General features: G+C 41.6%; 2 protein-coding genes across 5 annotated transcripts; one reads left to right on the top strand and one right to left on the bottom strand.

Moving 5' to 3' along the window:
• Positions 1 to 4229: 4229 nt before the first annotated feature.
• Positions 4230 to 53981, top strand: BMX (BMX non-receptor tyrosine kinase). 3 transcript variants are annotated; one of them, XM_027095751.1, is made up of 20 exons: positions 4230 to 4457; positions 10966 to 11019; positions 12187 to 12333; positions 13161 to 13265; positions 15214 to 15295; positions 19393 to 19512; positions 22007 to 22071; positions 24540 to 24715; positions 26209 to 26277; positions 26941 to 26994; positions 28684 to 28738; positions 30050 to 30129; positions 33687 to 33814; positions 37491 to 37565; positions 38289 to 38460; positions 43049 to 43265; positions 44152 to 44216; positions 46929 to 47047; positions 49702 to 49859; positions 53519 to 53981. In XM_027095751.1, the coding sequence occupies exons 1-20, from the start codon at positions 4455 to 4457 to the stop codon at positions 53591 to 53593; spliced, it is 2019 nt and encodes a 672-aa protein (XP_026951552.1). In that variant the 5' UTR covers positions 4230 to 4454; the 3' UTR covers positions 53594 to 53981. The 3 variants fall into 3 exon arrangements, with proteins under 3 accessions (XP_026951552.1, XP_026951551.1, XP_026951553.1); XM_027095750.1 differs by having other exon boundaries at positions 4231 to 4457; positions 26206 to 26277; XM_027095752.1 differs by lacking the exon at positions 10966 to 11019 and having other exon boundaries at positions 4231 to 4457; positions 26206 to 26277.
• A 1740-nt stretch (positions 53982 to 55721) lies between these two features.
• ACE2 (angiotensin converting enzyme 2) lies at positions 55722 to 109599 on the bottom strand. Of its 2 annotated transcripts, XM_027095797.1 has the most exons (19): positions 108786 to 109599; positions 107845 to 108132; positions 94714 to 94872; positions 91323 to 91413; positions 90746 to 90889; positions 89261 to 89373; positions 86578 to 86683; positions 84012 to 84109; positions 80925 to 81094; positions 78124 to 78350; positions 75531 to 75675; positions 73030 to 73128; positions 68891 to 69013; positions 68313 to 68485; positions 67040 to 67098; positions 63887 to 63987; positions 62318 to 62434; positions 60237 to 60431; positions 55722 to 57910 (listed from the first exon to the last, which is right to left on the bottom strand). In XM_027095797.1, the coding sequence occupies exons 2-19, from the start codon at positions 108028 to 108030 to the stop codon at positions 57802 to 57804; spliced, it is 2415 nt and encodes an 804-aa protein (XP_026951598.1). In that variant the 5' UTR covers positions 108031 to 108132; positions 108786 to 109599; the 3' UTR covers positions 55722 to 57801. The 2 variants fall into 2 exon arrangements, with proteins under 2 accessions (XP_026951598.1, XP_026951599.1); XM_027095798.1 differs by having other exon boundaries at positions 107845 to 109599.
• Positions 109600 to 121896: the final 12297 nt, after the last annotated feature.

Here is a 121896-nt window from a genome sequence, read left to right as displayed (position 1 = left end):
TCAGTTTTAAGGTGTTAGGTGCTATGAAAAAAAGAAAAAGTAGAGCAGAGTAAGGGAGATTGGGAGTGCTGGGTGGAGCGAGCTGTGGTAGTAACAAGATGGTCTAGGTAGGGCTCATTAGGAAGATGCCGTTTGAAGCAGAGCCTGGAGATGAGGAAACGAACCAGTCAGATGTCTGTGATGGTTTGCCAAGTAAAGGAAACAGCCTGGGCAAAGGCCCTGGGGCAGGTGGTGCTCAGAATATTGTAGGAGTGGCAATGTGAGATAGAAGAATCATAAGATGATGTTAGAGACAGTACTAGGGGACCAGAAGAGGGGGAACCATTGGAGAGTTCAGACAAGAGGAGTGGCCGGCTTTGACTTACATATGAAAGCATCATTCTGGCTAGTCAGTGGGGAACAGACAGCAGGCGGCAAGTGTGGAAGCAGGACGAGCAGGCAGGAGGCGAGCACAATATTCCAGATGACAGATGGTGGCAACTTAGACCAGTAGGTAGCAGTAGAGGTGGTGCAAAGTGGCCAAATTTGGGATATATTTTGACAATATGGCTAACCATATTTCGTGATGGATCAGATGTTGGTTGTGAAAGAAGGGTAAAAGTCAAGGGTGATTCCACATTCTTTGGCCTGAGCAACTGGAAGGCTACATTTGCTCTCAGCTGAGAAGGAAAGCCTGTAGGAGGAGCTGGTTTGTGGGGTTAGTCGGGAGGTCACCTTTGGACATGTTACGTTTGACATGGTTATTAGATATTCCAAGTATCGGGCTTCCCTGGTGGCACAGTGGTTGAGAGTCCGCCTGCCAATGCAGGGGACACGGGTTCGTGCCCCGGTCCGGGAAGATCCCACATGCCGCGGAGCGGCTGCACCCGTGAGCCATGGCCGCTGAGCCTGCGCGTCCGGAGCCTGTGCTCCGCAACGGGAGAGGCCACAACAGTGAGAGGCCCGCTTACCGCAAAAAAAAAAAAAATTTCCCTAGGACTGTGCTGGAGCAGCTCCTCAAAGGAGGTTTTTAGATATTCCAAGTATAGATGGACAAGGTGACAGTCGAATACAAGTCTGGAATTCAGGGGAGAGGACCTGGCTGAAATTTGGAACCATAAGTATATAGATGGTGTTTAAAGCCATGACTCAAATGAATTTTTTTTTTTTACATCTTTATTGGAGTATAATTGCTTTACAATGGTATGTTAGTTTCAGCTTCACAACAAAATGAATCAGTTATACATATACATATGTTCCCATATCTCTTCCCGCTTGCGTCTCCCTCCCTCCCACCCTCTCTATCCCACCCCTCTAGGTGGTCACAAAGCACCGAGCTGATCTCCCTGTGCTATGCGGCTGCTTCCCACTAGCTATCTACCTTACGTTTGGTAGTGTATATATGTCCATGCCTCTCTCTCGCTTTGTCACAGTTTACCCTTCCCCCTCCCCATAGTCTCAAGTCCATTCTCTAGTAAGTCTGTGTCTTTATTCCTGTTTCACCCCTAGGTTTTTCATGACATTTTTTTTTCTTAAAGTCCATATATATGTGTTAGCATACGGTATTTGTCTCTCTCTTTCTGACTTACTTCACTCTGTATGACAGACTCTAGGTCTATCCACCTCATGACAAATAGCTCAATTTCGTCTCTTTTTATGACTAAGTAATATTCCATTGTATATATGTGCCACATCTTCTTTATCCATTCATCCGATGATGGACACTTAGGTTGTTTCCATCTCTGGGCTATTGTAAATAGAGCTGCAATGAACATTTTGGTACATGACTCTTTTTCAATTATGGTTTTCTCAGGGTATATGCCCAGTAGTGGGATTGCTGGGTCATATGGTAGTTCTATTTGTAGTTTTTTAAGGAACCTCCATACTGTTCTCCATAGTGGCTGTACCAATTCACATTCCCACCAGCAGTGCAAGAGTGTTCCCTTTTCTCCACACCCTCTCCAGCATTTATTGTTTCTAGATTTTTTGATGATGGCCATTCTGACTGGTGTGAGATGATATCTCATTGTAGTTTTGATCAAATGAATTTTTTAAAGTAAGAGAAAAATAGACGTCACTCGAAGCCAGAAGAAACACGGACAGACACATTCTCTCTTCCTCCCTCTCCCTCTCTCTCTCTCTCTCTCTCTCTCACACACACACACACACACACACACACACACACACACACACACATATAATGGATCCTATCAGGTTCTTTCTTGTTCTAAAAATGTAAGCACTACTGCTCCCAACTGAACAAGCTTGTTTACATCATGAAGCCAAGTCACCCCATGCTGCAGCCCTACACAAACCTGTTGTGCGCTAAAAGCTCACGCAGAGAAGCTCAGAGAAAATTCCTATGGGTCTCCCTGGGTAGAGGTGACAACGCACACCATAATTCGAGCAAATTAAATCACATAACGGAAACAGTAGGTCGCCACAACAAGTTAGAATTGGACTGAAGACATGGAAAATACGAAGCCCAAGAAAAGTTCCGGAGAAGTAGCAGAGGAAGTGAATGAATAGAATAAATACATAAATCTGGGACATTTTGACTCAGAGGAAACCACTCCTCCCAGCTGCCCTTGAGCGTTTCAAGCCGCAAGAAGGGATGAGAATCCCAAGAGGTCGTGCCTAGGTGTTTTCAGCGTTCTGCCACATCCTCCTCTCCTCCCCTAAACTGACTTTTTATTCTAGAATTGATCTTCAGCCATGCTACCATGTTTAAACCGCAGAGTAAATACAAATCGCCATGTGGGAAAGGTAGTGAATTAGCAGAGTGTAGAATTCATTTATTTGGCCAAGGTGCTTTGCCACTGTCACTCTGCTTCACCATCAATTTCTCGAATGACTGCCTACTTGATTCCTAGAGGATGGAGACCTATGTGGAATCCATCAGTGACTTATTTGCTATCAGGGTGTAATTTCTCCTCTTTTGAATTGTTCTGAAGGACTCTGTCGTTCCCCAAATTCCAGTTTCAAATAATTTATTTTTCAGACACTCTACTGTAATTAAATCTTTATTTGTAGTCCTTCCTCCACTGGACATAAGCCTCCTGAATATGTGTGCTGCCGCTGTTCTGTTTACTGCTGTGTCTCTAGACCTAACAGAATGCTTGGTAGATGGTAGGTTCTCAATAAGACTGAACGAATGAATAGAAATGATGCTCACCCTGTGTCCACTCAAAAGAATACCTCTTTCAAAGTCAGGGGCTTCACCATCCTCTGCCCACCCAAGATTTCATCACAACACAGACGTTTACAAATAAGTTAAAGTAGCCAACAATTTATAAGCTAATATAGTGTGTCAATGCATGCCAAAAGGATGATTTTCTCAGCCATCCATAGCTGAACCTAAAATAAGTCATTAGACTTATTACAGATTACATACAGTCAGTGTGCACTGGAGAAGATGGCAGAATGAATAAAGCCATGATATTATGACTCACAGACATAGGAAACAAACTTATGGTTACCCTAGGGGAAAGGGGGGAGGGATAAATTAGGAGTTTGGGATGAACAGATACACACTACTCTATATAAAATAGATAAACAACAAGGTCCTACTGTAGAGCACAGGGAACTATATTCAATAATAAACTATATTTATTATTATCCTGTAATAAACCATAATGGAAAAGAATTGGAAAAAGAATATATATATATGTATGTATAACTGAATCACTTTGCTGTACACCTGAAACTAACACAACACTGTAAATCAAGTATACTTCAGTAAAAAAAAATTTTTAATAAAAAATAAAATTTAAAAGTTGTGATGTCATAAATCATTAGAGTGATCATCATAAGTTATTCAAGTGATAATCACATTCTTTCACTGCACTTTTGGTGCCTGGTACGTGAGCCACACCCATCTCTCTTCCATTTCTGGATTTCTTAATTTAAGCTGTGGAAATGTGCTCCTTTTCCATCATTTGACAGTCCTTCTCGCTCATATCCTCTCTGACCTCCCTGGGTCCAGTGTTGAGTTGAAGTTTTCATTGCTTATTCTCTGCACACTTTGGCGTTACCTCATGGTTTCCTGACTCGTGTGAGAGAAGTCAGCATCACAAGCGGGCTTTTGCCGAGATGTTTTCTCGTCCTTTCCAGCGCAGAACTCTCCAAACAAAGAGAGGTTATCACATGTGCCCGAGAGCTGCCTGGGAAAAGCAGGAGCTGTAGTTATCAAAGTTGGAACCTTTATGAAATATGCTTTTGTCTCCGTTTTTGTTGCGCTCAATCAGGTCAACAAGTATTGGCTAAGTGTTGAGCGCGGTTTCCTGTGGGATTGTGTAAGACCTTGCAGGACAATAAACGTTTGGGGGGCACTGAGTAATGCAGCCATTTCTGACCCAGCAGCCGGGAAAATGTGAGGCAATTTGCGGCTGCTGGAAGGAGGACAGCTGCGGCTGAGTCCCTACAAGAGCAGAGCGACCTCACCGCCGTGGACCCGGGCAACAGAGCCAGGCAAAATGGTACGTGGAAGGGCAGGTGGCTCTACAGCGTCACGTCCTACAGGAAAATAGGTTCGGATCTGGGTGTTGTAGAGCCTGAAGTTCACAAACTTGGGGGGAGGGGGGTGCTTTAAGAAAAATAGTGCAAAATTATGAAGGTGAAATTGCTGGGGCTCCTCTGGGGGCTTTGGATGGGACCATGTCATTCGGGGGCCTGCTATAGAAGAGTCACTGGAAATTCCCTCCTAGCTCAAGATCTCGTTCAGGGAACCTGTCAGGTTCTGTGTACATCACCATCAGCTTGATCTAGCTTTGTGTCTATTCCTCTGCTGATTTTCTCCATACTATTCTTAAGCCATTGCCCTTTGAGGACTTTTCTTTATTTCCCCTTTATTTACTTTTTTAATTGAAGTGTAGTCGATTTAGAGTGTTGTGTTAGTTTCAGGCGTACAGTAAAGTGAGTCAGTCATACATATATATATATACACATATTTACAAAAATCTATCCTTTTTCAGATTATTTTCCATTATAGGTCCTTCTGTGACTTTTCATATTGGCTTTGTAATTGCTCCCCAAAAGACAAAAAAAATGTTAGTCATGCCTTCTTTTACTTATCTGTGCTTTATAATGGGTTTTTTTTTTTTGCTACGAATATTTATTCTTAGCTTCCTGAAGTCTCCCTAAGTCAGGGGCCTGCGGGTATTCTAGATGGAGGTAGAAAGATGGGAGGGAGGTGAACCACACAGTTGCAGCCACATACATAGAATTTTGAAAGTTCTCGCAGACAATGATGGTTTCATTGGATTAAAAAGGTAGTACAACTGTAATGTGCTCTAGGTCATTGCTTTTCCAACTCCCATGTGCACATAAGTCACCTGGGTATCTCACTAAAATGCAGATTCTGATGCACTAGGGCTGGGGTGGGATCTGAGAGTATGAATTTCAAACAAGCTCCCAGGGTATGCTGATACTGCCTGTCCGTGGGCCACACTTGGAGTAACATCCACGTACTTCTTTGTTAGAAATCGGTGGCACAAATACACAGTCAAACTGATTTTAAGGTAACCAGTCCCAGGATTGCAAGGCCGTAACAGAGCCACGGAGCAGGTACTTGTTGACGAGAGAAGGCGTGAGGTGTCTTCCCCTCCCAGTATCTCCTATCCCCAGGGGGCTGGGGGAAGGAGGGTGAGGACTAAACTTTTATGTTGAGGTCATCTCGTTGTCTCCAGTTTTTACACTTTGCTATGGTCTTTTTAAAAATTTCGCCTACAGAGTGATGAGGGGAAGGGGTGCAGGTTTCTGCAACACCTACTAGGGTGCTAGGCCATAGCATAGAGACAGGCCAGGGATCTGAACCCCCCAAAGCTTGGTGCTTTTGTCCACACCAACCTGTATCCTTAGCAGTGTTACGTGTTAAACTAATTCAGCACGATGTATTAGGACGTGAATTTATCACTTTTTGCTTTTCTTCTAAGGAAGGTGCCCAGAGGGGTGCGCTGGGCAGAGGGGAGGGAGCAGAAGGAAAGAGGCTGCTGAAAAGAAGGAAAGGCCTTAGCAAAGCTCTGTGAGGCACTGAAGATGAGCTTCACACCAAAAGCAAATTTTAGCTCTAACAGGAAAGGCATTGGCATTCTCTGTGCAAAAATGGCTTCCTAAAGTGTGTGCTTTCCATAAATTCATTTTGGAGCAACCAAGGTATGGTGTTTCAAAATGCTGGATTCAAGTGTCAACGTTAAAGGATTTCTGTCCGTATCATGCCGAGATCAACTGTAACTTTCTCTCGCCTGCAAAATGTCCTATGAAACGGGGATTCGTCAGCTTCTGTGCAGCTGGTATTTGTCTTTGGCCAGCATCTTAAGAGTTATATTTTTGAACCACTTTACCTGATTCTGAGTTAAGCTTTCTGTTCCTGTTTAACTTACCATCATATTTTGTTCAGTTATTTAGCAGGAAGATAAGCAGGCCTGACCTTGGGCAAGTATCTGAAGGTCAAGTTTGCCACAGGTCCACCATTTTGGCTTTCGGAGCCCCCATCCCAGTCCGCACTTGGAGCGTCTGCCCTTTCCTTCCCGCCCTCCCCCCTCCACTGCCCTCCCACCACACGTATTATTTTAATATCTTGACACCTACCAAAATCTTAGGTAAATGATACGTAAAGTAAGGGAGGATAACCAAATCAAATAAAGGGGTACGGAATTGCTACCCTCATCTCTCAATTCCAAAAAATAAAACTTTAAAGCCACCATCCTGAGCCAGCCAGGGAATATACATTTTAATTGAGGGAGCTATCCAGTGGCCCCCATTAACTATACATACCTTTCTCCCTTCCTGTCCTGACACCTGCGCCCCTTTTGCACCACTTAGAATTTATTCCAACTTCTGAGATTGGATGTTCTTACCTGTTTTCAAAACGTGGGCTAGAGTTTTGCTATTTAACACTGCTTGAGAGGTTCCTGCTGAAAGAAGGAACCTCTAAAGGTTCCTTATTTATAGGTCACGTCTTTCTGATATTTCCAGTAAAACCTCCCTTGCGTGTACCTGGTCAGGCTCAAATTTATGCCTAGTTCTACCAGACCACAGGCTTTAGCAAGGCTGTCATACATTTAGCTGAACACATAGATCTCTTTTAGTGTATTTATTGCCATGATGGTGTGGGCAAGTGTCCCAGGCAGGACACCAGTGATCTGGCTCCGTGGGCTGTGTCTCTCGAGTCACGGTGTCGTGATTCTGGCTAAGTCACCTAGGCCGCCAGGGCTCAGTGTTGCCTCTATAAAATGACTTCTAGGGTTCCTACCACCTTTGATACCCTGTGGCTGCCTTCCTACATTTAGGTTAGAGCCTTCTCTGATTAGGAGCGTTACACAGCTGGCATATCCCTCTCTAACATCTGCGTTGTGGTCAAGAATATGGGCTGGGCACTGACACAGAAAACAAACTTATGCTTACCAAAGGGGAAAGGGCAGGGAGGGATACACTAGGAGTTTGGGATTAACAGATACACACCACTACATATAAAATAGATCAACGAGGACCTACTGTATAGCACAGGGAACTCTACTCAATATTCTGTAATAACCTATATGGGAAAAGAATCTGAAAAAGAATAGATATATATATATATATCTGAATCACTGTGCTCTACACCTGAAACTAACACAATATTGTAAATCAACTATACTTCAATAAAAAAGAATGGATAAGCAACAAGGATATATTGTACAGCACAGGGAAATAGAGCCATTGTTTTCTAATAACTTTAAAAGGAATGTAATCTAAAAAAATATTGAATCAGTATGCTGTACACCTGAAACTAATATTTTAAATCAACTATACTTCAATTAAAATTTTTTTTTATATTTCTCCAACATAAAATAAAATGAATATGGGCTATGGAGTTAGACTGCCTGGATTCAGACCCCAGCTCCTGCGCACTTGCAGTGTGGCCTGGTCGGTTTACTTATCTGTGACAGCGTCATCAGCTATAAGCAGGGAATGATGCTGCAACCTACCCCGTAGGGGGGCTTTGTTACAACTTACGCCACAGGATGGGGCTGTTTACGGCCTACCCCATAGGGCCGTTGTGACCAGTAAACAAATGCATCTTTAATTTTAAGGTTCTTTAAACAGCTCCTGGCACTTCGTGAGCCCTCCTTAAATGTTAGCCAGGATTATCATCACCGCGATCACTCACATCCTTCAAGGTCCAATCTGAATGCCCTCTCTTCCATAATATCTTTCTCAATTATCTTAAGAAAAATAATAAGTTTTCCTTCCTCGGGCCTTTTGTAGCAAAGAGTAAGGACTCCTCTCTAACTTGAGTTGTTTCTCTCCACCTTTTTCTCTTTTAATCATAAATAACTTGTGGGTACCCATAGCGTGCCCAGTATTTTCACATGAAGTTCCTCATTTAAGTCACAGAAAGTGAAAGAGCTGTTACCCGTTTCATTTCACAGGTGAGAAAACTAACATTTACAGCACGGAAGGGGCTTGGTCAGGGTGACACAGTGCACGAGTGACAGTCCTGTCACCTCTTGGAAGGCTTCTGAGTCTACCAGCCCACAGCAAGCTTGCATATCCCTGAGCTACTGAAACTCTCTCTCAAACCCGTTCATTGTCACTCAAGCACACTGTAGGCTCAACATCAAGTGTGCTGCATAGATGTGCAGGCTTGAACTCCTTACTCTCATGATATCGTTTACTTAGAAATGCTAAGTAACCATAATGATTCCAAGTCTGGTTAATTCAGCATGCACCTTTTATGTTTAAAACTTACACAGTGGTTGCTGACTTCCTTATAGAAAATACTGTACTGATTTCTGACAGGTTTTTTTTTTTTTGGCCTCCCCTGCACTTTAATCTTTCTAGTTTCATGTGTTTATGGAAATAGGCAGCCTGAGCTATTTGGTAAGCAAATTGATGTGTCTATTCTATGTAGGTAGTGATATATGAGTGTCCAGCCAAATTGCACCAGCTTCTCTATGGAAATAGATTTCTGGTTTCTAGCTTTAGGATCAAATTTTATTTTGTTTAGTTTAAAAAAAAAAAAAACCTTCCCAACTGAATTTCCCTTAAATGTGGGTAGGCAGAGCCGAGTCTGCTAGTCGCTGGACAGGCGGTTGAGTGAACAGTGGCCCTGAAGCCCTGTTGACTTACTGTCCTAATACGAGGCGAGAGACGTTCCATTTCTAAAAATTAGTCCTCACCATAGAAATGCCTTCAGTTTAGAATCGAGGCTACTCTAGGAGAAGAGGGAAGTACAAGGAAGGGATAGAAGCAAATAGAAGGAGAAAGGCAGGTCCAAACTTGATCAGGAACCAAGTATTGTCTCAGAAGAAACTGATCGGAGGTGAAAGAAGTGTGAGTCATCAAAACAGGGTTCTTTAACTTTGTTAAGATGCTCTGGAATCCAGCTCAGGGAGTGGAACTTTGAAGGACTTCAGAGGCAGGTGGCTCCAGGTGTGTGTGACATGAGAACCATAGATTACAGACACGTATGCACAGCATGTGAACTCATTTTTGTGAAAATAAACACCTGCATGTGTAATTTGAAAAAAATCTAAAGCTATGTTCACCAAAAAGTTAAGTTTTCTTTTGCTTGTCTGTAGTTCTTGCTTTTGTCGAATAAACATATATCACATATGATTTTAAAGATGAAAGCCAAAAACTTCACAAAGGGCAGGATTTGGAATAAACATTTTTGTTAAAATTTGACAAATTATATTTCATTAGATGCAACGACGTGTATAAACTCTTGGAGATTTATTAGAAAATGTTCTTGAGGACTTGGTACCTTCCTTTCTACTCGATGTCCTTCTTCCCTTCAATATACAGAAGCGACTTTGTGAATTTCATTTGTCAGTGGTTTCAGTGGTTCATCATATTCATTTTTTAGATAAAATTCCCCAAGAAACCATTCTTCATGCGATGAATGTGCAAGTTCTATAAACAGAGAAGCAGGTGTATCATCATGTAGTACGAGAAGGGCTGTGCTCTACCTTGGACATTGGGATTTGCATTTTTAAAACAGTGCTCTTAATGTTACAAATTGATTCAGCGTCTGAAAACAAGTGTTGAAAAGCTAACTTTGTATTCAACTAACCAGATCTATTTAACTACCACTCTGCTTTGAGGAGGAATGTTTTAGCTGTGGATGTAAAAGACATTTGACAAGAGTTTTCACGGTGTTCTCTGTCTGCTTTGTTAGTTAATTTTTTTCATGGAGAAATTTAAAAGGCAGAAAGTTCCCTACACCTCTGCCCAGTGTGATATGGCTCCTCCAAAGGGAACTTTAACTCACAAAAAGTAGACATTCCAGAGTTTCAGTAAGTCTTCAAGCAAATTCTCTTCCGGCCATAGACTACGGGTGTAGAAAATAATCTTATCTGAACAGGCGTGTGCGCAGAGGTTACCACGGAGGCAAAGGTGAAGGGAGGCGTGCTCCCTGCCTTCCCAGGGCTGGTTGGGTTGACGGTGCCCTGATCTCTGCCTCATCTTTGAGTCCAGGACAAAGAAACCAGTGGCCATGGAGAATAGCACTCACTGGGCTCAAAAGGAAACCCATTCTACTTTCACAAAAGAACTATACTTTATTTCCAGGTAAAACAATATTCAAAGCAAAAAGTGGCCAAGTCTTTATTATATTCAATGGCTAAGATTTCTACTGCTTCTGCCTAGGAGATGAACAATGCCCTTGGAGAACATGTAGATATGTTCTGACTGTGTAGATAAATAATAAAAGCTGATTTGCTTGATTCCCATCTTTAGAGTGGTGTAGCCTATGTCAGGAGGGAAGCTGGCTGGGCCTGACCATGGTTTATTCAACGCCAAGCAGAGTTTCTTAGTCTCCCTTTCTTCCACTCCTACCATAGTGGGCCCATCATACTCTGCGGCCATGCCCCTTAGTGCCTGTGTGGCTGCTTCCTGATCAGGTGATAGATAGGATGCAAATACCTTCTTTTTAATGCATGACCCTGGCATAGCCAGAGGGAAAATGAGTGCGGTGTCTCAGAGCAGTGACTTTTTGCCTAGAGCTTGAGAGTGAAAGACCTACAAGCACACTTCTTCAGCTCTGTGGAAATTAAGGTGAGTAAAGTTAATTGCCTTCAGATTATCAATAAACAAAGAAAGATAGTAATGATTGGGCATCTGACTGCTAATAAGCACGTGATTTCACAAAGCAAAGAACATAAGGAGGTTGGTCTCTTGTGGCCGACTGCTCAGCATTGCTTTTCATTACTAGACCTGATACCAGACAGAGGGTTGAAGCAACGGTCTTAGTAGAACCAGAAAATGAATGCATTTATTTTCCAGAAATACCTTAACTTTTAATGTTTTATGCAGTTTTGGAAGAAAAAGCAAGAGTGTTTTTAGTTTATGAAGCACCAATTCTTTCAGTTCTTTTAAATCTCTTTTGACAGCTTTTGAAAATGTTTTATGCTCAGAAACAGTGAAAATTATACCCAAGTCCTTTATGCTAAAGATCTGATCATGTTCAGGGACTGTGGTGTCATTTACAACAATATCAGAGTCTCACAGTGGTTTGGATAATTTGATCCAACAATGGGCCACATTAGTGGAGAGAAATTTCAGCTGATCAGTTACTTCAGACACGATGAACTGTCTGGAGTTCAGATTGTTTAAAGTTGGGTGATATTCAATTCAATTCAACAGATGTCCCTAGAATGTTTAAGGAAAAAGGAGAATTTTGACATGGTGGTCTGGAAGGTAGTGTGAAGATGGTGAATTTATGATCCAAAGTGGGAGATGAGTACAATGCATAAAATGCTATAAAAATATCAACGTATTTAAACACGTCAAAGCCAAGGCAGTAGGAAAAAAGTGCAGGAATGTGTGTGTTTAAGAGCCTGCTTCAGGGCTTCCCTGGTGACGCAGTGCTTGGGAGTCCACCTGCCGATGCAGGGGACACGGGTTCGTGTCCCAGTCCGGGAAGATCCCATATGCCGCGGAGCGGCTGGGCCCGTGAGCCATGGCTGCTGAGCCTGCGCATCCGGAGCCTGTGCTCCGCAACGGGAGAGGCCACAACAGTGAGAGGCCCGCGTACCACAAAAAAAAAAAAAAAAAAAAAAAAGAGCCTGCTTCATTGCATTTTCCTCTGTACTGTTAAATCTAATAAAAAAAACTATTTGTATTATCCGTTAATGAGAAATAGTTGAATAAAAATTATGAAAGCTAAAAGACAACCTAGCTAGATGCTGCCAACATTCATTCTAATCATTTTATTTTATTTAGGACGACAATATGAACACAGAATCCATTCTAGAAGAACTCCTTCTCAAAAGGTCACAGCAAAAGAAGAAAATGTCACCCAATAATTACAAAGAGCGGCTTTTTGTTTTGACCAAAACAAACCTCTCCTACTATGAATATGACAAAATGGTGAGACCCTATTTATTTCATTGTTTTTAATGCTACTTATTTTTCTCAAGTCTCCACAAAGTGCTTACTATAAGGAAACATCAGGTTTCTTAGCAAACACAGTAAAAATCAACTTGTACTCATCACATTGTCTTTTCTTAGCCAAGTTATAATTAATTCAAGATAAAGCATTTTCAAACATTGCTTAACTTTACTAAGGCAAATTGTAACTTTAGAACAGTGGTTCTCAACTGAGGGTGATTTTGCCCTCCAAAGGATACTTGGCAATGGCTGGGGACATTTTTGGTCGTCATCACTGCGGGAGGGGGGCAGTTTGCTACTGGCATCGAGTGGGTGGAGGCCAGGAATGCAGCTAAACATCCTACAGTGCCCAGGCTGGCTCCACCACAAAGAATCATCTGGCCCCGAATAGTGCTGAAGGTGAGAAACCCTGTCTTAACAAATGCTGAAAGTAAGACTATTTCTGTGCAGCTGAGAATTCTATCACAGTAGAAATACTGAAATACTGTCATAAAATTGAAACAAGATGAAGATGCTTAATTTTCCTGAATAGATTAACCATATGGCAGGTGATCTGAAATGTGTTTCAAGATTAACAAAAAAAATTAAGTGCTGCTTGAAGACTTGCTCTTGGAGGAGTTTATGTCCACACTCGAAAAATATATTCTCTCATCATTAGACTTTGACTATTATGGAATAATTGGAGTGATTCTCACGTGCCCATCTCATCTCCCAATCTCCCTCCTAAGTGTAACGTTAACTTGATTCTGTTCTTTGTGCACCACTGTATATCACGTGAGGCATCTTATATTTTCCTTTTAATTCAGAAAAGAGGCAGCAGAAAAGGATCAATTGAGATTAAGAAAATCAGATGTGTGGAGAAAGTAAATCTTGAGGAGCAGACCCCCGTGGAGAGACAGTACCCATTTCAGGTAAGGGGAGGGATAACATTCCATCGGATGGATGACTCTCCTTTTAATATTTGCTATTATGAACTCAGTATTGGGGGGGATAAAGATGTTGCTAAACGATTCATTAAGACGATGGCAGGTGCTTATATCTGTGTAACCATAGAGAGCATTCTCAACCTCTCTCTGAATCTGGAACATCCCCAGATGGGATTGGGGCCGTTTGCTAAAATTCTATCCACCAACCTGCCTTCCCTGGTGGGAGAGAAAGATAGATGAGTGTGTAGGCCTTAGTGGTCTGACTTGCCTTGGGGTCTGATGATCTCTTTCATCAAACATTGCGCAGCATTTCCAATATGCTACAAGGTACTAGGCACACTACCCCTGTCCCCAAGGCATTTACAGAGCATTATGATGCAGGGAGGTGAGTGTTAAGACGAAGGCGGCAGCGTAGCCATGGTGTCCCAGAACGGAGAAGCTGCACTTCTCACTCCCAGAGGTCAGGGAGGTTTCCTGTTGGAGGTGACACTCAGGTCGGTAAGGACAATGGGAGTTTAGCCCAGCAAAAACAGGAAGGGCAGCGAAACCAAAGAAACAGCAGATGTCATGACCTTGGTAGGTGAAACAGTGTGGCATGTTTGGAGAAATCCGGGTGGTGCTCAGAATTAAGGAGCCCCATGAAAGAGTGAGAGACGAGCCTGGAGAGGTAGCCAGGGCCATATCACAAATGGCTTTGCATAGCACGCTAAGGAGTTTGAATTTTACCCTGAAGTATTTCAAACACTGGTCTCCTACGGAGAGGGTGCCTACAGTACCCCATGGAAGTGACTCGATCTAACACCTGCCCCACTTTTATTATATCAAGAAAACTTATCTTTCTGCTCTAGAGACAGACAGACTGTTCTTCCAATGGTCAGACTACCCTGTGCTACTATGAGGGAACAGTGGCCAAAAAATGAAATAAAATAAAATAATCCAGTCAGTGAACAGTCCATAGTTCCCACTTAAAAAAAAAGAACATTGCCCAATTGGGAAAAACCGGAGGATAGTGTGCTCATGGAAGATGCTTCAAATGAGTATCACCATGGCATGGAATACTCAAAAGAACATGAGCTTTGGAACGCCAGAGCTCCCAGCCCCATTGCTTATATTTGCATACCCATAGACAACCTTCTCAACCTCTCTCTGAGTTTGTTTCTTCATTTGCAAAGTGGGCATAATCATATATTTTTATAGACTTGAAAGGGAATTAAAATGTTAAATTATCTAGGAAAGAGCCCAGAAACTAGTTGGTATTTAATAAATGGTCTGTATTGTTTACCCACAAAAGCTGAATAAACTAGAGAAGGATCTGGGCAAGACACTGGAATGTTCAAACATTTCACCAAGTATCATAAGGAATAGAAAATGACTTATACTGGGGATTCCCAGGGTGGGACATGACCCAAGGGAGTAAAGTAACAGGGAGACATATTTTCACTCAATATAAGCATGAACCATAAAATGATCAGAATGAAAGGAAATTGGCAAGGATGGCATAGCAAAAGTAAAGGACATTCTATCCCTGAACATATTTTCAAGGATAGAGCAGATAAACATTTTCCAGTGGGCTATAAATACAGTCATGCACTGGGTTGGTGGATAGACCAGAACACTTCTAAGACACCTGTAATGTCTAACATTTTATACTTTTATAATTCTCCATGGTCCAGGGCATTCCTGCTGAGGCCTCAATGTTCACTGCTGTCAGATGCATCATTGCTGTGATTTTCCAAAGCGTAGAGGTGTCTGGGATAATATAAACTGAGGGGTGGAGGATAAAAATAACTAGATTTAAAAAATCTAATTCCAGAGCTAATGTGTATTATATAGGCAAACTCAGTGTTTCTCTTGGATAACAAAAATTTGTAGTTGTACCAGAGTGAACTATAACACAAGTATATCTAAATGCACCAAACCTTTTCCTTTCCAGATTGTCTATAAAGATGGGCTTCTCTATGTGTATGCATCAAATGAAGAGAGCCGAAGTCAGTGGTTGAAAGCATTACAAAAAGGTAATTTTTTTAAAATGTCATCAAAGGGAGTCTCTGACTGAGCTCTTTTGAGGCTTAGTGGAGGAAAGATATGGCAATAAAAGGGCCTAGCACCAATAGAGAAATCTGTTGATTTTCCTGCCAACCTCAGAGAATGTGCTGCACTCATCCTTGTTTTGCATTCGCTTTGTTACCTAGAGGAAGCCTGGGCATCGTGTTCCCTTTCCTGCCCAGCACACACCTGGCTATTGTGCCTTCCCCACAGCTAGGAGGAAGCCAGACCACCTGCTCTCCACCCACTGTGCTTGCCTTTATCAGAGCAAAGTCTAGATCCTCATGGGGCTCTCTCTTGGGTCCCGTAGCTACTGTACTTTGGGTATTTACAGAAAATTATGTCTAATACTTACTAATACTTATCATTTGCCAGCTACTGTGTCAAGTAGTTGGAAACATTTTCTTAGGTAATCCTCTCGACAACTCCACGGCAAGGGGTAATAATACTATTCTCCATTTTTCAGATAAGTGAAATTACACAGACATGGCAAACGTCACATACCTAATTATGGAGAACACATAATTCAATTACCCAAACCCAACTTTTAAACAGTACAGTATAAATGCCAGGCAAAACTGGGAATTTCATGAAACATTTATTTAGTGATTCTTAGGCTGCCCTGGTAACAACCTTTGACAGAAGAGAGAAAATTATTACTAATTTGGCACTATGATGTTTCTCCCTATGATATTTTTATTTTAAAGGTGGGTAATGGTATGAGGACAATATTTAACTCAAACGAGTGACTCTGTTGGTGGAATTTCAGATATTAAGCTCCCAGATGGGGGAAGATTTTACTTCATTTAAGTTTTAGATTCGGGCTCTTCTCACTACCCTTCAAATTACACCACTTAGACAACCACCTCCTCTACTTCAATGCAAATACATCCTTTTTCACTCATAGGGCTTAGTTTTCCCTTTGTATGAAAGGGTTTAGCAACCTATTCTGTAGGAGAATCAAGTGGTCCAGGTAAGAGAAAAGCCTCCCTCTACCGGCCGTCAGCTTGTTGACGTAAGAAGGGCATCCTTCTTAGAGTCACACAAATCTGCGAACAAGTGCTGCTTTGCTGTGTCATCTATAAAGCCATCTAACGTCTCTGGGTCTCAGTTTCCTGACCTGTAAAATGGGAGATTAGATTTCTTTATTCCTAGAGCATTCACGAGCCAGCAATGAATGACTCATAAATACATTAAAGAGTCCGACACACAAACGTGAACCACTGTGTTATAGCGGGGCCTCCGGGAGGAGCTCTAAGATGCTGCTTCCCATTCAGTCTCCTTTGGGGGGATTTGCCAGGGGCAGTTGCTATGGAGACACCCCCTGTGTGCAGCTATTTGTCACGCACTAGGGTTCTGTGTGGGTCTTTCTGGAACTATATATGGTAGGCAGGTTTGGGTAGGCCCTGGGCAGCTCATGTAAAGGCTTATAGAACATAAAAGGAAAGCAGAGAGAGAAGCAGAAGTGAACCTCTTAGCCCCTCATAAGCTGCAGAGAGACCCTATCACTAAGGCTGCCATATGCATAGTAAGCCATTTGTATCATTTAATAATGCTTTGGGATGCAGGTAAAAAGACACCAAACAGTTGCTGAAACAGATACATGTTTGTTCCTCTTCCATGGCCAGAGGTAACCTAGGGCTGGTGCAGCAGCTCAATGAAGTCAGTAGGAACCCTGGCTCCTTCTAGATTCTGCTCTGCCACCCTTAAGAGGTTCCCAGAAAGGCTCTGCGCTTTCCCAGAAGCCCCTCTGCAAACTTTTGCTCGTGTCTCGTTGGCCAGAACTGTGTCTCATGGCCATCTCTGTGTGCAAAGGAAGCTGGAACACAGGATCTGGCTTTTCCAGCCTCTGTGCTGGAAGACAGCAAGAGAGAAGGCGAGTGAGATCAGCTACCATGGCTCTGAATTCAGCTGACCCGATGTGAATAAACTGTATCCTTCTTTCCAAAAATCAAAACTGTAGGGGGTTTGGCAGGGAAGCTGGCATCTGGGCATTGGAATACAGTAGAAAAAGCCTGGGCCCGAGTCTCAAATACGCTATTGACTAGATTTGTGAACTTGAGCAAGTTGTCTCTGCACCTCAGTTTACTTGACTCTGTAAGAGTCATGATAACAGTAATAGCTCTCCCCAAGGTTGTTGAGTAGGTTCAATGAGATAGTGTGAGGGAAAATATGCAAATGTAAAGTCCTATACACATAATCAATATGTGAGTTCCTCTTATTGTCATTATTAGATGGTGGGAGTGTTGCAATGTGGACTTTTGGACTTGGCTGGAAAACAATTAGTTCCCCAGGAAACCAAATCCATGTAATAGAAAATAATAGGAATCCTGGTACATGGAGACCAGGAGCTTATAGAGCAGGAAGGCAAGAAATGTGCCCAAGGAACTGCAATGGCCATTTGGGACCAAGGTCAGAAACTAGTGTTTTGTAATCTTTACTTCTTTTGCTTTTTGTGACTTTTGTAATAATTTCCCATTAATACTTGGTAAAGTTTTTTTATGCCAGAATTTTCAGCTAAGCTGAGCTGGGTTAAACTAAGGGAATGATATCATTAAAGCCCACTGTTCACTGAGCACCTGCTCTGAGCCAAACACTGTGCTGGATGCTTTACACACATTGGCTCATCTCCTCCCAAGGACCCAGCAAAGTAGATATTATTATCCCCAAACACTTCCTTGAGTCACGGTTGTAAAGAAGGGGGTTTTTTGGTTTGTTTTTTTGGTTTTTGTTTTGTTCTGTTTTTTACTTTATATTAAAGTTTATTACTCCATTTGGAAAATCTACTGTACAGGGACAAACCCATTGGATTAAGCAGAGTTTTGCCAAAAGCAAAAGACTATCAACTCTTTGGAACATTCCTGATTCCAGCCCAGAGTCGGGCCACAGGACTTTGATCCCAGGAGTTCTCCTGGGATCAAAATAAGGAATCCTCAAGATGAATACAAAATCAAGAAGGAAAGAGTTTAAGTCACAGGGAGAACCAGCCCTCCCTACCCGGAGAATCTTCTTGAACTGTTCTCTACTAAGACCTTGTAGGCTTCTATGCTGCATTTCGAGAGAGGTGAATTTGTTGTAGACACAGTATTATACTCCAATATTAGAATTTCGTTTCTTTGGATTCAACATTGCCCTAGTCCCATGGTTTTTTTAAATATGCACATATTTCTAGAAAAGTAGCCCCATAAACCGTTTATTCCTTAGTGGAAACAGGTCAAAAGTCACGGAAGACCAAGAAGGGATGAGGAACTGTTCTAGCTCAGGAAGAACTAGATAACTAAATGCCATGTGTGTTTCTAGATTGGATCCTCGATCAGAAAAAGTGAATGATTACAAAGGGTATTATTGGAATAACTGGAAAAGTTTTGAATACAAAATATATATTAAGTAATAGTAGGGTATCAGTGTTAAATTTCTTGAATTTGATAATTGTATTACGGTTATGTAAGGAAATGTCCTTGTTAACAGAAGTTACACGCTCAAGTAGTGATGGATGACATTATTTAGGTCATGATATCTGTGACTTACTCTCAAATGGTTAAGCAAAATACAATAATGATAAAAAATTTTAATAATAATGTGTATGTACAGAGAGAAAATGAGATGAAACAAACAAACAGTTAAAAGCTGGTGACTGTGTGAAGGGTATATGGACATTCACTGCACTATTCTTGCAACTTTTCTGCGCATTTGAAATGTTTCAAAATAAAAAGCAGAAGCAGGGGGGAGTATATGTATATTGGAAACTTCTTTTCTTCTTGCTAAGATTTAGTCCTACTCTAAAATCCTAACACCAAGCTGATGCATATATGTAGTTTCTAGCAGTATTTTTTAAAGACTGATAGAAGTTATTGTGTTGTTCTTACTAAAACATGATTAGACTTTTCTTTTTGGCTTTGTAACTTCTGAGGGAAAGACTTATATCCTTTGGGAACCATTTGCCCTTAGGCTGGTTGCTAGCAAAATGAGGTTTTCATTGTTTTCTGATAACAGCACTTACTGAATGTGTTTCTTCTCTTGGGCCAACGTTTACTCATGCTGTGCTTTCTTCCTGCCTGCTCCCCAGAGATAAGGGGCAACCCCCATCTGCTGATCAAGTACCACAGTGGGTTCTTCGCCTACGGGAAGTTCCTGTGCTGCCAGCAGAGCTGCAAAGCGGCCCCAGGATGTACTCTCTGGGAAGCATGTAATGTGACCCCTCTGTTGGGCTGGACCCTGGGTGGAGGATGCCCTTTAGGCAAACCTGGCAAATGCCAGAAGAGCTCGCCAGTTCAGGAAAACAAGATGTGCCACATTGGTCAGCATCATGAATATCCAGCTTCGAACATGATATCTAGCAAATGAAATCTAATTCCAGGGTCAACTGAGTCATGTTCCTTAAAATAATAACAATATGAACATCTGCCATTCATTCATGTCATGAGAAATATTTTTAAACGGAAATCATAAATCAAGCAAGGAGCTGTTTATTTCCTCCCAAAATTCTTCCTGGTTGAAGATAAACTCCAGATGGGTAGAACGTGGTGAACATATCACCATGGTGCACAAACTAACATCATAAACTTAAAACACCAACATTCTTTTCAAAAATATGTCCAAGGATAAAATTTAAGTAACACTTTTAATCACCATATATACCAAAATGATGGATGGCCAAGTTTTCAAAGATATATTTAACGTGGTTTGCCATTCTGTACATGTTTGCTGATTTCTTAATAACATCACAGAAAGTAGTGTAGGGTTTGCTTTACGTGCAATCGGATTCTACCCAGAGTTTTATTCCCAGGGAAATCTGCCTGACACTTTATCCAGGGACAGAAAGCCCACTGAGTGGCTTTGAAGGGCTAACGGAGGGAAAGAATTATGCTGGTTTTTGCTTGTGCCCTACGGGGTCCTACTGTATCACCAGGATACTTACATGAAGCAGTCATATACTTTAGAAGTTTATCATTGTTTAACAACATGAAGTTGTTGATAAGTAAGAAGGAGAACTTATTTTGGTAACAGTTTTACCAGCCTGGACAAACTATGCTTGGACTATAATGACTTTAAAGAATTAAATGAGATCAGCTGCATGATAACAACTTCAAGAACTGTAAAACAAGGATGTGAAATATTATTCAAATTCACCCTACAATAGTATTGACCCCCGACAATCGTGTTAATGTTACTATGGGTAATTTTACAACAAAATCAGTGACTAGGGCTTCCCTGGTGGCGCAGTGGTTGAGAGTCCGCCTGCCGATGCAGGGGACACGGGTTCGTGCCCCGGTCCGGGAAGACCCCACATGCCGCGGAGCGGCTAGGCCCGTGAGCCATGGCCGCTGAGCCTGCACGTCCAGAGCCTGTGCTCTGCAACGGGAGAGGCCTCAACAGTGAGAGGCCCGCATACCACACACACACACACAAAAATCAGTGACTAAATATTCATTGTATTTCCCATCTCAATTAAACTATACAATGAATATTTATTCATCTTAATTAGATCCCATTGCCCTTTATACTCATGAATTGTAATGATTTAATGAACTATACAGAACGGACTGTGCATGGATCTTCCCTCCAGTGTGAAGGGCCAGAGAGTAATGTCTCCTTACAGCATTAATCATTTACCCCAATGATTCTGTCTATGGTCAGCATTATTACTCAGCAGGCCAGATTCCAGCTCTGACTCTGCCCTAACTCCCTGGTAAAGAGCAGGAAAACAGGCCAGAGAGAGCACTACCTTGGGATTATCCTCCTGGGCCCTGTCTGGGTGGCACCTGCCATGTGTCCTGAGTGCCAAAGGCTCTCTGCCGGCCTCTGAAGAAAACTACAGAACGTAGTAGAGGTGTCATGGCTTGCAGACAGCTGTGATACTGTCTGTCTGCCTAAGTGTCACTTCTTCCCTCGGCCTCCTCCTCTGCTGAGCTACAAGGCAGCCCGCAGGCACATCTACTAGGAAGGGAACAGTTGGGCATCTTTGCTTCCTTCTGTTTCCAAAATGCCATGGACCATCCTCTGTCCAAGGTATATATGGCCTATAAATAAGCTGACCATACACCCCAATTTGCTTGGGACAGTCCATCCTGCAGCTGGGGACCTGGCATAATTATTAAAAGCCTACCCATCACTGTCAGAAAGGTTCCAGCTGAGTCAATACACCATATGGTGACCCCACTTATAAGACATACAATGGCTTCACCCTCACAACCTGGATGTCTATCTACATGTGTGAGTAGAAAGAAAAACCAGCAAGTGTCCTACCAACGGGGTGGTGGGGGGAAGCATAGGATAAGTTTGTTCACTTATGAATCAGCTATTTCTATGCATCTTGTATGAGCTGATCAAAGAGGAATCAGACATGGATTCTGAATCCTAGGCTCGTAGATACTACCCAATGAGATTAGATATCTGTTACTCAGAGACGAGGTAGAAATGTGGCATAAAGTAACAGTTTATAGAATTTAGAGGACCTTGAATTTCTTATCCACTTGGAAAGATACTGATAATCAATGGTGAAGTGGTATCTGAGTTGGGTATTATACAGGAAAGCAACAGAATCACTCCAGATGTTCTAAGTTCATGTAATCTGGAGTATTGCTCACACAATCTAGTTCACTCTTTTGATTCATAACATTGGGCGTTTTGCTTTGTTTTATTTAAAGTTTTTTCTGCTATTACTTGGTTTTACTCTTCAGATGCTGATCTGCACATTGAACCCAAAGAAGAAAAACACAGAGTTCCCATCTTCCCAGACAGAGTGGTAAGTCAACATTTCCATTTTTTTCATAGTCAAGATATATTAAATAAACCAAGAGTTGCCAAATTCAAGACTGGAATACATGGGCTTCATTCAGAATGCCCAGCAAAGAGAGAGAAGACGTGACCTATCGCCAACAGCCATGGCAGTAGCAAATAATAAATTCAAACAAAGAACCATTTTATGTTTTTTTGCATTTAACGACTGGGCCTTTTTCTAACCTGTAAACGCAAAAAATGATGTATGTGGGAGAAGCCCTTAAGATGGCATCGCATATAACAGGCAGCTATATTGGCTGACATTCCTCCCCCACCACCAGCATGGCTAAGTCTGCCTCGTGTACGTATCCTGGCAAAGGAATGGGACCCCATAGGGCACAAGCAGAATATAATTCTTTCCCTCCATTATCCCTTCAGAGCCACTTGGTGGGCTTTCTTCTCTGTCCCTGAGGTATGTCATTACCTCAGATGACATAAAATTTCCCAATTACTAGTAGTCATGAGAACAGCCTCTAAAGTGATCCATCCAATGTTATAATCCCATGACTCGAAACGTCATTTCAAGTTAAAACATCCCCCCCTTCCCTTAGCTCAAGTCTGCATTCAGAGGGCAGCCTGCTTTGGGGGAGAGGTCAGGGAGAGGCTGACCTGGGGGAGAGGTCAGGGAGAGGCTGAGATTTCTGACGCTTTCAGGATTGAGGCCCAGGAAGAGAGGGTATAATGAAAAAGAGACAGTCATACGTGGCCACTCCCATCATGATTTGGTAGTGGTGGCTTCTGGGTGAGACAGTTTTCCAATGCTGATTCTTTATCATACAGGACACTTTCGTGGATTTCCCCCTGGGGTGGAGTTTTACGACAGAGCAAATGTCTTGACCCTTAGCTCTTCCGGTTTCTAGCCCTCAAACTTTCTACTGGGTCCATTCACTCATCTAGGGCAGAGTTCCTTTCAAGGTGGCTCCCAGCCAACCCTCACTCAAGGGTGGAGTTGGCCTGCAGGAAAACAAACAAAACCTTGATTGCTCTGCTTAGTGAAACTGTACGTGGCTCGTGCTCCCTGCTTTTAGGCTTCCCAGGTAGGTGTCAGCCTCCTCAAATGCCAGGAGACACATAAAATGGCCTCCCTGTGGTTTTCTGGAAGCTCACCTGAAAGTAAGGGAGCATCTCCATCCACCCATCAGCTCTGTGGTGTCTTGGGTACTTATTTTCACCTACACACATTCACACGTACTTACTTCTCTCTTTCTATCTAAGTTAAAACCATATAACTTTTGTAAACCAACATGAAGGACAAAAAGAAACCCATTATTGTCATAGGTTGAATTTTTGTCTCCCCAGATTCATGTCCACCCAAAACCTCAGAATGTGACCTCATTTGTAAAGAGGGTCTTTGCAGATATAATTAGTTAAGGATCAAGATGAGATCATACTGGATTAGGATAGATCATAAATTCAATGACTGATGTCCTTATAAGATGAGGGGACACAGAGAGATACACAGAGAAGGAGGCCATTTAAAGACCTAAGCAGATTGGACTTATGCCGCCACAAGCCAAGAATGCCTAGAACCACCAGAAGCTGGAAGAGGCAAGCAAAGATCCTCCCCCACAGCCTTTAAGTGAAAACTTCATTTTGGACTTTTGACCTCCAGAGCTGTGAGAGAATAAATTTCTGTTGTCTTCAACCACCAGATGTGTAGTAATTTGTTATGGCAGCCCTAGGAAACTGATGGAATTTTTAAGGTTTGGGAGTTTTAGTCTGTTATCAGTGATATTGCTTTTTTTGGTTTGGATACATACTCCAGCCCTGAAGCTTGAAAATTACGGCTCTGTAAAACACCTAAGAGCAATGTCCAGAATAAGTGAAGGTCAATTAGTGGTTACCTAGGGGCAGGATGGGAACGGGGACTAACTACAAATGGGCCCGAGAGATCTTACAGGGGTGATGGAAAGATGCTAAGACTGGATTGTGGTGATGACTGCTCAACCTGATAAATTTACTAAAAATCACTGAATTCTACACTTACAAAGGGTGAATTTTATAGTATGTGGTATGTAAATTATACGCTAATAAAGTTTATTTTAAACAAATCTAAGAGCAGAGGATAATTTAGGAGCCCAAAACCATGGCATCTAGTCTCTGGCAAGTAATTCCCTCCCCCTCCCTCCCCCGTTTCTCCCTTCCCCATTCTTCCTTCCCCCTCCCTCCCGCCCTCCTCCCTTCCTCCCCTGTCTCCCCTCCCTTCCTCCCTCCCCTCCTTCCTCCCTCCCTGCTCCCTTCCTTCCCTCCTCCCTCCCTCCCCCTCCCCCGCGCTCCTTCTCCTTCCCTCCCCTTCCTTCCTCCCTCCCCCCCTTCCCTCCTCCCTTCCTTCCGATTTTTTAAAATTTAAGAGCTAATATACTGTGGTTGTTAGTCCCCAGTTCATGCATCTGCGCCTCACTGTGATGCACTAAAATCTCTTATCCCCCAAAGCTGAAGGTCCCTCGAGCAGTTCCTGTTCTCAAGATGGATGAACCATCTTCAAGCACCGCTCTAGCTCAGTACGACAGCGACTCCAAGAAAAACTGTGGCTCCCAGTCAAACGTCAACACGTGGTTTATGCCCAGAGAAGACTGCCCTGACTGGTGGCAAGTAAGAGGACTGAAAAGGTAAACCCCAGCTTCCAGTCTGGCTGTGCGGCGCACAGAGTAGACACTGCCCCACTGCCTTGGAGCTGAGCCTCAACTCGGTCCACACAGGCCTCAGCTGACATAGAGATGCCCTCCGAGAAAATGGTCGGTGCCTGAGCCGGAAGCCTGGGTAGCGGTGGCCCTGCTGAGACTCAGTGGCACAGACTTTCCATTTAGATGATCATATCTAATGATCTAAGTAATACTTGAGCATTTTATTCCCTTTCCTTTCTCTCCCCTCCACCTCCAAATAACCCCTTGTTCCAGAACACCAAATCTTTCAACTACATCCTCTGTCTGAGAGAGCTTCGAGTGGGTTACCTTTTAATGCACTTCGGCATCACTGGCCAAATGACTAGTCGATCGAGTGAGGCCATGGCTGCCTTCTCAGGATGTACACCTTCGCCCACACAGTCTTCTTTGCCAGTTCCTCTTTTCACTTAACATCTGGGACATTTTTCCCATTTGAATACATGAGAACATACTAAATTTTTAATTTTTTAAAGTTTTAATTGTGGTAAAACGTCATGTAAAATTTACCACCTTAGTCATTTTGCAGTGTACAGTTCAGTGGTGCCCATTACATTCCCAGTGCTGTGCAACCTGCCTGATTACTTTGAATGTCTGTATAGTATTCCCCCATGTGGATAAACCTAAGCGATGCACAATTGATGGATACTCTCCACGTGCTCTTAAAAACCACAAAAAGGCTAAATAAATCGCTTAGCATTTTTTTTTCACTTAGCATTTTTAAATGAGCGTTTTCTTATGAAGAACTGAAGGGAAAAAGCTATGTTCGTGAGCAAGGCTGTTTGGGAAGCTGGGGAAGGAGGCATTGCTGTGCTGGGGCTTCTCCAGGCATTCACTGAAGTGTGGTTTTGAGAAAGACCCTGGGCTGTGAAGGCAAACAGGAAGTAGGTCCTACATTCCAAATAACACAGCCTTTGGACTTGGAGAAGTCAGTACTTCCCCATGCTCCGCTTTGCACCCCAAATGAGACAGATAAAATGATGGGTGGCAGAGGATGAAGAGAATCCTGCAGATCCATCTGTGTCCACATGGAGTTAAACGGTTTGGTATTTTCAGGACTTTCCTTTGCAATTATAACAGCAAAGAGGAAAATAACTTATTTTAAAATATATCAGCAACAGAACGCTTGCATACATACAAGAAAATCAGGGCAAACCCAGTCAAGATGATTTATTAATCCAAGTTTTCCTTTGTTTGGGGTTATTAGGAGCCATTATTAAAAATTCTCTTTTCTTTAGGCATCCTGTCAAACTACTGCTTTTTAGTGGAGTCCCTGCAAGGATGAAAATGTGAAAATGACTCATTAGCTTCCATTTCCAAACCAAGTGACATATATGGGTCAAACTGTGAAAGCTGAAACATATCTAACAAAACTACTTTTGTCATTTAACATTTATAAACAAACATCAATTTATGAAATGCATCCCTCTTTTTTGTAGCAGTGAAGAGCTGGCATGCAGTAACCAAAGGGAAAGAAATGCTGTAGATCACGGCACCCTAAAGATGTCATGGTAAATCACATTCAGATATTCTTTTACACCCAGGATTTCTTCCTTTGGCAGGAAAACTAACCACATTTGGGATAATTTTGCAACTAGCCTTTACTTTTTAAGGTAAATATAAAACAAATCCAGCTAGTTTGCTTCTCTGAACCCTGCAGGTGGTCTCAGTTGATGGCTTCTGGGTCACGCTGAAATTTCCCACCCATGGTTCATGATATACACTGGTGTTCTCGTGAACACGGACACACCGGGCTCAGGCATCTCTAGCAGGAGGGAAACCAACGTAGAGTTGAGTAACTCTTCTCTGAGAATAGCTCTATGCACAACCAAGATTTTCTCTAGCTTTGTATCACGGCTCTCCCGGAAGCATCCTCATTTATTTCACGAGCCTGCTCTTCTGACAGAGTCCAAGAAATCTACATTCCTGGGGGCCTTCTGTATCAAGGAGCCAATTTCTCATGAAACTGGGCATGAGCTCAACTTTTAAGCAATTCTCTCTTCACTTTGCTGACACCTTCCCAAGTGCAGAAAAGGGAAAGCTAACAGTCCAGATTTTACTCACATGGATGAAAGCAGGGTGGGATCTGATATGGCACTGGGAGGCACCTGGATTATTTCTTGGTGGGGGTTTTTTTTTTTTTTTGTATTCATGTCATTCCCTCTCTTCTTAAGGGGATCCCCTGAGTCAAGTTCATCTGAAGAAGAGGAAAACCTTGATGACTATGAGTGAGTTTTGAAAGTCCTCTGTGTTTCTCTAAAACTAGACATAGATGTTTCTATTGTTTTCTCCCCCTAAGGTTACAAGCAGATGGTTCAAACTTGCTCAGGAGGCTGTATTTACATGGAGGCACTCATGTGAGGTTCTGGGCCATGTATCTGGAGGATGGGTGACAATGAACTGGGTTGTGGCTAATGAAAGTATTTTTCCCCAGTCTGGATGATCTAAACCAGCTGCACACATTCCTGGGATCTATCACACACCTGGCCTCCTCTTCATTTCGCTTTGACTTCATAGATGCAGCCCATGACATTTCTGCTGATTATTTCTTCCCTGGAGGCTCCTTGCCAGGATGACGTTTGAAGGCTCTTATTAGCGTTGAGTCCAATTGTGAAGTTAGTTATGATGCAGTAATTTTACAAGGTAGCACAACCGAGCCTTGAATATCACAGCATTTATGTTGAGAGATTCCTATTCCTAGAGTGACCTTATCATTGAACATCCAAACTAGGACACTTTAGAAAGAGAAAGAGTGCACTGCTCAATGTTACATCTGGACATCAGGCATAAACTGGACTCCTCTGGGCAAATAAGAACGTGTGATCGCCCCAATTATACTGAGACAGGGTGGTCTTAAGTGGTTGTTAAGGTCCTTTCCAAAATCTAAGACTCTACCATTCGACAACAAATAGGGACAAAATAATCGTCTCCTGGACTTAAAGTCTGGCATTAAGGAGAGGTGGGAGTAATGGCACAGTGCATCTCTCAGACACCTGCTACCCAACAGCAACCAATTCAGTTGGACACTAGGATAACACATATTTCTAGTTCTGGTTTTGTAGGAGTGCTGTTATTGATTCATTGGCTACGAGCGCAGTGAGGGCATTTACAAAGTACATGTCACTCTTCACCACCTTCTAGTTCCCCTTTAACTGTAGCTTCTTCCCCAACATCTACCCTCTGGAAAGCAACTACTGGAATCATTCAAACTAAGATAAAAATGACTGAGATACAAAATGTAAAACCGACAGCTAGTGGGAAGCAGCCGCATAGCCCAGGGAGATCAGCTCGGTGCTTTGTGACCACCTAGAGGGGTGGGATAGGGAGGGTGAGAGGGAGGGAGACGCAAGAGGGAAGAGATATGGGAACATACGTATACGTATAACTGATTCACTTTGTTATAAAGCAGAAACTAACACACCACTGTAAAGCAACTATACTCCAATAAAGATGTTAAAAAGAAAAATGACTGAGAAATGCTAGCACAAAAATTATTCAAAGATATTTATACTTCAACAGGTGACAAAGACTTAAACCAAAGGGAGAGAACCTCTAATCATGGATTTTAGTCTTTCGCATTTAGATGAATTGGAAGGTTTTCTTTGACCTGGAAAGCCCAGATCTGACCATATAGACAATCTCTATCTCCATCATTTCTAGATTCCAATGGGGTGTGAGAGGCGTGCATTGGGGAAATGATCAGGAAAGATATGCAGGCCCCACCCCAGAATCATAACTGGGTGGCGGAGACTTAGGAATCTGAGTGTTTAGCAGCTCCTCAAGTGATCCTCTTGAACAGCCAGGTTTGGAAAACCCTGATCTGGGTCAATGCCTCATTTTACAGGTGAGAAACTTAAGTGACAAGTTATGCAATTAAAACCTATTAATTCTCAAAATGGAATTCCTTTCTATTGCAGCTGGTTTGCAGGTAACATCTCCAGGTCACAATCTGAGCAGTTACTGAGACAAAAGGTAAGTAGTCTAGTCTTTAAAATAGCCTCTAAGAATGTCTTTCTATTGTTGGGCGTGGAGGGTAATGCACTGCTCATAGAAATCTTACTGCTAATTATACAGTCAAGACGTCATAGTGTTAATTGCCCACCCTGTGGGTTACCAGGCCCTTCACATCTAGCCACTTCCTCTAAGCCCAGTGCTCTATAATAAACCACTCCAAAATTTAGTGGCTTGAAACAACAAGCTTTATGATTCTTCACCGTTCTGTGAGTCAGCTGGGCCGGCAGTTCTGCAGGTTTTGCTCAGGGCCACTCATGTGGCTGCATTCAGCTGGTGGATTGACTAAGGGTGGGCTCAGCTGGGGTAGTCAACCAGGGTGCCATATTCCATCTGCATGTGGCTAACTTGGGCTTCCTCACAGCATGGTCATCTCAAGGCAGTGGCTGAAGAGGCCAAGCCCCACAGTTCAGTGCAAGCAATTACAGAGTCTCAGCTTTTGCCATGTCTGCTAATGTCCCACTGGCCAAAGCAAATCACCTGGGCCAGCCCAAAGTCGATGTGGGAGGGGACTACACAGGGCAGGAATATACAGAGAGATGATTTACTGGGGGCCACCTGTACCTCATACTTCAAGCCTGTCACTAAAATCATTAGCACCTAAACCGGAGTACAGCAGATGTAATGGGGAATAAATCTATCGGATTTTGGTACTAATTGGTAATGGACTTTCCAATTGCAAACTCTTTTGACCTACAAAAGTGACACTTTGCTATAGTTCAACCTCATACGACACACACCAATTATTTCTTGGAGGGGCCCTAGTGAGAACGTGGTGGTCACTACCTAACTCGCTATTTCGCCACATGCACAGTTTAATATCCACTTCGTCTAAATCTAAATCTGCTTAGAATCAGCACATTACAAAAGACAAGTTGAGCATAAATTTAATAAATGATTTGTTCTGCATCTTTGGTTTTCTAAAACCTTCCAAGGGCATGATATGGTGATATGTGGTTTTAAATTTTATTTCTGAAAGATGAAAACGTTAGGCTTGCACAAACACAAAACAGGGAAAATTATCAGAGAAGGTTAAAAATTAACTGGGGAGGAAGAGTTGAAGCACACAGGGTAGATCTATAAAGACACTGAGTGAGAGAAGGAGGAAAGCTAAACCAGGGGTCCCTTCTGTGCCAACTGGTGAGTAATCTGTACCATCAATGTCTAAAGTGGATCTAAAAGATCTACTTTCCGACCAACCTACCAGGGCAAATCGTTTTCAAGAATAATGAAAATGTTTTCTGTCCCTTCCACACTCTCCTTCCTATTTAGGGAAAAGAAGGAGCATTTATGGTTAGAAATTCCAGCCAGCCGGGAATGTACACAGTGTCCTTGTTTAGTAAGGCTATGAAGTAAGTATGATGCGGACTTCTTTCATCTTCTTGTGTATGTTCTTTGAATATGCTGGTCATTCAGTCACATTTGGGGATAAAATCCCATCTTTAAGCTCTGGAATTTGGGATCAAAGTATTTCTGTGGAATGTGACCATTCGTAGTTGCCTTCCCCCGCCCCACCCCGTACTATCAAGAGGCTGTTTTCTGGGCGATTCTCTCCTGCCCATCCCAGACCGCAGCAGAGCGCCCAGTGCATGGCGAGCCTTTAACATTGGTTAAAGGCATCCTGCGTCATTCCCCCTTGATTCATCCTAAGCCTGGAAAGAGAAAAATAATAGCAATGGTGCCTCTACACTCTTGGCCCTAGCCACCTGCTGAGCTGAGAAACCTAGCCCAGTGTCTGGTTTTTAGTAAGTCTTTCCAGTGCGAGCAGGAGGTTGAATCAGTGTAGCTGTGTTCCCTGCATGGCGTCTTTCTGGGGTGCTGTCCTGTTGGTGTGGTTAAGAGTTCTGGTGTTAAGCTGCACCTCTCAGTCCAAATCCTGACTCTGCCATTTCAAAACGTTATGACACTAGGCAAGTTTCTTAACTTCTGTGCCTCAACTTCCTCATCTGAAAAGTGGACATAATAACCATTATTATGTTCTATGGATGAAGTGGGTTAATTCACAAATTGGATCAGAACAGTGCCTGACACAGAGCACACACTTAATAAAGTAATAGTAATCACTAGCATTGTTGTTGCTGGGAAACAGTAATTCTACCTGCCCTCCTCCCCCGCATGCTTAGGTATATAAGGCCCCACGGTTACCTCAGGCAAGTCACCCTCACCAACATTAGGGTCCCCCTCCAGAGTCTTACAAGCCACTTTCCCATTGGTTGTTAGCCTTTTTGTTCCTTCTAAACATCCTGTGAAGCAAACAGGAAAGCTGTTTTTATTTACACCATTTTACATATGAGAGGACTGAGGTTCAAAGAGAGCTTTTCTTTTTTCTTTTTTTAATATCTCTATTGGAGTATAATTGCTTTACAATGGTGTGTTAGTTTCTGCTGTATAAAAAAGTGAATCAGCTCTACATATACATATATCCCCATATCTCCTCCCTCTTGCGTCTCCCTCCCTCCCACCCTCCCTATCCCACCCTCTAGGTGGTCACAAAGCACTGAGCTGATCTCCCTGTGCTATGCGGCTGCTTCCCACTAGCTATTTTACATTTGGTAGAGTATATATGTCCATGCCACTCTCAAAGAGAGCTTATAAAGACCACCCTCAAAACTAATAAATGACAGACTTGAAGCCAGGCCTTCAACAGCCAAGTTCATGTTCCTTCAATCATATCCCTGTATCTATGCTGAAACCACCCAATGTTTTGGAATGAGAATCTGGTCAAATCTCGATTAGGGCCATTTGAAAAAAAAAGTCTATGTGTGCGACCCCTTTTTTAATACTTGGATTGAACGACCTTGAATGACTGAAGGGCCTTGGTGGTTTCTCCATGTGCCCTGCCTTGTGGTGCATATATGTATTTTTTAAATAATTAAGTGATGAAAAAGTTATTTTATTTCGGGAATTTTTTTTACAGCGTACCTACCTCCAATTTGAGATAACAGCATGTACCATAAGCATTCACATGGCATTTTCCAGTGCCAGAAGCCACATCCCCGGTGCACCTCATGTACTAGCTTGCAAACTTGGATGCTGACTAAAGCCAACCCAGTAAGAAGGGGGAGAAGGCTTGGTTCACTGAATATCAAAAGCTCTATGGCTGAATGGAGAACAGTATGGAGGTTCCTTAAAAAACTACAAATAGAACTACCATATGACCCAGCAATCCCACTACTGGGCATATACCCTGAGAAAACCAAAATTCAAAAAGAGTCATGTACCAAAATGTTCATTGCAGCTCTATTTACAACAGCCCGGAGATGGAAACAACCTAAGTGCCCATCATCGGATGAATGGATAAAGAAGATGTGGCACATATATACAATGGAATATTACTCAGCCATAAAAAGAAACGAAATTGAGCTATTTGTAACGAGGTGGATAGACCTAGAGTCTGTCATACAGAGTGAAGTAAGTCAGAAAGAAAAAGACAAATACCGTATGCTAACACATATATATGGAATTTAAGAAAAAAAAAAGTCATGAAGAACCTAGGGGTAAGGCAGGAATAAAGACGCAGACCTCCTAGAGAACGGACTTGAGGTTATGGGGAGGGGGAAGGGTGAGCTGTGACAAGGCGAGAGAGAGTCATGGACATATACACACTACCAAACGTAAGGTAGATAGCTAGTGGGAAGCAGCTGCAAGGCCCAGTGATATTGGCTCGGTGCTTTGTGACAGCCTGGAGGGGTGGGATAGGGAGGGTGGGAGGGAAGGAGACGCAAGAGGGAAGATATATGGGAACATATGTATATGTATAACTGATTCACTTTGTTATAAAGCAGAAACTAACACACCACTGTAAAGCAATTATACCCCAATAAAGATGTTAAAAAAAAAAAAATGACTGGGAAAAAAAAAAAAAAAGCTCTATGGCCCTCAGGGCCTCCAGTTCAGGTTCAGCCAAACCTGATGTCAGAAGTCCTCTTAGTTAAGCTTCTTGACACCAGATTCATTTTTGAAGGTGGCTACATAGAAAAAAAAAATCAGCAAATAGATGAGGAATCAAATGAAAAGAATCCCAATGAAAGACTACAGAAGCCTTCTTTAATGAAACACCATCATTCGGCTGGAGTGAATGTGATGCTCAGACCAAGAGCCAATGAGCCATATGCAACAAGAAAGCATCCTTTCTCCTTTTTATAACTGTGATTCTAACGAGGCTGACATTACAGCAACAAGAATATATTAACAGTTTCTTATGTGCCAAGCATAGTGCAACTGATATATACATACTCTCATCTGAGCTTTCCAACAACTGGATGAGGTAGCTAGCCAGCAATAGAAATGCACTCAAAGCCCAGTTCTTGACTGCTACGCTAAACTCTAACATCTAAGACAGGCATATCATTCCTGGTTAGCCTAAATCAACGTGCATCAATTCACCACTATTTTCTACAAGTAGAGCAACAATGGGAAAAAGGCACAAGTTCGCATGAGGAATTTAAGGCTATTCCCACCAACTGCAACCTGTACACTCCACTCCCAAAAGAGCTTCCCATCCACAGCCTAATGACCTTTGCCTCCCACCTTTTAATCTCCATTACTATCCTAAAAGAGAATTAATGTTCAGAATAATGATCCTAAAAACTGCAGGGCTCTCAATCACCAAAGGAAGATGCCGGCTTTATACTTACTAAAGGAAGAACGGTACAGAAAGGGGGGATTTTATTATAGATGAATTCTGTATGAGCACAAAGGATCCACTGAGTTCAGAGAGGAGCCCTCTTCCGAACTTATGGATTATCGTGGACACCTCCAGAAACACACTAGATGTCAAGACTCAGAAGCCACCTCTGACTTCCCTTTCTAAACTCTGCAAATGCACATAAAATAATGATTTAACCATTATGTAATCAAGCTTCACTTGTTTATTAAAAACATTCTAACATTCTTTCTTCCTTACTAGTGATAAAAAAGGAACCGTCAAACATTACCATGTGCATACAAATGCCGAGAACAAATTGTACCTGGCAGAAAACTACTGTTTTGATTCCATTCCAAAGCTTATTCACTATCATCAACACAATTCAGCAGGTAACTTGGTTCAGTTTTTCTTTTATGGGTCCTTGTTGATAAATATAAATTTTCTTGGATATTACTGACCCTCCTAATACTCTTTTTTTAAAATTGAAGTATAGCTGATTTACAATGTTTTAGGTGTATAGCAAAGTGATTCAGATATATATAATATATATATATTCTTTTTCAGATTCTTTTCCATTATAGGTTATTACAAGATATTGAGTGTAGTTCCCTGTGCTGTACAGTAGGTCCTTGTTGTTTATCATTTTATATACAGTAGTGTGTGTATCTGTTCATCCCAAACTCCTGATTTATCCCTCCCCCCACTCCTAATACTCTTAATTATATAAGGAATCATGAAAGTAGGGGAAAAATGCTCTCAAGCCCTATGACTGTTGTGATTTTTAACCTACATTTCCTGGAATATAACATTATATACTCTATAATGCCAGGAAAAATGAAGTTGAGTGAGTTCAGTGACTTAGAAGTAGAGATTCTCTTTATAAAAATATTTGCAGTTTTTTTCCTGCCTACAGAAGTAAGATGACTGCAAAATTCAAGCAATATAGAAATGTGCATCATCGGAGAGATAACCTTCATGGACAAGCTGGTGTCTATTTTGACAGAATTTTTTTCTATGCTGACACTAACATTTATTATTCATTATATATATGCATATATATAATATATATGTATGTACACACATTATATGTTTACAGATATGAGATCATTCTATACATACTACTTTTCAGCCTGCTTTCTTTACTCTGCATGTCTTAGAAGTCTTTCCATGCACATGTGTATAGCTCACTCTGATCTGTTTAATGGAAATCTATTGTAGAATTACTCCGTAATTCATTCACCGAACCGTATACTGATTAGCAGTTGGATCATGTACAATATTTTCACATAACAATGGCTGTTTCATGCAAACATAGCTCTGTGTACCTGTATGAGTGTCTCTGTAGCCAAATTCCCTAAAAGTGGAATTTGAGATAATGGTTAAGAAGTTTAAAATTCAGACACTGTCAAATGCTATTCAGAAATGTACGCTCCCACTAACAGCAACACTTCATCCTCACTGACCCTGGGTGCTATCACTCTTTTTAAATTTTGCCTAATTGACTGATACAAATAGTATAAAATAATATAAAAATATATAGAAATCCCTTGTAATGGAAGTATTAACTAACCTTATTGTGGCAATCATTTTGCACTGTAGACATGTATCAAATCATCACAGTTGTACACCTTAAGAGTTACCTATGTTATATGTCAATAAAATCTCAATAAACCTAAAAAAAATGAAATTTAAAAATCCACTCTAAATGTCTTATCTGGACTAGTTCCACTTACAGGCAGTGACTGGATGAATTTCCAACAGTTAGTAAAACTAAGCTGTGGGATCAGCATCAAACTTGTGCAACTCTACCTGACCTGATCACAGGCTCTTACTCCTGGTGTTGATTTTGGTTTTTATTTGTATTTTTCCATGGTCCCAATTTCTTCAATTGTGTATTTTAACATGTAGCACCTGAAAAATACACTTTGGAAAAGGTATTGTATAAATAGATGTCTCCAAGTGGAATGATTCCACTCCAGAGGATACACAAGAAATTCCCCAGGGGATTGGAAGAAAATACTAAAATGTTTATTTAGATTTGTTTCTAAAATCTAATTCTCTTAAGTTTTCTATTTGTGAGTATATTTTATGATTCATATATTGTATCAACACAGCAGCAATTATATATACACATATTTTGGAGGAGTATGTTAGTTTTTTTTTTTTTTTTGCTAATTAAAGGTGCAGGATTTACAAGAGACCACTCATGTAAAAACTAGATAAGTAATAGAGAAAAAAGGAAGGAGAGAAACGAAACATGTGTGAGAGCTCCCAGGACTTGGAAAACATCACACATTTAAAGCAAGAAACATACATTTTTAAAAATGAGTTATTTTGAGCCACTATAAATACTTTGATTATTTTAACCCAGCTTTACCATAACTCCATGTAAACAATTAAAATGACTTGACCGTTAAATGCAATTTAGGAATAAGCTCATTTTTAATTTTTTTTATTTTTATTTTTGCGGTATGTGGGCCTCTCACTGTTGGGGCCTCTCCCGCTGCGGAGCACAGGCTCTGGACGCGCAGCCCCAGCGGCCATGGCTCACACGCCCAGCCGCTCCATGGCATGTGGGATCCTCCCGGACCGGGGCACGAACCCGTGTCCCCTGCATCGGCAGGTGGACTCTCAACCACTGCGCCACCAGGGAAGCCCAAGCTCATTTAAAAAAAAAAAATTCAAGTGGTTTACTTATCTTGTACCCTTGTGTACTGTTTGGATTTGTTTTTTTTAACCAAATGTATGTGCTGTGTGTATAATACTTAAATATGGGAGTATAAAAAGATAGCAAAATACCTGAATAGCCATTTTTCCAAAGAAGATATACAGATGGCCAAAAGACATATGAAAATATGCTCAAGATCAGTACTCATCAGAGAAATGCAAATCCAAACCACAGTGAGCTATCACCTCACACCTGTCAGAATAGCTACCGTCAAAAAGTCCACAAATAACAAACGTTAATAAGGATGTGCAAAAAAGGGAACCCTAGTACGCTATTGGCGGGAATGTAAATTGGTGCAGCCACTATGGAAAACAGCATGGAGGTTCCTCAAAAAACTCAACATAGCACTGCCGTATGACCCAGCAATCCCACTCCTGGGTATATATCTGAAGAAAATGAAAACACTAATTTGAAAAGATATATGCACCCCATGTTCACAGCAGCATTATCTACAATAGCCAAGATATGGAAACAACTTAAGTGTCCATCAACAGATGCATGGATAAAGAAGATGTGGTATATGTATATACAATGGCATATTACTCAGCAATAAAAAATAATGAAATTCTGCCATTTGTAACAACTGGGTAGACCTAGAGGGTTTATGTTTAGTGAAATAAGTCAGTGAAATAAGACTTATATGTGGAATCTAAAAAATAAAATGAATGAATACAACTAAACAGAAACATACTCGCAGATAAAGAGAACAAATTAGTGGCTACCAGTGGGGAGAGGGAAGGGGGGAGGGACAAGATAGAGACAGGGGACTAAGAGATACAAACTACTATGTCTAAAATAAATAAGCAACAAGTATATATTGTACAGCACAGGGGAAAAGAGCCATTATTTTGTGATAACTTTAAGTGGAGTATAATCTATAAAAATATTGAATCACTGTGCTGTACACCTGAAACTAATAAAATATTGTAAATCAACTATACTTCAATTTAAAAAAATAGTTGATGGCTAGCTACAAATGCAATAAAATAATTAAAACAAGAAAAGCTAGCAAAATAAAAATGAGAAACTTTTTAAAATAAAAGATTCCATCAAGCAACTAACTTTGATGAGATTTTTAAAAAATCACATAAAGTATTGATAGCTTTTACTCTTTGAATTTTTGTTTTACATAGAACTAGTTAGTCAAGTCAAGCAAATTAATATAACTACAGGATGAATATGGTTAGAATGGATTCTCTCTCTGCATGACAACATCATGAACTCTGTGCTTTTTCAGCTGCTCTAGAGAGAGCATAAGCAGAGGTGTGAACCAATGTAAGGTAATGTGATGTGATATAATGTCATCATGTGATGATGTGAAGCTGATTCCATTGCAGGCATGATCACACGACTCCGCCACCCTGTGTCAACGAAGGCCAACAAGGTTCCCATCTCCGTGTCCTTGGGAAGTGGTATGGACATGCCCTTGGGTTCTTAAACTCCATTTCCTACCATTTTTCATTATATATATATATATATATATATATATATATATATATGTGGTTAATTTACTGGGAAAAAAAAGATGGAAGACAGGGAGGAGATCCCTATTCAGCTTGTGTCAGGGAGGGCTTCAGCTCTAATATGTTCATTCGTTTTCTTAAACAAACTGAAACCTTTTCTGTCCTCCCAACCTAACTCTGTAATCTCCCCAGCATTACCAAAAAGACTGACCCAGTCATCAGCCTCTAGAACCCCACTGCCTGTCCTTTCTTCTTCTAGGATTCTCTGCCTGCTCAGGGGAGCCAGTTTGCAACCTGGATCACAGCTTAATTTATTTTATAAGAAAATGTAATGATATTTTACTAAGCTAAGGGCACTGAGCACATTTTGACACCAAGTCTTTCCAAGATGCCTCTGGTTGGCAAAGGTTATTTCACTCTAAATTTTCTTGTCAATAATTGTAGGTGCTTCAGGAACAATACTGTTCTGGTGACATTATCATGTGGTCTAATAGATCATAAGATCATATCACTAAGGATTTTCTTTTTAAGTGATCAACTTAAAATTAAAAGGTCTTGCTGTTCTTCATATTGTCAGTGTTAAACTCTCATTGGAGAGGGAACCACTTGGGAAGCTGTTAGCCCCAAAGCCTTCTATTCTCATCCTAAAGAGGGTCTGTCTTGCCTTATTAGGAATCTGGGAACTGAAAAGAGAAGAGATTACGCTGTTGAAGGAGCTGGGAAGTGGCCAGTTTGGAGTGGTCCATCTGGGCAAGTGGAAGGGGCAGTATGATGTTGCTGTTAAGATGATCAAGGAGGGCTCCATGTCAGAAGATGAATTCTTCCAGGAGGCCCAGACCATGATGTAAGTTTCTCCTGAGGAATGGTGGTTTACCCTCACCATGAGGGGACATTCATGCTAACGGATCTGTCCCTAACATTTGCAAGGCCTGAATCAAGAGTCCACATAGCATAGAATATATAACGGAATATTACTCAGTCATAAAAAAGAATGGAATAATACGATTTGCAGCAACATGGATGGACCTAGAGATGATCATACTAAGCGAACACAGACAAAGACAAATATCATATGATATCACTTATATGTGGAATCTAAAATATGACGCAAATGAACTTATTTACAAAACAGAAATAGACTCAGACATAGAAAACCAACTTATGGTTACCAAAGGGGAGAGGTCAGGGGAGGGATAGATTAGGAGTTTGGGATTAACATCTACACACCACTGTATATAAAATAGATAAGCAACAAGGACCTACTGTACAGCACAGGGAACTGTATTCAGTATCTTGTAATAACCTATAATGGAAAAGACTGTGAAAAAGAGTGTGTGTGTGTTTGTGTGTGTGTGTGTATCTGAATCACTTTGCTGTGCACCTGAAACTAACACAACATCGTAAATCAACTATACTTTAATTTAAAAATGCACCATTTTTCAACAGGAAAAAAAGAATCCACAGATCATAGATACAAATATTTAGAAGTTATAAGTCAATTTAACACCCATTACACAAAATTGGTTCTATGCGTCTCCTCTGACAAGTATACCTTCACAACAACCTGGAAGGTCGTATTCAAATTTAGAATTCTCAAGGCTCTTTAGAGAAGTCAGCCTCTGGACCATGCTCCCCAACCCCCGCAAAACTCCACTCCTCCCCTTTCTCTTCCCACCCCCAGCCCCATCCTGTACTCAGTGCCTATGTGCAGACATAGCATTCAGTACATCCGAGCTCCCTCTGTGTCTCCCACAAGCAACTATCTCGGCTAGGGGTAGGCACACCAACGGCATGGTTCACTCTTGGGGAGATAGACCAGGAAGAGTCTGCAAAGGTCCTGGAAGAGGCCTCAGTACTTTGTGGGCAGGGGATTCCAGAGTCCTGGTACCCCAAGAGTGATAAAGAGATACACTGGTTCTGAGTGGACATGTCTCCTTAGCCCTCTGGCCTCTTTGTCCTGTGGGGAGGGATGCGGTGGAATGAGGAACAGAGTGGGGCCCTGTAAAGCACATGCCCAAGGGCACGAGCTTCTAGTGGCCAGGACTAAGGCACTACTGAAAACTAACGCCCTACAACAATCCCAACACAGTGTGGTACAAGTCCTGTTCTCACCCTACTTCTTTCCTCATCTGATAAATGAAGATACCCTTCCTAATGGACCTCAGCTCCAAGCACAGCTCTCAACTCTTGGCAATTCATGTGTGTTCTCTCTCTCTAGCTCTCCCCCTCCCTCTCCCTCGCCCTCTCCCTCCCCCTCCCCTCCCCCCCCCCATGTATGTAAGTACAAAGAACTCTTTTAATGATTATACCTCTTGTCAGCATGGTGAATCAGACTTTGAAGGGTGACCAACCATCCATTTCTGCCTGGGACTTTCCTGGTTTCAGCACTGAAAGTCCCACATCCTGGGAAACCCCTCAGTCCCACGCAAACTGGGACAGTGAGCTGGCCATCCTACTCTAAGGAACCAATCAGCATGGTATGAAAAACAATGCTATAGCAGGCCTTTGGTCAAAGACACTTGAAACCATAAAGCCTAGCCTGCTACAGAGGAATAACATTTTTAAAAAATTTACTTAAACACTTATGTACAGTGTTTACAGGCATCTCTCTGAGTGCTTTATAAACATTAATGCATTCAATCCTCATAAGAAGGCTATGAGGGATGTACCATTGTTGTCTTTGGTAGGAAAACATTGTTGTGTTTGGTAGGAAACTAAAGCACAGAAATGTTAAATAACTAGCCCAAGGCCACCAAGCTAGTAAAAGTGGCAGAGCAGAGATGCAAACCCAGCAGACCTTCCAGTGTCCATTTCCTTAGTCATTCTTTTATGAAGACCAAAGGCACCCGGAGATTCAGAATAACCACTTTTACTGCAATTGCCCAATTGTTTGGAAGCAGAGGTACTATGCAAACAGAAGCCTTTGGCTGGGGCTGGCTTCACGGGCACACGACCTGCCCAGTGTTGAGGGCTCCTGCACTTAGAAGGGCTCCGCGCTTGGTTTAATGCCGTGCTGTCACCACTGAAATTCTTAATAATTCTTACACAAGGATCCCTGCATTTTCACTTTGCACTGATCCCTGCAAATTATGTAGTTCATCCTGTCTCTGGCAATTGTACTGTCATAAAACGGGGGAAGGGGTCCTTGATGTCAGAACAGAAAAATCCGACAGAAACTCCCTTAGGGTCATGGTATAACCCCTGTGTCATGGTGTAACTTTAAAAGATATTTTTTGCTATTAGAGAGCTGGTAATCCTACAGAATCCTAAAAAGTCAATAACAAATCACCTAGTCATCGAGAACGAGTCCAAACTGTATCATCAGGGGAAACTGTTAAATCTCAAATGTAACGGTCAAACGGAGGCCTGAAATGTGGGAGGTGTCAATTGACATGGTATTCCTACCATGTGCCCCCTGGGCAGTGACTGAATTTGCTCAAGGAACACCTTTTATTGGGTGATAGACCTTGGTCCCACCACAAGCTTTCCCTTTGAAGGGAGCAACGCAGGTCCCTAACACTGCTCAAATATGCATAACCCAGCCTTGAGTAACATGATAACACATGTCCCTATAGTTAAACTAAGGAGGAAAAAAATAACTGAATATTTAATGAATCCTCATCTGTTAAAAAAATTGTCAAGTTGACATGTTAAATTTAATTTACTCTACACATCTGAACATTAAAGAATCATCCTGTAATGCTCATCATCATTAATTTTTAGAGAAATGCAAATCAAAACTATGAGGTACCACCCCACACGAGTCAGAATGGCCATTACCAAAAAAATCTACAAATAACAAATGCTGGAGAGGGTGTGGAGAAAAGGGAACCCTCCTACACTGTTGGTGGGAATGTAAATTGGTGCAGCCACTATGGAAAACAGTACGCAGGTTCCTCAAAAAACTAAAAATAGAGCTACCATATGACCCAGCAATCCCACTCCTGGGCATATACCCTGAGAAAACCATAATTGGAAAAGATACCTGCACCTCTATGTTCATAGCAGGACTATTTTTTTTATTGGGGTACAGTTGCTTTACAATGTTCTCTTAGTTTCTGTACAGCAAAGTCAATCAGTTATACATATACATATATTCCCTCCTTTTTAGATTTCCTTCCAATTTAGGTCACCACAGAGCACTGAGTAGAGTTCCCTGTGCTATACAGTAGGTTCTCATTAGTTACCTATTTTATATACAGTAGTGTATATATGTCAGTCCCAATCTCCCAATTCATCCCACCCCCCCTTCCCCCCTTGGAAACCATAAGTTTGTTTTCTACATCTGTGACTCTCTTTCTGCTTTGCAAATAAGTTCATCTATAGCAGCACTATTTACAGTAGCCAAGACATGGAAGCAACCTAAGTGTCCATCGACTGATGAATGGATAAAGAAGATGTGGAACATATATACAATGGACTATTACTCAGCCATAAAAAAGAATGAAATAATGCCATTTGCAGCAACATGGATGGCCCGAGAGATTATCATACTAAGTGAAGTAAGTCAGACAGAGAAAGACAAATACCATATGATATCACTTAGACGTGGAATCTAAAATATGACACAAATGAACTTATCTACAAAACAGAAACAGACTCACAGACACAGAGAACAGACTTGTGGCTGCCAAGGGGAAGTGGGGTGGGAGAGGGATGGAGTGGGAGTTTGGGGTTAGCAGATGCAAATTATTATATAGAGAATGGATAAACAACAAGGTTCTATTGTATAGCACAGGAAACTATATTCAATATCCTGTAATAAACCATAATGGAAAAGAAAAAAAGAAGCATCCTGTAAATTGATAAGAATAGATCAATTACATAAGGACTAGTTGATGAACATCATAATAGCTGTCATGACCTACTCGAAGTACTATGTCACGTGGTTATTCTTTTCTAAGTTTATCATCAAAAAAATAACGTCACAATAATGCAAAATGAAATTTTTTTAAAAAGGAAAATCAGAACTAATCTCACTTCTCTAACATGGAAACTATTTTCATTTTACCTACACCCTTCATATTCTATTTTTTTTAAGGAAATGTTTAGACATGAAAGTTGGATGCTTTAAAATGGAAATGACTTCTCCTAGGGTATAGCTTCCTCCAAATCAGCCATGGAGTTCTCAAGATGCCACGAGACTAAGCAGGATTTCTGAGGCAACAGACCACTGCTTCCCCGATTCTCTGTAGCAAAGTTGAACAAGCACCCAGAACAGCTTAACGGCTGCTGAGGTTGTCAATATCCAGGAGGAGGCAGCATTTTTCTGCTTCCAAAGGCTAATGCTCCCAGAATCGGACCCTTCCTCCGTTCCACTAGAAGGGGGGAAATTAAAACACACAAAAATCTGACAGTGATTCTTTTTCAGGACATCTGGAAAATGCAGTATGGAAATTCAGTATTGAACTTTGAACATCTGTTGTTTCCAGGAAACTCAACCATCCCAAGCTGGTGAAATTCTATGGAGTGTGTTCAAAGAGATACCCTATATACATAGTGACTGAATATATAACCAATGGCTGCTTGCTGAGTTACCTGAAGAGTCATGGGAAAAGACTTGAGCCCTCCCAGCTCTTAGAAATGTGCTATGATGTTTGTGAAGGCATGGCCTTCTTGGAGAGCCACCAGTTCATACACCGGGACTTGGTAAGGAAAGAAAGCTATCCCCAGCTCCCTCCTCCAGCGATGGGGCCACTGGGAGGGACGGCAAGGAGGGCATCTTCACTTATACTTGGCTCACTTGTGACATGCTTAAGCGCATGACATTTTTGTAATCAAAGTCACAATTTCACAATAAAATACTTGAAGTATAGAAAGAGTAGAAGTAGCCATCAAGATCTATGTAGTTAGGTTGCGGTATAAAGGAAAACAGATGGAAAGGAAAGACTGTGGTCACTTTCCTGTTTCCCGGAACCATTTAACCCAAGGTTACCTTTACTCCAGGAAGGGTTTAGTGCTAAAGGAGTTGTTCAGTACCATAACCAAAAATACAAGAAATGAAATTTGTGTGTGTCTCTGGGTCAGGGTGGGCATGGAGAGCGTTCTGCTTGGTTTGCACTGGTATTGATTGATCTTTAAGATCTTCTTGTGCTGAACAGCAAACCTGTCATGCACCCTAGGCCAGTGTATTTGGGGTTCCCAGCGCAGCAGTTACGCCTTCAAAGCGCCTGGTAATGCACGGTGCCCTAGCAGTGTGGAGAGGGAACCCCTAGACATGATTTTTGCCTTCTCATTGATGAGCTCATGTTCTGTGTTTAATGTCTAATACCTTTCGTGCTGTTTGACAAGGATGGATGCTTGAGGCAAAATACTTATGGGAGCACATTTTCATTCTGAAAAATGGAAAATTGCGAAGGAAAAAAGACAACTCCTATACTCTAGATATTTCCTTTGAAATAGAGCATTTGGGGTTGCGATAGGCAATCTTCCATTTTGCTGAGAATTCTGCCAAAGAAAAGGAAAATGTCTGATTCTGACGCCAGGGGATTCTTGGTCATCTTTACTACTTGGTAATTTTGCTTTTCCTCTAAAGGCTGCTCGGAACTGCTTGGTGGACAGTGACCTCTCTGTGAAGGTTTCTGACTTTGGGATGACGCGGTAAGCCAATTCCCACAGGGCAGCCAATGCAACAGGGGTTTCCATTCACATCAAAATGCGGATATAGAACCTGCTCTCAATCAGGGGCTTAGAAACCGGGATCCCCTCCCCCACTCTACCTCTGCCCACCTCATTTCTCCACCCATAAGATGGGACTGTTCTTCAGAAATTGCCCCAAGTCCTTTTTAGTTCTTTCAACACCTTGATAAATATTTCCTAAACTTAAGAATAAATTCCATGAAAATCTTAAATGTTCAAATATAACATGTTACAGCCAGACATACAACCCACAAAAGTTTAAAGAGCCTTGATTGAGTGAGTGTGTGTGTGTGTTGTGGCTCCTTCACCCCTTCTGGCTGTTTCCTCTTAACACTATATGTTCAAATGGACAGGGCAGTAACACTAGGACAATTTTTCTTGCCATTTTATTAAATTTCCTGTATCATCAGGTAAGGCAGTAGACTCAGATTCTCTCGGTGAGCACTCTAGCAACACTTCAGGATTTGAGAAATTAGTTTGAGTATGACAGCAGTTTAACAAGAGTCTTCCATTTCCTGAATTCTGAATCCTTATACTATGTAAGCCTCAGAGTCAATTTTCATGGCTTTACATAGGAAATGAAGACATACATGGTAGCCTTTCCATTCAACAAACATTTATTGAGTGCCTACGCAGTGCCTGGGCCTTATGAGAGATACTGAAATGTATGGGATACTCCCTGCCCTCAAACTGCCCATGGTTTAGTCTACAGGGCAAGCAGATGTCCCTGCCATTGAGACAAAATACAGCTATAAAGTTGTGCCCACTCAACATAAACTCATGTCATTCTGAGGAGAGATAACGCAGTTTCAAAGCGATCTGAAGAGGTGACGAAAGCCAGCTCTATGTTTAGCCAGCATGGCCCTAAAACACCATAGGAAGATCTATTTTTTTTTTAAGTCTTCTCCAAATTTCATTAGAGAAGCTGCTTCTCTTCTGGGACCCCTCAGTGTTGCCAGGGTGTCCCTTTAGCTGCGTGCTCCCTGCCACCCTCCTCTGACCATGCACTTCCTCTCCAACGCCCACACTTCGAATGTGCAGCTCGCCTGAGCGCAAGAGAAAAAGCTGCTCACAGCTGCTCAGGACAGGGAGAGGCTCCCAGGCCGAGGGAGCTGATCCCACTTTGTTCTCAAAGCAGAAATATGGGCTGTTACGCCAGCATCCAGGGAATATACTGTCAAGTTCTTTGTAACTTAGGAAAAGGGGGCTGCACGTCTTGCTCTAAATAAGGGATCCTGGAGGCCATGCACCAGGCCCTGTTGGTCATGAAGCTCTGGGGTCACATTAGTCAGATGCCTGTGATTGAACTTGGTCCTGATGATTTGAAGGAAGGTTTAGGTCATGAGCAGAGCCCAGTCAGGGGTGTCAGGGTTGTTTCTGAGTGTCTGGTGGTGTCTGAGGAGCTGAGGGGGCTTGGGAGGGAAGTATGGAAGGTGCTATATGTAATCTTATGGAAGCATTATTTATTATTACTATTATTAATATTTCCCAGAATGATTTGCCACACCAGCTTTTTCAGCTATTTTAAAGTACAATAAACATCTCTAACACATTTTTGTGTGTGAAGTTTTCCTATAAATTATATCCAAAGTTTCAGTCTCCATCATTTTCATTTTTCTATTTTCTCGAGTTAGTAGTCATTATTTACGTGTTTTTTGTGGGCTTCTCCTTTTTTAATTGTACAAATAATATATGCTTATTGTAAGAAATATAGCAATAGTGTATAAAGCAAAAAGTAGAATCTACCCCCCCACCCATTCCCCTTATTTTCAGCACTAGGAGTAACTATGGCTGCCACATGCAGTGGATGTCCTTTCAAACCTGGTTCCTAAGTGTACCCAAGCATGGACACAAATATGGACATTTACTGTTTGTCCCCACAGCAATGGAATCACACTACCTATACATGCTTTTGCACTAACCATAAACCATAGGCATCTTTTTATTTTGGTCAGTGTAGAGTGATCTCTTTTTTCATGGCTGCATACTATTCTATTAATGTACCATATTATATTTAATCACTCCTCAGCCTGGGGACATTGAGGTTGATTGCATTTTTATCGTTATTATAAACGTAAGTGTACTGCATATCTTGAGCATATATTTTTATGGTCTTGATAACTTCATAGGATATTATTGCTGTCCATCATTGTTTACAATAGCAAAAGATTAGAAGTTACACGGTTAAACAAATTACGTTAATCCGTAAGAAGGAAGACTAGTCAGCCATTAAACATGATGCTGTAGGAGAATGTAACCATGGGGAAAATGTTCTTGATATGCCCTTAAAGGAAAAATAAAAGCAAACCTCAATACAACAGAAACCCAACTTTGTTCAAAGTATATATAGAAAAAAAGATTGGAAAGTACAAGCGAAAATGTATCTTGAGTGGTGGCATGTGACAGGTTATCTTTGGGGTGGGATTCGGAGTGATTTTACTTTTACTTGTTTGTGTTTCTTTCTATTCACCAAATATTTTGCCTTCGGATTTTGCTATTTTCAAAGTTAGAGATCATTTTTTTAAATGCTTACAAGTCATAAGCAGCCTCTAGCTAAGCTCACACACCGAAAGGAAGCAAAAGGTCTGGAAAACCAAGGCCCTCCGCTGAGACCGGACGGCTGTATGTCCTGCATACTTGGCTGAAGGACTGTGTTGATGTTTTCCTCTGCAGGTATGTTCTTGATGACCAGTATGTCAGTTCGGTAGGAACAAAGTTTCCCGTCAAGTGGTCAGCCCCAGAGGTGTTTCACTACTTCAAATACAGCAGCAAGTCAGACGTATGGGCGTTCGGTAAGAATGTGGCCACGTGGGACCCAGCCCCATTGCATAAGCTGGCTTCCACAACAGGAAACCACAAGAGCAGCAACATCCATTTTCAGCAAAAGCTCTGGGCACTTACAAAATTACATGTATGGTCAGAGACAAGCAACGGATTGAAGAAGGTGACGGTGACCCTTTCTTGTGCTGGTGTTAGGATGTCTGCCACGTATTGTATAATTGGCATCCTGCTAGCACCTTCTCATAAAATCAAAAGGGATAAAAGCTTTCCCACTGAAGATTTCAGTTTTCAAAAAGGAGTCACCGAAAACTAAAACCCAGTTTGCATGAGGTACAAAACGGTGAAGGGCTTAAAATGAAGTCATCGACTTTCTGCACGGAAGCGGGGTGATAATCATTCCCTTCTGAATTGACCAGTTTGGGGGGCATGCCTGGTGTAAATACCAAACATGACTCAGCACTTTCTTTGGCCCATCCCAACTTCAACTAGTGTCCCTGTTAAAATTCATCATTTAGGTCAGGGGTCAGCAGACCATGGCACAGGACCAATTCCAGTGGCCTGTTTCTGTAAGGAAAGTTTGATCGGAGCACAGCCATGTCCTTTGTACATATGGTTTATGTATTGTCTGTGATTGCTTTTGTGCTTGCAACAGTAGCTGTCACAGAGGCTGCATGACCCTCAAAGCCTAGAAAACTTACTTTGTGGCCCTTTATAGAAAGAGTATGCTGACCCCTATTTTATTGAAAGATCTATATTGAAATTTAGTAAACGTAATTAGACAACAGAGACAATTCTTAAATTGTGATTCTGTAGATTTTCTGGTATTTTTCTACATTGGGAGGAATATCAGGCTTGTTTAAAATCACTGTCAGATGAGCCCAGGATAAATATTCCAAATTATCATAAGGCTATGGAATCTATTAAATACAACTGAGAACTATTTCATGCCTGTCTGAGTCCATAAGCACAATTTGACTTTCTACATGACAGTCTGAAGAAAGGAAAATGTAGTCAGCTGTTTAGTTTTCTATGTGACAATTGTTAAAAATAATTATTCCTTTTGTAAAATTGGTACTGTTCATTGTAAAAAAAATAATAATCCAATGTATACAGAAAAAGGAAAAACCACAGAGAGCATTTTGGTGAATACTTGATGTCATTTTGTGCTGATGAACTTGTCAGAATTAGTTTCAATCTCTTTGTGTCAAATGATATGCCTTATGAAAGATATTTTTAAAAATCGGTATCCTTACTCCACAGTCACAGCTGGGTTTTGACCAAAACATTGCATTACCCAGGCTGACTGCTTACCTTATGTGCCAGAATTTGGCTCCAAATATTTTCTGGCTGTTTCCAAGAACTAAATTCATTCTTAAATAATCTGTCCCCAGTGAAGATACTCAAAATAAACCAGGACCTCTGAAAGCAATTCTCAAAGAGGAGTCCCACAGATATTTTAAGCAATGATATTATTCTTGAGATAAGTGGTTAGCCTTCCAAAGAGACAACTGTGAAAGGGGCAACACGTTTTCTGATGGTTGTTTTAGAATATTTGTTTAAAAAAACCCCACAGCCACCATAACTTGTAACATTGCCTTACTGTAAATATTTTACAAAAAAATCTGTAGCCCTAAAGGTCAAAGAAGTTTTGAAGTTAGTACTTCAGTTATGGTTCTAGAACAATTTTCTCCCTTCTTACATATTTCTAGTTTTCCAAGCTTTTGAAGCTGGCTGAGTGCTGGAATTCTCTGGCTTGGCCAGTACATCACAATGGCCACCATTTAGAGAGCATTTAAAATGTCTCCAGTGCCCTTCTAAATGCTCCGCGTGTTTCATCCTATTCAATCCTCTCGACAACTCTGTGATGTGCAGATATCCGCATATTACAGAAGGCAAGCAGAGCTGAGAAGGACTAAGAAAGTCGCCCAGCCTGTAAGTGGCAAACCTGGGCCTCAAAAGGCACGTCTGACTGGCCCCAAACGCAACCCTCTTGACCACCATGACCAGAACTCGGTTTCTTAACCTGGAGTCCACCATACACTGGATACTTCCAGAAAATACCCTGTGAACTTCCACACAAGGAGCCCGAAAACGCTGTGCATTCACTTCCCCGAGGAAAAGCTAATGCTTTTAATCAGATCCTTGAAAGGACACCTGACCCACAAAGTATTCTAGAACACTGTGGCAATAGAAAAGGAGGAGCGTTGCCCATGATTTTAAATTTCCACCAAAAGGTAATTTGATGGTGCAGTGAAGCTGTTGCCAAGGCAGAGAGAAAGGGCGAGGACTCCCATCCATTACTCCTAAGGGCTGGAGCTGGGGCTTGTCACGGTGGGTTGGACCAGGCCTCAGCCGCCTCTCTGAAGCAGCCCAAGGGCCTTGACCCCAGGGAGCTCCCCCTGCAGCTGCCCTGGCGGGTTCCCCGTTTCCCGGCAGGAATGGGCGTCCGGGTCTCAGGGAACAGGGAGAAGAGAGCCTGGGCTCCGTAAGCTATGGTCCAGGCCCGCCCTCCCTACCCCGTCCTCCATGCTTGGACTCATCCCCCAGGGATCCCGGCTCTGACCCAGAGCCTTCCTGACCTGCCGCGTGAAGCTCGTTCGACAAACTGTACCTTTTGACGCTGGCTCTCTCTCCTCTGTCCGCCGCCGCCCTCCCCATGGTGCAGGGATCCTGATGTGGGAAGTGTTCAGCCTGGGGAAGCAGCCTTATGACTTGTACGACAACTCGCAGGTGGTCATGAAGGTCTCCCAGGGCCACCGGCTCTACCGGCCCCAGCTGGCGTGGGACACAGTCTACCAGGTCATGCACAGCTGCTGGCACGAGGCGAGTGATCCACTGGCGGGAGCGGGCACGCGCCGGGCGCATCCGGGCCGGTGGCTGCGTCACCGCCGGAAGAAGCGTTTTTGAGGCGGGGACGGGGGGGGGGGGGGGGGTGGGGGCACCTGCTACAGAGCAGGTGGAAATGGCCCTGGGCCCCTGCCCTCAGGTGTTTGTGATCTGAAACCAGCACTGTAGGCGCCAACAACTTAACAAACAACTTGTATCAGCAGTGTTCTAAGGACTTTACGAATATTAACTCATTTATTCAACAGGAAACACACTATGAGTAGGTACTCTTATCATGGCTAAACGAACAGAAGTGGAAACAGAGACCCAGAGAGGTTAAGTGACTCGCCCAAGCTCACACAGCTAGTAAGAGGCAGGCTGGCTAGTGTCAGAGGCCCTGTTCTCAACCACAACACTAGAGGGTCTCTCCTCAAGGAGAAAATGTGTAACAGAGAACAAATAACACGTGTAGAGAGCACAGAATGGACAGCAGTCTGTTCTCCCTTCCCCTGTCTCCCAAGTGCTGAATAAAAGCCTTCCATGCAGGGAGAGAATAAGAGTATCTTTTTTTGTGGGACTGAAAACAGAAAGTAGCTTATAATTGTATGTGCAAATTAGAAACATAGACAAGTAAGTACAGGAAGAGCTCAGAGGACACAGGGAGCCCAGCTTCCGGAATGCATCGTTATCTGAGCCAGGTCTGGAAAGCCCTACAGAGCTTCCCCAACTATGTGGGTGGAGACACAGTTCAAGGGTGTCCAGGTGAGAGCGACCAGCACAAGCACAGGTGGGGAGGCAGGAATGAGCACTGCATGCTTGGCTGGAGCTGTGGTTGGAAGGGCTGGAAATGAGTTTGGAAGAGTACGTCTGGTCCTGTAGCCTGAATGACAAGGAGAGGAGTGTGAGTTTGGCTTTCTATAGGCAACACGGAGCCCCTGAAGACATTTGCGAGTGATGTGATAAGAGACTTCTAAGAACATTCATCTAAGAGCCCGCAGCCCATAGCCATTATACGGTGTGGCCTCATTGACAAACGGGCCTAATGCTGCCGTCATGCGTTCACACATTCATTCATTCACTCGTAAGAGACAGATCAGTGTCGTGGTTAAGCGTGTGGACTCTGGAGCCAGAATGCTAGCTCTGGGTTGAATGCTAGCTGTGGGACCTTGCATAAGCCTCCTAACATCTCTGTGCTTCACTATAAAATAGTACTTAACTGATAGGATTATTGTGTGGATTGAATGAGTTAATATTATAAAGTCCTTAGAACAGTGCCCGGTATACAGTAAGTGCTCTAAGTGGTTGTCGTTGTTGTTACATATTAATAGAGCAGCTGTGCACCAGGCACTATGCGGGTGCTAGGAATAAATGACTGCACAGGATTTAAAGAGTTCCTCATCTCTTGTGTTGGAGCCTAGAATTCCACTTTGGAAGAGTTACTGACTGCATCACGTAACATTTTATCTTTTAGCTTAAATTCTTCTTGGAATGTGGGCACTTGGTGACTTCCCACCCAATGTCACTTGAAATACTATCTAAGGCTCTCCCACTCTTTTTTACCCCAAATGTAAAGGGGATGAGAGCCTTAGGCAGCACTAGAGGGTCAGAGAAGGGTTAGAGACCTGGCACTGCCCACAACCAGGCAGACTCACTGCTGTCACCTGGCCGATGGAGAAGAGGAGCAGACAAGGGTGTTTGAGTTGAAGCTGGGACCCTCCCTGGCCCTCCCCACTCCAGCTCCTGGGAATGTGCCTGCACCATCAGATGGACAGGGGGCCCTGAACAGGAAGGAACTGCCTTCTTCCTACAGTTGGTCCATGAAAGTGTGAGGATTGGGGCAGAATCCATTGAGAGGGGGTTGCACGGGGGCAGTCCCCAGCTGAAGGTCCTGCTTATAGTGAGTGTTTTGTAGTTCAGTCTCCCTTCTTTTTGGTATTTTATTTCACAATTTTGGGGAGAAAATTCACAATTTTCATTAGATTCCAGTTTAGCTTTCCCGTATTTCTTTGTACAAAAATGAACACGTATGTATAGGTGTGTGGTTTTGTTTCCCTTTCTTTCTTACAAAAAAAAAAAAAAGAGCATACAAATTCCTCTCCACAGGCATCGGCCCTCTAGCAACACAGACCATTGTTAAGCTTCTGAATTCCTGCCGATCTGATAGACGAGAAATGGCATTTTAGTGCAGCTTTCCTAGGTACATCTTTCATTATGAGTGAGGCATATTTTGAAGAGCATATGTATATCTTTCTGAGAATTATATGTCATATCTTTTCCCTTTTTCTATAAGGTTTTTTTTCCTCCCACCTCAATTTTAAAGATCCCTTTAGAAATTCAGGAGATTAATACTCTATCTCTGACATAAATTGTAATTATTTTCTCCCAGTTTGTCACTTATCTTTGATTTAATTTATGATGTTCTTTGCCATGCAAAACTTTCTTTTTAAAAAAATACAGTTGACTACATCATTATTTGCTTCTTTTGCTTCTGGAAACTGAGTTATAGTTAGATAGGCTTTGCCACACCCAGATTGCAAAGGCGTTCACTCAGATTTTCCTCTAGTACTTTCATGGTTTCATTCTTTTACATTTAAGTGTCTGATCTAGTCTGTTTGTTTTGGTATATGGAATAAAAAGTATGGATCCAAAGATTTTGTTTTCTAAATGACTACTCAGTTGTTGAGGCACCATTTATTAAAAGACTATGTTATCCCCAGCAATAACAGTCTATCGAATGGTGTCAAAATACCCAGTAACAGGATAGTAAATTTGCATAGGCATTTGGATTCATTTTGGGACTTTCTCTTCTGTTCTCTGGTCTCTATTCATGTGTTAGCACTGTATTGTTTTAATTACAGAAACTTTATAACACTTCTTTTAATGTCTAATTTTTTTGATTAATTTTTGTTGGAGTATAGTGATTTACAATGTTGTATTAGTTTCTGCTGTATTTAACATGTTTTAATACTAGGTAGGCTAGCACCCCCTCATTGCTCATCTTTCTTTATAGTTTTCTTAGCTATTTTACATATTTAAAAATCCACAAACTAGATAATCAATTTGTTCAGCTTGAAGCCAGCTTGTTCATATTTTGGAGGAGACTGTATTTGGTTTGTATTTTAACTCGGGAAATTGACCATCTTTATGGTATTGGTGCGTCCTATTCAAGGACAAGCAATGTTTTCTTCTATGTGGTCAAGTCTACGTTTGTGTTTTTCAGCAGCGTTTTAAAGTTTTCCTCATTTGTGGGGGGTACATTTTTGTTCATATTTTATTGAGGTGTTGTTGCTATTGTAAATGGGGTTTTCTCTTCCATTACATCTTCTAATTGGTTATTGTACACATATAGGAAGGCTACTGGTTTTGTAAGTTAATTTTATATACTGCTCTCCTGGTGAATTCCTTTATTATTTGGGTTGGTTCTATCATTAATTCTCTTGGTTTTCCAAGGTCTGCAGTCGTATCTTATGCAAATAAAGATACTTTTTCTTCCCCAATTCTTAGGGCTCTAATTGTTTTCTCTTTAGAAGAAATGTCTATAGTGTTTCCACATTGTAAAATTTGCTAGTTTTAGGACTGAGGTATAAATATTTTACATAGTTTATTTTTAATCATAGCCCTCATAAACTAAACCATTGGGTTTTTCTTTTATTTAGCTTCCAGAAAAGCGGCCCACATTTCAGCAACTCCTATCTTCCATTGAACCGCTTCGGGAAAAAGACAAACCATGAAGAAGAAATGAGAAGTTCTGATGAGAATGAGTGTAAATGTTGGCCAACATTTTCATTCTTTTTAAGGGATGTAGCAAAGCACAGACATTGTAATTTAGCTAGTTCTTCTTAATGGTATTTTGTGTGCTGTTTGTTCTATTATCTAGAAATGAACAAGGTAGGAAACAAAAGATTTCCTTGAAATTTAGGTCAAATTAGTAATTTTGTTTATGCTGCTCTTAATATTATACTTCCCAGCCTATAGCAGAAGCACACCTTCTGATTGATTGCAAAATAGAGAGGGTGTGTACCATATGTAAAGATTGAACAGAATTGAAAAATTGTTGGATATTTGTTCTTTTCGTAATATCACCACTATCATGATAATTAAATATGCTATTAGCAAGTATGGAAATTGTGACACTTGCCTTCATGTTTCAATGTTCTCAATCTTTAGCATGTATGAGAATCAAATGGAGAGTTTATTAAAACACAGGTTCCTTAGGAACTACCCCAGAGATTCTGGTACAGCAGGTCTGAGTGCAGCCCAAGAATTTGTATTTTTAACAAGCTCCCAGATGTTTCTGTGCAGTCAGTCCAAACTGCCCTAGGGGACCTCATTATGTGGTGGGCACCGTTAGGTGGTCCATAATTCAATCCAAATGATCCAATTCTCATTTGATATCCAAATCAGTAAAATGAATTCATGTCATTATGTACACAAATATAAAACTAAAGTTAAATAACATAATTCAATAATATACTATGTGTCACACAGACACAATTTTTAAAGATGCTAAGGTATAACTTGATGCCTTTTTCCTTACACTTAACTATTTTCCATTTCAACTCAAGTATAACCACGATCTTGTATTAGATTGTTGCTTTGTACAGTACTCCCCGCTTATCTTCAGGGGATACATTCCAAGACCCCCAGTGGATGTCTGAAACTGAGGATAATACCAAACCCCATAGATACTATGTTTTTGCTATACATACATATCTATGATTAAGTTTAATTTATAAATTAGGCACAGTAAGAGATTAACAGCAATAACTAATAATAAAATAGAACAACTAGAACAGAATACTGTAATAAAAGTTATGTGAATGTGGTCTCTCTGTCAGAGTATCTTACTGTACAAATTGAATGCCTTTTCCATTTTAAGTAAGCATTTACACACTGCGGCCATAACTTTTGCAGTTTGAGGTGTGACAGCAAAACTAGTATGAATTTCTTTTTCTTTCTTCGCAATGTCACCGATGGAAGATTTGGTCTTACCGTAGGTTTCAGCCCCCTCAGCGTCTGATTTTTTTCTTTCCTTATTGAGACCTTTCACCTTTTTACTTAAAGGAAGCACTTTAGGTCTTATCTCTGGCATTTCCGAATCACCAGTATCACTCCTCTGGCGCTTTGGAGCCAGGATTAAGTAAAATCAGGGTCACTTGAACACAGTAGTGTGGCACTGCGACAGCAGATCTTATAACCGCAGCCACTAATTGACTAACGGGTGGGACATGCTGGCCAAAGGGATGATTCAGACCCCGGGGGAGCAGAGCTGAAATCGCGAGATTTTATCACGCTACTGAGAACGGCACGCACTTTAAAACATATGAATTCTTTATTTCTGAAATTTTCCATTTAATATTTTCATATAGTGGTTGACCGCGGGTAACTGAAACCGTCAAAAGTGAAACCGCAGATGGGGGGTGGGGGAGGGTGGGCGCTACTGTAATCGTTTAAAATCCTTGAGTTTGGGGCCCTGGGGCTTCTGGCTAGTTTGATAACTGAACTTTCTCTTTCGGTCTTCTATCTTGACACAAAGGTACAGGAGTCCTATTTTACCTTCTTATGGCTATTACTAAAAGGTGCCTTAGCTTTCAAGCTTCCTGGGAATGCCCACCCTCACGGTCTGGTACTGAACCCATAGGTTTTCATCATTTTGGAGTACATCATCGTCATGTCTGTAATGTCAAGAAGGGAAAGAGAAAGGTTATGTGAAGGGCATTATTACAGTGAAAAGACACTAATGAAACCCTGCTACCATTTTCCAGATATAAGTTAACAATCTCCTTTGAGACATTCACACCCTTCCTCATCCCGCTCACCCCTCACCCCCCAGCTATTGTGAATGATCCCTCTTGCTTATTTGTCTCTTGACATTTAAATAATGATTCCTTTATTTTCAGCAGAATCGACTTATGATAATAGTCTTCTATTTTTTTTTTTTACCACGGTATGAAAATCTCAATATATAATGAAATGTGCTGCTCTGATTCCGTCCACCAGAGATTTGCACCACAGACTGTTAAAGCCCCCCGAGAAAGATTTCTCACGCCCAAACTAGGTCTTCCTGGTCCCCCCCCCCCCCCCCCTGAAAGCTGTTTTCCTTTCTTCTTATTTTTACATATTTGATCTTCTAAAAAATGAAGCTCAGCAGGACTCTATGGGACCTTCCCGGGAACATGACCCCTCCCCCTGCCTCTTGTTTGTAGAAAATCTTTAGCTCCCTAGGCCTTCCCCAAGTTCCAAAGAGCAAATTTAATAAGAGAAATGAGAAAATGCAGGAACAAGGAAAAACAGTCAATCAAGACAGGAATAGTTTAGCCATAAATCAAAGTCAAGGACCTTTAGTTCCTCCTCAAGGGCTACAGATAATATCCTGAGCCGTATCCTTGAGCTGTTTTGCAGATACTAAAACCCCCACCAGGTGGAAGAACTTAACTGCATCCTGACCACAAGTAGACCCCAGACTGGTTAAAACCAGAAGGTTGATGATGCTGACTCCAGAAATACCACCCAATTACCTCACCACCAATCAATGAGAAGAATGTCCACAAGCTGATCAGGTCCCCTACGACCCTCACCCCTAATGTTGCCTTTAGAAGCCCTTCCCTAAGAGCCATCCGGAAATTCGGGTCTTTTGAGCAGGAGCTGCTAGTTCTCCTTACTTGACAAAGTTACTCTAACAGTATGCTGGTCACTGCGTAAAGTGAATTGATGGGTAGAGTTTGGATATTTCCACCTATTTAATCCATTTTAAATCAGTTTTCAGGTCTGTATTGGATGCTGTGCTCAGAACTGGGCTGGGGGCTCTGAGATATATAAAAGCATTACCAGCTTTGGTTCCTAACCTGATGGTGTAGACGCTCTAACACAACTCTTTTTCGACTGATTTTATAATTGATTTATACAAGAAATATAAAGCAACTGAAGGCATTGGGATACATTCCAAGACATATGGGAGGTCAAGAGTCCTGGACAGTCAGATGGCAACTTTGTCCCTGGAAGTGAAAAGCAGACTGAAGCCACAGAAACCCGAGCACAGAGCACACATAAGACCACACGAGTGTGTAAATCGAGTATTTACTGAGTGTCTGCTTCGTGCTCAGCACTACTCAGACATTGTGGGCAAATACAAAAGATTTAAGAGATTGGCAGCCCACTTCAGAGGGTGGCATTCAGTTGGGATCTCCATGCACTCCACGGTTAGAGAGCAGCGGAAGCGAGTTTCTATCACGGGTGCTCCGGAGGGGGGTTCACAGAGGCCCCTGGGGCTAGTTTGATGTTGTCAGGAAGATGGTGATCAGGCAGCTTGGAAGTGAGAAGGCAATGTCCTCCAATGGCTCTCTGGATTCTTCTCTCTTCTGTAGCCCTGTCACCCTGAAGAAGGCATGTTCCAGTCCAATCATCACTGGGGGAAATCACTAGAGTACTTAGATCAAGTTAATGTGAAGAGAGCATGACATCCTTTACACTTGAATTCAATCCAAGTGAACAGTGCGTGCTGTTCTCCATCCCTGCAGCTCCGTGTGTTCACAGGCACCGTCTTTAAGAGTGATCCACCCAGGTTCCACACCAGAGCCCAACACCTGCTCCTGCCACGTCTCCTTTCTTTTCAACTCCAGCAACACAACGGACATTTCCATTTCTATTACCCCTGAACAGCGTGTGAGGCAAAAGACAAACTTTCTCTATTCTCTTAGAGAAACATAGAAACACCTCTTTCAGGAAACAGAGAAGTCAAATCCCGAGGCAGAAACAAATACTAAAGGCGATGCAAGTGAAGATGCCCTCTCCTCAGGCATGTCTTCTTTGGACAACTTTTCCTGAACAGAGACACAGCTTTGACATTTAATGACATCCTTATAATCTCCTATGTTCTGTACTGTGAAATTAACATTTACATACAATAAGATCACCTCAAGAGGAAATAAAAGAGATTTTTCTAAAACGAAGTCTGAACATCATCACTATTTTGGAATCCTGGATTATTTTCTCCTTTACTCAAGCCCACGGAGCCATAAGGATTTTCTTCACTGCTTGCTTGATTTTTCCTGTTAAATAAAGTGAAGTCACCTTAATATTGTGATGTTAGAATGACACGGCCTCCCTTGGACTCCACTGGGCCCAGGCATCTTTTTTGTCTCAGCATCTAATCACCTGTATTCATTTGCATACCAGCCCCCTCTCAATGGACCATAGGCACCCAGAGCGCATCGGATTCACTTCTTTAGGCCCATGATTGGTCGGCACGATGGCTGGCAGAGCACAGGAGATTGGTTAGGGTATAAGCGCTGGAGTCAGAGAGCAGAGGCCTCCGTGTCTCAGTTTGCCTATTTGGCAAATGATGGCAATCATGTGAAGTCAATGAAATAATGCTGGCAGAGTACTCACGGTACTTGGCATGTAATCCTCAATAAATATTGACCATTATTATTATTTTTAGGAACTCAGTGATCATTCAGCCAATCACTTCATTTTAAAAAGCTTCCCCACTAAATTATTAACTTCCAAAGTATAAAGATCAGGGTAGGCCTGCTTTGTAGTACAATAACCAGCTTTAGAAACCAAGCATGTATCCTCATGTGTTACTGACTAGCCGTGCAAACTTGAGAAAGTTTCTTGGCCTCTCTGAATCTCAGTTTTATATATACATGAAGATAATTACGTATTTACATCATACAGTCACTGAGAACACTAATGTAAGAAATACATGAGCACGGTTGACAGTCTTATTTTTGTACCTTCTATTAACATAGTGTGTAGCATGAAGGAGGGGCTTCCAAATAAGTTCTTTAGTGAATTAACTTTGGAATAGCGTCTCATGTGCAAGTTTTTAGTATGTAGAGGAGTGCTTGTTAAACTGTAATGTGTGTCCAAGTCTGCAGGTCTTACTAAAACAAAGATTCTGCTTCATTGGGTCTTCAAAAAACTGATCGTTTTTCAGAAATACTCATAGACTTAGAAAACAAACTTATGATTACCAAAGAGGAAAGGGCAGGGAGGGATAAATTAGGAGATTGTGATTAACATATATACACCACTGTATATAAAACAGATAATCGGGCTTCCCTGGTGGCGCAGTGGTTGAGAGTCCGCCTGCCGATGCAGGGGACACGGGTTCGTGCCCCGGTCCGGGAAGATCCCACATGCCGCAGAGCGGCTGGGCCCGTGAGCCATGGCCGCTGAGCCTGCGCGTCCGGAGCCTGTGCTCCGCAACGGGAGAGGCCACAACAATGAGAGGCCCGCGAACGGCAAAAAAACAAAACAACAACAAAAAAACCCAGATAATCAACAAGGACCTACTGTATAACACAGGGAACTCTATACTCTGTAATAACCTATGTGGGAAAAGAATCTGAAAAAGAAGAGATATATGTATAACTAAATCACTTTGCTGTACACCTAAAACTAACAGAACATTGTAAATCGACTATAATATAAAATAAAAATTTTTAAAAAGCCGATCGTTTTTGTTGGCTTTGGGAAGGGAACTTGGAAGCAAAGAGTGACAGAAGACTCTGTGTATCCTTTTGTACTGAAAAAATTTTAACTATATGAATGTATTCTAGTAAATGCCTATTTTAAAAAATGAAGTTACTTGGGAGAATAATATAGTGAAGAAAATTGAGCAAAATAGACTAGTGCATGTCAAAGTTGAAGAACATGTTTAAACAGCCGAAAGTGTGCAAAGAGTTTTGTAAGGTGCTATAAAATATGATTAACTTCAATTATATAAGCCCAACAAACGTAAATGACGTCTCAAGGTCAGAAAACAAATCTAGTGGCAGGGCAAGACTATACATCAGGTCTCTGGTGATTTAAATCCTCCATGAACTTGGATCTTCAACTCAAGAACAAATTAGAGGGTGCCTGACCCATCAACTCAGGGAACAGTAGGGCGTCTGTGCTATCAGAGGAGGGATGAAGAGGACTCGGGTGTAGCAGTTTGGAGCAAATCTCAGAGCTCATTCTCGAATGATTTCACAGTTCAAATCCATCACTAATCCAGCCTCTGAGGTCAGTTCTAGACCGAGGAGGACTCATCAGTAAGGATAACGCCCTGAGCCCACTCACTCCTGCTGGGCTTGGAGTGCCTCTTAGCGGTGGGGGCAATGATGCTGTGGGCCAGGCTGGAGTTTACCAGGGCACACCAGCCAACTCCAGGCTGGACATGTCCTGTATGGTGGGGCTTTGCTAGGGAGGCAAAGTGCTGATGAAATCTGGTAAATTTCTAGGGGATGCATAAGAATATGTAGCTGCGAAATTGTCCAAATAAGGAATTGGCTTGTACAACCTACCACTCACCGCAAAATTTCCAGTTAGTTTTCCCTAAACCTTTCTGTTTTAGGATAGATAAGTCTAAGAAAGGTCACTTACTTTCTTCGATCTCTGATGCCAGTGAAGATGAGCACAACAATACCAATTACTACCACTCCCATCACGACCCCAAAGATAATCAGCCATACGGTGACAGGTGGCTCGTAAGGGGGTGCCAGCGTCGGCTGAACCCCCAGAAACTCCAGGCTGCTGTCATCCAGGCGGAAAGCATCATTGATACGGCCCCGGGACATCCTATTCCCAAAAGCAAAACACTTAGGCAAAAGAAAACTGTGTGCAATTATTGACTCCCTACATCATTGTTCCCAAACGGATTTGATAAGGCTTATCCTAAAAATGTATACCTAAAAAAGCAATGAAATCAAAGTAAATAACCAGGTTCAGTGAAAGATTTGAGTTTTGACAATTATACATCCTTCCTATCTTGTAACCTAGATTAGGCTTGGAAACAGCTCCATTGGAAAATTAGGCTGCAAGTGTGGAAACGTGCAAATGGTTGGCATTTGTTCATTCGTGACTACTGCGTTGTAAAGGCAAAGTTGGCATGTTTGGTAAGAATTTCCCTTCTGTCAGGGTATGTCTACAATGATGTTATATCAAATAACGGAAAAGGACAACTGCATCCACCTCTTCTACAAATGAAACAGTCCCTCTACACAAGTCTTGACAGTTGTATTTTACAAATGAAAGGTGTTGACATCCAAAATTATCACTAAAAGGCAGCACTGGGGAGGAATACAGGGAAGGAGGCTTTGCCAAAAAAAAGGTGAAGATTATTTTTAAAACAAAAAACAGTGAAATGTTCAATATTCTAGATTGAAAACCAAAGTGTCTGGCATCACATCCTCCTGCCCTTGGGTATAGGGCAGGTCAGGAGGAGGTCAGAGTCCACCCAGAGAGAGAGAGAGAGAGAGAGAGAGAGAGAGAGAGGTCAAAGCAGCATTAGGCATGTCACCCCTGGCAACCTCTGCCTGAGAGTCTGGGCATTCTGGAAACAGGAAGTTTGAGGACCCCTGTAGCTTGCAGGAGGGCGGGGCTCCTTCATGATGATCTCAGCTGGCGCTTTTCCCCAGGACAAGTCACGTGGAGGCAGCCAGTGAGTCTCTGGGCGTACTCCGGTTGTAAACCCCACTAAACCAGATTTTCTAGGCCCACTCTGCCCAGCAAGTCTTGTTTCTGCTTCCGAAGATGAACAGCAGCTCAAGAGTGCCACCTAGTGAGCACTTCCTGTAGCAGTGAGTAGCTGAAGCCTCTTTTTTTTTTTTTTTAATGACAAGGGGAAACACCTACATCTCTCCATTATTCACTATTGCTGTTTTGGGAAACAGCTGAGGCAAATTGGGAAAACTGTCCCTTCTGAACACTCACCACCAATATCAAGTCCCTCTTTTGGAATGGAGGCTAACCAGTGTCTAAGGAATCCTATCCTTGCCTACCTTGTTTCAGACTTTGGTTAGTTAAATGGATCCTACATCAAAGTCCCTACAGCAAATGATGGCGACACCTGCCCATGTGCCCTCTGCTCTTACCATTTTCCGGGTGTGCTGGCCAGGCTTCCTTCAGCCAGTATCTGCTGCCTTTTCCCAAGAGCATTCTCAGGCCACAAGATTCGGCCCTGCCTGCAGGCCAGCAATGCTGGGAAGTTAGTCTCCCCTGTAAGCAGTTCTCAACCAGTGACTGATGGGAGGTGGTGAATAAATACCCCAGCTCTGATGGGACAATTGAGGGGCATAGTCTACGCCGTCTCCCAGAATTCCCAGCAGAATGGAGCTCTAGCTGCCCACAGTGGTAACCTGCTCATAACGTGTCCTTTATTACCTTCCTTCCATCCTGTCTCCTGTCCACATTCCTCCATCCGTGTTTCTTGAGGTCACCTCCCAAATAAACGACTTACACTCAAATCCTTGTCTAAGGACCTGTATCTGGATAAACCCAATTAAGACAATCCCCTTGCTATGAGATTCTGGAATTAAAACCCAAGTTTTTAAGATGAGGAAAAACATGTAAATGACTCAGAAGAGTGCCTGGCACTGTATAAGCACACCAAATATTTGCTACTGTTGCTGCTGCACTGGGGAACCCCCTGCCCTGCTATCATGCATTAGAAAGTGAAGTATCACCTGATGGCCTCTTCAACTTCAGTTCTAGGAATGATGTCAGACATATTTTTAGGTGAAGTGACAAAGAAGTTGAAGGAGATTCTTGGCTTCAAGTCACTCACCCACACGTCCTTCTCCCTGTGGAGAAACAAAAGAAACATCTTCCCTGGTGGCACAGAGGACACTGTAAAGAGAATGAAAACTTCTCCTGCTGGTGAAAAGGAGATGGGGGGAGGATCACAGGGTAAAGTAGGGAGACGTGGGGCAGGGCCCGTCATGGAAGGATGTAATTGTCCCAACAAGCTTAACAGGGCCCAAAGCACACGAACTCAACTGCATAAGGTGTGACAGCAAGTCTTGGCGCTGTTAGTTCTGCCACCGTATAAGAACAACAGTTTGGGGTTTTTTTCCAATCATAGAAAAATTTCAAACTGAAAGCAGTAGCAGAATCAGCAAGGAATCGTTGGTGACCCAGACTCGTGCTAAACAACATGGCAGGCAGCAATGGCCCTGTTCCATGGACAGAGGTGGTGCGTTGATATCTTCGAACCGTGCCCCTCCCAGCAAAAACCGTCATGTTACCCCCACCGTGAGGGTGATGAGCGGGGTTGACAGTACGATGTGACAAGACTCTGCTCTCACAGCTGCCAGACTGATCCTAATAAAACCCAAGGCAGATCACAGGGCTCAGAGCCTTCCTCGCCCGGAAGGAAAGCCAGTGGCCTTAGAACGGCTTGGGAGGCACACACGAACTTTCTTCTCGCCTCCCCACCCCCCTCCCCGGCCCAGTCCCACCATGACCACATCTCCCACTGGTCTTCTATTAGCTCACTGTGCTCCAGCCACACTAGCCTCCTGGCTGCTCCTTCAACAGGTGAAGGATATTTGTCCCTCGGGATCTTTCCACTTGCTATTTTCCCAGCTGAAACATTTCCCCACAGTCTGCACCTGTGACTCTCTTTCCTGTTTCAGCTATTTGCTCAAATATTAACAAGGCTTTCTCTGACCATTTTAGTTAAAATTGAACCCTACACACACACACACACACACACACACACACACACACACACACACACACACACACACACACACACCCCAGCACTCCCTAGCTCCTTTCCTGTTGAATTTTTCTCCCTAGCACTTATCACCATCGAATTCTACTACTTACATATTTACATATTTTGTCGACTGTCTATAACACACACACACACACAAAACAGATACATTAGAATATAAGCTCATGAATGAAAGCAGAGATTTCTGCCTTTTTTTTTTCAGTGCTGAGGGTGGATGAGAGCATTTGGGGAAAAGAAGGGGAGAGGAAAAGAGGAGAGAGGAGGGAAGGGGGTGGAAAGGGAAGAGAGAGGCAAGGAGAGGGCCATTTAATAATAACAGTGCTCTTGTCACCTACGAGTCAAATAAGTCACAATCATCCCTAAATAGACTGGCCCAAATTCCAGGAGATCAAAGAGATTTAAAAGTTATTAGGAGGTTTTTCTTAATTTCATTTGAATAAAAGTTGAAGCATAATATTTTCTTAGACCCAAGAGTAAGGGAAATACTGATTGACAGCACAGCAAATCAACTCACCCAAAAGGAATGGTCTTGTTTCTGACTTTTGAAAAATACTCTCTCATGGCGTACGCAACAGATGACCGGAACAAGTACATTTCACTGTCATTCCATTCGTACTGCAAATTCAAAACAAAAACATTGCTCAGTAGAGATCGTGGGGTACATTAAAACCTGATATTCTAAAAGCTTTTTTTTTTGGTCGCACCGTGCATCTTGTGGGATCTGAGCTCCCCGACCAGGGAATGAATCCACGCCCTTGGCAGTGAGAGCGCCAAGTCCTAACCACTGGACCGCCAGGGATTTCCCCACAAGCCTTATTTTTGAATTGTCTAATATGCCAAAGATTCTTGCTCTGCGTGACGTCAGTAACCTCCAACTTGAGTGTGCATCAGCATCACCTGGAGGGCTTGTTAAACCACTGAATCCTGGGCCTGGGCCTCAGAGTTTCTAATTCAGAAGGTCTGGGAGGAGACCCAAGAAATCGCATCTCTAACAAGCTCCCAGATGGTGGGAGCTGGTCCCGCTGCCACGCTTTAAAAACCATGGCGTTCACTGGCCCTTTTAATTTAGTTTGATGCAAGCTGAAATAAACACCCGGAGGGAAGGTTTATAGATGGGAGTCATGTGAGCCATTGGTTTTGGTTAAAATGTCCATATACTGTAAACAAATATGCTGAGTTTTTACTATTTTTATAGTAAATTCTTGGATATGTGTAAGTGTAAAAAAAAGAAGAAACTTGAGGTTCAAAGGAAAAAAATTTTTTTTGTAAACAAGGTAATTTGTTCTTGTGTTTCAGTGCTAAACCAATGGCTTGTGTATTTGCATCGTCCAGGAAAAACCTGTTGAAAGAGAAAAAAGCGTTCACTCTTTCCTCCAGTAGATGGCAGTAGAGATCATGAATAGCACGAAGTTTGCATCTCTCCCCCTTCTAGGAAAAACAATTACGAGATGATCATACTAAGTGAAGCAAGCCAGACAGAGAAAGACAAATATCATATGATATCGCTTATATGTGGAATCTAAAAGGATGATACAAATCAACTTATCTACAAAACAAAAACAGACTCACAGACGTAGAAAACAAACTTATGGTTACCAAAGGGGAAGTGGGGGAGGGATAAATTAGGAGATTGGGATTAACATACACACACTACTATATATAAAATAGATAACCAACAAGGACCTACTGTATAGCACAGGGAACTTTACTCAATATTTTGTAATAACCTATATGGGAAAAGAATCTGAAAAAAAAATGTGTACATGTATAACTGAATCACTTTGCTGTTCACCTGAAACTAACACATTGTAAATCAACTATACTTCAATTTTTAAAAATGTAATTACATTTTCAGAAGTAAATCTAAAATTTTAGCTGTTTAAAGAAGAGATTTCATTGTAAAGCAACTATACTCCAATAAAAATTTAAAAAATAAATAAAATAAATTTTAAAAAGGATTTCAAAGGGTTGCTACATTGACCCCAGCTTGATATCACACAGCTGTTGGAAAAAGTTGCTTTAATAGTAATAATGATATTATTAATATTATTACTAATATTCTGGTTACTATTTTTATATTCAAAAAAAGCAAAGGCCAAGTTCTCAAATTAGTGTCAAAGATCCAGGTGGACTTTGCCATGAAATAGCTTGAACTGGGCAGTTATTCTGGCTAAAAGTATGGTTCTGGTCTCATCAAAGCAGCCTCTCGCTCAGTGAATAGGCCTCAGAACGTTACACCATCAACCCCTCTGAAGACTACCGATCCCTCACTGCATGGAAAGAGAACATGGGGACACATGTCAAGAAAAAAGAAGATAATTGAAAAGGATCCTGACCTACCAGATACTTTAAATTAAAATAATTAAATTTCATTAGTCCAAGGAAGAGCTAATAAAAATATGACAGAAAGAGAAATGATCCCAGAGATACTCAATGATTGTTAAGAAATAGGAACTTGAACTTTTAGAGTTTGGGAAGTGATGCACTTCCATTTTTATTATTTCTTTCTTAAACGTTCCTTTTTTACTCCTACTATGTTATTTATGTTTAAACGTCTTACTTATCTATGAAAGTTACACTACAACTACTGTGGAACCTTGGACAATATTTAACTTACCAGGAAAAGTAAGGGGGTAGAAATGCCATCTTTGGGTCTATCCAGTGCAAAGAACAATTTTCTGTAGCACCCTGGACTGTTTTACCCAATAGTGTCAGGCTGCCCTCTAATCCTGCAAAGCCTGCAGGATGCCACAAGCCCACCCACGCCTTTGATCCCCATCTGCCTGGGGCGACCCTCTCCTCTCCTCTTTCCCAATCAAAGCCACTACTGCTTCAAACTGGATAACCTGAGACAGGTGTTTAGGAGAAAGGAATAGCTGATCAAAGTAATTCACATGAAGGTGTAAGTAATCTGATTTTCTGTAAAACATTCTGTTGTCCTGAAATGCATCTCTACATCAGTGGTTCTCAAACCGTGCCGTAATCAGTCACCTGGGGAGCTTTGATGACTTGATGCCACACCACAGAGCAATTAAGTCAGAATCTCTGGGAGTGGGATTCAAGCACTGATATGTTTCAAAAATCCCAAATGACTCCAGTGTGCAGCTACGTTTGAGAAACTGTGTTCTAAATCAGAGCTTCCCAGTCTTTATTGTGTCTACAGACCCACTGGGGGGCTTGTTAAAATGCAGATTCCGATTAAGCAGGTCCAGGGCTGAGGTCTAAGATTAAAACAAGCTTCCAGGATAGATGATTGACAAGCTTCCAGGATATAGATGACTGACTAAGACAAAACAACGCAAAACTGCCTACAGTGCTTCTAAGAACAAAAATCTCTCAAAATATAACCATGTCCTCTTCCTCAAATACAAGTAATGGTGATTAGAGTGAATTGGGAGGGTGGGTATTTGATACTTAACATTGGATGTTTTCTCATTGATCTTCATAACACCTTCAAAGTCACAAGGAAAGAGGAGGCATAGCCAATCCAATAGGGAATGAATGTGTTACTAAAAAAACAAACAACCCAAAAGCCAAAGGGCAGAATCTAGAGCTTTTTAAGAGAACCATGTGTCCTCTCATCTTTAGACCACACTGGAATGGGCTTGTTGTGCCCTATTTAAGGGAACACATTGAAAGTCATAGACGCACTGTGTAGAATACTCACAGCTTTTTCTCCAAGAGCTGATTTGAGGCTTATCCTCACTTTGATGCTTTGGTTAGAATCTGATTAAAGAGAAATAACAGACTGTTGTTACAGATGACAGATTGACCATGTGTGTTTATTTCCTTCCTCTCCCAAGATCCCACTAAAGTGATAGTAAAGGAATTTTTTAAGGTATCAACACAATTTTGGAAAATGAGAAGTTATGGAGGAGTGGTAAGTGCTTTTGCAAGGGTCAGGAAGCCATGCCCTAATGTGTACACAGAGGCAGCACAGACCCCCAAAGTCCCACAGAATCCCGGAGAGCCTTGGGATTCAGGTACAGTAGCGGGTGGGAAAAAGATACTGGACGGAAAACAAGGGGAATGAAACTCAAGGTCTGGTTAAAGACACTTCGGGGAACAGTTGGTGTTCCTACCCCATGAGCTCTTGCTTAGAAAGTCACTTGGAGGCTGTGCAGCAAAACAAGAGGTAATTCACGAAAGAAGATATGGCATCCAGGAAGCAGTGGATTCAACCCAGGACAGCAGCAAAGGGATGACTCAGGATGAAAACTGTGGTCCACATTGAGACAGGAGGACTCTAAGTGGGAGTTCTTTAGGAAAAAATGAGACTGAAAAGAATAGATATGTTGGAATAGTTGAAAAAGATGAATGTGACGTACATAGCAAATTAGGCATACAAAAAAAATGAGGCAATAGAAACTCCAGGACAAACAAAAAACCACATAAGAAAGGATATAAAATAGTATATTACTTGGTTCTGCAAGCAAAATGATGCAAATATTGATAATTTCTCTATGAAAAATTATGTTAAACCTAATTGGGAGAATGAGAAAAGGAGGCAGAAGAGTAGGCAGAAGTGCATGCCTAAAAGTGAGTGACAGGGGAATGACAATATAAACAAATTGTTTAAAAATATGAAAGTAACTGCCAGAAAGGAGAGGCAATAGCATTAAAATTGTTAAAAGTATTTGTCTTTGACGAGCCGGATTCGAATACAGTGGGTTGGAGACCGTTAGACTCTTTTAAATATGGGGCTAGTAAAGCAGACTTGAAAAAGAGAGAGAGAGGTAGTTTTCACTGTGCCAGGTACATAGTAGCTGCTCAACAAATGTGTTTCCTCCCAGATAAAATGGCAGCTACCACCGTAGTACAGGGGCTAAGTAGAGGGAGAACATATTCAGCTGTGTCACAGTCCCATGAGACTGGAGCCAGAGAGGACTAGGGGAAGCAGAAAGTGGGCAGTTAGCAATGTGTCAACTCAATGTACTCACATGGAGTCCAGTCTGTTCTCCATCCCACAAATGAATTCCTGTTCTGCTCTTTCAGCCAGGTCAACAACGGCTCAAAGTAGTTGAGCAGTGGTTTTACGTCCATAGTCTTTACTCCCACAATACGTTCCAATGCTGAGGTCCAGGGTTCTGATTTTCCAAGGTGCAGCATTTGGCTACAAGAAAAAAGGGGAGGGTGGGTTCAGAGCCTTTTGAGGGATTCCAGATGTACATCTACTTACATGTACAATCTATACTTTCTCCTCTTTGGCTTGACTAAGTTTGCTCCTGGCAAATAAGAAAAGAAGCCATGTTAACAGATGTATTCATCCTTCAATCTCTCTTCCCCTCCAGTTACTACAAAAAGAGCTCTGTAGTTATGACATGGAGAGAGGAGGTGGCCTGTCCAGCCATCACATGGTCCAGGTTCCTGTGTGACCACGAAACAAACATTTAATTTGTGGATGAGAACATTTTGAGGCCCCCAATTTTCTTTTTAGAGCAAAGAAATCAAACCTAGGCGTGGAAATGAGTAACATTAAACAGGAATGAGAGGGTCAATATTTTGAAGTATCTCTTACAGCAGCCTCTGCCCAGCTTCGGTGGAATTCGAGATATCACATTTGTACAGGGGACCTTCATGTTTAGCTGTTTGACAAAGGGCTTCATGAAACTGGAATTGATAAATGGTCCTTGTGTAATATCTGTAAAAGAGATAAAGAAAAGAAGTTGTCCTGTGTTTAGTTTCTGTGCTAGAATCAAAGATTGGGGCATGTATTTAAATGTTGAAGCCCTAGTCACCAAAGAAGTACCAGTTAAACCTCTTTTCCCTCCAGAAAGACCCAAACATGAACCCTACAGACTCATCATACTTGCATTCATGTATCAGCTGACAAAAAGGCAGTATTATTTTGTTAAATGTTAGCTCACATTTGTATTGTGTTTTACAGATTTATAGCCCTTTCACATAAATGATGCCAATCGATACTTATGGCAGATCAACAATATTATTTCCACTTTACAAATAAAGAAACTGAGGCTCAGGGCTTAGCTGGTGGTCCAGTGGCTAAGGGTCTGTGCTCCCAATGCACGGGGCTCAGGTTCAATCCCTGGCCAGGGAACTAGATCCCACATGCCGCAACTAAGAGTTCACATGCCGTAACTAAAGATCCCACATGCCACAACTAAAGAACCCACATGCCACAACTAAGACCCAGAGCAACCAAATAAGTAAATAAAAAAGAAAGAAAGAAACTGAGACTCAACAAATTCAAGATCTGGAGCTAAGAGGGGAAGAACATAGGTCTTAGGGCTTCAAGTTAAAAATGCTCTATTACAGATATTAGTTGGCCTGCCAGTTCAAGATGGCAGAGTAGAAGGACGTGTGCTCACTCCCTCTTGCGAGAGCACCAGAATCACAACTAACTGCTGAACAATCATCGACAGGAAGACACTGGAACTCACCAGAAAAGATACCCCACATCCGAAGACAAAGGAGAAGCCATAATGAGACAGTAGGAGGGGCGCTATCACAATAAAATCAAATCCTGTAACTGCTGAGTCGGTGACTCACAAACTGGAGAACACTTATACCACAGAAGTCCATCCACTGGAGTGAAGGTTCTGAGCCACACATCAGTCTTCCCAACCTGGGGCCCTGGTAACGGGAGGAGGAATTCCTAGAGAATCAGACTTTGAAGGCTAGCGGGATTTTGACAGGACTGGGGGAAACAGAGACTCCACTCTTGGAGGGCACACACAACGTAGTGTGCACATCAGGACCCAGGGGAAGGAGCAGTGACCCCACAGGAGACTGAACCAGACCTACCTGCTAGTGTTGGAGGGTCTCCTGCAGAGGCAGGGGGTGGCTGTGGCTCAGCGTGAGGACAAGGACCCTGGCAGCAGAAGTTCTGGGAAGTACTGCTTGGCGTAAGTCCTCCCAGAGGCCGCCATTAGCCCCACCAAAGAGCCCGGGTAGGCTCCAGTGTTGGGTCGCCTCAGGCCAAACCACCAACAGGAACCCAGCCCCACCCATCAGCAGTCAAGAGGATTAAAGTTTTACTGAGCTCTGCCCACCAGAGCAACAGTCAGCTCTACCCACCACCAGTCCCTCCCATCAGGAAACCTGCACAAGCCTCTTAGATAGCCTCATCCACCAGAGGGCAGACAGCAGAAGCAAGAAGAACGACAATCCTGCAGCCTGTGGAACAAAAACCACATTCACGGAAAGACAGACAAGATGAAAAGGCAGAGGGCTATGTACCAGATGAAGGAACAAGATAAAACCCCAGAAAAACAACTAAATGAAGTGGAGATAGGAAACCTTCCAGAAAAAGAATTCAGAATAATGATAGTGAAGATGATCCAGGACCTCGGAAAAAGAATGGAGGCAAAGATCCAGAAGATGCAAAAAATGTTTAACAAAGACCTAGAAGAATTAAAGAACAAACAAACAGAGATGAACAATACAATAACTGAAATGAAAACTACACTAGAAGGAATCAACAGCAGAATAACTGAGGCAGGAGAACAGATAAGTGACCTGGAAGACAGAATGGTGGAATTCACTGCCGCAGAACAGAATAAAGAAAAAAGAATGAAAAGAAATGAAGACAGCCTAAGAGACCTCTGGGACAACATTAAACGCAACAACACTTGCATTATAGAGGTCCCAGAAGGAGAAGAGAGAGAGAAAGGACCCGAAAAAATATTTGAAGAGATTATAGTTGAAAACTTCCCTAACATGGGAAAGGAAATAGCCACCCAAGTCCAGGAAGAGCAGAGAGTCCCAGGCAGGATAAACCCAAGGAGAAACATGCCGAGACAATAGTAATCAAAATTGACAAAAATTAAAGACAAACAAAAATTATTAAAAGCAACAAGGGAAAAATGACATACGTTTTTCCCTTGACAAGGGAAATCCCATAAGTTTAACAGCTGATTTCTCAACAGAAATTCTACAAGCCAGAAGGGAGTGGCATAATATATTTAAAGTGATGAAAGGGAAGAACCTACAACTAAGATTATTCTACTTGGCAATGATCTGATTCAGATTTGATGGAGAAATCAAAAGCTTTACAGACAAGCAAAAGCTAAGAGAATTCAGCACCACCAAACCAGCTCTACAACAAATGCTAAAGGAACTTCTCTAAGTGGGAAACACAGGAGAAGAAAAGGACCTACAAAAGCAAACCCAAAACAGTTAAGAAAATGGTCATAGGAACATACATGTCGATAATTACCTTAAATGTGAATGGATTAAATGCTCCAACCAAAAGACACAGGCTTGCTGAATGGATACAAAAACAAGACCCATATATATGCTGTCTACAAGAGACCGACTTCAGACCTAGGGACACATTCAGACTGAAAGTGAGGGGATGGAAAAAGATATTCCATGCAAATGGAAATCAAAAGAAAGCTGGAGTAGCAATACTCATATCAGATAAAATAGACTTTAAAATAAAGAATGTTACAAGACACAAGGAAGGACACTACATTGATGATCAAGGGATCAATCCAAGAAGAAGATATAACAATTATAAGTATATATGCACCCAACATAGGAGCACCTCAATACATAAGGCAACTGTTAACAGCTATAAAAGAGGAAATCGACAGTAACGCAATAATAGTGGGGGACTTTAATACCTCACTTACACCAATGGACAGATCATCCAAGATGAAAATAAATAAGGAAACACAAGCTTTAAATAACACAATAGACCAGATAGATTTAATTGATATTTATAGGACATTCCATCCAAAAACAGCAGATTACACTTTCTTCTCGTGTGCACGGAACATTCTCCATGATAGATCACATCTTGGGTCACAAATCAAGCCTCAGTAAATTTAAGAAAATTGAAATCATATCAAGCATCTTTTCTGACCACAATGCTATGAGATTAGAAATGAATTAAAGGGAAAAAAACGTAAAAAACACAAACACATGGAGGCTAAACAATACGTTACTAAATAACCAAGAGATCACTGAAGAAATCAAAGAAGAAATCAAAAAATACCTAGAGACAAATGACGATGAAAACACAACGACCCAAAACCTATGGGATGCAGCAAAAGCAGTTCTAAGAAGGAAGTTTATAGCTATACAAGCCTACCTCAAGAAACAAGAAAATCTCAAATAAACAACCTAACCTTACACCTAAAGCAATTAGAGAAAGAAGAACCAAAACCCCCCAAAGTTAGCAGAGGGAAAGAAATCATAAAGATCAGAGCAGAAATAAATGAAATAGAAACAAAGAAAACAATAGCAAAGATCAATAAAACTAAAAGCTGGTTCTTTGAGAAGATAAACAAAATTGATGTGTATAAAATGGGTGACTAATAAGAACCTGCTGTATAAAAAAATAAAATAAAATTCAAAAATTAAAAAAAAACCATATTAGTCACTCAAAATAAATAAATAAATAAATAAAAATACTCTATTACAATCATCCTGCACTCTGTCAGTAACAAGAAGACAAACAAAAATATATTTCTATTTCTCCCAAGGATACTATAAATTCCCTGATGGTGGGAGAAAAGATCTCATGTAAGTTTTATTTAACTCAATACATCATGTTGAGTTAAATCGAATTGAAACTGATCATCTATTTTGAGGATCTAAGGGGGAGGTGAATGGAGATAGAAAAAGAAATTAAAGTTGTCACTCTGTCCACAAATCCTAGAAGTGAAATAGAAGAAAACTGTCATTTACCGGATGAATGAGTAATCTTCAGCAACATGGAACAGACACGCGGGGTCACAGTATGTTTCATCATGGGGCAGAGGCTCCACCACCCCGACTATCTCTCGCCTTTGGGGAAAAAAGAAGATACGTTAGCTCTGGGTCACTCATCGTGAGAAAGTGTGGATGGTGTCATTAGTGCAGTGTCATCAGCCAATGGCGTTTCTACTGAAATTAGTTGTCAGGTGAAATTGAAACAGTGTAAAGAATTACAGAATAAAGTGCATCGTGTAGTCATCTCTTTATTTTTTAGATTCAGCCAGTCTACAGCATTGGAAAATAGCTGTACCTTCAAAATACTAATTTACTAAAGTGCATTGCGTGGCCAAAAACATACAGTGAAAGTCCTAATAATTCCTCTCCGGCACTACATATTATGGGCTCCTCGTAGGCGGAATTTTCTAAAATTGAAATCTCACTGATTCTTCAAGGCTAGCTCAAATGTCCCCTCCTCTGTGAGGCCTGCCCCTGATCCCAACCACCTGCCAGCACAGTGAACCCTCCAGCTCCCTTGGCCTTCTCTAGCTCTGCCTCCTTTGCCATTTCTCTCTCCGTTTTATAATTATTCACATACAGCTCCTTCTTGCCCTGGAGACTTGCCCTAGCAGGCGGGGCTGTGTTTTGGTCATCTTTACAGTTCCAGTGTCAGACACGATGGCAATGCTAAGAAAAGACTTCACGTGGATTCACTGAATGCATAGAGTAATTAATGCATTAATGAATCATTTTAAGGGTCTGATTCCATGTACCTTTGGAAATAAACTAAAAGGGATCAAAAATTAATTTGATCAGAAAAAAAAAGGTAGGAAAACCATGTGTTTGGCATTGTTTAAAGTGAATACATCCGTCCTTTCTCACTGTGGGATCATGATAGACATAATTTCAGTAATACTCAAATGCTAGCAACAGCTACTACAGATGCTGCCTCCTCCCTCCCAAGGAGGGTTTATGTCACCAGAGAGAATCTTGGCAGAAGAGTGGCACTGACTTCAACTTACGGATATGGGGCTGAATGTTACAATGGTAGATCTTCACCACAGAGGAAAAATAAACAAAAATAATTGACAGGAGTCTGACTAATAGATGGTAAGGAGAAGCTTTCTTTCTTTTTTTCCTTCCTTCATTCGTTCATTCATTCATTCTTTCTTTCCTAACTTCCTTCCTTCCATCTTCTTCTGTAATACTTTCATCATTTATTTCATACTTGCATGTGCCAGGCACTGTGCAAGGCACTTGGGATACGGTGATGAATGAGGTAGCGCTGAAACTATTGAAAGGAATCGCCCTCTGTTGCCCAAATGCAGCAGGCTCTCACTAGCTTGGAATTCTCTCCCTTCCCCTCTACATACCCCTGGTTAAATCCCACATCTTTCTCAAAGCTGTTTGGATGCCTCTCCTCATCTGACCTATCAGCCAGGGTTTGGGATCCCCCCTTGGACGCTCATGGATGCCCACATTCTCCCATCACAACCCAACACGTTGCAGTGGTTTCATTTCCTGCATTCCTCCATAGACTACAAGTTCTTTGAAGTCGAGGAGAACATCAGAAATGATCAGCATCGGATTCCCCAGTGCTTTACCTAAAATGTGGGGTAAATATTTTTGTTTCAAAGAATGGACAAAAGCAAAAATAAAAATGAATAAATTGATCACTTCCGAAATAATATCACAGTTTAATGGGTGCCTCAATACTTAAGATAGAGCATGAGAAATTATGTCACTTGACCCTGCTGGGGGGTGGGGCAGAGCCAAGGAAACATTATCTGAGAAAGCTTCCAAATGGAGACTTAAAAAATAAAAAGGAGGCAGTTAATGTGGGGTGTGTGTGTGTGTGTGTGTGTGTGTGTGTGTGTGTGTGTGTGGTATGTGATGGCATTTCCCTAGCCTGAATACACTTCTCTCTCATTTTCACATACTTCGCCCCACATCACTAGATTTCAAGATTTAGCCACTGAAATCCCAGTTATTCTGACTAGGAAGAATTCTCTGAGAACTCCAGTGCTAGTTGTCTTAGGTGGGTTCTCACCCAAACAGACCCTGAGACCAGGCCCTGGGACGTGATCCCAGGAAACACAGGCAAAGGAGTGAGGAAGTGAGACAGGAAAAGGAAAGCAGCCCCCAAAAGGTGTGTTACCAAGCAAGTCACCACAGTGGGTAACTGGAGCCTATTCCCACTGAGGAGCTCTAGGATCCCACGTAGAGCACTCACCTCAGAATTCTCCCCGCTGAGGGCGAGGGAGCTGAAGTACTTATCCACCAATTCCCATCACACATAGTTCCTCAGTCTTTTCTCCATAGGAGGGTCCTAGTGACCAGAGGAAGCCCTCAGGCAATAAAATACAGATACTGGTACTAAGTATATGATGTCTGTGTGTGTATGTGAGTGTGTGGACACAGGCCAACCAAATGCTTTTAAATAAACAGCAAACTCATGAGGAAACATTTTACTGATTGCATATTCATTGACTTACTTCATCTCCCACCACTTTTGCATCCACTGCTCTTTGGGTATTTCACCCTTAAAGACCATCCACCTCCACTTTTCTAACATGTAGGTAAACGGTAGAGTTCCAACAATAGTAAGTGCTTGTTTGAGCAGGAAGTTTATTTCTGTTGCTGAAAATAAAATGGGAAAGGATAAACATTAAGATGAGGGTGACAGCGGATGTTTTGTATTAGATAATTTCCTAACCTCAAGATATTATTCCTCAAGATATACTTACTGTAAGGATGATCACATGAGAAATATTGACAGTGGACATAATAATATGTATATATTCGTTTTCTCAGCTGAGGGATTCGGAGTAGGGTGAAGCCTTGGATAGATCAGGTTAATAAATCTGCAAGGAACCCCTAATCCTTTTTCTTTATTAGTTTCCGTTGCCTTCCTTAAGTACTTCTTATCAGAGCTAATTAGGGGTATTTTATCTACTTTCCTAGGCATACTGTTTATCTTTTTCGGTTTATTTATGTATTTATTTATTTTTGGCTGCGTTGGCTCTTCTTTGCTGCACGCGGGCTTTCTCTAGTTGCAGCGAGCGGGGGCTACTCTTCATTGCGGTGCGCGGGCTTCTCATCGCGGTGGCTTCTCTTTGCCGTGGAGCACGGGCTCTAGAGCGCAGGCTCAGTAGTTGTGGCACATGGGCCTCGTTGCTCTGCGGCATGTGGGACCCTCCCGGACCAGGGCTCGAACCCATGTCCCCTGCACTGGCAGGCGGATTCCCAACCACTGTGCCACCAGGGAAGCCCCACACTGTTTATTGTTGCAAGCTCCGTGAAGGAAGTGACTGTCAATTCTCATTCGAGACTGTATACCTAGCCTGGTGTCTGCTACGTGATGTCCTCTGTGAGTCTTTGCTAAATAAACAAATAGTAAACCAGGGAAGGGAAAAACAACAAAAACGAGCCTCCCTACAGGAAACCATCCACTGGATGATCAGAAGTCCAATGTACTTTAAATTCACTGACATCTTCCTTACCTGAGTTTAAAATGCTTTAACAAATTATGTTATTTCATTTATCTTTTATTAGTGATGTAAAAAGGCAGTGGAGCTCATATCTAGTGCATAAATGAAGCTCACTGGAATGTAAGCAGAGGGATATTATCCACTTGGCACACCAATGTATTTAGTGTCTTTTAAAATGCTTTACACATAGTAAGTGCTCAATAAATATTTTTGGAAGAAGAAAGGAAGAGAGGGAGAAGGAGAGAGAGAGAGAGAGAGAGAGAGAAGGAATGAAGGACCTTATTTTGTTTAGCATCATTCACAGATCAGCGCCAGAGCCAAGGAAAGAAGCAGGAGTTTTTCAAATCAGTGGTTTAACCATGCCTAGTACTGTCTTAGTGATTCAACCATCTTTGACTGCTGTCAAGGAATATTAAAAAATGATAAAACTAATAATGGTCTGTTAATTGACTTGAGAATGATAATTTAAAATTAGGAAACAGGTGTGGTTACTGCGAACCCCCTTTCCTCTGTTGCTCCCTTCATGGGAGGATGCTGCTACTTGTCTATTACCCACTGGGTCTGTGCTCACAGTAAATTTTTCAGACATGATGATGGCTTTACACTGACCTACTCCCAGGTCCTTGTGAGATCATCAAGGTCTGGAGCCAGAAGTCGAGGCAAAGCGAATTGCCCACACAAGGATGGAGCTCATGACCTGGACCTCATCGACTGAATGTACTAGTAGGCAGAGCTGAAGTTTATGTCCCAAATTGCTAAAATGAGGGGAGAGAAATACATAGGAAAGAAGAACATATTTGGCCCTAAGTGTCCTCCTTTTACAAGAAAAAATCCTCACAGAAAAATCTGGATCTCGTGAATATCTGTTGTGTTCCATCAAGTCCAACCCATCCAAAGAGAAACAGGCTGCCTCGGGCAAAGATGCTGAAGGATGGCCGGAATCTGAGGGGATGTTACGGGGCAAATTCATGCTTCAGCCACATGAACAAAACGTTTCAGTCTCCTCCAATCTTGATATTCCACCACCTGTTCCTTAAGAACTCCCAAATTTCAAGTTACACTTTGCTTTGCATAATATTATGGGAAAAGTTATAGATTAGGGCTCTGCTTCCGGTTCTGCCATGTTGCTTCTTGACCTTGGGTTAATTATTTTCCCTCTCATGTCTTCAGTTTGCTTCCTCTGCAAAATGGTTGTTAGAATCTGTTCCAGCTCCACTGTTTTGGTTTCTGCCTAGAACCAGGGGATTCAGTCAGAACTCTGACACTAATTAGCTGGGTAACCTTGGATAAGCCATTTCAGTTCTGTGGGCCTGTTTTAGCATCCTTTTAAAAAGCTTCTGTTAGATGGTTCTTAGAGTCCCAAGACCATTCAACTTAGTTACCTCTCTTATGCCCTTTTCAAAGATACAAAACCAGAAGCTGGCATATTATACTATATACTTAAAATTTTTTTTAACCAGTAGCAATTTCCAGTTACCCATAAATAACTTATATTTTACATGGCAAAAATTAAATATATCCTATGCATGACAATAAATACCTTTGCCCATGTCAGACTAAAGAATACCCAAAACAGGCCATGAAAACATGTCCATACCACTGTCTTCATAAAAATCAGGGGGCAGAAGACCAAGGGCTTTCAGATAGTGAGGTGTAGCTGCAGAAAGTGACATGATTTCCCCAACAGCTTCATGGAAACCTTCATTAGCTCCATTTCTGAACAGGTAGGGCTGTGTGGCATACGCCATGTCATACTGGATGTGCCCCATCTCGTGATGGGCTGTCAGGAAGTCATCCATCGTCACCTTTGTGCACATTTTGATCCTGAACAAAAATGGGCAAGATTAAAATGAATCTCATTGAATTTCATTTAATCATCACAATGGAGTTATATGGGATTTCCATAGCATTCACCAATGATTCTTGAGGACCTATCTTGTACGTCCTAGAAACTGTACTAGGTGCTCAATATAAAGTGATGGGCAGGGCTGAATCTTGTCCTCCTGATCACAGACTAACAGAAAGGAAGATAAACAGAGTCGTCTACTACAGAAACTCTGAGGCAAGTACTCTACAAGTGATCAGTAGACATGGCCTTGGGCACAACAATGAGTATATGGAGGCATAGTCTTCTGGAAGCCCCCAGGAAGGGCATAACTCAGGATGCAATGAGCAAGCTGGACCTTGATCAACATGCAGGGCTTTGCCAGGCAAATGGCAGGGAGGGACAAGAGACTGACATTCCTAGAAGCGCTCAGTGAGGATGGCTTGAGAAAAGAATGTGGCATTCAGGACACAGCCAGCAGTCTGGTACAGCCAGGACATAGTAGTAGTAGGAGAAAGGGCTAGAAATTGATATTTGGGAATCATTAGCATGTAAGTCAGGGAGTGGATGTGATGGCCCATGAAGCTGTGTAGGATGGCAAGAAAAGAGGGTCAAGGACAAAGCCCCAGGAGGTCCCAGGATGTACAGGGTGGAGAGAGGAAAAGGAGACAGAGAGAGAAGTCAAAGAAGTCCAGAAGGCATGACGATGCAGACATCAGTGAACAAGAGCACTTCAAAGACAACTCCTCAACACGGCCCCATGCTGTTGTGGCCCAATGGTATGAGGATGGCATCTGGCAATTAGGTGCCGGTCCTTTTCAACTTGGCAAGAGCAATTTCATGCAGATGAGTGTAGGGGTCATATTTCAGTAGGTTCAGTCGTCTTCCCACCACTCTGAGCACCACGTCATCCCCCTGACAAATACCCTTTAAGGACCCCCGCTGCTCAGGAATAAACTCAACCTCCTTTATACACCCCAATATGACCTCCTTCTCTAACTTGGTTTTTCTCTATACTCTCTTGGCACAATTATAAGAATAGCTATTATATAGTTACTATCTACTGTGTGTAAGATCCTGTGCTAGGAAGCTCACATACACTTACTCATTTTTCAGCTTCACCCTAGTACTGGAGTCGGTGAGCTATGGCCTGCAGCTGGCTACCTGCTGTGATAGATCAGGCTTTACTGGGACACAGCCCTAACCATTTGTTTCTGTATTATCTATGGCTGCTTTCATGCCACAAGGGCAGAGATGAGTAGTTGCAACAGAGACCTGCAAAGCCTAAAGAAACTATTTACTATCTGACCTTTTATAGGAAAGGATTGCCAACCCCTACTCTAGCGCATGCGGCTGGGGCCCTGCCTAGATCTGCTTTACCAGAAAGATCCACCCATCTCCCAGGTGTCTGAGTCCTGGCTGTTGGCCAACAGCTGCTTCCTTCTTTAATGTTTTTGGCTAAATGGGAGGTGCCTCAACCAGGAGGTTATGTGGCCCCATACTCTGGGGCAGTCCACAGCCAATGACTGAGTAATATGGGGTACAAAGGGCCAGTCCTCTTGTCTCAAGATGTGACCAACTCTGTGGTACAAATCATGCTCCAGAGAGCCCCGTGGGATCAGGCTGAGGCCAAGTCTCTAGCAGAGACCACCTCCTTACTTAACTCTTTCCCCTGCCCCATCCTGCTTCCCTCACTCCCCTTTGCCTGCAAGCTCTCCCTCGGTGAAACACGTGTACAAGAATCTCCATCTCAAGCCAGGGAACCCAACCTAAGACACAAACCTGCCAACTGGGAATTACGATTCCACTTTATAGATAAAGAAACTGAAACCCAAGAAGGTTAAATACCTTGCCCAAGGTTGCCTATTCATTAAGTGACACAGCTGGGGTTAGAAAGCCTGTGCTCATTCTGCCATTTCACACAGACCCTCCTTCACACGCCCTTTATTCTAGCCTAACCTGCTGACTCCAGTACACAACACTGGTCCTGCCTCTCTGCATCTGATACTGCTATTCTCCCAGCCCTGTGTCCCTCCCAGCTCTGTCTGTCCAAACCCTTCTTGTCTTCCAAGCCCAACTCAAATGCCACCTGAAGAGCCCTGTCCGAGCCAAACCCCTATTCCAGGTGTGGTCACTTATCTTCCAATTCCCATGGAGTGTTCTCTGTGTTTCTCTTAATGACACATACCAGCTTATCTATTCACCTGTCCTAGCTCACTCAGAAGAGGGAAACGGAGGTGGGGATCAATGCCTGACTCACATATCCATCTTCCGTAAATCTTGCACCAAACCTTTCCTAATGGGGTCACCACCATACCCATGACCATGCAACTCTAATGGGTGCATATCATCTCAGATGAAGCAAACTGTCTAAAGGTTCAAGTTAGGGCCTGCTGACAATCCCCTTTTCCTTGGAAAGCCCAGATGTGCTCTCATGGACTCCCAGCCTTCGTTCAAGGAGAATTCATTCATCTCTTCTGTGCTCAGAGAAGCAGAGAAGGAATCCAAATTCATCCTCATCCCTCCATTGTCTCCCATTTTAGTATCAGCTGTGTACACATCAGCCTCACTACCTGAAGTCACCCTTCCCCAGGTCCCATGCTGTGGGGTGGCAGACCACTTTCCGGCCATCGCCTGGCTCAGTTAGCATGGAGTTATCCCAGAATCCTTGAGTCATATTAGGAAGGCCAATAGACACAAAGAACTTCTCAGCCTCCTTGAATATCCTCTTTGCATCCCAGGACTGGAAGAAAACAAAACAAAACAAAACCCAGCATTTAATTCTACCATTAAAATCACGGCATTCTTTCTGTTGGATGTGTACAAAGGCATAACTGTTCTGGAAGGCAATTTGGCAACATGTTTGGACAGCTTTCACAGTGTTTATACTCTTTGTCTCAGTAATCCTGTCTCTAGGGAACTAACCTAGGAAATTCTCAGAAATTAGGTCGAAGAATTATGTTTAAAATGATTTTTATTATTAATTTTCAATTGAAATAATTTGATATATTGTGTAAGTTTAAGGTGTACAACGTGTAAAATGATTTTCTTTTTTTTTTTTGCAGTACGCAGGCCTCTCACTGTTGTGGCCTCTCGCGTTGCGGAGCACAGGCTCTGGACGCGCAGGCTCAGCGGCCATGGCTCGGGCCCAGCCGCTTCGCGGCATGTGGGATCTTCCCGGACTGGGGCACGAACCCGTGTCCCCTGCATCGGCAGGTGGACTCTCAACCACTGCGCCACCAGGGAAGCCCTAAAATGATTTTTAATAGAGGAAAAGTGGAAACAACCACCAGAATGGTTAAATGAATAATGATGCCTTTGTGGAATGGAAAATCTAAATAAATTAGGTTTATAAAGAATTTTTATTGATATTTTTAATAATTTAATAGTGAAAAAGTAAAATATATAAACCACTTATATGGTATAATCTTAATGAGAAAATACATTAAAATGTTAACAGTAGACGGGGTGAGAACATGTGTGAAGTCTTTTGTCTTTATTCTTTATGTTCCAAGTATAAACACAAACGATAATGACCTTCTCTTTGCTAAAAACTGTTCAACTCAAGACAACATCACTTGATTGATCTCCTTCGATGGGCAAGGCCCTGGCATTAGGCTCATTAGAAGACACAAACAATAAAGCAGACGTGAAGTTGCGTGATTTTGGAACCAAAAAGGGCCACATGTGACCCAGCAGCCGATGGGTAGGGGGGGCCTTGGCTTCATAGTCTGTATGGGAATCTAAACTTTCAGAATGTTCTGGAACTGGAGAGGGGCAGCAGAAGGTGTCTGCGATTCAGCAAACTCTTCTGGGAACCAGTGTCTCTGGAGCTGACCAAGACTTCTTTGGACATAAGGCCCATATCAGTCAAACTAAGTTTGTATAATTGGCAGATATTTAATGAATCACGTTTTAGTGACACAGAAAACTTCCTTTCATCTTAAAGACCAGTCAAGTTTGTTTTTTCTCCTATGTCAGCCTTGGGGATATGCAACTGGATATAACAGACACTATGGATATTTTCTTTGACCTTTAAAGGCTTAATGTCAGTCAATATTGCTATTGGTGAGTATGGCATTCTTAAGGAGAATGAACATATACTAAAACAGCGTAGACGGGCAAGCACAATTAACATCTGCTGAATGAAGAATGAATGGATAGAAAACCAGGCTGGAAATATTAGGAGTTCTCAGTTCCAACCTTAGTTGTCACTGACTGTCTTTGTGACTTTGAACAAATCAATTACCCAAGCCTCAGTTTCCTCACCTACAACATGGAACTATCACAATACCTGTCCTGGCAGTCCCATAGGTTTGTCGTAAACGTAACATTAGGAGAGATGGTGGGTGTGAAGACACCGTAGATAGGCTATGGAGCTACATAAAGATGGGCCTCTGCTGCTGCTCAACTGCAAAGTGGGGCTACAACGGCTGCAGGAGTTTAGGGGCCCTTGCAGCTTCACGTTTTCATTCTGCTATGGACTTTTCCCAGGAGTATGTTACGTAGGTGAAGATGTTCATTGCATTGCTGCTTACAGATTTAAAACTGTTAACAAGCAGTGCATAAATAGCAAACCATGGTGCAACCATCTGAAGAAATTTTACACGGCCAGTAGATGTATGATTACGGCTCCTACCCAGAAATGTAGGCTATTAGCTGAATAAAGAAAAATACACAATTATAACTATAATATTATTTAATCAATGGAAGGGAACATAGAGAATTTAAACAATTATACCAAGATGGTAAAAGAAGTTTATTTAAAAACTATTTTAGACTCTTGTAATATGTTTAACAATAATGATTTTTAATATGCAAAAATCTTCTAATGATATCCTTTTTTTACTATTCACAGAGATTACTGACTACTTAGCAATGACTAACTTTATATTTTTTTAACATCTTTATTGGAGTATAATTGCTTTACAATGTTGAATTCGTTTCTGCTGTATAACAAAGTGAATCAGCTATACATATACATATATCCCCATATCCCCTCCCTCTTGTCTCCCTCCCTCCCACCCTCCCTATCCCACCGCTCTAGGTGGACACAAAGCACCGAGCTGATCTCCCTGTGCTATGCGGCTGCTTCCCACTAGCTATCTATTTTACATTTGGTAGTGTATATATGTCCATGCCTCTCTCTCACTTCATCCCAGCTTACCCTTCCCCCTCCCCATGTCTGCAAGCCCATTCTCTACGTCTGCGTCTTTATCCCTGTCCTGCCTCTAGGTTCCTCAGAACCATTTTTTTTTTTTTAGATTCCATATATATGTGTTAGCTTACCGTATTTGTTTTTCTCTTTCTGACTTACTTCACTCTGTATAACAGACTCTAGGTCCGTCGCAATGACTAACTTTAGAAAGAGTTATGGCAACCAGTTGATAATTCCACATCTTATTGCTTAATGGAAAACTCAGGTCATCTCTACTTTTAATATCTCTCAGCAAGATCAATACCATACTTATTGAAGGTACTTGATGTCACTGACACTGTAAACTACTTTTCCATGAAAAGACAGCTACATAAGAAATAAATTTAAATTAGCTTGAACATTTTCTCATTTACATGTTTTCATAAGACAAGAAGAGAAGGATGGCATAAAAAGAAATGAGGTTGAGGATTTAGATTTGGTTTTCAAGGTGTCTTCTTCCTACCTGGTTCTGCATTTCTTTGGTAACATCTATGCTCGGTCTCTCTCCAAAGGGGACTGTCAAAGGGTACAGATTTGTCCAAAATCTCCCCCACATATCACCTATTTAAAAAAAAGATTTCGTTAATACATGACAAGGACAACAGAAGTATAGACCTGATTTTACATAGTGCATGAGGTGGGATTGGTAAACAGGACACAGAGTATTCTAGATTTAATCTAGTTTCTGTGCTTCCTTTTCACTACCTCTTTTCTTCTTCCCTTATTTTATATTTTCAACATTCCCTTCTTTTTTTACCACCTCTAAAAGGTTAAAATGGCAGGAGATGATGTGGCTAGACAAAGCTTGTTAGGGAATCATCCCTGTTTCTCACATTTCAAATTACAATTCAAAGGCACAATGTATTAAATGTACAGGACATCACAGCTACTATAGATTAGAAATAGATTTATATAGTCCCTCATCCATGGGACAAAATACTACAAACTAGACTATTAGTAATCTATGATATTGGATTCAAGAGAGATCATATAGACAGACTTGTGGTTGCCAAGGGGGATGGAGGGGGAGGCAGGGATGGATTGGGAGTTTGGGGTTAGCAAATACAAACTATTATATAGAGGATGGATAAACAACAAGGTCCTACTGTATAGCACAGGGAACTATATTCAATATCCTGTGATAAACCATAATGGAAAAGAAAAAAAAGAGAGAGATCATATAGGATCATCATTCAGGAATCTCTGCTAACTAACCAGTAACTAAGTTCCACTTTTATTACTATATTATAGGAATCCACTTAACTGGGTGATTTTTCAAACATCTCAAACAAATGTTAAATTGAATTCCAAGGCCAGAAACCCTAAAAGGAAAAAATGGATCTAGAAAAAAATCAATCTCATAATAGGACCAGAATCCTGGCACCAAAGGAATGGGGGAAAATAACTACATAAAGAATATGTCAATGAACTCATGTTTTAAAAGATAAAATTCAGTAGAGATCAATGTAAAGTCCTATGCTTCAATTTTAAAGAAACATCTATCTATTCTAGAAATATGTGATATGTGACATCAGGCTGAAACATATCCCACACGTAAAAGACCAAAAGGGACCCAACAAACAGTATGATGTGGCTTCCAAAACACAAATGTGACTGTAGGGTAAGCGAGTAGAATTACAGAGTCTAGAACAAAGGAAACCATAGCACCATTTTTACTCCATGTTGGTCAAACTTTATCTGGAGTAACCGTTCAGTTCTGAGCGTGATATTTGAAGAGGGACATCAACAAAGGATAGCTTGTCCAAAGGAGAACAAGTAGAAAAGTGAGATTTTAAAGAATGGTTGAAAAATCTATGTAGGATATTTAACATAAAAGAAGAAAATAGTGTATACGTGATGATAACAGTAATACTCACTAAAATATACTGAGTACGTACTCTCGTGCCAGGTGCTACGCTGTGCCTTGACAGTGGTTGTTTATAAATCTCTAGAAGGCCATCTTGTGGAAGAAGAATGGACATATTCTGGGTAACCTCATAGCATGGAATTAGGCAAAATGAATGGAAGGCATTAGAGGGGTGCTGATTCACCTCCACATAAGGTAGGACTTTAGGTTAGTTTACTTTGGAAGGAAGAAGGAGCCACCTGACAACAGACAGGTTTAAGCAGAAAGTGAATTACCAAAGAACACCTGCCAAAGACACTGTAGAGAGTATTTATATATTGCTTTAGAGGAAAAAGTCTCCACTGATCCTTTGTCCAGATTCCCCCCTGCTAAGAGTGAGGCTTGGCTGTGGAGAATCAGCTGTCAGCAACTTAGCTTGACTAGAGTAGGCATGCTATGTATGCAAGACATGAACTTTTCAAACATATATTTTATTTGGCCTCAGCTTCTGGCGTGAGGGAGAGGGGAGGGAGGATGGCCACTCTCTGGTGGGGAATAAGGAGGTTGAATAAAGGGCCCCAGGTCTTGCATGGTCTACAAAAGCTCTATGGCAGGATCCAAAGTTCTTGGAAGATTGATTCTCCTCCTAAGCTAGGCATCTTCCTTCATGATGAAGACTTCATTCATTACTCATATGATTCCAAACCAAGTACTTCTCAGCAAAAGAAATTGTTGCAGTTGAACAATGAACTTAACAAAGCTTTCACTCAGGCTATACCTTAATTCTAGAAAGTCTTTCTCTCACCCCTGACTGCCCCTAGCCAACCAAGCTTCTTTCCTCTGAATATGATGCTAAAATTCCACCTCGAGGATTAGCCAACCAAGTTGATTAATAAAACTTAGCTTCCCCATTTCCACTCTCATTTCTCTAGTGATCTTAAATAACCCCTTTATCCTATGGATTGTGGCCAACATAATAACTCTTTATGTATAAAGTAATGCAACAGAGAACAATTTAAAATGACTTCTCTGTTGAAGATAGTGCTTTCAAACTTTGATTTCTATAATGTTACTAACTTCATTCACAGAATTTTTCAAAAGTTGGGCCTCACTCCAAAAAAACAACTTTATTGGTGGAAATGACAAAGAGCAAAGTACACAAAGAATTCCTGGAGTTTCTTACCAAGCAAATGGGCAGGGAGGCATCCAGTCGGACTGATACGGGAAGGGTAGGCATCCATCAACTTTGCCCTCACATAAGCGTGAAGTTGTTCATATAATGGTTTAATCTGAAAAGCTCAGGAAGAGAGTTTAAGACCAAGAATAGCCTATTTCCAATCCCCAACACTAAAAATAGGAGCTTCTTTAGACAAGTAGAATTTCCCTAAGTTCCAATTTCTTCTCCTCTGAAATATTCTGGAGAGTTTGAAAGCATTCATTCTTCCCAGATATCGATGATGACTAGTTCCACTGCATAAAGCAATTAACACACCTGGAGGGATACAGATCCCAAAAGGAAGGCAGATGCAAAAAAACATTCATACTTCCTTCATTTTTAAACTGAAGTATCATTTACATATAAAATTCAACCATTTTAAAATATATAGTTTCGTGAGTTTTAATAAAAGTATACTGTTGGACAACCATCACTACCGCTTGGTTTTAGAACATTTCCAACACTCCCCAAAGTTTCCTTGCACCCATTGGCAGTCAACTCCATTCCCACCCCCAGCCCCAGCTGATCACTGAACTGATTTCTTTCTCTATCGTTTTGCCTATTCTGCACATTTCATATAAATGAAACCATACAATACGTGACCTTTCATGTCTGGCTTCCTTCACTTGGCTTAATGCTTTTTAGGTTAATCCATATTGTTGCATGTATCAGTGTTCATTCCTTTTTATTACTGAGTAACATTTCATTGTATGAATACATCAGAGTTTGCTTCATTTAGTATCTTAAGGATAAAATTCACCAGTTGAAGGATGACTAGGTTGTCTGCAGTTTGGGGCTATTATGAGTAATATCTCTATAAACATTCATGCATAAGTCTTTGTATGGCTATATGTTTTCATTTCTTTCACATAGATCGCTAAGAGTGAAATACCATAGTCATATGGTAAGTATGTGCTTAACTTTTTAAGAAAATGCCAAACCATTTTCCAAAATGGCTGTACCATTTTACATTTCTGTCCGTAGCACTTAGTACTGTCAGTCTTTTTTTTTTTTTTTTTTCTTATTTTGGCTGTGCCGGGTCTTAGTTGTGGCACGCGGGATCTTGAGTTGCGGCATGCAGACTCCTAAGTGCGGCATGCATGCAGGATCTAGTTCCCCGACCAGGGATTGAACCCCGGCCCCCTGCATTGGGAGCGCAGAGTCTTACCCACTGGACCACCAGGGAAGTCCCTGTTAGTCTGTTTTAATCACAGCCATTCTGGTGGGAATGTAGTGGGCTTTTTTTTTTTAATTGAAGTATAGTTGATTTACACTGTTGTGTTAGTTTCAGGTGTACAGCAAAGTGATTCAGTTGTGTGTGTGTGTGTGTGTGTGTGTGTATATGTATATACATGCACATATACATACATATATTATTTTTCAGATTCTTTTCCATTATAGGTTATTATAAGATATTGAATATAGTTCCCTGTGCTATACAGTAGAACCTTGTTGTTTATCTATTTTATATATAGTAGTGTGTATCTGTTAATCTCAAACTCTTAATTTATCCCTCCCCCGCTTCCCCTCTGGTAACCGTAAGTTTGTTTTCTATGTCTGTGAGTCTGTTTCTGTTTTGTAGATAAGTTCATTTGTGTCATCTTTTTAGATTCCACATATAAGTGATATCATATGATATTTGTCTTTCCCTGTCTGACTTCACTTAGTATGATAATCTCTAGGTCCATCCATGTTGCTGCAAATGGCATTATTTCATTCATTTTTATGCCTGAGTAATATTCCATTGTGTATATATATATACCACATCTTCTTTTTCCATTCATCTGTCAATGGACACAGGCTGCTTCCATGTCTTGGGTATTGTAAGCAGTGCTGCTGTGAACATTGGGGTGCGTGTATCCTTTCAAATCAGTGTTTTCCTCTTTTCCGGATATATGCCTAGGAGTGGGAGCGCTGGATCATATGGTAACTCTGTTTGTGGTGGTTCTTAATCATGGTTTTAATGTGCATTTCCCTAATAACGTTTTATTTGCTTATTTGCCATTTGTGTAATTTCTTTGATGATGTACTTACTCACATCTCTCGCCCATTTCTTTTTCGGGGGGGTTGTTTGTCCTACTTCCGTTTTTGATAGCTCTGCCCAGCTATGGCTGTGACAGAACAGCTTCACATAAGAAGCTGGAAGGCATGGGGATGTGGGGGTCAAAATGAAGGAAGAGCGAGACATTGAGAGGTGTCTATGGGGCACTTCTAATAGGACTCTCCCTTCCCTAGAACATCTTCCTTAGCCAAAGATAAGGAAACAACAGTATCAAGTGTCCTGAGGAAGGAAGCAAAGCCTGTGGCTCTGCTAACAAAGGAAGACAGCACAGGCCCCACCTAGCTCCTGAAACCCATGCCTTCTTATAATGTAAAAGACCGCTCCTTCCTATAGTCTTTCCTTCTCATAATCTTCCTGTTGGTAACTGCTGCTCAATGGCTAAAAGGGAGAGAAGAGCAGAGCAATTCCGATCATCTGCAGCAGTTGCCCTGTGATTCTTTACAATCTTGCCAGGCTCTAATATTCCGTAACTCTGAGGCCTGGGAACGACCAGCCAGTGTGTTAAGAACAAGCCAGAATGCTTTTGGTCCCTGTCCCTTCTTCCTGCATGCTGCCCTACGTCCGTCTCTGCAGACAGTTCCTTGTTACCTCTGCAAAGGTACGTTCCACATCTGTGATCAACTGGTCGCGGCTGTAGTCATAGTCACCTGCCCCCGTCACTTCATAATCTCCTCTCCAATAGTCCCCATAGTCCTCATAATCTGTTTTTAAAAAGAAGAAAAATGAGAACATCTGGAAAGAAGAGATAAAGCACAATATACACAGAATAGCTTTCCTGGGAGGTTAAAAACTCCAAAAACCTATCACATTTTTATTGCCCTTCTAAATATCAACTCAAAGGGATGCAAATAAATAATAACACTAGCTAATGTGTCCAAATTTTAATTCATTATCTCATCTACAAAGCACAAAAACTCTACAAGACAGACAGTATTATAATCCCCGTGGTGCAGGGTAACAGCCTGCTCTTGGCCGGTTAAACGATTCGTCCAAGGTCACACAACTGGTGAGGGGCAGAGGCGCACTCCGAGTCTCCTAACCCCAGGTCTCTACTCTCTCCATAGGTCAATTTGCATCCTTAGCTTTAAAACGTGTGACTGGATCTTTAAATTCTCATTTTGCTCAGGGCCTTATATTTTCAAATCTAACCCAACTCATCTTGGACACGGCCACAGTGGGCCTGTGTTTGCTGGCAAATTGAACGTATGCTTCATGTAGTGTCTTGTTATCAGGAAATGCAAGCTTGTGTCAGGGTAATAGTTAGTAAAGTTTGTAAATGTATTTTAGCAACTTTTATTTTTACATGCACGTTGGCAATGGATGATCAGGAAGATGAGGAGACAAGTAAATATTTGGATGGAAGGATGTGGCGATGGGCTCCTGTCTCCAGCTTGCCTGTGGCTTGAGAACATGAGTTTAAGTGGTAGTGAAAGACATTTAGAAAGAACAGATGAAAAATGTTTTTCCTTCCTCAACCCCAGAGCATAAATTAATTCATAATGCTATGGCTTCGGCTCATTATTCAGGCTGGAGGGTAAGTTAAGAGATATGGAAATTCCTCACCATGTTAAGATTTTGATGACCACGTGATTTGAGTTATAATTACAACTACAGAGAATAGTAGGTTTCCAGCCTAAACTACTCTGATTTGTTTCGTTCTGGGATACCACTCTGACGTAAACACACAAATGACCTTTGAGAATGAACTGTGGCCAGATGGGAGTTTAGGGGAGAGATGGTGTCTCTGACTCTCATCCTTTCTGGTAAATAGAATCGATCAATCCCCCAGACTACCTCAGGAACCCTCGGGGGCCTGAGCTCTTCCCAGACAACTGATTTGTTTGAGGCCTGGTAACTTAGTCTCACTCTTGAGCCCTTTCAACCGTACAATGTCAATTCACCTTTCCTTACTCCCTGGTGGTCTCCTCTTTGAGACACGTAACCTAATTGTTCAGCAGGTGACTGTTAAATTAGGAATACCCCTTAGATCAAAGGGCAGGCTTGGTGATTCATGAGAAATAGCCCCGAAGCCCTGCAGAGAGCTTCAGAACCGCCACAGCCCAGCAAACTCACTGTTGGCTCTGGCCATCTCGTTTTCCAGGACCACATACTCTTCATATAATGGCCTCAGCTGCTTGCCGACCTCAGCCCTCCAGCCTTCCCAAGCCCAGAGTCTCCGATTGTAGTCTTTGCTGTTTTCCATTATGTCATCCAAACCTATTATCGCACAGTACCCAAAGGGAAATAAACATGCATTTGTAAAGTTTTTATTTGTAAAGACTTATATGAAATTTAAAGAATTAAAAGGCTGGCAGACATCAAGGTCATAAAGTTGTTCAATGAAATCTCATGATTCGTTCATTTCCTCACCCTTATTATAGTTTCAAAAGATTTCTGCAGAGAAAATAAACCACTGAGATCATTGAACTATTAATTTCATTAGATTACTTGAGTGTGACAAAATTCCCAGTGCAGTTTTGTTAAAACTTAAAAGAGCATCTGTGTGCTGAAACACACACATTTGGAATCTTCCCCTCTTTAGATGATCCATCTGAAAGGCACAATGTCGTCATCTAATGTTAATCTCATTTTTAAAGCTTGGAATAAAAAAAGGAAATTTTATAATCACTGCTCAAAATTAATAGCCCACCTGGTTCAAGTACTAAGCACTCTTGTGTATTTGGGTCCAAAACTTTCCCACTACTGTAGATGGTGCTCATTGTACTTAGAATTGCGTTCAACTGCAAATTAAAGATAATAAACAATGTTAAAAGTGGAAGATGTACAAAAGAGAATGCTAATGCAGAGATGTCCTTTCAACCATGTGATTTTTTTATGCCTCAAAATACAGCAGTTCACATCTTCTTGGCTAAGTATCTTCTTTCATGTAGGGTTGGAACACCTCAGTTAAATTTTCCCACCGTCGACTAGCACAGACGGGCCTTATAAGCACATGATAAATATATGTGGAGTGACTAAAAAAACAAAACAGAACAGATCTGCCAAAATCCCAAGAATGTTTCTCACCCACACACGCACAGAGCAGTGCATTTCTTATTCCATTCAGCCTTCACTGAGTGCACATTTGTTGAACATCTGCTATGTCCTACACTCTGACAATTATGACATGAACAAGTCACTGGTCCTCAAGGACCCCACAATCATGCGACAGTGAGACAATCATGAAACCAATGATTACATAATAGAGTGACAGGTACTATAACTGTGGCCAAAAAGTGATGTGGCAGCATGGGGGGGTGTGGATAAATTAATAACCTGGAGATTCAGGAATGGCTTCAAAGAGGGGGCACAATAGAGCTGTGTCTTGGAAGAGAGGTAGGAATTGGTCAAGTAGAGAAGGGAAGTAGAGGACAGAGCTTACAAGACAGAAGAAGGTTGAGAAAGACAAGGCATTTTCAGGGAGTGGTGACATGAGAGAGAAAACTGGGGTAGTGGTGTTGATTGAGGGGCATGGAGGATGGGAGAGTAGAGGGAAGTAGGGGCAGATCATGAGCAGCCTTCTATGCCTTACTGAAGAGTTTAACTTTTACCCTGTGGGTAAAGGAGCATAAAGGTAATAGAGTAAAGCAGTGCTACTCAAAGTATGGTCCATGGACCAGTGCAAGTCAGCAAATAGTTTGTTTCTCGTCTATGAGAAGCACAGGAATTGAGAGAATAAAGGTTTATAAACTTTTAAAAACGATTTGATATTTCTATGACAGCTAAGCATGTGATCAATGAAATTAACCAAGCACTGATCTGCAATGGATTGGAAATAAAGAAAGATAGGGAAGAAGGGAGGGAGGAAGGAAGAAAGGAAAGAAGGAAGGAAGGAAGGAAGAAAGGAAGGAAGGAAGGAAGGGAGGGAGGGAGGGAGGGAGGGACTGGTTCTCTCCCATAGATGATTTAAGAATCACTGGATGAACGGCCCTGTTTCCCCTTCTCCTATTTCTCTCTTCCGTTATTCCTTCACTCTACTACAAGAGCCATTATCCTAAAACATGAAACAGATCTCATGCTTAAAACTTCAACAAGATCCCACAGTCCAAAGGAATAAACCCAAGTCCCTTACCATGGCACAAAACCCCTCCTGCTCTCTTTCTCTACCTGCTTTTTCCATCTCCCCTCCTTCCTCTCCATTGAATTCATGCATCCTTGAGTCTCCCCTCCTCCCAAACACTTCAAGCTCTTCTTACACGCATTTCAGTGATTTTTAATCCTGGCTGCACATCAGAATTATCTGGGGATCTTTTTAAAATACAATGTCCAGTTTCCACCTAGACTAGACCAAGCTCTAGATTGTAACAGAGCAACGGGCAAGACGGTGTCCTTGTGGAAAAGATGGGGCAGGGCGAAATGGATAAAATAAAGTGGATTAATAACTATTTGAATAATGGGCCCCAAAGAATGCAGAATAATAAACAACAGCTTGTAGGAAGACACAGGCCATATGGTTTGACCTTTGTCCTTATCGTGCATTTTTCTTTTTATAGATGCAGATAAGAACACAGTACCAGAGGGCAAGCAGCTGAGAAAGACTTTGATGTTAAATAGGCAAATCTTTTAGATAAAAATATTTCAATAGATCAAATCAAGGGTCTGTAAATTATGATTTGCAGACCGAATCCTGTCTGCTGCCTGTTTTTGTAAAGTTTTATTGGAACACAGCCATGCCCATTTGTTTCTGTGTTAGCTGCGGCTGATTTCCCGCAACAAGAGCAGACTGACTCAGTGGGACAGAGACAGTATGGCCCACTAACCTAAAATATCTACTATCGTTCCCTTTACAGAAAGAAAGTTTGCTGACTCCTGGGCTAGAGAGATAGGATGAGAGATTTTTATTTTAACAGGGGTGAATGTAGGCTTTCTTGAATTTAGACAAACTACCTACATAAGAATAGAATTTTCAAAGGTATCATTTTTGGAGCAACATTGGTGGAAGAGATTTGGAGACTTTCTTGACAGTGATGTTGAGATGAATCAACCATGGAATTTGACTGTCAAAAAACCAAAGCAAGCAAACAGGAGCCTAATGTAATCCTGGGCTGTCTTAGTAGATGTAAAGCACAGGAGGCAGGATGTCGTACCCCTGCTCACCTCCAGGCAGACCCAAACCCACTCGGAGGGCTGTGTTCAGTCCAAGGATACTGACAAAATGAAGCCAGCAACTAGGACTGGTTAGGGAACTTGAAACCATCGTATAAGGAAAAATGGACAGAGTGAAGGATGTTTAGCCTAGAGAAGAAAAGACTCAACTAGTTAAAAAAAAAATTACCTGCCTTCCTTTATTTAAAGACCATTATGGGAGAGAGCAATTTGGCTCGAGAAGGCGGTACAGAGTGGAGGAAAAGCACTTTATGCTCAATGGAAGGAGTATCTTGCCATCAGTTAGAGGGACCCACATACGGAACTGGCCTCTTGGAAAGAAGTAAGTCGCCCATCCCTGAAGCAGTTTGAGCTGGGGTGGTTTAGCCATTTGTTAAAGAAGTTGCAGAGGAGAGTCAAGAGTCAAAGGGGTGGGGGAGGATCAGACGATATGCAGGGCTTCTCAAGCTTAGCACCACTGACGCTTTGGACCAGACGACTCTTGTCTTTGGGGGCTTCCTTGCGCCTTGTAGTGTTTAGCAGCATCCCTACCCGCCAGATGCCAACAGCACCCCTCAACAGTTGTAAAAACCAAAAATGTCTCCAGATATTGTCAAATGTCCCTGGCGGGCAAAATCACTCCCGGTTGAGAAGCACGGACATGGACTAAGTGCCTGGTCCTCAGGAAGGTGACCTCTGTCACTGTGTCCATATACACCACAGCGCCCTTAGAATCGTGCTTTAACAATGTGTCCCAACATACCAGTGTCCTACTTCACTCTCAAAGGATATCGGTTTGGATGATAAGTTACGTGGCCACCCTACCGAGGCACAGAGCTCTTTCTATTGTGAGCATTGCTATCTTGGCAGATAAAGGCAGCAGCCAGGGGTGATATTAATGTTTAAGATTTCCCCAATATTTCAACTCTTGGGGTCAATGCTAGCATGTCACGTACTCGTTTGCTCTTGTCTGCTGAGAGCACTGAGGTCCCACTCTGCTGAAGGACCTGCAATTGACGCTTGAGTGTGAGATTCCGAATTTCTTCTAGTGGATAAGTTTTGGCAATCCTGGATTGTTCTTCATAAAAGGCAGACCATTTGGCCCCGGCTGCATTCTGAAACGACAAAAAAAATAATAATAATAGTAATAAAGTTGAAGTTAGAATGGCACTGCTCGAATAGATAGAACAGAAGATATAGTCCAAAGAGCATCTGGTGGAACATTTAATATTTCCTGAGTGATTTAATTCTCTACTTTGCTGAAGGTCAAAGTTTAGGTTAAGAGTGACCAAGCCACACTTGGTCACACTCTCTTTCTGACCTAGTGCTTAGTTTTCCCAAGGGTCCTGTCCCCAGAACCGGAAGTGAATTCTCACAGATGATTCATGTTGTGAGGCCCTGGAAGGTATGGTCTTAGCACTTGTGACGTGGGCGAGTTGTTCAAGGATTCAAGGACGAGTGCTCTAAAGGGAGAGTCCAGCAGAGCTCAGAGCGGACTTCCTGGGCATACAGCTCCTCATGGCGATGAGAACCGTAAGAAATGAGAACCAGTTTACAGGAAGCTCCATGGTGCCATGATTTACCAGAGATTCTGATCTTAAAGTATGATCCCCAGTCAAGGTTGCCCAGAACATGGCCATTTGGTAGCTGTGGTGATTTTCTACCAGCAAAAGAAACCAATAAGCAGGTGATGATGCCAGGATTCACTTGCCCCCCCATCTTGACCATCAGTAAGCAAGTGGACTTCTCCAGACTTATCCAATGCAGTCTTCTCTCAGCACACAAGCTCATTTCCATTTATCAAAGACTGAAATGAGCAACTATTTTGTACATTGTACTTCTCCAGACCCTATAAAAGAGGTAGCATATGAGGCAAGTAAGAACTCCATTCCTTGAGTCAGACACTTCTGACTAGCTATTGTGACCCTGAACAAATTACTTAGCCTCTCTGAGTCATGTTACCTTACTCGGAAAATGAGAGTAATAATAGTAGAACTTACCTCAAAGGGTTGCTGTAAAGGCGAGAAAATTTAACAAGCGATATAATGCCTATCAAAGTGCCTGATATATCCCAAGCATTTAAAAATCATAGCTACTTTATCACTTACAGGGAAAAAAGTCCTTGTCCTTAAGTGGCTGACAGTTTTATCAAACAGATAAGATACGCATCATGAATGTTTCACTACTGAAACAAGAGCATATGATAATGTATAAACTATGAGTGGGGCTAAGCAGTTCCTGTTACAGGGACCAGATTTGGCAAGCCCTCCTGGAGGAGGTGGAACTTAAGACAGACCTTAAAGTAGGTAGGAGATAGATGGGTGTAGAGTACTTTGCAAAATAATTTACCTCATTTGGTCTTCTTAACAACCCCACGAGATAGAAAATTATTCTATTTCCATTTTTCCTATGTGTAGAAAGGGGCTAAGAGAAATAAAAAGTGGAGCTGGTAACTAAATGCCGGCATCTGAATCCTGGATCCTGTGGTGGGCAGACACTAAGATGGCTCCTGTGATCCCTCCTTCCTGCTGGGGCACCCTTGTGTGTCCCCCTCCCCTTGAGGGTGAGCAGGACCTGTGCCTCACTTCTAACTGGGAGAATATAGCAAAAGTGACAGGATATACATGTTTATGTTACATAAGGTTGCCATTTTTATCTTGCCAGAAGACTCTCCCTTGCTGATTTTGATGCAGCAAGATGCCATGTTGTGAACTATCCTATGGATAGGGCCACATGGTGAGGAATTGAAGATGGCCTCTGACTGACATCCTAAGGACCTCAGTTCAGCAACATATGAGGATCTAAATGCTACCACTAACCACATTAGCTTGGAAGTGGATTCATCCCCAGTTGAGCTGCAGATGAGACCACAGCTCTAGCCGGGACCTTGACTGTAAGCTTATGAGACTCAGAAGCAGATCCAGCTAAGGTGTGCCTGGAGTCCCGCCCCACAGGAACTGTGAGATAACAAGTGTGTGTTGTTTTAAGCTACTACGCTTGTAGTAATCTCTTACTCAATAGAAAACTAGCACAGATTCCAAAGCAGGACTCCAGACATGACTGCACTCTCTAGACCAAGGAATTTTACTTTTATCCTGTAAATACTAGGGAGTCACTTAGGGGTTGCAAGCAGGTGTGTGACATGATGAAAGTGGTGCAGGAAAGGGACAACAACGGATCAGACAAGAGATGAAGGGAATAGCTGCAGTGAAATGGAAAAAGATTCCTCTTTATTGAGCACACACAACCCCTCAGGAACTACTTCTCAGTTAATCTTCACAAACAATCTTGTGAGGTAGTTGTGATTGTCTCCACTTCACAAATGAGGGAAAGGAGGCACAGAGCAGGTAAGTAACTTTGCCTAGGTCACACAGCTAGCAACTGGAAGAAACAGGGTGTCAACCCAGAAATGTTTACCTCCAAAGCTAATGCTCTTAACCACTGGCTATAGGTTCGACATATTCTGTTCTTGTCTCTAACATGCCCGAATGAGAGGGAGTGAGCTATGGAAAGAGGAGTTCGGTCTACAGCACAAATTCATTCATGCAACCCACCACTCACCTCTCAGTCCCTACCCTTTTTCATCCAATCCAGAATGACTGACAGCAAAATTTCTAGTAAAACTTTGATCCCAAATTAAGGCAATTCTTTTCTTTTCAATCTACTTTGGAAACAGCTCATTATTCCCAAAAGGCCCCAATCTTAAAATATTTTTTAAAAATTATACTGCATGTGGGAACTTTGAAGATATCTGTTTTATTTTATTTATCGCTACCATATACAAGTGTTATACTTTATGTCACAAAAAAATTACTTTATGTTGCCTTGAATTTTGGCCCCTGAGGACACACTGTTCCATCCCAAGCTGTTCTTTTTAATACTGCTTACAATCTATTCCATATTCATGCTATAAGGCTCCCAAGCCTACATAAAACTGACAGCTTAGAAGTTATACAGAGAATCAAAGTCAGTTCATACATGCCAACCAAGTAACACAGACAGTGCTTGAGAGCTATATGTCATTTTTGGATTTGAATGATGAACGAATTGAAGCATATACAGTAACCTACGTAGTTACAGGGTTCAAAAGGAACCATTACAAATCAAATAAGTGGCATCCCATACTGCCTCTGTGCAAAGGCAGGAGAGCAGCAGCTAACACAGCAAAAGTTTCCACAGCCATTGATGGGGGTTTGGGGTCAAGACACACATTACTCAGTACAATCACAGGAAGTTAGAACCCTCTCTGACTTCCTACATATAACTACAGTGGATACCATATTCTCATCCTACAAGAGATCCTTTGTAATTTCAAGGACTGAAGATGTAAAATCCTAAATTATATTTTAAAACACTCCAAAAGATATCCTGCTCTTTTTGGCCCTAATGATATGCAAGTTAAATATGATTTCATTATGCTTTTAAATGTTTTCATATGAGCTTCGTCTTAAGCCATAGGTCTGTGGTCTCTACACAAATTATGATAGTTTTATATAAACAATTAAAATGCTTTTGTGATAAGTTGTTTGAAATGAAAACAATTAAAATCTCATTTTCTTTTTTTCTATAGTTCACTATCAACCCCTAAACCACTTCTTCCCCTGTAGGTATGAGAGTTCCCTGAAGACAGAAGATGAAAAACTGAACGGAACCTTAGCATCCAAACAGTGACTTGGAGCCCAACAGGCTCCCAGGGAACCCTCCACGCTCAGGTCCCATATGCTGGTCCAGTTTTCATATATAGCTCTCAAAACCACATCAGATTCAAAGATGAAAACTGCCTTGGTTACTTTTCAAATATGCCCAGATACTTGCATATTTTTAAAAACAGCTTATTCTATTCAAGGAAGTAGGTAATCTAAATTACAACAATATTGTTTTGCCATGAGAATCAAAAATTTATTTTTTCTTTTTTCAGATGGGAGGAAGGGGTATGGCTGAATTTTATCTCATAGGGAAAAAGAAAAATCCACTCACACCTGAAACTGGGTCCTGCCAGAAAGTGGCCCACTAGATATATATTTGAGATATTTCATAATAAAAAATATAATGTAGTATAAGTAACATAGCAAATATCACGAAAACCTCTACTCAGATTTTTTAAACGTTGACACTTTGCAATAGTTGCTTGAGACATATTTATTTAGTGGTTAGAATCAATAATACCATATTATATACTCAAAAGTTCCTAAGAGAGTAGATCTTAAATGTTCTCACTACAAAAAAGAAATGGTAGGACTTCCCTGGTGGCACGGTGGTTAAGAATCCACCTGCCAATGCAGGGGACACGGGTTCAATCCCTGGTCCAGGAAGATCCCACATGCCGCGGAGCAACTAAGCCCACGTGCCACAACTACTGAGCCTGCGCTCTAGAGCCCGTGAGCCACAACTACTGAGCCCACATGACACAACTACTGAAGCCTGCATGTCTAGAGCCCATGCTCCGCAACAAGACAAGCCACCACAATGAGCCCGCACACTGCAACGATGAGTAGCCCCCGCTCGCCACAACTAGAGAAAGCCCTCACGGCAACGAAGACACAACACAGCCAAAAATTAATTAATTAATTTAAAAAACCCCACATATTCTTAGAAGTGGAATTGATGGGTTAAAGCAATTTTCAGCTCCTGTAGATATTGTTAAATCTTGGTAAATCTGATTTTATGTCAACTCGGTGTTTCATTATTAATATAATGTTATCCCTCTGATTATTAATGAGGTTAAACATATATATGAGGTATATAAATATATATATATATTCAAATTTCCTCCTTTATGCATTTGCTGCTCATATCTTTTCCCTATTTTTCTAGTGAATTTCTGCCTTTTTTAACACTTAGTAAAATTTCTTTATAGATTCTGACTGTTAATCTTTTGTTAATTATATGTATCACAAATGTTTTCTCAAGCTCTGCTTCTTGTCCTGTGTGTGTCTGTGTGTGTAGGTTTATGATGCCTTTTAGTGCACAGAAGTTTCTTTCTAATCCTAATGCAACTGATTTGCTCAGTCTTTTCCTTTATAGATTGATCCTTTTGTCTCTTATTTAATAAATCATTCTAAAACAAAAGTCATTTAATAAACCATTCCTGGGCTTCCCTAGTAGCACAGTGGTTAAGAATCCGCCTGCCCTCTCGGACTTCAGACTATACCACAAAGCTACAGTAATCAAGACAGTATGGTACTGGCACAAAAACAGAAATATAGACCAATGGAACAGGATAGAAAGCCCAGAGATAAACTCACGCACATATGGTCACCTTATCTTTGATAAAGGAGGCAAGAATATACAATGGAGAAAAGACAGCCTCTTCAGTAAGTGGTGCTGGGAAAACTGGACAGGTACATGTAAGAGAATGACATTAGAACACTCCCTAACACCATACACAAAAATAAACTCAAAATGGATTAAAGACCTAAATGTTAAGGCCAGACATTATAAAACTCTTAGAGGAAAACATAGGCAGAACACTCTATGACATAAATCACAGCAAGATCCTTTTTGACCCATCTCCTAGAGAAATGGAAATAAAAACAAAAATAAACAAATGGGACCTAATGAAACTTAAAAGCTTTTGCACAGCAAAGGAAACCATAAACAAGACGGAAAGACAACCCTCAGAATGGGAGAGAATATTTGCAAATGAAGCAACTGACAAAGGATTAATCTCCAAAATTTACAAGTAGCTCATGCAGCTCAATATCAAAAAAACAAACAACCCAATCCAAACATGGGCAGAAGACCTAAACAGACATTTCTCCACAGAAGATATACAGATTGCCAACAAACACATGAAAGAATGCTCAACATCATTAATCATTAGAGAAATGCAAATCAAAACTACAATGAGATATCATCTCAGACCAGTCAGAATGGCCATCATCAAAAAATCTAGAAACAATAAATGCTGGAGAGGGTGTGGAGAAAAGGGAACCCTCTTGCACTGTTGGTGGGAATGTAAATTGATACAGCCACTATGGAGAACAGTATGGAGGTTCCTTAAAAAACTAAAAATAGAACTACCATACGACTCAGCTATCCCACTACTGGGCATATACCCTGAGAAAACCATAATTCAAAAAGAGTCATGTACCACAATGTTCATTGCAGCTCTACTTACAATAGCCAGGACATGGAAGCAATCTAAGTGTCCATCAACAGATGAATGGATAAAGAAGATGTGGCATAATATATATACAATGGACTATTACTCAGCCATAAAAAGAAACAAAATTGAGTTATTTATAGTGAGGTGGATGGACCTAGAGTCTGTCATACAGAGTGAAGTAAGTCAGAAAGAGGAAAACAAATACCATATGCTAACACATACATATGGAATCTAAAAAACAAACAAACAAAAATGGTCATGAAGAACCTAGGGGCAAGATGGGAAAAAAGACGCAGACCTACTGGAGAATGGACTTGAGGATATGGGGAGGGGGAAGGGTAAGATGGGACAAAGTGAGAGAGTGGCATGGACATATATACACTACCAAACGTAAAATAGATAGCTAGTGGGAAGCAGCCACATAGCACAGGGAGATCAGCTCGGTGCTTTGTGCCCACCTAGAGGGGTGGGATAGGGAGGGTGGGAGGGAGGGAGACACAAGAGGGAAGAGATATGGGGATATATGCATATGTATAACTGATTCACTTTGTTATAAAGCAGAAACTAACATACCATTGTTATACTCCAATAAAGATGTTAAAAAAATTAAAAAAAAAAAAAAAGAATCCGCCTGCCAATGCAGGGGACACGGGTTCAAGCCCTGGTCCGGGAAGATCCCACACTCCATAGAGCAACTAAGTCTGTGCACCACAACTACTCAGCCTGCACTCTAGAGCCCATGAGCCACAACTGCTGAGGCTGCGCACCACAACTACTGAAGCCCGTGCACCTAGAGCCCGTGCTCTGCAACAAGAGAAGCCATCGCAATGAGAAGCCTGCGCTCCCCAATGAAGAGTAGCCCCCGCTCGCCACATCTAGAGAAAGCCCATGCGCAGCAACGAAGACCCAGTGCAGCCAACAATAAATGATAATAAATAAAAATAAATATAAAAAAGAAATCTTATCTATAAAAAAATAATAATAAACCATGTCCAACCAAGAGTCACCTATATATCCTTATAAAAGTTTGTCTTACTTTTCCTATTTAATTTTTAGTCTATCTTAAATTTATTTGTATCTGTTACATAAAGTAGGAATGCCTTGAGCTTTGGCTCATAAAAGGGTCCCTACAGATTTTTAAATTTGCTTCTTTTTACCAGAGCTCTAGGAACCTGAACAAGTTTTTTGTTAATTTCTTGGCTCAATATTCCTGCACCCTGCTAGTAGTGTAAATTCATTTTCCACACCTATTAAAAAAATTCACAAGTGAAACCTGATTTTGATCAGGTCTCTAGATCAGGACTCTGCCCACCATTTGTTTTTGTAAATGAAGTTTTATTGCAACATATTCACACCCATTTGTGGGCTGTCTATGGCTGCTTTTGTGCTACAATGGCAGAGTTGACTGGTCTACAATGGCAGAGTTGAATAGAGGCTCACAAAGCCTGAAATATTTACTACCTGGCCTTTTATGGAAAAAGTGTGCTGACCTCTGCCCCGGATCTATACATTTACAGAAAACACAGGGGTCAAAAGAGCATGTTAAGCAATATTATAGGGACATAATCAGCAAATCCAGAAAGTGGGAGTTTCTATAGGACTAACAGTTCAGTACTTCTGCGAATAAACTGCAAAACAAAACAAAACAAACAGAAAAATGATGGAGGGACTCTATAGGCTAAAAAAGACCTAAAGTACATCTGCTAAAATGATCAAGAGAGGACCTTGTTAGATCCTGATTCAAACAAACCAGCTGAAATTTTTTTAAATGAGACATTAGGGTACATTTGAATACTGACTAGATATTTGATGGTATTGAGGAATTATTATCATGTTTTTGACATGGTACTGTTATTAAGGTTGTTTTAAAAATTCTTACTTTGAGAGCTAGAAGGTGAAATATTTACACGTAACATATAGTTATATGATGTTGGGGATTTCCTTCAAAATAATCCAATAAACATGGGGTTGGGTAGAAAAATAAAACAAGATTGGCCAAAGTGTTGACAATTGCTGAAGCTGGGTGATGGGTATAAGGAGATTCAACATACTAGTCCTTCTTTTATGTGTTTGACAATTTTTACAATGAAAAGTTTAAAAAAAATCCATATAATGGAATACTATTTGGCAATAAAATGGAACCAAGTAATGATACATGCTACGGCATGCAAAGTGAAAGAAGCCAGTCACGAAAGACCACCTAGTGTATAATTCCATTTATATGACATGTCCAGAATAGGCAGATCTATAGAGACAGAAAGTAGATCAGTGGTTGCTTAGAGCTGGGGACGGGGGAGGAAGAATGATTACTAATGGGCGTGTAGTTTCTTTTGGGATGATGGAAATGTTCTAAAATGAGATGGTGATGACAGTTGTACAATTCTGCAAATATACTAAAAAGCATTGAATTGTAGACTTTAAATTGGTGAATTTTATGGTGCATAATTGTATCTCAACAAAGCTGTTGTTAAAAGCGCTCAATAGTAAAAGCAAAGAAAAAAAACCCCACCTTATTCCCTAGCTCCTATAACTGGCTCTGAAACACCCATGGAACCGCTCCAAACCAAAGGATTTAGCCAAAATTAAATGAATTCTCTTTTGCCCAGTTACCTGGCACACACTAAGAAGCAGCGGCAGTTCCTGACCACCAGGCCGCTTTCCCTGGGTGTAGCTCGTGGCTGCCTGGTGTCCTGTCAGAGTGCTTAGATCAGTGAGTAACTGTGTCAAATTTGGATGGAATTAAACATGTCATTTTGAGTTGCTCAAGTTCAGTTTCACCAAATTACATCACTCAACTGGGACATCATCAAGTTTTCATGACAAAGAAAAACTAGTATGAACAGGCCTCCAATGCACTTGACTCATGTTAGTCCTCCACATGTGGAACTTATTCATTCACCAGTTATCCACTGAAAAATCTTGGCTGGGCCCATCCACCCTCTTATGTTTCAAGAGACAAAATTAAGTGACTTGCCCAAGGTATCACAGCCAGCTCAGGAGAGTCAAGATAGCATCAGATTCCCTGAATTCCACTGTATTTGCATCACACTGACTTTTCCCAACCCCTGTACCTGGGTGTAGGTACTTGTATGTGTTGGGGAGTGTGGGACAGATTCATTGGAGACAGGGTTGGCGTCTACATTCTTTCCTTGGGTACAGAATAGCAGTTTAAAATGACCCTTCTCTGGGTTCCCTGTGCCCCCAGCCCTAAAGACAGCGGAAAAGGTTTAGGAAGCAGGTGTGCCCAAGGACTCTAAGGGCCCTGACCACCCAAAGGGTAAGTGTGGGCCTCCTGCTCTCTCTTTACAACTTCTGATAACTCAACAAGAAATATTTATGAAGTGTTTTTGGAGACCTCCAGGGCTCCAACAGGGCAGTCTTCAACACGCCCTTCAGCTGCACGCACAGGAATTTGGGGCAGCTGTAGTAGTTACTGTCAAATACTGGAACAGTGAACCAGGATGCCCCTGCCAGTGACGGGATCCTTTCGCTCTCTTCCAGGGATGAAAAAATTGTCCAGGGACCTCCTATGTTGCTAGAGAGCTTCCGACTTTGCAAAAAAAAAGAAAAGAAAGAAAAAGAAAAAAGAAATCCTTTTGACTGACAAAGGACTCTTTCAAAAATAAAACCAACAATAAACTTACAAAGGGGCAATGCAAAAAAGTAACGTCATTTTACTGAGAAGAGAATTACAGTTTAATTGGTGAATGTTCGATCTCAAACATGAGAACAGTATTTGCCCTAAAGCAAGTATTTGGTAATTAATCTTCAGTGAGTTTCTGAATTCTCTGGAAACCTGTTTTGAACCAAGCTTTTTTCCTTATCTCTGTCTGATGGGCCTCTCCTAAGCAGGGAGATTTGGGGACACTATACTGATCAAGTTTTGCTGCCTTCTATTATTTTAAGCTATAGTCTCATGACTTGATCTGAGAATCGCCATACTGCGTCAGACTGATTGGCTGACAAGCCCAATATTCTGACTCTGAAAGTTATGCCAAGGGATAATTAGGAAATGGCAGATTGCCCTCAATAATGTCACCCTGATAGGATATGAACAGACACATGTCATACAGCCCAAATTTCTCTTCCTGTATTACTTACCTATTGCTACAATAATACTACAGAACAAACAACCAAAAATCTCAATGGCATGTGTTCATTGTTTACGTGCCTAGAATCACTGAGGGTTACCAGGCAGCTCTGCTGATCTTGGCTGGATTTGCTTACAACTCTGGGGGATTGGTTTCAGACGGGACAACTATTCCACACATTCCCTCACTCTTTAGCTGGCCAACCCAGGCATGTTCTCATAGCAAAGCCAAAGGTGCAAAGAACAAGCCCCACTGTTCAAGTCCCTTCCAAGCCTCTACTTGCATCACATCTGCTAACAGTCCATTGGTCAAAGTAAGTCACATGGCGAAGGACACGATCACATCACCTTCAGTGGGATGGCACTGCAAAGTGACATAACCTTGGGTGTTGATATAGGAAAAGGTAAAGAACTGGGTCCATAAATGCACTTAACCATACTTCCTTACCCACAGTGGATCTGCAATCCTTACATTCACTTAAATACTACGAAAACCGACTTATAGTTTTCAATGTCTCACTGTTTTAGATTAAAGAATGGCCTAGTTTTACAAGTCTTACCAGTTTTACCACCTGTAATGTAAACAGCACCTCCTCCTATTTATTGTAAATTTCTCTCTTTTGAGCTTTCAAAGGCACCACCTTTCTAGTCTGAAGAGAGTTGGCTGATACAACTGGGAACACTCTATCCTTTCTTGTTCCCGCTCAGACTCAGTTTTTTTTTTCTTTTTGAGTCAGGCTTTGGAGAGCTAACTCTGCTTTCTCTTCTAACTCTCTCTGATCGCCCTAAATCACTCCAGTGGCTCTTGGGGAACACGCTCCGTTTCTCCAGTTCTTTCTATTGATAGCCACCGGCAGCAGATCATATCTCAGTCTCCTGCTCATTTCGTGCCTCTTGTACCACCAGCTGCAGTGCCCGTTTCATCAGGGGATCTCAATATATGTGATAAGAGAACAGAAGAGCTATTGCTCTCCCTGTGCATTGCCCCCTCCCCAGGTAAATCCACACAGGTGCACTAATGCACTAACGTGCCCTTCACCATTGCTGGAGGAAGGACATATTGGGCCCCCTGCTTGCTTCTTGCATTCAGATATTTTCACTTTTCTTTAAAGGGCCCATACTGTCTGCAGTTCGACCACACTTTGTGGATTTGTGCCCTTTCATTTCTGGCCTTTCCTCTAATCAACAAGTGCAATTCAAAAATGACAGCACTTAAGATCCAAACGTGAATTCAACAAACATCACTACATCTGGGCGTACAACATGCCCTTCTCAGCAAGCGGGCCCTCAACAGAACTGTTACATGTCTCTTGAGCAATTATAACTCCCTTTCACATTCACAGCAATGATATCGTATTGTTCTCCCAGGCTCACAAGCATTGAGCACTATTTTGGTGGTTTTGTGTATTAACTGTCGTCCCAGCAACCCTATGAGGCAAATATGAGTGTTACGCTGTTTTTCACAGGCAGAAAAACTAAGGCGGAGAAAGGTTCATTAACTAGCTCACGTTCACCCAGGTAGAAAGTGGTGGAGCCAGGGTTTGGACCTCAGCAGTCTGACTCCAGACCTCTTAGGCATGATGCCGGTCGAACTTCACCACCACCTGCGGACAATTCGGCTAAGAATGAAAACAGAACCTTTTTTTTTTTTTTTTTTTTTTTTAGATTCCATATATACGGTGTTAGCATACCGTATTTGTTTTTCTCTTTCTGGAGGGTGGAAGGGAGACGCCAGAGGGAGGAGATATGGGGATATATGTATAGGTATAGCTGATTCACTTTGTTATAAAGCAGAAACTAACACACCATTGTAAAGCAATTATACTCCAATAAAGATGTTTAAAAAAAAAGAGAATGAAAACAAATGCACAATGCACTTCAGGTACCTCCAACAAAGATCAAATAAAAAGTGAGAAAAAAGCAACAGTGAAGAGGTGAAGAGAGGTAAGACCAAACTATGAGACAAGAAAAATGCTCTCCTATGACAACACTGGGCTGTCAAAATCTCCTGGATCTCTTTAAGCTTTAGAAAACTAGGGGGAAAAAATCTCCTGAGGAATTCAGATGAGGCAGCAGGTCTCAGATTGGATCTGTCCAGAGAGCAGCAGTAATTTAATTTACATGCAACCGACTATTTGAGAAAAGAAGCTTCTGAGCTACATTTTTGAAAGAATGTATTGCTGTACAAGTGTCATAAAAACTTTTCTTAAATAATGTCACTCCATTTTCAGCACTGCTTTGGGATCTGTGAGGGAAGAAATCCCCTAAATCCTTGCACTTGTCAAACAAAACATCTTGCTTTCCCAGAGCATTCTGAGATCTGTCAGAATTGGTTTGATTATGGTTTTTCTCGGAGGGTTCTGTGGATCCCGTATGCTCTGGAAGTCCCTCGGAGCTCCGAGACCATTAAGGAAGGAATTCCCAAGTCCAGCCTCACCCGACCCCTGGTAATCTTAATTACTGGCTAGCTCTTTCACTAAGCCTCCAGTTGCATTTTTCTCAGTTAATAGATCATTTGTAGAGAGTCTTTAGACATTCCTGTTGACATTGTAGGCTTGGGAAAATTATTAACTCAATAACTTATGGCATTTCTATGAACTGCTTTGAAAGCCTGACTATGATGAGAATTATGGTGGCAACTTTCTAAAGCATGTTCACTGGTTTCCAAGAATCTGGACTGAGACCAGTGAATTATTTTGTTAACAATTTTCCAAATGAACCAAAGGTCAATTGTTCGGCATCTGGGACTCCAGAATCAGAAATACTGAGGCAAACATCCAACCTCACAGCTCGGAGCATTTCTTTGATTTCCCTTTTCAGTTTCCTGGGCAGTAAGCTGATTTTTAAGAAGCAACTGATATCCTTATGCAGCTATAGGAGAGAACTCACCATCTTTTGGACATTCTCATCGGTAATATTGGTGTTATAATTCCAAGAAGCAAGTGAACTTTGATAAGACAGGTCTTCAGCTTCACGGTCAAACTTCTGCAAAAATGTCTTGGCCCGTTCCTCAGTGGCGGATTGAGCAGCCGTTACAGCAACAAGGCTGAGAAGGAGCCAGAAAGAGCCTGACATCTTGCTCTGTGCGCCAAGATCCCATCCACTGAACAACTTCCCTAGAGTAAAAACTCCTCATGAGATTTTCTCTCTCATCAGCCTTTGAACTTGGGTTGGGCACTGAGCAGGAAGATAAAAAAAAAAAAAAAAAAAGGAAGAAGAAGAAAAAGCAGTAAACAATCTGCTGAACCAACACAAAATTCATCCTGGAGAGGACAGATATGTAAACAGATTTTAGAATGATTTCCTAAAGGAAATCAAATAAACAAATGTTATTCATTAATCCTAGAGAATCATAGCTCTCACATTTTATGGCCAAATCAAAACTTGTCCATTTGCTTAGTATGTTCCTTAAAATCTGTTAAAGATACACTGAAGGTGTTATGATTTTACAGTGACCAACGAACTCTAGAATTAGGGGTCCCGGGGGTAATGTTGGGACTTACACGTTTTAGAGACAATTCCATTAAGTCACTTCTCTCTCCTTCCTTTTTATTTTACACTCATATTCACAGAAACTCTATTTGGGTAACATTTTCCCTTCCTAAATAAACAATTTTGCCCTTGTCTCTACAGAATTCATTTTTTTCTGATAAATTTTAATTTCCAGGGCCAATTTTTAAAATTATGAGACCACCCTCCACTCCACAAGTTAACTCTCCTGATTTAACTTGGAAAAACTTTAAAAGGCTCCTTTTCTCTTTCTCAGATGATCGTGCTAAACACTGGTTCTATGACTAACTTCACGGTGGGCCTCCATCCCTTTCACTTACCTGTTCAAAGCTTGGTCAAGGTCACAAGGAAATCAGAATGCCACCACATGGTATGAAATTCAGCGAGTGTCCATCTCAAGTTCTGGTCACCCATAGCCATGTATCATTGCATAGAATTCAAAGAGACTTTAGTGGTTATCCTGTAGAATCTCAGGAGCTGGACCACTGTCCTCATTCCCAGGGTGTAGGTATGAGTGTCATAGGTACAAGAGAGGAGCCACTTTAAATGGCAGGGCTCATGGGCCTGCTTGACTGTGGTTATGAAACCTTCACACAGGGAAAACATTTCTTTACCCAAAAAACAAGTCTTCCAGGTCCAGGTGAAATGGCAGTAACCAAGCCTTTAAAAAAAGTTTCCACTACTTCTCCTTATTCCAAAGTTGTACATGTTATTGTAGAAGAGGAAAAAAATAATAAGTAACTGTTTAAAGTGCTTTGCATTAGAATATCTCATTGAAGCATTACAACAAACCTAGAGGCAAATATTTTTATCATCATTGTACAGATTATGAAACTGAGGCGCAGAGAACTTAAATAAATGACCAAACCTTACTCAGCCAGGAAGTGGCAGAGCCAGGATACGAATGCATGCAGTTTGAATCTAGAGTACAGGCCTTTAAGTTGCTGTCAATAGTCTAAGAGCAATGATGGAGGTGTAGATAAAGAGCAGCACAGGGACATGGGCCTTTGGTGACCATGCTGGATTTGGTTCCGCTACATCAAAAAGAGGTGGATTCTGGGACTTCCCTGGTGGTCCAGTGGTTAAGAATCTGCCTTCCAATGCAGGGGACGCAGGTTCGATCCCTGGTCCGATCGCTGGTTGGGGAACTAAGATCCCACATGCCACGAGGCAGCGAAGCCCGCAGGTTCTAGAGCCCACGCGCCACAACTACAGGGCCCTCGTGCCACAACTAGAGAGCCTGCATGCCACAATGAAAGATCTCATGTGCCACAACTAAGATCTGATGCAGCCAAATAAATAAATATTAAAAAAAGAGGTGGATTCTTACTACCCTTGGTATGAATCAAAAGACATGATCCTTCTAAGAAATAAAGTAATTGACACATTTAAGCAATTATGATCAAGAAGGTTAAAAGAAAGTGAGCTGAGGGGATCAGTGCAGTTTCAGTCAGGCTCCTTCCACATTCAAGGAAGCTGAGATCCACTCGCTTTCACAGGCATTAAGAGAAAAACTGGTCAAGAGAAAAGGGGGCAGTGTGTGGGGCTCTGAACCAAGAGGTGGAATGTTACTTTAATAAAAGCTGAAACACAACTCTACTCAGGTTGCTTCCTGAATGAAGCTCTTGGGTTCAGGAAAAAAATGGGAGTAGTCCAACTTCAATACACTGAGGCAGAAAATCAGATTAACGTGATCAAATTGAAATAGGGAAAGCAGGATATGAAATCTGAACGTTAAAACAGATGAACAAGGAGCCTGAGATAACAGTGAGGCAGGAGAAATCTAGAAGCCAAGAAATTTTGAGGAGCGAGAGAAATAGGAGAATTTGGTCACAATAATCCTGTAGGAAAACTAGCTCACAATGGCCAACTGCAAGCGATGACTGAATTATTGGAAGTTTTGTTGACTTTCCACTGAGAAGATGCTGATGTTCTGACAGCTGCCCAGAAGTGTCCTGAGACCATTCTGAGAATGGAAAGAGTCCACTAAAGACGCAGGGGATGGGACCCAGAAAAACAATTGGCCTAAAGGAACAGATCCTCTGTGAAAGAATGAAGAACCAGAAAAACAGGAGAGTGGAAATTGAGGAAACCTGTTCTATTTTTCAGAAGGGTAGGTGGAAGACTTTGGTATTGACGCCAGACAAAAACTATGAAATATCATTTTTAGAATGCGGTTTGCACTTGGACAATATATATCTCTGGTCCCAAATATATATCTAGGGATTCACTAGGAACAAATAAGATGTTGTCTGCCTCATTTCCTTTGTATCTTCCATTTCAATAAGGGATTTAACAAAATGTAAAGTTCTACAACTAGCTCTAAATGTCCCTGAAAGAACCACACAGCACAGAAATAAGCAGTCCTCTGATCAACAACAGTTCATGCCCAAAACAACAAAAATCTTGATTCATGTATATAAAATAGATAAACAACAAGGTCCTACTGTATAGCACAGGGAAGTATATTCATCTTGTAATAAGCTATAATGAAAAAGAATCTGAAAAAGAATATATACATATATATGTATAACTGAATCACTTTGCTGTATACCAGAAACTAACACAACATTGTAAATCAACTATATTTCAATTAAAAAAAAGAATCTTGATTCAACAATTATTTATTGGCCACCTACTCTATGCTAGGCACTGGCTAGATACTGGATACTAGCTAGGCGCTAGATACTGGATATACACTAATGAATAGACAGGAAAAGTTCCCGTGGATATCATATTATACGAGGTGGCGTAGCAGGAAGAAACAAATAGCTGATGGTAAACGCTATGGCTTTACAATAAGCAGGAAAGGAGGAGGGTGAATGATGGGGTGGGGATGAGAGGATGACATCTGAGCAAAGACCTGAAGGAAGGGATGAAAGCCACATGAATATCTGAGGGGAGTCTGTTCCAGGCATAGGGAACAGCAAGTGCAAAGGTCTCAAAAACATCAGAGGCCTTTGTGGCTGGAGCCCAGTGCACGGGGAAAGTGGCAGGAGGTGAAGATGGAGAGGAAGCTCTAAGGAGGGCCTTATAGACAACTGTAGGACTTTGGCTTCTACTCTGAGTAATGTGGCAAGACATTGGAGGAATTCAAGCAGAGAAGTGATCCGGCAAACGTTTTAACAGGATCACTCTCACTGCTGGTTAGAGAACAGACACTGAGGGGTAAGGGTAGAAGCAAGGATGTCAGTCAGCGAGTTACTACAGCTGCCCAGTCAAGCAGGGTTGAATAAAAGCTTAATATGAGAAATCAATCCAACATGGCTGCCACCAGAAAGCAAAGCCATCTTAGACTATCTTAGACTTTGTTACTAGAAGTATTAGATACAAAAGAATTTAGAGCATCACGCTAATTTCTAAGACCCACAAGTTTAGAGAGACACAGGAGAGTATCCAGAGGAAAATAAAGAAGAGAGTAAATAGGTCTCAAATAATGTCATTTGAAGCACAGTGCAGACGTGAGGAAGGACACCCAGCATAGACAGCTCTCCTCCATCATGGGACTGTCATTTAGATGAAGACTTAGGTAGCTTAACGGATTGACTCTGCCGCTGATTAGCTGTGTGACTTTCAGCAGGTGATATTTCCCTCACATCTAATTTCAAAGCTGATAATCATATTTACCCATCTCACAGGGACGTTGTAAGTATTCTATGAATTAATACATGAGAACACAGAGAAAAATGCTGGGAGCCTAGCAATACAAGCCACTCAAAGTGCAAGGAGCTGTATGATAATTAGTGGACTTTGAGATATGAGGGAGATTGGAGACTCGTCCATAAGCGTTTTGTAGGAAAACTGTCATATTCTGAGAATAAGCAGGCCCCACATAAGCAAGATGAAAATGCACTGCTTTGACTCTACTAGTTTTGCTTTTTTTAATCATTTAAGGAAGACATTTTTCTAAAATACATTCCATCTAATCAGGATGTTGCCTGAACATTATTTTATGTGTTCTTTTTTCTTCCCAGATGACTCAGTGTCATCATCTTGGACAGCGTTTACTGACTAGGCTATAACGTGATAACATCTTCGGGGCTTTACGTTAAATGGCTCCAAACAGCTTTATTGCTATTAACTGCTGTCTCTGCAGGTTCTGAATTCTGTGCCACTTCTTGAAGAATGCACTTTGAGTGGCCCTGCCCACCACGAATCCCCTCCCTGTTTCTGATTTGCTGTCTGCTAAGAGCTAAATGGAAACCAGATAACCATGGAGTTCAATCAGAACACTCCCTCTTCATAGGCTCAGATCTGAGGGTGGGTCTTCATTCTCCTCGAGCAAAGTACATAGACTTTGAGATCCATTTTTCACTTACTGCTCAACTTTCTGTCCACTTCCAACCGAGTCATAAATGATGAGGTTGCTAAATAGCTATAGCAAAAATGTCCTCTAGCTCCCCAAGTTAAGGCAACTTCGGTCGGAGCAGAAGAATGTTTTGTGTAATTTCTTATCTTAAAATTGACAGAGTAATGTTTCTGACAGAAATAAGAAAGGAGGGGCTTCCCTGGTGGCGCAGTGGTTGAGAGTCCGCCTGCCGATGCAGGGGACACGGGTTCGTGCCCCGGTCCGGGAAGATCCCACATGCCGCGGAGCCGCTGGGCCCGTGAGCCATGGCCGCTGAGCCTGCGCGTCCGGAGCCTGTGCTCCGCGGCGGGAGAGGCCACAACAGGGAGAGGCCCGTGTACCGCAAAAAAAAAAAAAAAAGAAGAAAGGATATCAAGAATATAAAGTAGAGAGAATTTAAAACTCCACATGACCAAGAATGATTTGCCTTTAGTCCAATTGGTTTTGACCACATATTTATCACACAAAGTGAATTTATAAGTACTTTACAGAAAATAAATAAGTTGACTCTTTAGCCCGAAGGAAAAGCTAAAGTTCTTTCCTGTTTACATTTCGAGTTGCATAGCTGCCCCTTTTTCCTACAGATAGAGCAAAGATAATCTTCATTAACCAAATTGACAAATATTTTCAACAGACAGAGTTCAAGTTTGTGAGGCCAAACTGTGGATTCCAGGGAGGTTGTAAGGATTATTATTGCTCTGAATTTATAATAGTACAGTGCTTGCCATGTAAGCCGAATTTATTCCCATATCCAGACAGTACAAAATAGCAGGTAACACTAGAGTCGCTAGTATAAATTTATATCTCGGGCCTTAGAAGCAAAACTTGAGCCTTTATTCTAAGTGAAATGAGAATCCATGGTAGAGTCTTAAAGGAGGAGTGACATGATCTCATTTACATTTGAAAAGCATCACCCTGGCTGCTGTATCAAGAACAGGTGGCTAGATTTCGAATACAATTTGAAAATGAAACCAGGAGGATTTTCTGCTGAATTAGATGTAGGCTGTGAAAGATAGAGAGAGGCAAGGATTACTCCAGGGTGTTTGGATTCAACAACGAGAAGGATGAGGTTGACATCAATTTATATGGGGAAAAGGTTGCAGGTAAAACACTTTAGAGGGGAAAGGAGGAGTTCAGTCAAGGTTGTGAGAAATCCAAAAGACGATATATACAAATCTTCAGTTTGGCAGCGAGCTCAGGGATGACGATATAAATTTGAGAGTTGTTAGTCAAATATGCCTTTTCAGTTAAGGCAAAGAGGAAAGGATCTTACTTCTTCAGGATCCCAGTGTGCTGCAAAGTACTACATAGTCCAGACCTCAAAAGGAAAATGGGATGGGATAAGAAGGAAGAAAGTTACTTGAAACAACCCTCCCTAGAGGAGCCATCTGTGCACTGTACAGGGAAGTGATAAAAGGGAATTTCAGGAACTTGGCCAGAGCATCACATTTCTTGACTGGTTTACAGAAAAGCAGACACATCTCAGGAGCACAGGATGGTTGAGTTGAAGCAAGGTGCACGTTAAGAGAACGCAGCTGACATGACATACAGTCAAAGTCAAGCGGCTTAGACCCAGTCCAGGTCAAGGCTGAAACACTGATGGGCATTCAAAGCATAGAAGACTCCTTTTGGAGCTAGCTCCTGCCTGTCAGCTAGAGTCTGTGGGTGACTGAAGACTTTTACACTTTGGTTAATACTTCCTAATTGGCTCTAAATATCTTAGAATAAGCCTTCATCCCTATTGACCTCTACCTCAGTCTGCAGACTGAGTGTAAGAGCCATGTTTTCAGATCCAACTAGAAATGTCCAACAGCAGTTGTCTTCTTGAAGTCCAGCAGGTTCATCCTGGAGACACTGTACCATTCCCTCCTCCACTTCTAAGGGACGTATCTGGTCTGGGTCATCGGTAGGGCTTGGCCAAGGCTAGTTACCTTGGCCAAATCAGAGAGATGGGGAATAGATAAATCACATTATAAATCCTCAAGGGCCTAACATAACATCTGAGCTTCAATCTCATGCCCACATGGATACATGCACTTGGAATTATAAGAATTTTCCTGAGACTTCAGAATCTACCATTTTTTAAATCAAAATATCTTGGCTTTTGATGAAATGTCACCACAAATACATAAAAACTAGAAGCTCACTTGGGTAAGAGTCTTACTACTTCTTCATTCTTTGCCACTGACAACCCTCTTAAGGTTTGCCAGCCTGTCATCAATCTCATCAGGAATCTTCTTTGGCTGAGAAATATGTCAATGCCTAGAAACCAGAAACTATACAACATAAGTCCCAGGGCAGCCTTGCATCTTTTCTAGGACAGTCAGAATGTGGTAGATATTAATAATATTAATTTGGATTCCATCCAGAAAGGAATCAAGGCCTCATGGCCTTGGAATCTGGATAATGCCATTATGTTACAAGATGTTATTTTTGGATTTCAGTTATTCCCAAAGTTTTGACATTGCTTTACATAAGGTTAGGCAAAGCTTCAGCGATCTCTGCAAGGATGAAATCACTAAGCAATCATGAACGTTGAAAACTTGAGAATATGCTTGGAGGAACTCTCATACTGAGCATGCTTCTCTGCTCAGCCTTTCCCCTAGATTTTGTACCTGGATTGGTACCGTCACAAGCTTTTTCGCCTCTCCTATTGTAATAGTGGAATCTCTCTAAGATTAGCTGGGGCGCAGGAGTCAGTTATAGCTCGCTGGGATGCTTGATCATCTTTGGAAGCTGATTCAGCATCCTCTCTGAATTTATTTGGTCAAGAAGCCCTTAGGCCCAAGTTCCATACAAATTCAACATGAACCTGAAATTTAGGGATAGCTCCAACTCTTCCATATTATGTTTCTGGAAGATCTAGGACGCTCGGGAGCATGGGGCACTCTAGAGACACTTTTGGTAGTCTAGATCTATACCGACAAGTAACATACTCCTTGGGAAACTGGAAAAGCAGTGGGGGAGGGCAAAAATCTCCATATATTACTCAGGTGGGATTTCAACCTGGCACTCTCCCTAAAGAGAGAGCTGCTGCTTATCAAAAACCAGAAGTCGGGCTTCCCTGGCGGCGCAGTGGTTGAGAGTCCGCCTGCCGATGCAGGGGACACGGGTTCGTGCCCCAGTCCAGGCGGATCCCACATGCCACGGACCGGCTGGGCCCGTGAGCCATGGCCGCTGAGCCTGCGCGCCCGGAGCCCATGCTCCACAACGGAAGAGGCCACAACAGTGAGAGGCCCGTGTACCACCAAAAAAACCCAGAAGTAACAAGGCCCAGGACAAGGCAAGGCATTAGGTCAGTCCCTAATACACCCATCAGTGAACATCAGACATAGGCAAGCCAGCATCCTAAAGAGCTCCACTGGAGGCACAAGCCTCTGACAGGTATGGGGATGCTGTGATGCAGCTGCCAGCTAGAATAGTCATGGGGTAAAGGGGAGTGGCAGAATGGATAAGAAATGACTCACAGTGTTGTTTAACTAAGAAAGGACAGGAGAAGGAGGAAAAGTGAGAGAGAGGAAGAGAGGATTCTAGGGCATTAACTAGAGCATACAAGCCTGTCTTTATAGATTTCAAATCATGGTTAATATTTATATGCCAGGGACTATGTTAAGCACTTTACAAGCAGTATCTTCTGGAATCCTCACTGTCACCCTGTAAGGAATTATGATAATTTCCACCTAATAGGATTATAAATGAAGGCTTAAAGAGGTTAACTAAAGGGCCTAAGTCTGATTAACAAGTACAGGTGTCCACATTTTAACCCACTGTTTACCATGATGCTCAGCTAATCAGGGAGAGGGTTTTTTTATCTTTCACTATAAGATAGTTGTAGTAGATTGCAAAACTACTTCTTTACTCCTCTTTGTATCAACACCCTTTATAATGTGACTTTGCAGTTTCTTCCATCAAGATATATAGTCTGGGCTTCCCTGGTGGCGCAGTGGTTGAGAGTCCGCCTGCCAATGCAGGAGACACAGGTTCGTGCCCCGGTCTGGGAGGATCCCACGTGCCGCGGAGCGGCTGGGCCCGTGAGCCATGGCCGCTGAGCCTGTGCGTCCGGAGCCTCTGCTCCGCAACGGGAGAGGCCACAACAATGAGAGGCCCACGTACCGCGCAAAAAAAAAAAAAATTAAGATATATAGTCTATTTCCTTCTTCTTGAATCTGCTTTGGCCAATGGCATGTGGCAGAAGTAATAGTGGGCCAGTCCATCCTTTCTTTCTCTCTCTCTCTCTCTCTCTCTCTCTCTCTCTCTCTCTCTCAAGGCTGAGTAGCTATCAAGTGAACAAGCCTGAGCAAGGGACCACTGGAGCAGAGATGAGACAACCAAGCTGAGGCCATCCTAGACCAGCCAGCCCCCAGCTTCCCTGGCAACTGACTACAGACGCATAAGTGAGAGCAGCTAAGACCAGAAGAATTTCTCAGGTGAGCCCAGACAAAACTGTCAACCCATAGACTCATGAACTAAACAAATGGCTGTTGTTTCAAGCCACGGAGTTTTAGGCTGGCTTTTTGTGTAGCAAAAAGCTAACTTATACAATCTCTTAATAACTTCACCAAGGTCTTTCCAAATTATCTATTCAGATAGGATGCTCTTGGGTTGCAAGTAAGAAGACACTCTTACTCAACTGGATTAAACAACAAGGAAAACATATTAACTCATGCAAATAAAAGACCATGATATGTTAAATCCAGAGTTAGTTAACTTAGTGCCTTAATGATACCATCAAAGACCCAGGTTTCTTCCATCTTTCTACCGTGCTACCCTTGGCATGTTGGCTCTGCTCTGATTAAAGCTTCCCTTGGGGTCACAAGATGGCTACATTCATTTCAAGCATCACATCTAGAAATGACAACATGGAAAGAGGAGCAGTTTCTTCCTGTGAATCTCTCTTTTTTAATGACTTTTTTAAGACTAAGGGAAGCTTTCTCAGGGGACTAGCATAATTGGCTTAGACTAATCAAGATTTACATCTGATTCATGTTGGAGAATGGTAGACCTCCAGCGAAACCTGGTTTTGCCTTAAGGGAGTAGGAGGGGATGCTTTTCATATATGTAATATAGGTCATGCGTATTCCACCCACTGTAGAATGTCCCACTATTTCTGGGATATTTTCTGTAGAGATTTCATTCCAACCATGAGTGTGGGTTCTTATGAATTTCAGGCACAGAAGACAGAGCTTGTAAGATCTTCCTGAATTGTGCCTTGGTCTGGAGGGAGTTTCCACCTCAGTCTCAATAGCATGCTGATGTCTCTACCCACTGAATATATATGATACAACCAAGAAGAGTGGGCAAGGGGAGAAGAAAGTTCTAATAGGAAAGAAAAGATATTTTCCCAAACCACTACCCAATTTTTTCCAGGGATATAGATTCCCTCAATAGTATTAATAACTACTTATCCAATTAAGTGAGATGGATGAGAGAATGCAAATCATATAGAACACATAATCTCTGGCTCATTGCATCCTGTGTTATTGGGAAATTTTACTCAGAAGACACAGATAAAAGATGATGGAACAAATTCTGATTCGTAAGAATATAAAACTTTTCATGATTTCAGAGAAATAGGAGGTCAGAGTGGGCACAAGGAGTCAGTCAGGTAGGCTTTACAAAGGAGATGAGACTCTGAATCATAGAGACTAATACTACTAATAACAGTAACAGTAATAATAAAATCCAAACTCTGTTGAGTGCTTATTATGTGCCAGGCAGAAAGTAACTGCTTTACATGTGTCCCCACATTTAATCCTCACAACAACCCTATAAGGTAAGCGCTAGCACCACCCTCAATTTCTAGGTGAGGAAACCGAGGCATGGAATCAAGATCACAAAGCTGGAAATGAACAGAACTGGGGTTGGAACCTCAGCAGTCTGACTTCATGCCCAGACTCTTTGTGGTCAGAAAGGGCTTTTCGAAGGAATTCCTGTTACAGACATGGAAGAGCGGGACAGTCAAGGCATAAAGAAGCATAACAGGTGTAGCTGGACAGCTTGAAAAATGGTCCCACAATGACATCAAACTTGCACAAGTTACAAACACAGTTCCTCCTTGCATTCCTTTTACTGCATTCATCTTCACAATTTTCACTGAAGGGAGACCATTGGTGCTCTACCCTTTTTCGGTGAAAAGCTGTTTTTCTCAGTAGGGTGAGAATGTTCAGGAATAGAGAGTAATTAGAGATCATAGGTTCACAGATGACAACCTCAGATGGTGTGGCAGTCATTTTGTTCTCTTCAAAGCAAGTCTATATCAGTAACAAACAGCAGCGGCTCTCAACCAGGATGATTTTGCATCCCAGGGGACAAATGACAATGCCTGGAGACATCTGGGGTTGTCACCACTTGGGTGGAGGGTGCTCCTGCATCTAGTGGGTAGAGGTCAGGGATGCTGCTAAACATTGTACAATGCATAGGACAGCTCCCCACAAATAAGAATTATTTGCCCCAAATGTCAAGTGTGAGGTTAAGGGACGCTGACCTAGATAGACGGCACTATGAACATAGTACTCTCAAGAATCATGTGTGCGTGATTCCACCTCTTTACATCTCAGTCAGGGCCAGCAGAATAGTAAATTACCTACTCCCAATAGCAAAGCTGCCAAGACATTTGAGCACAAAGTAACTAATCCTGTTTAGACATGAATATGCATGCATTTGCACTGGTCTCAATAACAAATAGGAGAAATAAGGAAAAAATAAAACAAAATATCGATACAAATAATTAGCCCTGACTTTAACATGACAGGGGAGAAAACTAACACTTAAAGCATTTACTGTAGATCACCTTGCTGAGTGTTCACAACCACCTTTGTGGAAGTTGTTACTTTCTAAACACTCAGCATGATCAGTAACTAGCTCTATGTCACCCAGTAAGAAAACTGGGATTAACCTGTCAGTGTGTTTTCCTTTCAACTCCTGCCTCTTTCCGTAGGATGTGGTCAAGTTCAAAAGAGCTAGTAAGATTGTTGAAGAAGAAGATAATTATGATTTTTAAAAATAGATGAAAATGATATAGTACTTCTGCCTTGAAATTTGTTGACGTCAATATGTAGGAGATATTATCCAGACAGCTCTGTCTCTCCCAAGAAAAGGACAGGATGAAACGGGCTGAAAGGACATGATGGCAAGAATTCAAGTTTAGTCTTAAGGGAGAATCGCTTGACAGTGGTCAACACTGACATACACTATTGAAGGGTGTTGTGTAATCTTTGTCTCTGGAAGGTTTCATAGGCTGAGGAAGGTTTAGGAGGGTTTGAATTTGGCCTTGACTGACGGGGAGGACATGGCTGGGCACAGCTCCAGTTAAATGCTGCTCTGGGAAAAAGAAAAAATAATGAAAGGGGATAAAGAAAGCCTATGGGACTAATGGGACACCATTAAGAGAAATAATGTCTGTATCACTGGAATTTCAGAAGGAGAAGAGAGGGAGAAAGAGGCAGAAAGACTATTTAAAGAAATAATGGCTGAAAACTTCCCAAACCTGGGGAGAGATTTGGACATCCAAGTTCTCAAAGCTAATAGGTTGCCCCAAAATTTCAATCCAAGACAGTCTTCTCTGTCTTGGATTGAGACACATTATAATAAAACTATCTAAATCAAAGCCAAAGAGAGAATTTTTAAAACAGCTAGAGAAAAAATTTTTCTCTCATACAAGGGAACCCCCATGAGGCTATAACCATATTTTTCAGCAAAAACCTTGCAAGCTGGGAGAGAAAATGGGATGATATATTTAAAGTGCTGAAAGAAAAAAAACTGTTAGCCAAGAATACCTTACCTAGCAAAGCTGTCCTTCAAAAATGGAGGTGAGGTAAAGATTCTCTAACAAACAAAAGTTGAGGGAGTTCATCACCAGTAGACCTGCCTTACAGGAAATGCTGAAAGGAATCTTCAGGCTGAAATGTAAGAGTGCAAATTAACAGCATGAAAACACATGAAAATGTATAACACACTGGTAAAGAATTCAGAATACTCTAATACTGTAATATGGTGGTGTGTTAACCACTTAACTCTAGTATAAAGGTTAAAGGACAAAAGTATTTAAAATAGCTATAGCTACAATAATTTGGTTATGAATGCACAATATAAAAAGATGTAGGGCTTCCCTGGTGGCACAGTGGTTGGGAGTCCGCCTGTCGATGCAGGGGACGCCGGTTCGTGCCTCGGTCCGGGGGATCCTGCATGCCGCGGAGCGGCTGGGCCCGTAAGCCATGGCCACTGGGCCTGCGCGTCCGGAGCCTGTGCTACACAGCGGGAGAGGCCACAGCAGTGAGAGGCCCGCGTATTGCCAAAAAAAAAAAAAATTCTGACATCAAAAACATAAAAGGGGAGCGTAAAAGGGGAGAGTTTTTGTATGTGATCAAAGTTAAATTGTTATCAGCATAAAATATTCTGTTATAGCCATACAATGTTTTATGTAAGCCTCGTTGTAACCACAAAACAAAAAGCTACAGTAGATTCACAAAAGATAAAGCAAAGGGAATCAAAGCATACCACTATGGAAAATCATCAGTTCATAATGGAAGGTAGCAAGAGTGGAAGAAAGGAACAAGGGAACTACAAAACAGCTAGAAAACAGTGAATAAGATGGCGTTAGTAAGTCCTTACCTATCAAGAATTACACTAAATGTAAATAAATTGAATTCTCCAATCAAAAGACATAGAGTAGCTAAAAAACAAGACCCACTATATGCTGCCTACGAGAGACTCACCTCAGCTTTAAAGACACACAAAGTGAAGGGATGAAAAGAGATAACTCATGCAAGTGGAAACGAAAAGAGAGCAGGGGTGGCTATACGTATATCAGAAAAAAGTAGACTTTAACTAAAAAAATGGTAACAAGAGGAAAAGTAGGTCATTATATAATGATAAAAGGGTCAATTCATCAAGAAGATATGACAATTGTAAATATATGTGCACCCAACATTGGAGTACCTATATATATTTAGCAAATACAGATCTGAAGAAAGAAGTAGACAACGATATAATAGTAGGGACTTCAATACCCCACTTTCAGCAATGGATAGATTATCCAGACAGACTATCAATAAGGAGACATTAGACTTGAACCATACTTTAGA

Source organism: Aethalodelphis obliquidens, unplaced genomic scaffold (genome assembly GCF_003676395.1).
Source record: "Aethalodelphis obliquidens isolate GAN/ISIS:26980383/991018 unplaced genomic scaffold, ASM367639v1 scaffold94, whole genome shotgun sequence".
Classification (NCBI taxonomy): Eukaryota; Metazoa; Chordata; class Mammalia; order Artiodactyla; family Delphinidae; genus Aethalodelphis; species Aethalodelphis obliquidens.
Note: the sequence above shows the minus strand (reverse complement) of the source record. Positions and strands in the feature narration are given on the sequence as shown.

What these genes read in the sequence shown, in the direction of transcription:
- BMX (XM_027095750.1), top strand. An exon ending in CAAGTAAGAGGACTGAAAAG is followed by an intron (nt 24,716 to 26,205) that starts GTAAACCCCAGC and finishes TCTTTTTTGTAG; the next exon opens with CAGTGAAGAGCTGGCATGCA. An exon ending in TCATCAACACAATTCAGCAG is followed by an intron (nt 33,815 to 37,490) that starts GTAACTTGGTTC and finishes ATTCCATTGCAG; the next exon opens with GCATGATCACACGACTCCGC.
- ACE2 (XM_027095798.1), bottom strand. Translation starts at nt 108,030, where the DNA reads ATGTCAGGCTCTTTCTGGCTCCTTCTCAGCCTTGTTGCTGTAACGGCT. An exon ending in CTGGGGAAGGGTGACTTCAG is followed by an intron (nt 78,351 to 80,924) that starts GTAGTGAGGCTG and finishes ATTTTTGTTCAG; the next exon opens with GATCAAAATGTGCACAAAGG. An exon ending in GAGAACAGACTGGACTCCAT is followed by an intron (nt 67,099 to 68,312) that starts GTGAGTACATTG and finishes CTCTTTAATCAG; the next exon opens with ATTCTAACCAAAGCATCAAA.